This window comes from Vipera berus, assembly GCF_964194415.1.
Source record: "Vipera berus genome assembly, chromosome: W".
Taxonomy (NCBI): domain Eukaryota; kingdom Metazoa; phylum Chordata; class Lepidosauria; order Squamata; family Viperidae; genus Vipera; species Vipera berus.
This window is the reverse complement of record NC_138210.1, coordinates 50,398,378-50,515,796: the sequence shown is the minus strand read 5'-3', so window position 1 is coordinate 50,515,796 and position 117,419 is coordinate 50,398,378. Positions and strand designations below refer to the sequence as shown.

Below are 117,419 nucleotides of genomic sequence, written 5' to 3'. Positions count from 1 at the left end.
CTTCTCTCCGCTGGCAGGCGTGACTGGGGTGGAACACATTCACCTTTTGGGTAAAAGGGTATCAAATGCTAAATCGGGCAAGAAGCCCATCTAGCCTAGAGAAGAGACAACCACAGGGAGAGACCTCCCGAGGGTTGGCCCATGGGAGAAAGAACAGATTTCCTCTCTTGTCCCACGAGGCAGGATCAGTTAAACTCGACGTGAAGTGAGGGAGATGTTGGGAACTCGCAAGCTGTCACCCAGTGGAACAAGCCGCCACAAAAAGTGAATTCTTTGTTCAGTTCTTTTAAGTAGCCTCGGTGGTCGTTTCTCAGAGATGCTCTGGTGAGTCTTACCCTGATCGGGGGGGGAGGAGGGGGGCCCTGCTGCCGTGATTCTGTGATCCTAGCAGGACCGAGGGCGGTGATCCTGGGAGTTGTAGTCCGTTATTTGAACGCTGCAGATTTTCCGTTCCCATTACTGTATACCAAAACGGGGAATATTTCGGTATGGATCGAGACAGTGGTGGTTGGGGGGGGGGAGACGGGGACGGAATGGTAATTCCAGCTCAGGTGAGGGCAGCCGATTGGAAAAGGCTGATCTAGACAGGAAGGAACAGGGAGAAAATAACTCCTTTGCACTAGCAACCAGGCGTGCCAGGCAACAAATTAACCCCATAGCAACCAAACTTGTAATATGCCCTAAAAGGAACCAATAAATACTTGGTGCTTTGCAGTTGCTAGTTTAGGAATGCGGGCAAACTTGTTCCTCAGTCTGCTGGCATCACTTGACAAAACCTGGTGTGTGCTGTCCCACGGCTGCAGCTGAGGTGTGTCCTGATCTGGACATGATGGAGTTGTTTCTAAGCTGCAGCTACTTTCCTGTTTCATCTCATTGACCTCGCCTGAAAAGAAGGGTCCCTAATAAGGGGTCGTTAAATGGAATTGGAATATGCTTGTGGCACTGTCCAAGGAGGAAGAAATCCCAGGCTAAAAAGAAAGGAATCAGAAAGAAAACAAAAAAATCCTGGCTCAGTTCTCTCTCTTCTTCAACCTGAACTTCAATTTGAGCATATTCTGCAGTAAGGTAAGTTGAAGCAAATTGAACACTTCATTGATAAACACTGAAAGATGAGAACTAGCAAAGGGACGTCCATTAATAGCACTTCCATACCGTTCCATAAAGTACGTTCCATGAGGGACGCGGTGACTCAGTGGGTTAGGACACTGAGCTTGTCGATCAGAAGGTCGGCAGTTTGGTGGGTCAAATCCCGAGTGCTGCGTAGCAGATTGGGCACCTGTTACTTGTCCCAGCTTCTGCCCACCTAGCAGTACGAAAGCACCTAAAAATGCAAGTAGAAAAATAGGGACCACTACGGTGGGAAGGTAACAGCGTTCCGTGTGCCTTTGGCGTCTAGTCATGCTGGCCACATGACCACAGACGTCCTCGGACAAGCGCTGGCTTTTCGGCTTTGAAACGGAGATGAGCACCGGCCCCTAGAGTCGGAAACAACTAGCACACGTGCGGGGGAACCTTTATCTTACCTTGATAGCACTCTGGGCAGTTTACAATGTCAGCATATTGCGCACGCACACCCCACAACAATCTGGATCCTCATTTTACCAACCTTGGAAGGAGAAAAGACTCCGTCAACCTTGAGGCCCTTCAGGATCGAACTCCAGGCTGTGGGCAGAGTTAGCCTGCAATACTGCATTGTAACCCCTGTGGCGCAGTGATTAGAAATGCATTATCGCAGGCTAATTCAGCTCGCTGTCAGGAGTTCGATCCTCACCGACTCAAGCCTCCTCTCCTTCCAAGGATGGTAAAACAAGAACCCCTAATAAGGGGTCGTTAAATGGAATTGGAATATGCTTGCGGCACTGTCCAAGGAGGAAGAAATCCCAGGCTAAAAAGAAAGGAGTCAGAAAGAAAACAAAAAAAATCCTGGCTCAGTTCTCTCTCTTCTTCAACCTGAACTTCAATTTGAGCATATTCTGCAGTAAGGTAAGTTGAAGCAAATTGAACACTTCATTGATAAACACTGAAAGGACTTCCGGTGGCGACGCGACGCTGAAAGACAGCTGTTTTTGGGCTGCCCGCTCCGCAGCTGTGTTTTTCCATCGTAAACAGCGTCGATCAGCTGTTTAGATGGATTTGAAGCCCCCTCCTCGGGAGAAGAGGAGGGGGTGAGGCCCCAGGTAGGGGTTGAGCTCTCCGGGCCGCCTGAGCTGAGAGCTTGGGCGGCTGAAGGATGAGCCCCCCCGAAGCCTGGGTTGCTCCGAGCTGCGCAGTGCCTCTGCTCTGGGATTTTTGGAGCAGAGCCAGGCGTTAGCAACCACCCCTGCCAAAAGGAAATACTTTTGATTATCAAGATGCAGGCAGAGCGGTACAGGAGGTCAAGGTGAACTCTTTATTTTTACTCTCTAGCTCAATGGATTTTATAGCTTTAAAGTGAAAGTGCGTAATAAGTGAAAGTGGGGGAAGATGGCGGCTAAAACTTCTAAAGCTCTTCGGAATGCGGGGTCTTCCCTGGTGCAAGAGACCTCATTGCAAGCTTTGCTTCCTCCTGCATCTCCCCCGGTATTGACGCTTAAGGATTTACAAGACGCTCTTGGAAAGCATGCACAATTGATGTCTGATATGATGGATGAAAAGTTGAAAAAGCTGGAGGAGAAAATGGAGAAATTGGAGAAGAAGATGGAAGAGAAGCTGAGAGCAATGAGGGTGGACATCTTGTCTATGGTTGAATCCGTAGCTGAATGTGTGCTACAGCTGGATATAAAAGTGGAGGACCTCAGTCAAAAGAACTCTATATTAGAAGTAAAGGTATTAGAAAATGAAAATATAAGGGATAAAATGGACGAAGAATTGAGCCTTGTTCAGTATAATCAGATGCAGTATGCTATTAGAATTAGGGGTTTAAAGGAGAATGGTAAAGAAGATTTAAAGCAGCTGATTTCTGAGGCTCTGGAAGGGGTACTGGGCCAGTCAGCATCTGAAATTGAGGGAAATATGGACAAAGTTTTTCGTGTAAATTCATGGATTGCAAGACAGAGGAAGTTACCCAGAGATGTGGTGGTCTATTTTACAAAGAGAGTAATTAGAGATGAAGTCATTCAAGCTGCTTATGATACTAATTTGGTAGTGGCTGAGCAAGAAGTTTTGGTTTTAAAAGAGATCCCTCCGAAGATCCTAAGGAGAAGGAAAGATTTTGCATTTCTAGTACAGGAACTTAAGAAACGTGATATTAAGTTTAGATGGGAGATTCCAGTTGGATTGGTGGCGACGCACGAAGGTAAAAGACATCGTTTGGTTACTGTGGCTCAGGCACGTGATTTTTATAGTAATGTGTTAAAAGCAACCCCCCTATCATTTTTGGAAGCTGCAAAAGGATACGGTGTGGGAAAGCTTCAAGATGTTGCAGATAGACAGACAGAGGACAGTGGTGTTGGAGGGGATCAAGTCACAGTCTCATCGGTTGCTGCAGGAGGCCAGAAGATGACGCGTGCCGCCCTAAGAAGAGCGAGACGAGAGCAAGCGCAAGACCAGCAGAAAGTTATGGAATCTTCAAAGTGTGCTTACAGTGAAGATATGGGAGGAGAGCGGTCTAAAGAAGTTTTGGGGGTCATGACAGAGGTGCTCCAAAAGTTTTGGGGCGTTAAGATTGCTGATTAAATTTTTAGATTAGAATGTCAATGGAGTAAAATTATTATAGAGGAGAAAGAAAGGTTTTTTTTTAATATTTTACACAATTTAAGATTGATGTTATTTGCTTGCTAGAAAAGTATATTAGGGTTATGGACTTAAAGTATGTGTTGAACTAAGAATGGGTATGTAAGCTCCTAATTAACAACAAGTTGTCTTAGAGATTGCCTAAATCTTTTTTTTTATATACTCTTTTTATTTGAACTTTTATTTGAACTTAAGGATGATTTGGAACTGCGAGACATTTGGCGTGATACATGCAAGAACTATTTTTGATCATAGTTTAGTTTGGTCGGAGATTATTAAGATTAACAGAGATAGGCGCTTTTGGCGCGTAATTGAGAATTTGGAAATTAGAGAAAGGTGGGAGAATGCAAATAGCAGGTGAAAGTTTTTTTTTCTTTTCTTTTTTTTTTGAAATTAATATGAATAAGGACTGGGATTAAGAAAATTTATTTTGAGTAAAGCTCTTTTTCTGTTTTCCTCTTTTTCTTTTCTACTTTATTTGTAATATTAATATTGTTTGTACTCATTTTATATGAGCTAGAGAGAGATAGAATTTATAGTTTATTGTTGATAACATAGGGGTGTTTGTTTGTTTTTCGATTTTATGCCCTGTATTTAGCTCTGGGAAGTCGGGGGGGGGGGGAGGAGGGAGTGGGGGAGAGGGAGAGGGAGGGTTGGATAGGGGTGGGGGAGGGGGGATTAAAGTCAAAATGTATTGTAAAACTTTTTAAATAAAAAAAAAAAGATAAACACTGAAAGATGAGAACTAGCAAAGGGACGTCCATTAATAGCACTTCCATACCGTTCCATAAGGTACGTTCCATGAGGGACGCGGTGACTCAGTGGGTTAGGACACTGAGCTTGTCGATCAGAAGGTCGGCAGTTTGGTGGGTCAAATCCCGAGTGCTGCGTAGCAGATTGGGCACCTGTTACTTGTCCCAGCTTCTGCCCACCTAGCAGTACGAAAGCACCTAAAAATGCAAGTAGAAAAATAGGGACCACTACGGTGGGAAGGTAACAGCGTTCCGTGTGCCTTTGGCGTCTAGTCATGCTGGCCACATGACCACAGACGTCCTCGGACAAGCGCTGGCTTTTCGGCTTTGAAACGGAGATGAGCACCGGCCCCTAGAGTCGGAAACAACTAGCACATGTGCGGGGGAACCTTTATCTTACCTTGATAGCACTCTGGGCAGTTTACAATGTCAGCATATTGCGCACGCACACCCCACAACAATCTGGATCCTCATTTTACCAACCTTGGAAGGAGAAAAGACTCCGTCAACCTTGAGGCCCTTCAGGATCGAACTCCAGGCTGTGGGCAGAGTTAGCCTGCAATACTGCATTGTAACCCCTGTGGCGCAGTGATTAGAAATGCATTATCGCAGGCTAATTCAGCTCGCTGTCAGGAGTTCGATCCTCACCGACTCAAGCCTCCTCTCCTTCCAAGGATGGTAAAACAAGAACCCAGATGGTTGGGGGCAATATGTGGACTGTAAATAAAGCACTACGAAGTGGTATATAAGCTTAAGCACAATTGCCATTGTTATTACTAAGCTAGCTTGTGTGCAAGCCAGCTGCTGTAGATCACTTGATTTCCTCTTCACTGTCACACCCTGCCTAGAAGGTATCGCTCAGAATATTCCCTGTCTTATCTGTCAGGCTCCACCAATCAATCTCAGCAGTTCAGGGCAGCCTATATAAGTCCGTCTTGCTCAGCTTTCTGCATAACCTGAGAGCTTTTCAGTTGGACCATTTCCTATCAAAACAGCACCCAGAAGGCAGACTGGGGAAAAGGGGAAGAAGAAGAAAAAGGGGAAAAAAAGGCCATGAGCTCAACTGGAATGATTCAAACATGACTTCATGGAGAAAGCAGTAGGAACCCAACCCAAGATAGGCGAAACTGGTGGGCGTGTGAGTACATAACAGTCGGAGAAAACCAGGAAAAAGGTGTTCAGAGGAATAGTAAACAGGAATCCTGCTGCCGGATGTGAGTCTTTTCTCAAAAGAAGTTTCTTTTTTCTTCTGTTCTTCTCTTCCCTACCTTCACAAGAGCTGAATGAATGACCAGGTCAAAAAGCTCTCTAATCTTGAGCTCGTACATTCCATTTGTGAAAAAGGTGTCCGTCTGGCAGCGTTCTGCCTTATCTCTTACGACAATTTAGCCAGACTCAACTCAAGACGCAAGAGCTTGGCTCAAAGAAGACTTGACACCAAGAGGATGGGATTCTTCCGCATGCCACAGCAGGACACAGAGTTGGAAATCGGGTCTCTCAAAGGAAATGGAAGACATTCACACACTTCTGGCCTCTGAAATTAGACTCACAACCTTGGACTAGTATCCTGATGCTTCCTAGTATCCTGATAGTTAATGTGAATCACAGAGACAGCAAAAGAGACTAGCTTTTTGACTTGTACAAATGAAGGCGAATATATACGTGTCCCACTACGGTGGGAAGGTAACAGCGTTTCGTGCGCCTTTGGCGTCTAGTCATGCCGGCCACATGAACATGGAGACGTCCTCGGACAAGCGCTGGCTCTTCGGCTTTGAAACGGAGATGAGCACCGGCCCCTAGAGTTGGAAACGACTAGCACGCATGTGCAGGGGAACCTTTACCTTTTTAATCTTCTCATCACTTTTGTCCCTGGTTCCCATCATTACCAGAGAGAAGAAAAGCCTGTATACCCCCAAAAAAATTACCTATGGTGTGTCTCTAGTGCAGCGGTAGGCAACCTTGGCTCTTTTATGACTCATGGACTTCAACTCCCAGAATTCCTGAGCCAGCTGGCTCAGGAATTCTGGGAGTTGAAGTCCATGAGTCATGAAAGAGCCAAGGTTGCCTACCCCTGCTCTAGTGGCACCTAGAGAGAAAAAAGGGGTTTCGTTCTTAAGGTCTTCTTGCTAAGGGTAATGGCTAAACACACAGCTAATACCTTCATGTAGTAGACCTAATTGTACTCAAAGGAAAAAGGAGTGGATTGTATTCCATTTCCCAAAGCTGAAGATTTTCACAAGGTACCTAGAATGGCTTGTGGAATTCTCAACAACTGAGAACAATGGAGTGGGGTTTGGACAGCGGAGAAAATATTCCTCAAACAGATGTGGAAAATAACCATCCCAGAGCTGATGCTCATTAAAATTCCCATGCTACCTTCAAGGCAGCAGAGCTTGGTCAATATTTTGCCAAAGTGTCAAATTTCAGAACTGAGGGAAGCCCGTTACATCCCATGGGCTTGTAAGGTTCAAAAAAGCATGGGTCCACATTCCTCTAAGGATGGTGTCCAGGTCCTGTCATGAAGTGGGCTGTAAAAAAAGCTAATGCTAGAAGAAAGGGGTGAATTTTTAAAGACTCTTGATTTTGTCCTAACATACCGTAGCTTAAAGGCTTATTCAGAATTGTTCAATGGAGCAAGCAGAATCAATTGCAGGGGACAAGATTCCCTGTAAAACTATGGGGAAGTTTATAATCCCTGTAAAAGATTTGTGCCGACACTGATCCTGCCCCTACAATGTGCAACTTCAGGGGTGTTACGGGAGTGCATCCAGCCACATTGTCATTTCACAAGAGTTCACAATGGAGCCCAACAGCCTTGCTTTTTTTTACGGCAGGAAGACAACGGCTAAAGTGTTCCTCCAGGCAGGAGGAAACCAAAAATCAGCCTTGCTTTTAGCAATTCACAAGTGGAACCCATGACAAAACGCTACTTCATCTGGCTGCTTCCTCTATGTGGTTTATTTAAGTATTTATTAAATTTCTACACCACCCATCTGGCCTAAGTGACTTTGGGTGGTTCCTTCAAAGCAATTCTCTTTCACCCAGTTTCTTATTACATCCTTCAACGGTCAATCAGTCAGAATTTGGTCAGCCCAAAAAAAGACATCTTTTCTTTCCCGGCACTTTTGGTGGCATCATCATCATCATCATTCTCATCATCATTATTATTGTTATCATCATCATCTTTTATTCATTAAACATGAACCTCAGTCAACTGAACATTCAAACTGGCGCTGATGGTTGACATGGGTTGCTGCCAGCATCCTAGGTACGATGATGATGATGATTATGATTATTATGATCCAATATGGGTCTGTAATCGGGACCCGAGGTTTTGTCTTACAAGCTTTTGGAGCCAAATCTGCAGGGAACTTCTTTGCTTTTTGACTTTTCTTCAGCAACTTAGTTGTGTGTCTAGAGAGAAATTCCCTGAGGATCGGGGCTGCAGGATGAGTCCGAAAGCTCGGAAGACAAAACCTCGGGTCCCGGTGACCGACCGAGATTGGATCCTGCAACATTATCCTGGGACAGGTATATTTGTTCTCTCAAATGCTCAGTGGCCATTCAGTCTGCTAACACCTCCCTGGGGTTCCAATCTCGCTAATTTTTTATGTTCATCCATGATAAGAGGGGAAATTGTACTTTGTTGGAAGGTCAGGTTGACTTGTTTTTATTAGTTCACAGTCTGGGAAGAGAAACCTATCAGAGAGAGAAACCTATCAGAGAAACAAGTAACCCAGAAGTAAGGGGAAATTTTCTGATAGCGAGAAGACAATCAATGGAACGGCAAGAAAAGGCTGCATTTATCCGGGAGGATATAAGGGCAGGGGGTTGGGCTAGAAGACCTCCGAGGTCCCTTCCAGCCCTACGATTCTGTGTTACTATGTTTACATTTGACCTGTAATGCTATTTTCTTTAAACATAATTTTATTTTAAATTTTTAATGAAAATCTTAATTCTTCGCAGGCAAGGCGTAATGGGTCTCATATATGAACTGCATCCGGCTAGCCAACCTAGTTACCCCTCCTTCGCTCACCCCCACTGAAATCCTTCATTAGTCTTAGCCCCAACCTGGATACATTGGATAAAACTGGATTTTCTTGGCATAACAACATCCAAACACATTGCCCACCCTCGCAATTCAAGTTGACTTAAAAGGTTGTAACCTGCCCGTTTTACTTGAGCAGCTTGCAGAAGCTTAGGGCCTTTTAATCAACTTGGTGAGTTGAAGAAGGCGCTACCTGGGTCTTTCTAGTTCAGGGCTTTTCAACCTTTTCACCCATTGTACCACTTTTAGGATATGGCAGCATCCGAGTGCCACCAGGCGCCTAGCATGGGGTCAAAAACTTGATGACCAAAAAAAAAAAGGAAAAAAGTGATGAAGTACAGGTAGTCCTCGACTTACAACAGTTTGCTTAGTGACTGTTCGAAGTTACAATGGCACTGAAAAAAGTGCCCCCCAAGCCACAGCCGAGCAAGACACCTGCCTGCCCGCCTGGCAGCGCTCTTCCTCCTGTCCGAGGTTTTCATTGTTGTGAGCGTTTCTGTTGAGGATTGGCAGCGGGGGTGGGTGGGTATGTTTGGTTTTTATTCCCCGCCTCTGCTGGGTGGTTGCAGCAGGTTTTGGTCACTTCACATGATCCTGGGATACTGTGACCGTCATAAATATGAATCAGTTGCCAAGCATCTGAATGTAAATCACAAGACCCTGGAAACGCTGCAACATTCCAGCTGATCGGCGCTGCTTCTGGGCTCAGTAGAAGCACCAGGATCGGCGCCGAGCTCCAGCTGGAGCCTGGTGCTGATTCTGGGGCTTCCGCTGAGCCCTGACAGCCCTGCAGCTCCAGCCATCTCTCGCTCAGGCTTGTGCAGTGCTGCCACCGGTTCACCTCATTCCCCTCCCCTGCTACCACTTTTCTAGGATGGTCGCATACCACCTGCCAGGTGCCAATGTACCACAGGTGGTATCCGTACTACTGGTTGAAAAGCCCTGTTCTAGGGTTTTTTTTCCCCCCACATTAAGCCAACACTGCTCTCCTGCTATACCTGCAAGGAAGGAAAGTTCTGGCTGGGCTCAGGTGTTTGGAAAGTCCACACCAGCCTCTTTGCCAGGTGGAAGCAGATGGAAAGTCTCAGAGGCATTGACTTTAAAGCTAGGGAGTGGGTAGCATGCAAATCTTTAGAGCTAGCCTTGCAAACATTCCCAACAACAAGATGGGAGCTTAGTTTGATGTTTGCAATAGTGGCGAATATCTGTAGCCCGGGTGCAGGATGAGGGTGATGGTTCGTTGTCCTAGCTTGTGGGTTGGTTTCCGAACGTTTCGTTAACGAAACGTTTGGAAACCAACCCACAATCTCGGACAACGAACCATCACCCTCATCCTGCACCTGGGCTAGGTAACGTCTTCAGCGGAGTGTAGGGGATGTGTGTGCCCCTCTGTTTATAAGGGCTTCAGGTTTATGGTGTGTGTCAAGTGAAGGCCTTGTGATGGGTCAGGTGTCACAACCTCCAACAACCCTGACCTGAAATAAGACCCATCACAAGCCTCTCTCTGATGACTCACACCTGACCCCATCAGAAGATAATCATTTGACACAGGGGGTCCCCAATCCCCGGTCTGTGGACCAGTACTGGGCCACGGCATGCCAGCAACCGGTCCGCACAAAGAAGCGAAGCCCCATCTGCGGGATGCAGGCAGCAGACAAAACCACGCACCCTCTGGTCCGCGGAAAAACCTCTCTCCATGGAACCGGTCCCTGGTGCCCAAAAGGTCGGGGGCCTCTGCCTCAAAGGCTGCTGAAGATGTTACCTAGCTTGGTAACGAAACCAACCCACAAGCTTGGAGAACAAACCTTCAACCTCATATTTTGATGTCTTACCTGAGGAAAAAAGAAGGCCCTTGCCCTATTTAGCTTTGTGTGTTTATCTGGACTCTTAATTTAGGATCGATATGCAGAAATACAGGCCAAGGACATCTGCATGACATGGTTACCCATGGTTTACTGAGTGAAAATGGCCTGACTGAATCCAGTGTTTTGTTTCTGATGATACAAGGAGTCATAAACTAAGCATAGGCTCTGACCCAGCATGCTCAGCTGACGTGTGAATGGACCGTTTGTGATTCAGTGTGTTTTACAAACATGGCAATTCGCTAGGGAAGAGAAGGCAAGAATTCTGAGACCTATGTTGAGCATTTCAGCAGGTGATGTATATACAATGTATGAAAAGATAGGCTAAGAAATTATTTGCCCCTTAAAATTCATGCTTTCTGGTGTCCTTATTCTACATCCAGAGTGAATAACAAAGCTGTTCTTTGCGTCTTTAGGCTAATGAGAAGCAAAAGGCCCATTCCCAGAATGCAGCACTTCACTGGGCTCGGAAGTCTCGCTTTATGTCTTTCCTGAGTATCAGTGTCTGGATTTTCCTTCTTATTCTGACCCCCACGTTACTAGTCCTCCTGTCTTACCTCGTATCTAAAGCAGAATGATGAGCCACATTGATTGGTGACTTTGGACTTCCAGAATCCTTGTTGACTACTGTGGTTTCTTCAGTTGGCACTGAAGTGTTTTTTTGTGATGGCACTTTGTTGAGCTGCCTTCATGAAGGGGAAAAATGGTGTGTTATGTACTGGGCTCATTAGTGGGTTGCTGGAGCAGCTAACGGCTCTCCAGCAACCCAGACTACAAGTCTCCAGTGCTATAATTGGCTATCCCTAGGCGGCAATGGTTGCTTCAAACCTATTGGCTGCCACCTAGGGGCTAGACTATATATTGCGGCTAGTTGCAGCCATTTGCCAGTACAAATTCTGCACGAAATAAAATATGAGTTTCCCTGTACTCAGTTACCTTGTCTTCATTCCTGCACCAAAGAACCCGCTATTAAACATGGTGGACATCAAGTTTGTTTTCCTACAGAGAATGTAAAAGGATTTGTTCTCCTTGACGTAAGAAGCCTAGCTGATTTCATCTGTTATCATCCTTCTCCATTTGATGTGTTCCAGATGTTGGACTACCCTTCCCATCAGTCCTAGCCAGGATTGCCATATAATGTGGATTCCCAGAAGCACCTATACTTGACTGAAATATTTGTATTTCTGTTTCATGAAATGTGCTTTCCTGCTGGAAAAAAGTATATATACCTATTATAGAAATCCCCTGACAGTGAAAGTGGTTGAGTTTGGAAAAAGGAAGTCATATTATTTGGCACACAGATGACTTGAATTATTGTGGTATGAAGTTATAATTAGCGTCAATCCAAACCATCTGATCTGAGCAGAAGGAACACCAACCCCAACCCCCCTTTGTACTGTTGAAAGAAAAATCTTCATCGGGGTCCAGTCCAAGCTGGGAATAAACAAAATGGAGACTGTTTTAGAAAGAAGGTTGTGGCTTATTGAAGAGGAGAGCCAGACAGAAAGATGGCTCTGGGAAAAACTGACCACATGTGGCTGTGAGTGGTGGGTTTTTATATCTTCTTGGGCTTTTGTTTGGAGTTCTTCCTCTTTGAGGCTTTGTATTTCTTGTGTCATGTACTTTGACTTGAATCTGAGTGTGCCTTTGTGGTATTTTGATGGTGGTGGGTTAATCCTATTATGTCCCAAAGGTCATATCCTACTTTCCTGGGGCTCTGGTTGATGATTCTTGGATTATTCGGTATGAGGGATTGTTGATTCTAAGGTTCTTTTTCTAATCCCAGCTTCCTGGCTCCAATCTTTCCGACAAGATTATCACATCTGCATTTCTGCAGACCTGGTTTCTGTTTGGGACACAGAGACTTGGGGGTGTGGGGGTGGTTTCTGCCTTTAAGATCCTTTGGGGAAATATAATATTCTGCCTTTTTAATATTTCCCAAAATATTTCTTTCTCTGGATTCTTCCCAGTACCAAAAGTAGCTTGCCTTTGAAAGAGGGGGCAGAAAGCTCTGTATCTTTGGGCACTCTCCTTTTTTTATCTCTTGTGGATATCAGTTAGCAAGGTTGGGCACAGAAGGCAGCCTAAAGATCAAGGCAGAATCAAAGCTTGTGTTGGGGGGGGGGGAGGAGTGGGAGTTGGTTTCAAATCCTGCCCCATCTCTAAAGCCCCTCAGGTGACCTCAGACCAGTCATTAATTCTCTTAGTCCTGGTCCACCTCAGAGGGTTGTTGTACAGATAAAACGGGACAGCAGACGCCTCTTTTGGATGAAAAACCATTACAAATAGCAACAGCTGGGGAATTCTGGGACTTGAAGTCCACAAGTCTTAAAGTGGCCAAGTTTGAGGAACCCTGATCTCAGGGTCTCTCCAGTTGGGGAGGAAGGGGGTAAAGTCTAACCCGCATTGTCCATCAACGTGGAGGATGCACACACGAAGGTTGCGCCGGCTTTCCTAAGCAGTCAGGTTGCACTGAGGTGTAGTGGTCAGAGCGCTCTTCCCCAGTCGGAGAAGGGCGGGATATAAATGGAATTAAAATAAATAAATAAATAAATAAATAAATAAATATATATGCCCTCTAGAACAGGGGTCTTCAAACTTGGCTATGCTGACTCAGGAATTCTGGGAGTTGAAGTCCATGAGTCATAAAAGAGCCGAGGTTGCCTACCCCTGGGCTAGGGCGAGTTTTGTACCTTTTGCTGTGTGTGTGTGTGTGTGTGTGTGTGTGTGTTTTGTATTGGTCACGTGACCAAGCCTTGGAGAAAGGCGTGGGAGAATTCCCCCCCCCCGTCTCTCGACCTTTCCTTCGGCGGTGGTGAAACGTAGAATAACCCTTTCGCACAGCACCCGCCCCCTTCCCTTTCGCGATTGGCTCATTTTCCCCCGAGGTTTGTTTACCGAGGCCGCTTCTCCTCTCGCTCCCTTCTCCAAATCCGGCAGGCCATTGGTTCCTCCTCCTGACCACTGGCAAACCTTCCATTTCTGATTGGCTGAGCTTTCTCCCGTTTGCGGGGGGGGGAACGGCGCTTCCTCTTTTGATCCCCGCTCTTCTTCTATTTCTTCTTCTTCTTCTTCTTTATCTGATTCGCTTCTGCCTTTCGACAGCCCGCCTTCCCTTCCCTGTCTGGCCACTGGGCGCTGCTCTCGCCGGTGATGGACGGAACCCTTTGGTCGCTCTTGTCACTCCCCGGGACATTCAAGGAGCGCGAACCAATCAGGTCGAAGGGGCGGGGCCCGGGAGTCGCCGGCTATCCTGGGGGGGGGGGGAGATGGGTGTCATTCAGTCAATTGAAGCGGAGGCGCCGCCGGGTGAGGATCTCGGGGCGATCCCTTTTGCGCGGGAAGCGCGGGAGTCGATTACGTAAGAGGGGATCCCCCTGCAGAGGCGAGAGAAAGAGGAGGTAAGCTCAGGGTTGGGGGGCATCGTGGGACTCAGAACCACTCAACCCCGGAATGTATTGTCGCTGCTAGGCCACGGCCCTGAAATGTTAAAACCTCTAGTTTCTGAGAATATGCAGAGTGCATTTCTGTCGCGCCTGAGCAAATCTGGGGTGGAGGATGAAGCTTTCGCCGCAGAGCAGCCTCTCCGCCCGGTTTGTAGCATAATCGGCGCTTTCTGTCTTTCTGTCTTAGGTGCTCCGATGGCTTCACGCGTGATATCTGATTTCTGAGTAATTTTTGCAACAACCTTGGAAGGTAGGCCGGTAATATCCTTCGGGAAAGGGCGGTATATAAATCTAAATAAATAAATAAATCTAAATAAATAAATAAATAAATAAATAAATAAATAATATAGATACGCTTAGAAAGCAAGGCCCAAGTGCTGCAAAAAGTGGCAGATCTCCAAATCTGTGTGTGTGTGTGTGTGTGTGTGTGTGTTTGTGTGTATGTGATAAGGCATAGATAAAATAGAAACGATACCATACTCTCAATAAAATCCTGCGGATTTTATATACCTTGATGCACCTTTATGTACCGAGTCTAGACCCTAAAAGCGGGTTTCTTGCTATCGTTTCTTATCAAATGATAAAAGAGATGGGAGATGCCCTTCTAATGCCCTTTTAATACTAAATTGTGGAGAATTTCGGCCTGTAGATTCAGCAACACAACCGGCGAATGCCTTGGGATCACTCCCCTTTTTCCTGGTACTGTTTGGAAATCTTGGACTACAATTCATAGATTTCTTAGCAAGTGTGAAAACAAATGGATATTTGAACTCTTGACAGTTATTGTCTAACACCCCAGGGGGCATGAGGATGAGAAAGCTACCCTAGTAAGTGGAATGTTCTCAGTGCCAATTGATTTACCATGCTATTAGAAATACCAATAAAGGAGAATATTTGTAGCTCGGGGTTGAAATGAAGGGTCCTCCGTGGTCTCTGAACTTCATTGTTTTCTTGCAGACGCTTCGTTGCCCAAACTATATAACATAATCAGTGACGATGTTACCTAGTTTGGATAATGAAACATCTGCAAGAAAACATTCAAGCTCAGAGAACTCCAAGCAGCCCTCGCTGGATATACTGTCAGGCTTTGCCTCTTTACTTAAAAAAAATAATAATCCCATTTCAGTCGAAATTTATGACATTTATACTCCTAGGGAAACATCTGCAATTTTTACACCCTTATCTAAGGGAGATCTGGATTCAGATTATAAGATTGTGATGATGAGGCTAAAACAAGGCTCTTGAAATGAGTTTTCGAGATTTAGAAGTGAAGGATTCCATTGGGATGGAAAAGCAGGCATAGGAAAAAGGTGTGACTGTAAGCAAAATGCGGCATTGTAGAGGCTGACGTATATGCGGAATATTCTAATCTAATGGGATATTCCAAAGGGATATCTTTGCTTGGTCTTGCCTCTAATCCCAGTATTTCCTATACTGTATGTGCATTGTGTGTCAAATCTTTGTGGCAGTTTTGCTCCCTGGGGGTGGGGTGGGGAAAATGCATCAGGCTTTTTATTTTGTCCTGATTTGCTCACAGCAATGGGGAATCTACCCCATTGTAGCTAGCACAAGGATGCAAAATGTTGATGGGTTGATTTTTTTTAAATTTCTTGATAAATCCAAAGGAGGAATTACAGCTCCATTTGACGGTAGGGGAGAGCATCTTGATGGCTACGATGTGTCTTGAAATCCATCCTGCCACTGAATGAAATTTTCAGAGAGGGGATTAGTCCCCTCGGTCCAATTTAAGTCCTTTTCCTTTGTCTCTTCCATGACGTCCACCACCGAAAGCCATGTGTGGATTGGAATGTCTCGGCCTGAGGATGCCATCACGTAGGTCTCCTCTTGGACGTGTGCATGCAGATCAGGGAGCAGCTGAGTCCAGAAAGCGTCCAGCGCTTTTGACACAGGTCTCCTTTTGCCTCTTGATGCATTTCAGAAGCTGAATCGGTACTTGCGGTTTACCAGCCCTGCAGCAGAATGACGCGAGACGTGGGCCTGGATGACGAGCTCCCAGACTGGGCTGGTGCCAAGGAGTTCTACCAGAAATACGACCCCAAGGATATTATTGGCAGGTGAGGCTAGGAGGGAGAAGGGACGTGACGCAGTGGAATGGCTTGGAGGGATGGAAACATTTTCTATTTATTTTTCATCCCTGGGACCTTAGTCTTTCTCGAAACTTGATTCTCCTGTGCAGAGGCGTAAGCAGTGTGGTCCGGCGATGTATACACAAGCAGACGGGCCAGGAGTATGCAGTAAAAATTATTGAGGTAACCCCGGAGCGCATGACCCCCCAGCAGCTGGAAGAAGTCCGCTTGTCCACCAGCAAAGAAATTGCCATCCTGCGCCAGGTCTCCGGTCACCCTTTCATCAGTGAGTGGCTGTCCCATCTCTTAGCATCTCTTTCTACTGCAAATTTATTTGATTTGATTTTTATCCCGCCTTTATTACTTTAGAGCACAGGCCCCCGGCCTTTTGGGCACCCAGGGACCGGTTCCGTGGAGAGAGGTTTTTCCGTGGACCGGAGGGGTGCGTGGTTTCCTGTGCTGCCTGCATCCCGCAAATGGGGCTTTGCTTGTTTGTGCGGACCGGCTGCTGGCATGCCGTGACCCGGTAGCGGTCCACGGGCCGGGAGTTGGGGACCCCTGCTTTAGAAATAACAAAAGGTAGCGAACGTACGTAACGCAGGTAGTCCTTGACTTACAACAGTTCGTTTAGTTGACCGTTCAAAGTTAACAACGGCCCTGAAAAAAAAGTGACATGACCATTTTTCACACTTAACGACTGCTGTGGCCTCCCCGCGGTCGCGTGATCAAAATTCGGAGGCTTGACAACTGAGTCATATGACAGTCGCAGTGTTCCGGGGGTCATGTGATACCCTTTTGCGACCTTCTGACAAGCAAAGTCGGTGGGGAAGCCACTTAACAACCGTCTTACTAACTTAACAACTGCAGTGATTCATTTAAGAGCCGTGGCAACAAAGGTCGTAAAATGAGGCAAAATTCGCTTAACAAATGTCTCCACTTAGCAACATAAATTTTGGGCTCCATTGTGGTCATAAGTCGAGGACTGCCTATACTCCTGCCTCCTCCTGTTTTCCCCACAACAACAATCCTGTGCAGTAGGTAGGGCAGAGAGAGAATAACTGGCCAATAGTCACCCAACCAATTTCGTACCTAAGATGGGACCAGAGCTCATTCGCCTGATAATTGGCCCAAAATTACCCAACCAGCTTTAATGTCTTAAGGCGGGATTAGAACTCACAGTCTCCTAGTGATTGGCCCAAAGTCACCCAGCTAGTTTTCATGCCAAAGGCGGAACCAGAATTCACAATCTCCTGGTTTCTAGTCTGGAGCTTTAACCATTCGGGAGAAGGGCGGTATATAAATAAAATTATTATTATTATTATTATTATTATTATTATTATTATTATTATTATTATTATTATTATTATTATTATTATTATTATTATTATCAAACTGGGTGTGTCCGTGAATTGTCCTTTTTCGATTCTTCCATTTTTGCTGAGGTAATTCTGCCTGAGTGATGCTTCCCCTCTCTTCTGATTAATTATGAGTTGATTAATAAAGGCAGGGACAAAATAAGCAAAACAAAACCTCCCCCCCCTGCTCCAAATAACTCATTGCTGATCTTTGGGCTAACTCCTTGCTGTTTCTAAAATCACAATTATTGAGCAGTCTGCTCCTACCCAGTTCTGCGTTGTATCAACGAATTCTGCTGAACTCCTTAAGTGGTTGGTGTAATTGTGGGTAGCATCCTACAAAGAGACGGTGGTGCTGGTGGTGGTTTTAAGAGGTTGATTCGTGGATTCTATTTATGCAGCTTTCTTTTGGAAAAAGGTTGTGCTTCGTTGCCGCCTTGTATATTTTTATTAACTGAGCATGGATGGGAAAATAGGGGTATAAATTTATCAGCTAAAGAAATAAAATGATTGGCACTAATCAAAAGGAAAGGTCGGCCTTGGAGAAACTGCTGTGCCAGCCTCTTTCGGTTATGTGATTGCATTTTGGGCCCTTGACAATCTGTTTGCATTTATGACCATTTGCAGCATCCCACAGTCCCATGACCACCGTTTGTAACGGAGTACCTTTTTTGTGTGTGCCTTTTCTAGCATTTTTGTTGGTTTCCAGTAAAAACCACCTATTTGGGATTCACTTAATGACCATGTGATTTGCTTAATGCCCACAGTGATTTGTAAAGAGATCATGTAAGCAGTCATAAAATCGAATCAGGTCACGTGGTCACCCACTTAATGGCCGCCGTGACTTGCAACCGAAATTCTGGGCTTGTGGTCATCAATTGAGGGCTCCACATTTGTATTCTGCTATTAGACACACGTGCCATTTTATAAACACTGAAGCAATTACGATATAAGTGACAGCTCTTCTTTTTTTTTCCCCCTCCAGTTACTCTTATAGATTCCTACGAGACATCTACCTTCATGTTCCTAGTCTTTGATTTGTAAGTAACAGACCTTTGAAAATGGGTGGGATCAAGGGGGTGATTCACTCTGTGAAATAAAATGGTATGCTGGCTGGGGAATTCTGGGAGTTGAAGTTGTTGTTGTTGTTAGTTGCGAAGTCGTGTCCGACCCATCACGACCCCATGGACAACGTTCCTCCAGGCCTTCCTGTCTACCATCTTCTGGAGTCCGTTTAAGCTCATGCCTACTGCTTCAGTGACTCCATCCAGCCACCTCATTCTCTGTCGTCCCCTTCTTCTCTTGCCCTCAACCTTTCCCAGCATCAGGCTCTTCTCCAGTGAGTCCTTCCTTCTCATTAGGTGGCCAAAGTATTTGAGTTTTAGCTTCAGGATCTGGCCTTCTAAAGAGCAGTCAGGGTTGATCTCTAGGACTGACCGGTTTGATCACCTTGCAGTCCAAGGGACTCGCAGGAGTCTTCTCCAGCACCATAGTTCAAAGGCTTCAATTCTTTGGCGCTCAGCCTTTCTTATGGTCCAACTTTCACAGTCATACATTGCAACTGGGAAGACCATCGCCTTGACTATACGCACTTTTGTTGACAGGGTGATGTCTCTGCTTTTTAGTGTGCTGTCTAGATTTGACATGGCTTTCCTCCCAAGGAGCAAGCGTCTTTTAATTTCTTGGCTACAGTCCCCATCTGCAGTGATCTTGGAGCCCAGGAAAATAAAATCTGTCACTACCTCCATTTCTTTCCCATCTATTTGCCAGGAATTGAGAGGGCCGGATGCCATGATCTTGGTTTTCTTAATGTTTAGTTTCAACCCAGGTTTTGCACTCTCCTTCTTCACTCGCAACAAGAGGCTCTTTAGTTCCTCTTCACTTTCTGCCATTAGAGTTGAAGTACACACATCTTAAAAGTCGCCAATATAATCCTGTATTAAATTGTGAATTATGAAAAAAAGAGAGCCATACGCTAAATATAATAAATAAAATATGAGAAAGACAGCATAATAGAAGTAAGCCGGTTCTGCTTCTAGTCTCTTAATTCATGTTTTCCTTGCAGGATGAGGCGTGGTGAGCTTTTTGACTACCTTACAGAGAAGGTAACCCTCAGTGAAAAGGAGACCAGGTAAATCCGAAGGTTTTCTGCTGGCCCTAGACTAGAGTAGTGGAAAGTTCTGACCACATAAATTAACGAGCCCTCCTCCTTGCTTTTTTGTGGAGGGCTCCAAGACCTGGTCCTCGCAACAACCGGGCCTCCGTCTGCCTTTTGTTTTTTCCAGATGCGTCATGCGAGCCCTCCTGGAGGCCGTGAGCTACCTTCATGAGAATAGCATCATCCACCGAGACCTCAAACCGGAGAACATCCTCATGAACGATGATCTCAGCATCAAACTCTCTGACTTTGGCTTCTCCTGCCATTTGGAGCCAGGGGAGAAACTGCGAGGTGAGGCGGTGCGGTGCGTGTGTGTGTGTGTGTGTGTGTGTGTGTGTGTCCCACCCGGTGGCGTATCTTTGGAGAGGTGGAGACAGTGGAGGCGGGCCTTTCCGTTTGCCCTGCCACGTGGAGCAGCCCCTCTGTTAAGCCACAGGGCAGGTAGGAAAGCTCAGCTCATTGTTTCCGTGGCGTCTTTCCGTACGCTGTTCCTCCACTTTTCTTGTTCTGAAAAGTTCTCCCCACTTGCCTTTCTCTTGACGTTCTCTGAATCCGTGAATCTTCCCCGCAGAGTTGTGTGGTACCCCAGGCTATCTGGCACCAGAGATACTAAAATGTTCCATGGACGAGACTCATCTTGGTTACGGGAAGGAGGTGGACCTGTAAGTCGTAATTAGGGAATGGGGTGGGGGATCAGGGAACCTTCCTGAACTTGCTGAGCGCCAGATAGCCTGGCCTACAGTGTTGTCCCCACCTGCCAGCCAAGGTGGGGTGGGGCACTGGGAAATAATCTCTTTTGGGGTCCTTGGTGCTCTCTGAACTGGGTTGTTTTCTTGCAGACGTTTCATTACCCAACCAGGTAACGTCATCAGTGCTAGAAGGCAGTGAGTCTGCGCTCTGTTTATATACAAGTGGCTTGCCCTGTCCGTGTTGTTGGGAGTGTCCTTGGCGGTTCCTTGATTAGGATGCTGTTTACTGTTTGATTGCATTCTTGATTAGTTGGGTAGTGAAACGTCTGCAAGGAAACAACCAAGGACTCCACGGTTCAACCCTGAGCTACAAATATTCTCTACTATTAACCTCCCCTCCCTCCCTCCCTCCCTCCCTCCCTCCCTGCAGCTGGGCCTGTGGTGTCATCTTTTTCACCCTCCTGGCTGGCTCTCCCCCTTTCTGGCACCGCAAACAGATGTTGATGCTTCGGATGATCATGGAAGGCCAGTATCACTTTGGTTCCCCGGAGTGGGATGACCGATCCGACACGGTCAAGGATTTGGTAAGAAGGCAGCCGCGTCCTTGTCACGTGTGGTAATGGGAGAGAAGTTAAAAGACTGCAGCTCTTCCCGGCTGCAGCTAGTTAAAACTGGAGGGGACCTTGCCATCCCAAACTCTGCAGGGTAATCCTCGGCTTGTGATTGGTCACTTAGTGACCATTTGAAGTTGTGATGGACTCCCAAAGGTATTTAGATCCTAGCCCCCCCTCCCCTCCCCCCGTGGTCATGTGACTACGTTCAGGCACTTGGCAACCAGCCGCATTTATGGCCATTTGCATTGTCCCATGGTCACATGACTGCGCGTCTCGACGTTTTTGCTGAAAACCAGTTTTTGGCAAAAAAAAAGGGGCCATAGTGAACTGGCTTTGCTTTATGACCTTAGTGGTCACTTTAGGACTGCTGCAAAAATGTCATAAAAAGGGGTCCTGTTATGTGGTGACCCACTTTATGACTGTCATGACTTACGATCGTAATGGGCTAGCTTCATTTTTGTTGTAAGTCGAGGACTATCTGTGGGTTTTTTTGTAGCTCATGCTGGTGCTGCCTAGCCTGACATACAGAACAGGGAGGGGGAAAAATCATATAAATATATGTTTAAATCGTCACATTGCTTCTCAATTCCTCCCTTTCCGTGTCAGAATCCATCAGCAGGCCTGTGTTCTCAGAACGCTTTTTGGGACACCCCTTTTTTTCTTTTTTCTTTTTTCTTTTTTTTTTGGGGGGGCAGATCTCCCGACTGCTGAAGGTGGATCCTGTCGAAAGATTGAGTGCTGAGCAGGCACTGCAACACCCCTTTTTCCAGCGCTACGGAAAGGAGCAGCGACATTTCAGTCCCTTCCATAAATTCAGGGTAGGGGGCATATTTTTTTATTCAATTACAAATCAATACAAAATATTTATTCATTTAAGTCATTTTTATTCCATTCTTCATTCCCCAAAGGGTACACGTCGGTGTATATATAACATCTTAACTGCAAAACAGATGTTCCGAGGCTCAAAACAAGACGGTTTTGGGTCGAAATGATGCCTGTTTTTTACATCTCTGGGCGTAGGAGACAGTTTCAAAACGGTTCACTTCGTGAGGTTTTTCCCCCCACCTCAAAGTTGGGTGGCTGAAGTATTGTGGGAGTTGAAATCCACAAATCTTAACGTTGTGAAGGTTGAGAAACACTGGTGTATAGGTTTTAGTTAAACTTTTATTCTAGACCTTATTTGGGGATTTTTTTTTAATGTTAAAAGTACATGCTTTAGATCCGTGATGACCAAACTGCAATCCCAACCCCACTTATTTATCTATCGCAAAGTGCCAGGACCGCATCAGCATTGTAGTGCCGTCAGGGGGGAGGGGGGGCAGGGAGGCATCTCTGAGTGCCGCCTCTGGCACGCAAAACCCGGGGGCGCAAAAATGGGCCACCGTGCTGCAAGGCGCAAAAATGGCCGCCGCCACGCCACTGGGTGCAGATACAAGGCGCTGCACCACACAAGAACAGGGCAGGGCTAGTGAGTATCACGCAGGCACTAGCCCCGCCCCATTCGCAGCGCGTGCATGCTCGCAGCCTCGTGCGTGCGCGCATGCATGTAAAATGCTTCCCCCTCCCTTTTCTTCCAGTTTACCAATCGACAATGGTTGGTGACCTCTGCTCTACCACTTCTACTAGAGCTTGCTAGTGGTCCGGTCCGCCTTCTTTGTGTTGGGTGGGGCTTCTGCTCCGGGTGGCCTGATGGACTTGCTGCTGGTGGCGGTGGCGCGCGTGCCAACAGAGAGGGCTCTGAGTGCCGCCTCTGGCACGCGTGCCATAGGTTCGCCACCACTGCTTTAGATGCAAAAAGTTCCAGGCCCGATGCTTGATGTCTCTCTAAAACAGTGTTTCTCACCTTAGCAGAGTTGAAGATCTAGGCACGCTGGGTGGGGAATTGTGGGACCTGAAGTCCACACGTCTTCAACTTGCTGAGAATCACTGCAGAAGAATGAAGTGTCTACGAATACCCTGAAGCACTACAAGTAGTCCTCAACTTACGACCACAATTGAGCCCCAAATTTCTGTTGCTAAGTGACACAGTTGTTAAGTGAATTTTGCCCCATTTTTACCACATTTCTTGTTCAGTGAATCCCTGCAGTCGTTAAGCGAGTTGACCCGGGGGTTGTTAAGTGAACCTGGCTTCCCCGTTGACTTTGCTTGTCAAGAGATTGCAAAAGGTGATCACACACGACCCTGGGATGCTGCCACCGTCATAAATACGAACCAGTTGCCAAGCATCCAAATTTTGATCACACGACCATGTGGATGCTGCGGCGGTTGTAAGTGTGAAAAAAAGGATCGTAAATCCCTTTTTTCCCCCAGTGATGTTGTCATTTCAGACGGTCCCTAAATGGAACTGTTTTAGGTTGAGGACTACTTGTGCTGCTAGTCGGCACCGTCAGTGCTGCCCTTGGTGGATGGATGGTGGTGTGATTCCGTGCCAGCCTGTGATCCCGACAGCTGAGTCTGGGGAAACTGAGGAGGAGGGGCCTGGGGAGCCATCGGAGTTGGAGGAAGGCTCTGATGAGCTCCAAGACATACATTCCAGTGAGGAGCCTGGCCCTTCCGCTCGTGCCCAGGATGAGACCCAGCTGGGTGGGGAGGCTGGGTCGGACTTGGAGGACGCACAGCTGGAGGACAGGAGAGACGCCCGCAAACGAAGACAGGCCAGGAGAGTAGGCCAGAGGGAGGCAATGGGGCAACTCCGGGGGAAGGGGAGAAGGCATTGAGAAGCCACGCCTTGGGGACTGAATTACAAAAAGGGAATGTGTGGGCGGTGCTGGTTGCGGAAGGCACCCGTTGCAAAGCACTTCGTGGGATCATGTCCTGTTGGTTATTGCCGGGGAATAATTCTCTGTTTGGCATTGTGTTTCGTGTGGACAATCTTCTCTGTTTGAATTGTGTTTTGTTGCCTTTGTTTTTGGACCATTTGGCAGGTTTGTTACCAATATTAAAAGGGGCTTTTGTTTTCTTCTGAGTTTCCGGCCGACTTGTCGAAAGGGGCATTGTCCTTGTGCGTTTAACAAGGACGTCCACAGGCTTGGGCAGAACAGACGGCCTGTCCCACTTCCTCTTTTGTGATCTCCTGTGGGAGGAGATGCCTCTTGTAAGCTAATGCAGGGGTAGGCAACCTTAGCTCTTTTATGACTCATGGACTTCAACTCCCAGAATTCCTGAGTCAGCTGACTCAGGAATTCTGGGAGTTTTTTGTTTGTTTGTTTTTTTAAATTCCATTTATATCCCGCCCTTCTCCGAAGACTCAGGGCGGCTTACAAGCTTAGCAGTAGTTGAAGTCCATGAGTCATAAAAGAGCCGAGGTTGCCTATCCCTGAGTTAATGCTTGCTTATGAACCTCCTTGCCTTCTTCTCTCCGCCTTCTGGCCTGGTGTGATGCCTTTCTTTCTTTCCTTTTTTTTACCACGGCAGGTCATTGCATGGACGGTGCGGGCTTCCATCCGCATCTACACCAGCTACCGGCGGGTGCGCCCGGTCACAAAGGAGCTGCTGCTGTGCGACCCCTATGCCCTCAAGGGAGTGCGCAAGCTGATCGACGCTTGTGCCTTCCGAATCTACGGGCACTGGGTCAAGAAGGGCGAGCAACAGAACCGGGCTGCCCTCTTTGAAAATGTCCCAAAGGCCATCCAGCTGGTCTTGCTAGGCACAGAAGGAGAGGAGGCTCCATCGTCAGCTGTGGAAGAACCTCTGAACTAGTCCCTGTGAAACAGCACGGGGTGATCCCCGGAAGAGGGATGTTGAAGGGCGGGGGGTGTACACAGAACTGAACTTCACCCTTGCCCCACTAGGGGTGGACAGCCAATGGTTAGAGTCCTCCTTTGGGCTCCTTGTGCATGGAAGAGACTTTCTAGGGAACAGGAATTTTGGGGGGGGGGAACCTTGAGTTTTGGACTGATGGGACAAGATTCCCTGGTTATACCTGGAAGGTTGTTCTGGACCTGGGTAGGGCTAATATCACACCAATGGGGTTGGTCCAAAAGGAGGGGCTGGGGAGAGCAACACGCTTCTGCTGCAAGTCCCGGAGCCCCTGACGTAGCCCTTTGCGCTGTAAGGACTGTTTAGGGGGTCTAGTCCGTCAGTGCAGTCCCTTCGGCTGAAGGAACAATCCATGCCTTTGGATTTGTGGTCAGTACTGGAGATCAGTGGTGGGATCAGGTTTTGCACCTGTCTTTTTTTTTTGCTGTAATCAGGTAGTGGACGTGGCCTTTCTGCTGAACTGCTCCTTGTTTTGTTTGTGGTTTTTTTGCCTCCCCCCACCTTACAATTGTCCAAACCATAATAAAAGTGAAATGAAACCTCAGCTGTCTTCCGACTTGGGCTTCCCTTTCATGGCAAGGCTTGGAAGGGGAATTCGTAATCATTTTCTGCCGAAACACGAGGTCCTGCCAGACGCACTCATTTACCCCCCCCCCATCCTTTTCTGCCCTGACTCCCAGAAATTCCCAAGCACGGCCCAAAGTGGAGGCAACAATGCACCTCAAATTTGGCATATCCCAGGAAAAAACGTTTAGTCCACAAGGACAAAGAGCGGGCGGAACTGGGATAGGACGAAGGAAAGTTTACCCAAAACAACCATATACCAAGTCCGTTGGTGTAGTCTAGTTGGCACAGCCAGATTCCAGGCTGTGGGCTGTCCCCTGACACCACTGGATGACCTCGCCAGGGCTCGCTGCCTTGGAAGAGTGAGGAAAATTCTCAGGGATGACTCACACCCTGGACAGTACCTCTTTACTCTCCTTCCATCGGGTAGGAGATACAGGAGTACAGCCAGCCGCACCAACAGGCTGAAAAACAGCTTTTATCCGTGGGCTGTTAGGCTTTTGAATGAGAAATAAATTTTCGTGAATTTTATGCAGAATTGACTTGGGAGGCCTGTGTGTGGTGTAGTTGGTTCACATGGTGTAGTAAGATGGAGGGTTTGTTGTCACTGTGTTGCGGGGTGGGGAGCACAAAGGGAGGCTCAGCTAATCTCAATGTACACATAGTTGTACAATAAAGGTTCAGTCATTCAGCTTCTAGCGAAAGAACTATTTCTCTCTGCCCAGCCAGGCTACATTACGTTGGCCAAGAGTGCTCGGCCTATTAAGGCACCAGGATCCCGAGAAACTTTCCAAAGCCTGAAGGTGTTTATATCCCGTCTTATCTTGTGCAAGACAAGGGGGCATGTAGAGAACGCTCTCGCTTCCTGTTTTCTTCACGAGAAACACACTGTGGGGTTGGGCTAAGAGCCTGTGACACCCAAAGTCACCCAGCCAGCATTCATGCCTGAAAGGAGATTAGTATTCAAGACCTGATCCTTTTCTAATCCAGCATTTCTTTACACCACTACACCAAACTGACTCTCTAGGTTGGTTTTTTCCCCCCCCCAATTAAATATGGGAACTAATCGTATTGGAACGACTCAATTTGGTTCCATTAAATCCTTAAAGGTGTTCTTTTGGCAGTTCATTCGGTGACAAAAGTTACAACGGCGCTGAAAAAAATTACTTATTGCTTTTCACGCTTAACGACCAGTGCGGCACGCTCATAATGACGTGATCAGAATTCAGATGCTTGCCAAATGGCATGTGCTTTTTGATAGGTGCAGCATCCTGGGTTCACGTGATCATCATTTGTAACCTCAGCTGGCTTCCAACAAGCAAAGCCAATGGGGTAAAGCCAGATTTGCTTAATAACTGTGGTAAAAAAAACCCAAAGGTTATAAAATGGGGCAAAACTCACTTAACAACTGCCTTGCTTAGCGACAGCAATTTTGGGCTCATTTGGGGACATAAGTCGAGGACTACCTGTATTCAGTCTCAGATTGGCCTTTACCCTTAATAATGCTGCTACTTTTGACCTAGGGAAAAATAATAATAAACAACAGAAAATATTTTAACCACACTTTAATATCCTAATATCCTCATGTGCTTTATGCAGCGGTTCCTGCTACTACTATATGACCTTACCACCTTGGAAGAGATTTGCTGTAAACCCTTAGCACATTTTCAAAAGCCTTTTAGAAATCCATTTGCTCCCCGTATTTTAACCCTCATTCCCTGTGAAGTCTCTTGGTCTTTTGGTGACCCCCCTTTCTGCAGAGGCCCCAGAAAGGAAGAAATGACCCTGGGACAGGAGATGGTCCTCTTGTACCTGCTTACTTCTTCTTGCCCTTGGCAGCCCCCTTGCTGGCAATAGAACCTCTCTCCAGCTGGTTCAGCTTGGCGTTGAACTGGTCCTCCGTGGCTTTTAGATGCTGGTCGATGGAAAGGCGGAGCTGGGTTAACTCCTGGTTGAGCTGTGAGACAATGAAGTCCCGCAGTGCAGCCGTGGGACCTATAAACGGGTGAGGCAGAGTGAATTGTAATTCTAATGAAGAGCCCTAGGGGGCGCAGTGTTTAGAATGCAGCATTGCAGGCTAATGCTGCCGACTGCCAGCAGTTCGATTCTCACCGGCTCAAGGCTGACTCAGCTTTCCATCCTTCCGAGATGGGTACAATGAGGACCCAGATTGGTGGGGGCAATGTGCCTGCTCTGTAAACCGCTTAGAGAGGGCTGCAAAGCACCGTGAAGTGGTATGTAAGTCTGAGGGCTATTCCTATTGCTAATAAGCAGAAGCACTGCCATTAGCCACTCGGACTTCAGGACCCGCACTGCCAAAAATCATGTATTAGTTAGCATTTATAATTTATAAGCAGCCAAGAAATTAAAAGACGCTTGCTCCTGGGGAGGAAAGCCATGGCAAATCTAGACAGCACACTAAAAAGCAGAGACATCACCCTGTCAACAAAAGTGCGTATAGTCAAGGCTATGGTCTTCCCAGTTGCAATGTATGGCTGTGAAAGTTGGACCATAAGAAAGGCTGAGTGCCAAAGAATTAAGGCATTTGAACTTTGGTGCTGGAGAAGACTCCTGCGAGTCCCTTGGACTGCAAGGCGATCAAACCGGTCAGTCCTAGAGGAGATCAACCCTGACTGCTCTTTAGAAGGTCAGATCCTGAAGTTGAAACTCAAATACTTTGGCCACCTAATGAGAAGGAAGGACTCACTGGAGAAGAGCCTCATGCTGGGAAAGATTGAGGGCAATAGAAGAAGGGGACGACAGAGAATGAGGTGGCTGGATCGAGTCACTGAAGCAGGAAGCGTGAGCTTAAATGGACTCCAGAAGATGGTAGAGGACAGGAAGGCCTGGAGGAACGTTGTCCATTGGGTCGCGATGGGTTGGACACAACTTCGCAGCTAACAACAAAATAATTTATAAGATAGAGAACTATTATCTCCCTCCTGAGGCTAAAGAGGGTGGCTATTAATGGCAAGGGGGCAATCTAGGGAGCTGTGGATTGTTGAGCTCACCTCCGAAACTCCTACACCACATCATACTAGCCCCAAGTCCTGTGCTTCTGAAGCATCCCCCCACCCAACTTACTTTCTGCAGGAGCCCCAGCTACTTCCAATTCCTCTTGCAAAGGAGACAGTCCCATTTCAGCACTCTCAGCTGTAGCTCCTATAGAAAAGAGAAATATGCCAAATCTTTTGGCAGCCCTAGAAGAAGAGGGGGATCAGATAATACTCTTTTTATTTTTAATCCTATGATTTTATATGATTGGTTAACGTAAGCTAACTCGTTTTAGATTAAGCCAAGCTTGGAGGGGAGGGTTATTAGTGAGGTTTGGGGCCCTTCGGCGTCCTGTAAATTTTGCCCCTGAAAGGAAGAAAGGCCACAGTTGCAGCACACCCACTTTGCACATCCCAAGGTCCGAGGTTCGTTGCCAAGCGAAAAGATCTCAAACTGATGGAGGTGAGAAAGTTCATCTCCATCTGAAAACCTCTTTCAGAAAAAAGGAATTCATACCTAGACTGGCCAATGGCCTAAGCCCATGTCATGTCTCCAGATCCAACTCAATGGGGGGATTTGAATTCTGGGAGTTGAAGTCTACCCGTCTTCCAATTGCCAAGGTTGAGAAACATTATTAGTGTGTATCAATCTTCCCTACTGTTGTCCCCAAGATTACAGTGCCCAGTCGCTGAGTTGACTGACAGGATTGGTAAGACAGCTACATCTGGAGGGCATCAGATTGGGGGAAAGCTCTCTTAAACCATCTTTCCAGTCCAATTCTCACTAGTGCTGGCTCTATTCTAGTCAGGAAGAAGGTTTCCCAGCCTGCTCTGTTCCTTTTTTTTCCCCATCCTCCCAACTAAAAAAAAAAGGAGTGCATCTCAAAAGTGAGATGCAAAAGAATCCCGGCCCGCCTCCACACTCACCTTCCTCTTTGGGCTCCGGTTCAGGCATCCCAACATAGGTGAATGAGATGTCCAGCCTCACCTATTGATTTCAAGCAGAATCGGGGTTGTGAGCCCAGCGTGATGGACCAACACCTGCATTTCACCTTTTTGAACCTCCTGTGTTCGGGAGGCATGAGGCTCCCTTTAATAATAATAATAATAATAATAATAATAATAATAATAATAATAATAATAATAATAATAATAATAATAATAATAATAATAATGATGATGTTGGAAGGGACCTTGGAGGTCATCTAGTCCAACCCCCTGCTCAGGCAGGAAACCTTATACCATTTCAGACAAATGGCTGGCCAGTCTCTTCTTAAAAACTTCCAGTGTTGGAGCATTCACAGCTTCTGGAGGCAGGTTGTTCCACTAAAGATGCTGCTGGCTTCATTTTGCGGCAATACAATTCTCAGGAGTAGCCAAATGAGGCCAGAGATCACATTTTGTAATTTGGCCATTTCCCGGAGGGGATGCTCGTCTTTTCCTGTGGCAGGAAAATGGCAAGAGAATGCCGGCCCTTCCCTAGCACTGCCTGGGCTGAAGGGAATCGGCCTTACCTGCGGGGTGAAAGCGTATTTGTAAAGTTTGTAGTGACGGAAGTAAGTGTTAATCATGTAGTCGGTTAGGAGCACCAGCTGGTCCTGATTGAAGACATCAATGCTGAAGGGGGGTCTCTGAGAGAGAGAGAGAGAGAGAGAGAGAGGAAGAAAACAGCCATAGAACCACTGCAAGAACCACGAGGGGAGAAAGGCTCTCTTCAGGGCAGCTTCATTCAAAGCAAACTACATGTAGTCCTTGACTTATGACCACAACTGAGCTCCAAATTTCTCCTAGGTGAGACAGTCGTTAATTTTGCCCCACTTTAGGACCTTTCTTGCCACAGTTGTTGAATTAATCACTGCGGTTATTTAGTAACACGATTGTTGAGTGACCCTGGCTTCCCCATTGACTTTGCTTGACAGAAGGTCGCAAAAGAGGATCGCACAACCCCAGGACGCTGCAACCGTCATAAATGAGAGTCAGTTGCCATGCGGCGGAATTTCGATCACGTGACCACGGGGATGCTGCAACAGTCGTACCAGTGAAAAACGGCCGTTAAATCACTTTTTCTCAGGGCTGTTGTAATTTCAAACGGTCACCAAATGAACTGCTGAAAGCCGAGGACCACCTGTCTGCGGATAAGCAAACATAAAGCCACTTTTGGCCTGCCTGGGCATTCACACACTCACCCGAATGGAGTGGCAGAACAGGAGTTCGGAGAAATATTTGTAGCATTCCTCCACATTGGGCAGCGGTGTTTCTGCACAAAAACCAGACGGTAGGAATAAGCAGAAGATCCCCTTTAGCCTCTTTCCTTTCCTCCGCATCCCGCTGCCCTGTTCCTCCATATCACTGACTCTGGTGGGACCCTTTTCCCTTCCACTTCTATTGCTGGCTGCTCTTAGTCACAGAGACATTTTCTCATGATTCTGCCCACACAAAATCAAAGGCAAAAAGAGCACGTGGGACTGGCGGTACCATAGCCAGCCTAAGACAAAGAGGATCAGGCCAAACTGCAGAGGCTTAATGTGATTTGGACATCTGAAAAAACTTATTTATTTTCTCCCATATCCATCACCAGTGCTTTTTTTGTAAAAGAAAAAGGAGCCGGAACTCACACGTGTCATACAACCCGCCTTGCCTACCCTACAAGGTTCCATCCAAAAAAAGGTGCCGGAACTCCGTTCTGAGCGTTCTATGAGAAAAAAAGCCCTGTCCATCACACACCCTGTCGCGCTATTAAAACTCCAAGTAAATAAAGAAATACGTTGCTTAGAGCAGGGGTCTTCAAACTTGGCCCTTTTATGACATGTGGACTTCAATTCCCAGAATTCCTCAGCCAGCTTGTCTGGCTGAGGAATTCTGGGAGTTGAAGTCCACAAGTCATAAAAGGGCCAAGTTTGAAGACCCCTGGCTTAGAGCCTTGGGACCGAAGCAATGCGAAAGTTCAGATATTCAAGTCACTAAATAAATATGGTTTCCATCTTCTTCCCCCACGTTTCTCCACTCATACAACCTTCTTTGTTTCCGTCTTTCTCAACGCCCAGTGCCTTACCCACACAGGCCTCGTGCACATCCTTCACAATTGAGAAGAAAGCAGCGGTTTGTTCCCGGTTGAAGCCCTGCTCCCGGCTGAATTGGATGGTGTAGAAGTACAAATCTAACAAGATAGCAGCGCGAGGATTTGATTCAAAATCCTTCAGGTCAAAGAGGTCAGAGAGGAGCCTGCGGAAAGTAGGGGAAATTGGGAAAAAATGTGACAGCTTGAACATTCACAACCATTTACCAGCTATTTTCATTACTTGATAATAGCCTTTTTAAAAAAAGCTTCTACATCTGTGGCAAGGCTGGTAGGTTCATTTGGTCAGAACTGGCATAATTTCTTCTCTGATTCTGCTAGGTTTAATTGAAAGCAGTTTAAAATCTCACTGCCAGCACTCCAAAATGATAAATGTATCCTTTTTATACTGTGGATATCTCTGTTAATGAGGGGAGGGAGATAAATTTGTTTATCGCACCACATTATGCTGGGATTCTCAAATCTTTTTTGCAAGATACTTAATGCTAGAGAACAACTATGTGTCTTATTGTGTATGAATACATTTATTTATGGGTTGTGCTATAGATGAAAAAGGGTTTTATTAATCACTAGGCTGGCAAGGAATTTATTCAGAACTTCATTCTGTGAGCTTCTTGTGTTTTGTTCTAGAAAGAGATTAAGAAAGCCAGTCATGAAATGTTTCATGAACACCCATCACCTTTTCAGTTCATCAGTTGTTCCAGCATTATTGATGAGATCCATGGAATGAACATCTAAATATTTCCTGAAACATCACAAAAAAAGAAAAGAGAAAAACTAAGGGTTGCCAATGTAGCACATACATTTTTTTTCTAGCAGTGTGATTTTGTACAGGTTTTCTTGAAAATAAGGTCCAAAATAAGTTTAATGATGCTTACAGTGGATAAAGGATGTAGCACGGTCAGCCAGAAATTCAAGGAACCCTCTCTCTATGGATCAACATATAACTGGCTCTTAGACAGGAAATGTAATAACTCTTCTGAATCTCAAGAATGAAAAACTACTTACCACATACCGGTACATATTTTTGCCTTATGTGGCTTGGGCTGAAAGAAAAAGGTCAGTTTGAGATACATTTTCTGATAGTATGATGTCTAATCCACAATAAAGTTAGTTCATTGTTTATTAAAAGCATCAGCATATGAATTGCTACATTTTATTGGTAGAACTCTGAGATTTAATTCACATGCTCATGTCTTATAAACCATGTTTTATTCGATAAACATTTATCATTTAATAGATTGCAAAAAGCATTGTCTACCATAACCATAAGCTTATACGCAGTGCTTTTTTTGTAAAAGAAAAAGGAGCCGGAACTCACACATGTCATACAACCTGCCTTGCCTACCCTACAAGGTTACATCCAAAAAAGGTGCCGGAACTCCGTTCTGAGCGTTCTATGAGGAAAAAAAGCCCTGCTTATACGTATCTTCACCTTTGTGGTGATTAATTATATTTGCACACTTTTCTCAGACATCTACTACTAAGAAGCAGCATGTGTCCTGTAGCGTTATGGTTTATTCAACAAGCCATAGTTCAAAAAAGTATGTGTCAAGTCTGCTATAAGGAGAAGATGTATCCAAGTTTACTTGCAGAATATCTAGCCACTCAGGTTTCAGTTATTTCCATCATGCTGCCTGCTGCAACACACTGTATTAATTTTATTACTGTTATGTCAAATTATATATAATCTGGTAATTCTACTACAGGTAGTCCTTGACTTACAACCATTCATTTAGTGACCGTTCAAAGTTACAAGAAGAGCACTGAAAAAAGTGACTTCTGACCCTTTTTCACACTTGTGATCGTTGCAACATTCCCACGCTCACATGATCGAAATTGGCAACTGTCTCCTATTCATGACAGTTGCAGTGTCCCGGGATCATGTGATCAACTTTTGTAACTTTCTGACAAGCAAAGTCAATGGGGAAGCCAGATTCACTTAACAAACTTGTTACTAACTTAACCTTGGTGGAGCAGTGGGCAAATGCCTCCTTACGTAACACCAGCTGCCTGCAATTAGTGCAGGTTCGCATCCCACCAGGCTCAAGGTTGACTCAGCCTTCCATCCTTCCGAGGTAGGTAAAATGAGGACCCAGATTGTTGGGGGCAATTAAGCTGACTTTGTAATAATGCTGCTTGGGGGGGGGGGAAAGCCCTAATAAGCAGGCATATACATAGAATGAAGGCTATTGCTAAGCACATTGATTTGTGCTTTAAATTGTAAGCTGCTCTGAGTCTTCGGAGAAGGGCGGGATATAAATGGGATAAAAAAAACCACTGCTATAGTTCACTTAACAACTATGGCAGGCAAGAAAGGTCATTGTTGTTGTTAGTTGCGAAGTCGTGTCCAACCCATCGCGACCCCATGGAAAACGTTCCTCCAGGCCTTCCTATCCTCTACCATCTTCTGGAATCCATTTAAGCTCACGCCTACTGTTTCAGTGACTCCATCCAGCCACCTCATTCTCTGTCGTCCCCTTCTTCTCTTGCCCTCAGCCTTTCCCAGCATGAGGCTCTTCTCCAGTGAGTCCTTCCTTCTCATTAGGTGGCCAAAGTATTTGAGTTTCAACTTCAGGATCTGGCCTTCTAAAGAGCAGTCAGGGTTGATCTCCTCTAGGACTGACCGGTTTGATCACCTTGCAGTCCAAGGGAATCGCAGGAGTCTTCTCCAGCACCATAGTTCAAAGGCCTCGATTCTTTGGTGCTCAGCCTTTCTTATGGTCCAACTTTCACTGCCATACATTGCAACTGGGAAAACCATGGCCTTGACTATACACACTTTTGTTGACAGGGTGATGTCTCTGCTTTTTAGTGTGCTGTCTAGATTTGCCATGGCTTTCCTCCCCAGGAGCAAGCGTCTTTTAATTTCTTGGCTGCAGTCCCCATCTGCAGTGATCTGCAGTGATCTTGGAGCCCAGGAAAAGGTCATAAAATTGGGCAAAATTTACTTAACAAATCTCTCGCTTAGCAACAGAAATTGTGGGCACTATTGTGGTCGTAAGTCAAGGGCTGGCTGTTTTGGGTATCTTCACTGGATAATCGTAAAGGCAAGAGGGACCCAATGACAGCAGGGGCTACAAAACAACTTTTCATTACCTTCAACCCCAATTATTCAATTTAAGTAAAGCATAACCTAAACACCCAAGGAACTGACTCGAGCTTTGCCATTTTTAGCTTTAGCTCTCTCCCGTGTATGTTTTTTTCTCCTCCTCGACGGAGCTCCATTTAGCTTGCGGTTGCACAGCAGGCAGACGTTCAACAGGTGAAGCTTCCTTAGGGATTCTCGATCTGTTGAACTGGCTTGTTTGTCCCTCAAATGCCACCACATTCTCCGCGGAGGAAATAATTTATCCAAGATAGCAATTTATAACCATTAATTTAATATGTCTTATTTTACCGGCTGGAGGGTCTCCGGCCCCATTTCGGCTAGCCTGGCGGCGAGGCGTGGGGAAAAGCACGCGTTGCCATGGCAATCCCTGCTTCAGCCTTTCCGGGTCCCATCAGTAGCTGTGCAATCAGAACGAGGGATACTAAGAACGAGCCAGCGCTGCGCCAATCGCAGATACTTTCATTGGGGTGGAAGAAACGGAAGACTTCCAATAGATAGAATATAATAACAAAATAGAGGAAAGTAACAAAAAAAATCCGGAATGGTTGCCAAGAAGAAGAATCCATTTCTTTGTCTAACTTGCGTAGAATTATAATAATAATAATCAAATCTTCTTCTTGCTACGTAGATGGGAAACTGAACTCCCTCTCAACGTCCAATGGAATGGTGGTCTCTACATTTTCTATCTCTACCTTGAAAGGAAAGAGCCAATACACCAGCGTAGCTATGGTAACACTCAACGTGGGCTCCAATCAGAGGAGACCACAACGCAGGCTCTTCCGCGCTTTACCCAATCGCCTTCTTGCCCCGTCCCCCTCTCCCAACAACTCCGGAATAATTAATCCCGCCCACTTTCCTTACTGTCGTCGAAGAGGTGGAGCGTTGGTCGCCTAGCCAGCACGAGCGTCCGCGTCTGCGCACTCCGCTGAGCGCAGAGCGAAGCCGAAGACGTTGAGTTCCGTTGAGAGCGGAGGCGGAGGTTGGGCCTCCGGGAAGAGAGTCGGGCGAGCATGCGCGGTAGCTGCGGTGGCGTTGCTTGTCGGCAGCGTCGTACCGAGGCCGAGGGCTATGGAGGAGAGGGATACCCGTCTGGGCCGGTGAGTGGTTGGGCAGCCTCTCCCTCACCGGAGGTTTTCCTTTCGCCCCGCTCCATTACTCCCTCTCCTCCCTGAGGTCTCCCGTCTTGCCTGCCGTTTCTTCTTTACGCCGTATTTTAAAATACACGTTATGACTGAAACTGCGGATACGAGGGCTTCTTTGGGGAAAGCAGTGTGCGAAGTGTCACTCCAGGTGGAAATATCAAAGTTAGGTAGGAGAAAAGGCAGCTAATAGTCAGTTTCTCCCCCTTTTTTAAAGCAACCCAGATTTTAACACTCCTTGGCTGCTTCTATTCCCTTTTTCTCGCCCAAGTTCCCTCTCCCATCTATTATCCTTCCAGTTTATTTAAATTTGTGTATATATACATACATACGTACATGTACACACACATATGCATATATATATATATATATATATATATATATATATATATATATATATATATATATATATATATATATATATATATATATATATATATATATATATATATTTTTGTTTTCCTTCCCAGAAGAAGGAAGCTGAGGCCACCAGCCTGATGATGACGGATGGGATTCCGTCGAAACGTTGCTCCTACACCTTTAGTTCTACGCGGGGAAAAACCCGAATGACCAAAGATCCACATATATATATATACATACATACATACATATACATATACGTATATATACATTATATATAGATAGATAGATATACACCTACATATACGTATATATATACATTATATATATATAGATAGATATACACCTACATATACATTATATACACACACACATACACACACATTTATACATATGCATACACACATACATATACGCACACTGATACATATATACTGCCAATCTCCCCTACAAGGGCGGCAGTTTCCCTTATTCCTGCTGTTTTCACTATTCCCAGGGCTTTTTTTCTCGTAGAATGCTCAGAATGGAGTTCCGGCATCTTTTTTGGATGGAATCTTGTAGGGTAGGCAAGGCGGGTTGTATGACATGTGTGAGTTCCGGCACCTTTTTCTTTTACAAAAAAAGCACTATTCCCAATTTTGTGTTCCATCCTTAAGAGTATTTAATAGCACCCACCCAACGTACTAGTATTTAGATATAGATATAGATATATATGTGTTAAATGTTTGTTACGCATTCAGAATACACTTGCTTAGTCCTCAAACACGGGACAAATCTTATTTCCTGTTTCAGCCTAGCCCAAGGCCATCTACAGGCAGTACCCACAGCAGTGGCAGCTCATATTTGTGTAAATTTTTTGGCTTGCTAAATAAAGGCTTGTTTCCCTTTATTCTTTGTTAGCAAGCAAAAAAATTTACATATAGATAGATAGATAGATAGATAGAGATAGAGATAGATAGATAGATAGATAGATAGATAGATAGATGGTTTGTGCTTGAAAAATTCTTGTGTTTTTAAAATTTTAATGTAATTTTAATTTTAATGCAATTTTTAATGTACCGGTTTAGTACTGGTGAAATGCTCCCCCCACCCATCAAATTTGACTGGTCCCAACCCTGATAGCCTTCAGAGAAAGGTTTGAAAACCTGACTGGTGGGACCAGGATGTGAGATGTGTTAATGGACCCCAACAGTGTTATTTTGGGTTGTTTTGTTATTAAGGACTTTGAAATTCTATTTTTACTGATGTACGCTGCATAGAGTTCCACTTTTGCAAATTGGTTGCCCAAGCCAATTCTTAAAATAAAATATGTTGCTACAGTCCCTGTTTTTGTTCAAATTCTCCATCAAAAGCCCTGTGATAGGGCTTTTTAAATCCCTCTTCTGGCCAGTTTTAGCCCAGTGATTTATTTATTTGCCGCATTTAGAAATCATCCATCTCCCTCATAGCGATTCTAGGTGGTGTACAAATAATACATCGCAACATAAAAACTGTCTAAATATTATAATACAAGGTAGATTAAAACAATAAAATATGTAAAATTCAAAATTAAGTGAGGAGGGCCTTTAGACATTTTATGCGTTAAATAGCACTCTAGTCTTGCTTTGGAGTAATTTCAACTTTTTCTCTTTTTTAGCTGAACAGCTGCCTCTTTGGCTAACTGCCTGATTCCTGGGTTCAGGCCCACTGCCGAAAGCCACTATGTCAGGGGCTGGAAGCAAGCGGGCCGCTGGAGATGGAGGTGCAGGGCCTCCTGAGAAAAAATCCAACCGGGAGGAGAAGACCACCACTACGCTGATTGAGCCTATTCGGCTTGGAGGCATCTCTTCCACGGTGAGGGATTTGGGGATTGAGTGCTGAGTGATAAAATCTGTGGTAATTTATTTTAGAATCCAGGATTAGGGAGAAATATTGAGAACACTTGCACATATAGACATAGCCTGTGTTTGTAAAATGAGAATTCAGGATATCAGGAAATAGCAAAAAAAAATTAAAAGAAATTACAGAGCAAGGCCCAAAAAATCCTAGGCTTAGAATTTTGCTTGAAAACCTGACATAGGCCCATCTATTTTAGTAGTCTTCTTAAAAGCTAGGTGCAAATTGAGGTGCAAATTTTGACCTATCTTTGGAACCAAATAGACTTAAAACTTTGGTTATGTTTGTTTATTTATTTATTTATTCAATTTATATACCGCCCTTCTCCCGTAGGACTCAGGGCGGTTCACAAGGTTATTTAAAAACAGATACAACAGTTACAAAACTTAAAAACAATTAAAAGAATTATATAAACCTTACAATAAAACCCCAGTTAAAAAACAGTTAAAATCCTGATTAATATGCTCAGACCAGGCCAGAGAGCTCAAAGAGGTCCCGGTGGAATGAGTGAAGATCAGGGGCAGTCCTAAGCTCTACAGGCAGCTGATTCCAGAGGGAATGTTGTCTGAGTTATGAACCAGTTCAGGTCTTAGATCTTATGCTGTGAAAGGTTCATTAAAAAATGATGGGTGGGAGTGAATTAATGGTTCATCCTATCTCAGATATGTTAAAGTGTTATTACTCATGTTTATTTTGAAAGAGCAAAAGAGATTGGTTTCATGAATTTGTTATCAGTATATTGCTAATATGATGGAAAGGCAAGTGAGGAAAAAGCGGACATGTAGGCAGCAATCTGTCTCTCTTGTGTGGAAGATTTGGCTATGATCATGATATACTATGCTTGGCAGTCATCTCAGTCTGAAGCTCTCTAGTTCTCTTGGACTGCAGTGGCCAGAATCTCTTGCTGGCGAGGCCACTGGGTGGAGATGAGGGGAATTACAGAGGTATGGGTTTGTGGGCTCAGTCATTGAAATGTAGAATTGTTCGTTAGAGAGGATTTCATACTTGGCTGTGACTCGGGGTGGCTGCATTTGCAGGAGGAGATGGACCTCAAAGTGCTTCAGTTCAAGAATAAGAAGCTAGCAGAACGGCTGGAGCAGCGGCAAGCCTTTGAGGATGAGCTGCGGGAGCGCATAGAGAAGCTGGAGAAGAGGCAGGCCACTGATGACGCCACTCTCTTGATTGTCAACCGCTACTGGAAGCAGGTCAGAGAGCCCTCCTGGATGATCTCCTCTTTCTCCTTTCAGCTTCGAATCCATCCACTAACATACTAGGCCAGGGGTAGGCAACCTTGGCTCTTTTATGACTCGTGGACTTCAACTCCCAGAATTCCTGAGCCAGCCATGCTGGCTCAGGAATTCTGGGAGTTGAAGTCCATGAGTCATAAAAGAGCCAAGGTTGCCTACCCCTGTACTAGGGGAACCTTAAAGGCATTAGCAGGATTTTTAGGGGCAAAAAGAAAGCTGCCGTTGTGGGTCCTTAACTTTTCTCTGTGCTGGGCAGAATCAGAACAGAAAATACTGCCGTACAGATAGCTCTCGACTTAACAGCCACAGCGGAGTGTGGTCCCTAACGGTTGTAAGTTATAATAACCATAAAGTGGGCTATCACGTGACTGACCTGATTTTGTTACTTTTTTTTTGCCATGGTTGTTAAATGAATCCCTCAGTCCTTAAGCAAATGCTGCAGTTGTTAAGCAAACCCATTGTTTGCAATGGGGCATTTTTGCTGAAAACCTGAAAGAAATTGCAGTTACGTGACTGCGAGGCGCTGTAAGTGTGGGCCTGATGCCGAAGGCCCAAAATGTCATATGATCGGGGGGGGGGAGTGGGGGGCGGGGAAGGCGACTCAGCTGTTGGAACTTTGAACCTAGAACATTGGTACCTTTGGACTGGTCGTAAGTCAAGGAATACTGTATTTCGTATTATGCCTGGAAGCTGCCTTCCTCCCATATGCCCACCTCTGTTTACGTGCTCTTAAAATTCTCTCTAGTCATTTCTCTTTCTTCAGTTCTAGAGGATTTTTTCCCCCTCCTCCCCTCCTACAGCTAGATGAGACGGTGCAGGTGCTCCTAAGACGTTACGATGGTGATTGCGGGCCGGCTGCCGAGGAGCCCAAATTGGAAATCCCAGGATCAGAATTGGAAGCTGTTCTCTTAGAGAGTTCCGAAAGGAGAGGTAAGCCCAGGTTCCCACGTTCTGGAGCAGTCATTTATTTATTAGGTGTTTTGCCTTCACCTTTCTTTTGGATCAACTCGAGGCGGTGTAGACAACTGATGCTCCTCCCTCTCGATTGCCCTGCGGCCACAACCTTGTGAGATGGGTTGAGAGCTAAGGGAGTAGTCACTGGCCCAGCTGGCTTTCATGCCTGAGAGAAGACTGGAGCTCATCATCTCTCCTTTCCTAGCCCAGCACCTTGGACATTACGCTAAGCATGTAAGGAATGGATCAAGGGCTCTCCTGCCTGCCGACAACCCTGACCTTTTGTCTTTTTTTTTCTTCTTTTTCTTTTGGTCCATTCAGAGACAGTGCTGTCCCCCGTTACGCCTCCGGCCCCCTGGAAGGCCGGGGACCTTGTGCTGAACGAGCCATCCCTTTCCTTCCTGGCTACCTTGGCCAGCAGCAGCAACGAAGAAATTGAGCTTCAGCTTCAGGAACGCATGGAATTCTCCAAAGCTGCCGTCTCCCGCATTGTGGAGGTTTCGGATAAGATCCACCGGCGCACAGAGGAGCTTTGCCAGAAGATCCACGCGCGAGGTGAGACTAGATCCCACCTAAGGGGATGCCTTTGAAACTTTCGGAATCCACGCTTAGCCTCTCGCTGTCCGTTCTGCCTCTGAAGTTACTCTCAAAATGGAGGATTTGGGGGGCCTCAGTTTTTTTCTGTGGACTTGGTTGCGAGGAGGATCGTTGGTTCAGATGTACATTTTTCCCTATCCCCTCTCAGACATCTTTTTTAAAAAATATTTTTATTAGTTTATAACATAAAATACAAAAATACAAAAAAAATAGGGGAGGGAAAAGAGAAGGGAAAAGTGTAGGAAAGTGGGGGGGACAAAGAAAAGGCATAGACTTCCGACTCCCTTTGGTGCAGTGGAATAAGATAATAACATCAAACCCCAACTTTTTACTTTTACATAATACTATATACTAGCCATTTCTATAACAACAAACCTATCTAATCAGCAAAACCCCAAATCAAAGTTTCATTCCCCCCCACTCCCTCCCCCAAGCACAAAGTCCAAAAGTGGTTTCCAGGTAGAAACAAAATTCATTGTGTTCTCTTCTTTAATCAAAGCGTTCAGTTTAGCCATCCCTGCTGATTGCATCAACTTTTGCAGCCGTTCGTCCGTTGTGGGAGTCAAAGTGTCCTTCCATTTTGGTACAGAAAGTAGTCTTGCTGCCATCAACATATAAAACATCAAAGACATCTCTTGAGACATCTTGAAGATGTGCTACTGGGTAGAGTTAGTTGAGACAGAAAACGTTTGTAGACTCTGCCAGACTGTTGTGTGAGGATGTTCAAAATGCATACGTTGAAAAACTGGGAATGTCCTGGTCCCAGGAAGAAGACATGGCTTAATAGAGTTTTCCAAAGTGGACCTATTACGAACGCATATAGTGTTCTGGGTCACTCTTTGACCTAGTTGTGCTTGATAATTTTTAGGCTGTCCCCACCTTATAAAAATACCACTTTGAAATCTGCATTAAATATTTCCTAAATACTTAATAATTCAGATTTTTTCCCCAGTTAAAACTGAAGGCTCAGGCAGTGGAGGATTTCTTGTACTCTGACAGATGATATGCTTTTTTTGAGGGGGGTGGGGAAAATGCGCTTTTGAAAATATGCTTTTTAGCAACTTTTTTTTGTTACCTGACAATTTACAGTTATTCAGGGAGGCTGTTGTGTATTTCCAGAGAAAGGATTGAAGAAAATAATTTTACCTCTAGAGAGGATTTTTTTTAACCTGATCCAAGTGCAGTATTCTTACTTTGGGTGTTTTGTTGCTTAAACTTGTACCTCAAAGCAAAAAAAAATAAAATAGCAAACCCACAAAAAAGATTTTTTGGGGAAGCAAAGCACATGTTATATAATAATAATAAAGTTGGAAGGGATCTTGAAGGTCATCTAGCACAATCCCCTGCTCAGGCAGGAAATCCTATACCATTTTGGACAAATGGCTGTCCAGTCTTTTCTTAAAAACTTCCAGTGTTGTAGCATTCACAGCTTCTGGAGGCAGGTTGTTCCACTGGTTAATTGTTCTGACTGTCAGGAAGTTTCTCCTTAGTTCTAGGTTGCTTCTCTCCTTGATTAGTTTCCCTCCATTGCTTCTTGTCCTGCCTTCAGGCGCTTTGGAGAACAGCTTGACTCCCTCTTCTTTGTGGCAGCCCCTGAGATATTGGAACAATGGTATCCTGTCACCCCTTACCCTTCTCTTTGTTAAACTACACATACCCAATTCCAGCAACCGTTCCTTATATGTTTTAGCCTCCAGTCCCCTGATCATCTTTGTTGCTCTTCTCTGTACTCTTTCTAGAGTCTCAACATCTTTTTTGCATCGTGGTGACCAAAACTGGATGCCATATTCCAAGGGTGGCCTTACCAAGGCATTGTAAAGTGGTATTAACACTTCACGTGATCTTAATTCTGTTATGCCTCTGTTAATGCAGCCTAGCCCTGTGTTGGCTTTTTTGGCAGCTGCAGCACATGGCTGGCTCATATTTAAGTGACTGTCCACTAGGTCTCCGAAATCCCTCTCACAGTCGCTACTATTGTATGTGAGAACCTAAGTGGTTCCTTGCTGGATCATCTAATCCAGCAGTCTGTCCTCGCAGTGGCCAGTCAACTACCCAGGGAAGACCATTAAGTCTCCCAGCAGCAGCCTTCAGAATCTGCTGCCTGGCCACCAAGGCTAATAGCCATTGATCCCCCCCCAATGCAATTGGGAGCAAAGAAAACGGGGAAGTCTACATTCTGAGAGTTGGTGTCTCCTTCTGCAGTAGAACTTGACCAATTGGAGGAGGTTGTGAAGGCTCTCAACAAGGAGCTGACGAGGGAGAATCGCCACCTGCAGGACCTGATCACTCAGATGCAGGAGAAACACCACAAAATCTCCTTGGAGGTAGGTTCCTTGTCCCGTCTTCCTCTTTTGGCTCCTTCCGGCAGCGGCGGTTGGCTCAGGACAGGGGCTGTTCTGAGACTGGCCTCTATTTCAGTACACAGAACTGCAGGACAAAGTGACTTCATCGGAGACCAAAGTGCTGGAAATGGAAACCACCATTGAGGACCTGCAGTGGGACATAGAGAAGCTGCGCAAACGGGAACAGAAAATCAACAAGCACCTGGCTGAAGCGTTGGAGCAGGCAAGAATGGCCTTCAAGGGGGTCTCCTCCCCTCCCTTCTGGCTCGCAGGGGTGGGAGGAAACTGCCTGCTGGGTGAGGGAGGGAATGTCTAAACTCTAAAGGGCAGGAAGTCCTCGCCTGGCTCTCCATTCCGAAGGGCACCCAGACTGTAAGTGAAGCAGGAGGAGCTTGTCTGGAAGCCTCTGCCTCGGTTGTGCTCTCTGAGCAGGAGGAGGTCTTGGTGGGTTGCCCGCTTTTCAGGAGACCGTTTTGGAAAGCTACCCTTTCCGATCTTGCTGGGCTGTGATTTCCAGCAGTCTCAGCCCTCACAGTTAGTGAGGAGGAACATTGGGCAATTGCAGTTCAGCAGATTTGGATTCAGCGGCATATTTACTACTGTGTGTTCTGTTCCAGCCTATGACCGGCCCTGTTTGAATGTCAGGGACAACCCCTTTTTATAGTCAACAGGCTGGAAAAAAACCCAACCAAATTTATTTACAAAGAAATCAAAAGTTCAAACAAGAGTTAAACCAAAAGTTCAAACAAGAGTTAAACCAAAAGTTCAATCAAGAGTTAAACAGGAATAACAGACCAGGACTCTAGCAGAAGATCTTCAAACAGTTGCCTTCAGCAACCAGCACTTCCCACACCTTCCCCTTTTATCAGCAGTCCCAAGGCATGGCTTCTCATTGCCTTCTCTCACCGAGTTGCCTCATTGCCTTTCTCTGTTCTGCTCTGCTGGATTGCCTCCTGTTCCTAGCGTACCTGAATAGATCCAGCTGTGAATCATCTATGTCCAATACCTCGTGCTCACACAGCTGAGTCTGGTGAGGAACATGATGGGAGGGGCCAGGTTGAGAGTCCTGCAGTGCATCAGAGCCTCCCTCTGACACCAAAGGCTCTCCAAACCCCTCCTCCTCCTCCTCTTCAGAATCATCAGACTCAGCTGCCGGTATCACAGGCTGACGCTGAATCACAACACTGTGGTCCTACATCCGTCCGTGTACTTCAAGCAGCAAAAAACGATACATGCCGCATGGCAAAAGAAGACTCAAATCCTCAGTGTCAAGATATTTCCCGATCTTCAGTTATGAATTACTCCTTTCCCTCATATCAACTCATCTCCTCCTTGGGAAAGATGGATCTGTTTGCTCAGTAGACTTAAGAGCTTTTTTCTGACCTCATGGACCCAATGACCTTTTATTTCTTGGGTTTGGGAAAGCTTTGAAGAAAGTTCTGATGGAAACGTTTAACAAAAGCATCAGATCAGCCTGACGTGGCAGGGACTATAGATGGTCCCCGACTTAGGACCACAACTGAGCCTGTTCTTTAGTTAAAACTGTTCTAATTAATTTGAGTCTTGAAATTAGCTGGCACATACATTTGATAAGTAACATCAATAAAACTACTATTGCAGACAGAACCTATTGAAATCCAGAACTGACTAATTTTGCAGAGGTACATACACAATTCAGAAAATGCAGTTCTCTGCACACCAGATTAATCTTTCAGTGTTATGCAAGGCTAGATGTCTTGTGAAAGATTTTGTTCACGTGTGTGTGTGCGTGTGTGCGTGCACGCATTTATACATTTGGTTTTAGACGTTACTGATTTTTCACTTTTTTTTTGGCAGCTGAATTCGGGTTACTATGCCTCAGGCAGTTATGGTGGGTTCCAGGGGGGGCAGATCACCCTTAGCATGCAGAAGGTAAGCCGGAAAACGTGACTGGAAAATAAATTGCAGCCCTGCAGCTTGCAAGCCTTGGGTCTCGCAACGGTTCCTGTGCTGACTTAATTTGGGCTTGCTTTGCAGTTTGAGATGTTGAATGCAGAGCTGGAAGAGAATCAAGAACTTGCCAACCGTCGCATGGCAGAGCTGGAGAAACTGCAGCAGGAAATGCAGCAGGCTGTTAGAACTAATGAGAAGCTTAAGGTATTTGGAAAAGCCTGCACTTTTAAAAAAATTGTGACTTCCGAGAGTGGCAGGAAGCATTCAGCGACACCAATGGGAACATCAAAGGCTTAAATTCAGAGGTGTTTTTTTTTTGTATTGCTATTCATGCAATATTTGGAATTGGGTCAGCTTTTTCCCCCCATTAAAATCGGTGAATTAACTCGTCAGGCACAATTTTACTGTGTATTTTTTAAGTACAGGTAGTCCTCAACTTACAAACATTTGTTTAAGAACCATTCGAAGTTATGATGCTGCTGAAAAGGTGACACACACACACTGTCCTCGCAGTTACAACCGTCACAGAGTGCCCACAGTCACCTAATCTCAATTCAGGTGCTTGGCAACGAGCATGTTTTTATACGGTTGCAGCATTGCAGGTTGACACGATCGCCATTTGCGGCCTTCCCAGAAAGCTTCAAACAAGCGAAGTCAGTGTGTGTGTGTGGGGGAGCTGGATTCACTTGACAACTGTGTGATTCACGTAACAACTGCGGCAAGAAGTCATAAAACCGGGAACAACTCACTTAACGAGTGCATTGCTTAGCAACAGAACTTTACATCCCAATTGTGGTCATAAGATGAGGACTACCTGTAGCAGTAATTTTATGCTGCTCTAAACTCTGATCTCTAGTTCTGCCTTTAAAGCAAGGTTGGGTCAGTGGCAACACCAAGTTCCTTTTGCAACTCCTGTAGACCCCTAAATCACATTGCAGTTGACCCAACCTTGACTTTAAAGACAGAACTAGAAATCTCAAACTCTGTCCTTCTTGTAGTCTAATTAATTTAGGTGCATTTAGTCTTTGGGATGGCAGTTCCACTCCTGTCACTGACCAGCCTTTTCTGGGAATCTTAAATCTGTACTTTGCTTCCTGTCCAAATAATTCCTAGTCACTCGATTTCCTTCTGAGAAATATATAAATAAACCCGTGCAAAAACTGCTGCCCTATAGCTCAGCGTTTTTCAACCTTTGGCCGCTTTTAAGATGTGTGGACTGGAACTCCCAGAAGTCTTTTAAAATAAATCCTGGGAGTTGGAAGTCCACGCATCTGAAATCGGCCAAGGCTGAGAAACAGTGCTTTAGTTTGCACGCGGTGTCTCAAAAAATAAATAAATAAAAATCAATCAGCTAACTTCAGGTCTCTTCATTTTAATACCTAGTATTAATCTGTTGCTGAAGATTAGGTAGAAATTTTACATGGCTGTTTGGGCCACAGCGAAGCAACACTCCTCTTTTCCCCCCCCCTCCACTTTTCCCGGTTTGCTTTGACATTGGATAATGATACCCTGCACCTGGCTGTTCCCCTTCTCCACAATGGCTTGTAGGTGGCACTGCGGAGTCTTCCGGAAGAGGCCGTCAAGGAGACTCTGGAGTTCAAAGTGTTGCAGTCCCAGTTCTCACTGTTGTACAACGAGAGCCTGCAGGTGAAAACGCAGCTGGACGAGGCCCGGGCCCTGCTCCTCACCACCAAGAACAGCCACCTGCGTCACATCGAGCACATGGAGGTGAGCTCTCCAGCCCCTCCCGCCAGGGGTGCTGGGGTGTTTTCCTTCTCATGCTCTTAGCCCTGGGTCACCACCATCGTCGTCATCGTAACGGCCAGACCTTTGGTTAGGGACTGCAGAGTGGGCGCCCTTTGGCTCCTGGGGGGAAGGCTGACCTGGCTTCCTTCTCCTTGGATGACAGAGCGACGAGCTGAACGTGCAGAAGAAGCTGCGGACGGAGGTGATCCAGCTGGAGGACACCCTGGCTCAGGTGCGCAAGGAGTACGAGATGCTGCGGATTGAATTTGAGCAGAACCTGGCGGCCAACGAACAAGCTGGTGAGCCTCCGCTTCCTCCTGTCCTGGGGGCCGGTCACGCTGCGCCCCATTCCCGGGTGATGGCCTTTCCTTCCTCTTCCAAGGCCTTTGATCCCTGGCCAGGAGGAGAGAGGGCACCAGCTGCCATCCCCGGTGCCGCTAGTTGTTTTCCGAATTTTTACCTCCTGTTCTTTCTCCTCCCCTGCAGAAAGGTAATTTCTCCCTGCCGCGTGCAGGAAGTTGGAAAGGCTCCAGTTATCTTCTACGTGGAGTCGCTTTTAAATCATTCCTCCCATCTCGTTCGGGTTTTGTTTTTTTCTTAACGGTGTTAGTCGTTTTTAATGGTTTTAACTCTGAAAGTTCTCTCTGATCATTCTGTAATTCTTTTGAGATTCTTTCTAAGGAGGTGGTATAGATATTTTTTTTAAAATGAAGAAAGGTTGGGCTGGAACCCCCAGTAGTGTTTTAAAATAAATTACTATTATTTTTTGTTTAACTGGAAATTTGGGGGTTTAGAGGTATTACAGTATAGTGGATCAGGTGCTGGATTAGAAGGTGAAAACTCAGGATCTAGGCCTTCCTCATCTCCAGAAGCTCCCTGGGAGACCTTGGGCCCAGTCCACCTTCCAGGGTGGTTGTTGTGGGAAAAGATAGAGGAGGGGTGTGTGTGTGTGTGTGTGTGTAAATTTTTTGGCTTGCTAACAAAGAATAAAGGGAGACTGTTAGCAAGCCAAAAAATTTACACAAATATGAGCTGCCACTGCTGTGGCTACTGCCTGTAGATGGCCTTGGGCTAGGCTGAAACAGGAAATAAGATTTGTCCCGTGTCTGGGACTAAGCAAGTGTATTCTGAATGCTTAACAAACATTTAACATATATGTGTGTGTGTGTGTGTGTGTGTGTGTGTGTTAAATGTTAAGCATTCAGAATACACTTGCTTAGTATGTATGTGTACATGTGTGTGTGTGTGTGTATTGCCTGTTTCAGCCTAACCCAAGGCCATCCACAGGCTGTAGTCACAAGAGTGACAGCTCATATTTGTGTAAATTTTTTGGATTGCTAACAAAGAATTAAAGGTAGACTAATATGGCCATTTCAAACTCATTTGTTCTCATCAGTCAGCCATACCCTTCTGAGATTCGAACCTGGGCCGATCGCACATTAGGCATTTGTTCTAACCTTTAGGGTATGGCTGACTGATGAGAACAAATGAGTTTGAAATGACCATATTAGTCTACCTTTAATTCTTTGTTAGCAATCCAAAAAATTTACACACACACACACACACACACACACATATATATATACTGTATATATATTAGAGATAGAGATAGATAGATAGAGATATAGATATGTTGCCTTGAACTCCTGAGTGAAAGATTAAGTAAGGGGAGACGCTGGGCACTCTGTGGAGAGCTGGGCTGGAGACAGTGGCTCAAACACTTGTTCTTTCTCCCTCTGTCTCCCCTCTCACATCCGAGGTCCCATCAATCGGGAGATGCGCCACCTCATCAGCAGCCTCCAGAATCATAACCACCAGCTGAAGGGAGACGTGCAACGGTACAAGCGCAAACTGCGGGAGGTGCAGGCCGAGATCAACAAGGTGGGTCTCCTGGGGGAACGGCTGAAGGGAGACCGGGCCATCAGGTCAATAGGCTTTCACCCCTTCTCTCCTGCCTGGTTTGGATTTGGGAAGGACGCCGTTCGGCTTCAGAACCTGGGACCTGAGGACTGGCAAGTCGTCTCGATATTCTTTTATTTTCACTGAAAAAGAAACCAGCGCTCTCAAACGCGTGTAAATGAATGTAAAATCCGACAGGCTTTACTGCGGGCTTAACTTGTGCTACGGCCGTTTCCTACCAGCCGTGGCGGTCTCCTCAGCTCGTTCTTCCTGTTCATCTCATTTTGCAGTCGGTCCTGTACTCTGTGGAAAATGGAATGAAACTTGTTTGTGTATAGCAGACCTGGTCATTTTATGACCCATGGGCCACATCTGGCCCTTTGGGTGTCCCCTGCCCGGGCAGGGAAAGAGGCAGCAGGGTGACGGCAGCCTTCCCCAACAGTCCTACTTTCTCATGTGCCCTCTTGGGGAAAAATGTATTGCCACTCCTGGCGCATAGGCTTGGCTACCACCTTGTTTTAAAGTGCCGATCGGCTTACTGTTTCTTCCAGGTCCGCATGCAACAGAGCGGGTTTCCTTCTGGTTTGGCCACTGCCGCCCCAGCCCCGGGAAATGAAGACTCCGGTGGTCCCCAGGGCCACCCTGGGGTCGCTGCCGTTAAAGAGGAGGAAGACACGGCATCCTCCGAAATAAAGAAAGAATCCAAGGAGGTGCAAATCAAGAAAGAGCCCAAGGAAGAGATGGTGTCTCCTCAGCTGCTCGGGAACGCGGAGGGAGTGAAAAAAGACGAGGAGGCCTCTGGCCCCCAGCTTCCCACTCCCCAGCTGCCGCCCCCACCCCGCGCCAAGGAGCCTGAGCGGTCCAAGGGACGTGGCGGAGACCGGGGCGTTGACCGGGAGAGGTCACGGGATCGCGAGAAAGAGGCCTCTTCCTCCTCCTCCTCCTCTTCCTCTTCACGGGATCGGGAGAAGCAGAAGGGTAGCGGAGGTGGCGAAGACGTTAAGAAGAAAGATTCAGATCTGCTTAAGCAGCTGCGAACTGAGCTCAAGTGAGCCTCGGGGCGGGTGGGGGGAAGGGGTGGGTGGGTGGGCCTGAAAGGTGGAGGTGTTTTGACGTGTTTTGTTTTTGAAACCAGGTTGTGAATAGAGCCTGGAACGTAGATGGGGGGGTGAGAGGGTGCTGTTCTGGAGTGTTCTGTTCTATCTGGAAAGCACTTTAGACTGAAAAGGAGAAGAAAAAAAAATCTTACCTGGGCAGGATCTCTGCCAATCCCGAGACTCTGTAGAGTTGCTGTGTATCCACACAAACTAGGGGAGAATTGGGGTGCTGGGGTAGCAGAGGCAGGCCTGGTGCTTAGCGCGCGTGAGGACAATGCAGCTGGATATTGTGAACGTTGCCGATTGGAAGCCTGGAGACTCGACTAACTTTCCTGGATGGTTGGCTCAGGAAGGAGGCTAATTGCAAGGGGAAAAAAAAATCTGTCAGGAAGCACATTGGTTTGTGCTTAAACTGTAAGCCGCCCTGAGTCTTCGGAGAAGGGCGGGATATAAATGGGATTTTTTTTAAAAAAAGTGTTGGTTCCACTAGGTCAGGGCTGGGCAACCTTGGCTCTTTTATGACTCGTGGACTTCAACTCCCAGAATTCCTGAGCCAGCCATGCTGAGGGGAAAGGGAGAGGTTTCCAAGCTGAGCCATGCTGGCTCAGGAATTCTGGGAGTTGAAGTCCACAAGTCATAAAAAGAGCCAAGGTTGCCTACCCCTGGCCTAGGCCTTAGGCCGGTCTATGACTTGCGGACTTCAACTCCCAGAATTCCTGAGCCAGCCACGCTAGGGAAAAGAGAGGTTTCCAAGCTGAGCCATGCTGGCTCAGGAATTCTGGGAGTTGAAGTCCACGAGTCATAAAAAGAGCCAAGGTTGCCTAGCCCTGAACTAGGTAGACCAGACCAGGAAATCATCTCCACAGGAACACTTCTGGCACTATTTCTGTTGAGGTTGGCTGTAAGTAGCAGAATCCTGCCTGTATGCACAAGCCACCTTCAGAAGTTTTTAAAAAGAGATTGGACAGCCATTTGTCTGACACGCCATAGAGCAGGGGTGGGACTAGAACAGGGGCCTGTTCTTCATGTGGACTCCGCTGCTTCATTTCTCAGAAAGGCTCAGGAGAGCCAGAAGGAGATGAAGCTTCTCTTGGATATGTACAAGTCAGCCCCCAAGGAGCAGCGGGACAAAGTGCAGCTGATGGCAGCTGAGAAGAAGACCAAAGCCGAGGTGAGACAAGGGCGGGGCCTATCCGGAGATATGAGTCTTCCCAAAGTTCCAATTCTTCTGCTCACTCTTTGTCACAGGAGACCTGGACCCGTGTATCACTCCAGGGCCTGGGTCTGCTAAGCTCAGCCCTGTTAGAGGCTGCCAGGTTTCATGCACTTCGGTGCAATCCTATGTTTCAGGATCTGGTTCTGGGCGAGACAGTGTGACTTTAATGAAGAAAATGGCCATGGCTTCCTCGCGTAGGGTAGAACCAGCTGTGTTGGTTGGCTGCGCTTTAGATAGCTAACTTTTTAGGACATTTGTAATTGGGGTTGGTTATCTTAGCTTGACCTGCAGGTGTACTTGGAAGGATTCTCTGCTGGGGTGGGGTCTCAAGGGAAGAAGTTGCCCCTGCTTTCTTTGACTCATTTCTTTGGGCAGGTGGAAGAGCTGCGGTTGAGGATCCGTGAGCTGGAGGAAAAAGAGAAGAAAGAGAGTAAGAAAATCGCCGATGAGGATGCCTTACGCAAGATCAAGATGGCCGAGGAACAAATTGAGCATCTGCAGAAAAAGCTGGCAGCAACCAAGCAGGTATTTATTCCTGGGAGGGACTTGTGCTGCCCGAAACAATGCCCCAGAGCAGGAGGAGCCTAGAGAGGCTCTGAGGGCAGTTGCAATTTCCCCATAAACATTAAACTCAGTCTTGACCTGGTCCACCGGTTGCTGTGAAGAACCACATTCATAGAGACGAGGCTCAAGGCCTGGCGGTTAGAACCCGTAACAACAGATCAGTCCAGAAGTCCATCTAGACCAGGGGTAGGCAAACCTTGGCTCTTTTATGACTCGTGGACTTCAACTCCCAGAATTCCTGAGCCAGCATGGCTCAGCATGGAAACCTCTCCATTTCTCCTCAGCATGGCCGGCTCAGGAATTCTGGGAGTTGAAGTCCACGAGTCATAAAAGAGCCAAGGTTTGCCTACCCCTGACGCATTCTAGCACGAGAAAGAAGAAAAAAAAGGCGGTTACGAGATTATTAGTAAGGGCTGGGCTGGGCAAATTCCAATTCTCCTATTGGTTTTAATTCTCTCCCCCCCACCTCCCCCCCCCGTGGATCAGGAGGAAGAGGCGCTTCTCTCAGAGATGGATGTGACAGGCCAAGCTTTTGAGGACATGCAAGAGCAGAACATGCGGCTAAACCAGCAGCTGCGTGAGAAGGATGACGCCAACTTCAAGCTGATGTCGGAGCGCATCAAATCCAACCAGATTCACAAGCTCCTGCGAGAGGAGAAGGAAGAACTAGCTGAGCAGGTGCTGGCCCTGAAGTCTCAGGTAGGCAGCCCCCACCCCACCCCCAAGTTGTGAGAATCGGAGCTTTGAAGGAAGAGGCCACTAAATGTAGGCAGCTCCTGGAATACGTTTGTGGCCTCTGGTTGCTTTCCTCAGGTGGACACCCAGCTCTTGGTGGTGCAGAAGCTGGAGGAGAAGGAAAGGGTCCTGCAGGGCAATCTGGGCACGGTGGAGAAAGAGCTCACATTACGCAGCCAGGCCCTGGAGCTCAACAAGAGGAAGGTGAGGAGCTGGTCTGGGAGCTGCCGAGTTAGAAAGCGAGCGTGGGCAATCGGATGCACCCGTTAAATTCCTAATTAGGTTTTTTTTAAAAAAAAGTAGGGGGGGAAGCACAAGCCTAGAAATCGGGCTCTGATTGACAGGACTCTCCCTGGGAGCTTTCACAAGCAGGGACAATGGGGGGGGAGCATCGTTTAGATGTTGGCGCGGGTCGGGTTTGGACGCCGTGTTCTGCTTGCAGGCGGTGGAGGCGGCCCAGCTGGCAGAAGACCTGAAGGTGCAGCTGGAGCACGTGCAGACGAAACTGAAGGAGATCCAGACCTTCATGGCCGAGAACAGGGCGGCCAAGGAGAAGGAGTCTTTCAACCTCAAAAGAGCTCAGGTGCAAGGGGAAAGGGGAAGGCCATGACAGGTAAAACAGGCCGTTGGATCTCATGGCTTCAGGGAGATACTTCTGAGGAGGCAGCCATGGTTTATCAGTGTGTGTGTGTGTGGGGGGGTTTCCATCCCGGAGCTTGTTAGTGACTCATTGATGTGCCCGCTGTTCCCAGGAGGACATATCTCGCCTTCGCCGCAAACTGGAAAAACAGCGCAAAGTGGAGGTGTATGCAGACGCTGATGAGATCCTCCAGGAGGAGATCAAGGAGTACAAGGTGAGGAGAGCAGGAGGAGGAGGAGGAGGAGGCTTGTAAATTAAGGGAAGCTCTCGCTGATGCCCCAGCCCCTCACACGGTGCTCTGTGCACATCCTCAGGCTAAGCTCACCTGTCCCTGCTGCAACACGCGCAAGAAGGACGCCGTGCTCACCAAATGCTTCCACGTCTTCTGCTTCGACTGCGTCAAGACGCGCTACGACACCCGTCAGCGGAAATGCCCCAAGTGCAATGCTGCTTTTGGTGCCAATGACTTCCACCGGATCTACATCAGCTGAGCAGCTGGCCCCGTTTCCCCTAACTTGCCCTCCCGTCCATGGACTGCCGGGGGTGGGTGAGTGGGTGTGTCTCGTGGTTTATCTTTTTCAAGATCAGCCTTAGATCCACCAGAACTTGTTCCAGCTTTTGCGTTGGCTCCAGTCTGGGGATCCCTTCATAGCCATCTAAGGTATTCCTGAGGTCCTTGTTCAAGTGGATCCCTTCCCCCAAAGTACCCCCCTCCTCCCTGCTGGGAACCCTTCTGAGACTGCTCACAGGTTTTCTTTTGGGTAACGTTGGATCCTTTCCCTGGATACTGAAGAACTTGCTCCATTGCTCTTTCCTTCCTTTTAGCCTTTCCTGAAGAGGTTCTCCAACTTGCCTTGGGATTTGGTGGTTTCTCTTCCTAGTGTTTTGCAGATTTAACACAGGATCTTCAATCGCTGGCTGCTGGCTGCTGGGAGCAGTCATGCAGTTCTAATGCCCCCTCTTGAAAATGGCATTTCTATTTTTTAAGAATTTCAAGAACTGCTTGAGTGTTTTGAAAATAAATGCAGAGGTGCTCTGCTCCTGCAAGATTCCTCTCTGTTCCTCTGAACCTAAGTATCTGTGTTTTATTGGTGCACCGTGTTCTGCTCATTGGAGATTTTTTTTTTTTACAAAACTATAAACAGCTTTAGCTAGGGCAACTCTGTGTGGAGCAGAAGACCAGTATTTGCAGCCAATACAGTTATTTATTAACATGCAATGACAGAAGTACAATACAAAAATTATAATTAATATTCCTGGCACAAGGAACTCTTAAAACATACAATCACCAAATCCTTCTAGGACCAAATTTTTATGAAATCCAGAAGGCCAGGAGCTATCCTTGACTCAGAAGCAGGGAGATGGGGCATCATGTTCTAGAACAGGAGTAGGCAACCTTGTCTCCTTTATGACTTGTGGACTTCAACTCCCAGAATATCTGAGTCAGCATGGCTGGTTCAGGAATTCTGGATATTGAAGACCACAAGTCATACAAGAGCCAAGGTTGCCTACCCCTGTTCTAGAACAACATTTAGAGGCATGGGTATCTGCTGCAATTTCTGGGGGTAAGAACCCCTCTTAACCACACTAGCTGTTTGGGTAAGGGAAAGATGGCAAGGTATTTAAGGGGAGCCATTCCTGAAGAATGGTCTTCCCAGTTGCAATGTATGGCAGTGAAAGTTGGACCATAAGAAAGGCTGAGCGCCCAAGAATTGAAGCCTTTGAACTATGGTGCTGGAGAAGACTCCTGCGAGTCCCTTGGACTGCAAGGCGATCAAACCGGTCAGTCCTAGAGATCAACCCTGACTGCTCTTTAGAAGGCCAGATCCTGAAGCTAAAGCTCAAATACTTTGGCCACCTAATGAGAAGGAAGGACTCACTGGAGAAGAGCCTAATGCTGGGAAAGGCTGAGGGCAAGAGAAGGGGACGACAGAGAAGGAGGTGGCTGGATGGAGTCACTGAAGCAGTAGGCGTGAGCTTAAAGGGACTCCAGAGGTTGGTAGAGGACAGGAAGGCCTGGAGGAACGTTGTCCATGGGGTTGCGGTGGTTCGGACACGACTTTGCAACTAACAACAACAATTCCTGAAGACCATAGAGAGGCCTAGTGAGTGAGATAATTTGTGTGTGTGTGTGTGTGTGTGTGTGTGTGTGTAGGTGTTTTGTTTAGAATAGCAGTGCTAAACTTGAGGTAGGGAAGAAGAGCAAGGTCTACTAGCGCTCTGGAATAAGATGACAGCATTCATTCATTTTATGTATATAGCCTGAATTCGTTCAGAAGCTGCATACGGAGCGCTCCTTATTTTTGCAGAATCCAATCTGGATTCGGATTCCTGCTGGAGCCCATCCTAAGGAAACGTATATATGTTAGACATTCCGTTAGAAGTTCCCTAAGGAAGGGCTCTAGCACAAGTCCGAAAGCTTGGAAGACTAAACCTCTGGTCCCAGCGACGGACCCAGATTGGACCCTGCAACATTATCCTGGGACACTCACTCCCTATATTTCTCTGCCACAATAACCCCGTGAGAGAGGTTTAGCTACAAAAAAACAAAAACACAATTTTCTTAATGTCACCCAGTGAATTTTGATGGATGAAGGGAGATTTGAACAAAGCCTGCTCCAGCACCAGCACTACATCAGCCCAATGGCTTAAATGTTAGCGAAGAGGAAACCTTCGAACACTGGGATGGATAAAAAACAGTCGTTTATTGCTGAAAGATCATAATAAGCAATAAAAAGTAACTGTTTAAAGTATATCTACCTAATCTAAGCTTTCGCTGGTCCTCTGCCAGTGTCATCAGAGAAAAAACATTGAAGGTTTGAAAAACTGTTGGTAAGCCTGTTTGGTTCCGCGCTCGGCCGTGTGATGGACCTTGCTCTAGCCCAGGGGTAGGCAACCTATGCTGACTGAGGAATTCTGGGAGTTGAAGTCCATGAGTCATAAAAGAGCCGAGGTTGCCTACCCCTGCTCTAGCCAATTGCGATTGTTCTGACTGTCTCACATCGCTTCCCTTGCAATCCGGTCTTACTGTCCCCTTATTATGATCTTTCAGCAATAAACGACTGTTTTATCCATCCCGGTGTTCGAAGATTTTATACTTTAAATATATATATATCAGAAAAATCAGAAAAAGGTGCCTGAATACCAGGATCAACAACTTTTTCTAATGAGCATATAGTTTCTAGCTCATTTTTGTAGTACTTCAATTTCGGTTTGCTCCACTGTTCACTTAACTGATGTTTATTAGATTTTTTTTTATATATTAGGCTTATTTCATCTGGGAATTTCTGAGATCCTCAAAGGCACTCAAATATTTTAAATGCGAAGCGGCAATATTTTTCTTTGCTGTAAGTGTCTATTAGGGATGTTTCATGCATTCACTTTAACAGGTTTTTTTTTCTTCCTTTACTCTCAATCTTGATCCGTCAAACACATCTGTAGCTATGAAAAAATTTTTTATAGAGAAATGTGAAGTTGTAATTGGAAGTTTTTCAACTAAACCAAACTTAGACCTAAACCTAAATAAGGGGTCTTCAAACTTGGCCCTTTTATGACTTGTGGACTTCAACTCCCAGAATTCCTAAACCTAAACTAAACGGATGGGCAGACGACTACATTTCCCAGAGATCTCTAAAAGAAGAAGGCGCGACAATGAAATGAAGCCGGGTTTGCAATTTGGCCGTTTTCTTTGGTTCCCCCTGCTGGACGAAAGCAGCGTTTACAGTCGCTGCCCGCTGGAGACGCTTTTGCGGATACATTTCTGCCTTAAAGACGTGGCTAAATGTCTCCTTAGGGAAAGGGAACCGGGCGGTTTGGCTATAAAGCTGGGTTCCCAACGCCAATCCAGGCAGGAAAGACGCGGACTGTCGTCATCATCCTTTCTGCAAAGGTCTTTCGCTTCTTGTCTTTCACGATTCTTTGGGAAACCGACATTTAACGTGCAAAGCTTTCACGGGCTTAGGGGGTGGAGGAAGCTGTTGCAAGCAGTATATTTGAACGCATTTTACTGTGCGCTTCTTTACATTTATTGAAGTCAGTGGGTCTCATGATTAGATAAATAGATTTAGAATGGCTGGATGAAACCTTTAGAGACACGTCCTTAAAATGTTTTTACTTAAATGGAGTTCTAAAGATCGCAATAGCGCTTAGATTTATATACGGCTTGATGGTGCTTTGCAGCCCTCTCTAAGCAGTTTACAGAGTCAGTATATGGGACATCTTTCCACCACATTCGGGTGGGTAGTTAAAGCCTGAGTTTTCACAAAAGCGTGCTTGTTGACAGAGGATGCGTGTGTGTTGAAAAAACAGATGCTGGAAACGCCTGATTGTGTTGAGTGGGACATAATCTTATGCAGAATTGACTTGGGAGGCCGGTGTGTGGTGTAGTTGGTTCATATGGTGTGGTAGGATGGAGGGTTTGTTGTCACTGTGTGTTGGGGGGGGGAGAGAGCACGGGGGGGGGGCTCAGCTAATCTCAATGTACACATGTTGTACTTTGACAATAAAGGTTTATTAATTGTTGCATTGGCCCTTTGTTTGTGCACTACCTGTAGACTAAGTGATCTTTTAGGGGTGTGTTGGAATAACCATGATCTCTGTTCCTATACATGTAGCTGGCTAGTACTTTTCTGGCTAGTACTTTTCTACCATGGAAAGTCTTCAGTGAACCATATGCAAGGAAGTAAGCCATAAACCCAGAGAGGCCATTTGGCTACAGCCAGATAAGGTCAGTGAACCATGTGCAAGGAAGTAAGCCATAAACCCAGAAAACAAAGGAACCTAGGAGAGGCCATTTGGCTGCAGCCAGATAGGGGCATGGTCACAGTATTCCTCCACACCATTGGCTATTCAATTTAAGGTAAATTCTGACGTCTCCTGCAAATGATTGGTCATTACTGTATTTGAATCTACCTCTAACACCTATGTCCCTTTAGGATAGTTTAGAAGAACACATGTGTAACCATGATTGGTCTATTTGAATAACAATAAAATGTGATTGGTTGCTTTTGCTATAAATAAACAAGGTCCACTGCTCCTCGTGGTTGAGTGTCCAGCATCCAGGGTGCATCCCAGGAGCAGCGGGGCCCTTTCCCCGAGAGATCTCTGTGTCTTTCTTTCATGGGCGCTAACCCTGGGCAGGAGCAGCCTCTGCCCAGCATCAGCAGCAGCATCCCAGCAACAGCAGCTTCCCTGCATCCCTGCAAATGGTGACCCCGACGTGATTCTGTGGAATACGTCTTCAGCCATCCATACTCATTCGCCCGACGGTGGCCGCGACTCATCCTCGTCCGTTGCTAGACGCAGGAATTTTCGTGAGTATGGGTGGAAAATTCTCTCAACAGCAGACAGCGTATCTGCAGGAGTTGAGGGAATTAATTGATAATGGCAGGAAATTGGCTGCTTTTAAAACAGGCAATGTGTGGGAACAATGCCCAAAATATCGTGAAAAGGGATCACTCAAATTGGCTACATGGACCAAATTAAAAAATTTAAACTTGTGGAGCATCATAATGGAATGTTTAACTCTCCACTACGCATGTTTTAACCAGATAGGAGGGGCGGGCGAAACATTGGCCTTCTCCGTGCCGCCCCCACCCTATGAAAAATCAGAGAAACTTCCTCCTATTGCTGTGCCTCCGGAGAATCTTCCTCCTACCTCTTCTCTTTGCCCTGCTGTGCCTGTCTCTCCCTCTGACAAAGAGGAAAAAGCCTCTGAGCTTGTTGCCATTACCATTTCTAAACCTCCTCCCTTCCCCCCTCCTCCTTCTTCAAATCTCCCTCCTCCACCTCCCAGCCCCACTCAAGGGGCACCTTTTGTTCACTCTATGCTTGCAGCTCATGCCTCCGAGATATTAGATCCAGAGGATTTAGAAGCTTGTGCTGCCTATCCTGTCACTTTTGTACAACCTGTTTATACTCCTCTGACTCCAAATTATCGCGTGCTGTTTGGCCACGCCTCTTCTGGTTCCCAGCAGGGAATCTAGAGGGGGGGGCAGTCAGCCAGCCCGACAACAAAGGCTGACATTTCTTTTCCTCTTAATGCTTCTAACCCCTCTGAACTTTTCACTGATTCTCTTTTTCATTAAGCCTTTTCAGTTTCTCCGGCTCCCCCTCCTTATGAGGAACCTCAGCTGCGGCTGAGCCCCTCAGGCCCAGCCAGAATCTGTTAAGAAAATACAAGGCAAATAGACAATGAATATGCCCGATATGAACTCCTGTTAAAATTGGCTTATGTGGGGCTTGAAAGAGCCTCTTGGGGCGAGCTGTTCTCAGTAAAGTCCAGGGGCGCGCCTGTTGATTTCAACTGCCTGGACCTGTCTGAGATCTAGCTTCCCATAACAGGCTCCGAGCCAAGCTAAATTGAATAGGAAAGTAGTTGCTGTTGTAAACCTAAAGAAAAGAAAAATCAAAGAAATAAAATCAAGTTTTTCTTCTATCTTTTTTTTTATCTAGCTCTTTGGATTATTGTTTTGGCCTAAAACCCCAAATTGATATGTGTGTTTTGTTCTGTTGTTTTATATGTGTGTTTTGTTCTGTTTTAAATAAATGTTGTTTTAATAGTATCTGTGTATATATGTCTGTCTGTGTTGTTCTGTGTTATTTCCAAGACTTGGAAGAGGGTCAAAATCCTCTCTGATAACACCAAACAAAAAGGCCTTATTTAACAATGAATGGTTTGTCTGGAGAAAGTATGAAATGAAATTTTTGTATGTGAATTTGTTTATGCAAGCAGTCAGAATGGAAGTGAATGAGTTAATTTGCTGATATGTAAATGTGAGTGTGTTAGCCCTCAAAACTGCAGATTTTATTGTTGTAAAAGCCATGGATGATGTGTGAGAGAAAATGCATGTAAGGAGAGCAAACTATTTTTTTAGTGGTGAGATTTTTGTAAAGTTTCTTTTACCCCCCCCCCAACCCCGCCCTGTTACTTTAAGAGTGAGAAAGGGAGAGACAGCCAGAAGAGGGGGGGGTGGCTGGTCCTTTTAACCATTTTTTTTTCTCTGCTTAGAATTCCAGTCTGAGAAAGGGGGGTGGATGTGAAACTTGATGCCCACTCTTGCAGTTTCAGCTTGCAATTTTTTTTTACTCGTAAGAGGAGAGATTAATTGTTGGACAAGTTTTTGAAAATTTTTGAGTTTTTAGTTAAACATCACCCAATAGTAATTACTCTGATCTTTTTGTGGAGTTGTTTTTTGTTTTTGTTTTTTTTTTTGTTTTTGATGTTTTTGTGTCTGTGTGCAGGACACATTGATAGAAGGTGATATCTGGGAGAATTTCCCTCCCTTAATCAGCACTAGCCTAAACAATTTTGCAGATCAGGCTGCCTCCGGACCCTCGGCCTGTTCCTTGCAACCCCTCACCCCCTGGGAAAGTCATTCATATTTCCATCAAAATTCCAAAGCTTTGCAGAAGCAGTTTGGCATCACCGCTGCAGAAGCAATTGCAATTCGCCAGCAGTGCCCTACATGCAGCAAACAAGCAACTGCAATCCCTATGGGTGTTAATCCAAGGGGATTGGAGCCTTGCCAAATTTGGCAAATGGATGTCACACAATATGCACCATTTGCCCCATGGAAGTATTTGCATGTTTCAATTGACACCTTCTCAGGATTCATCATGGCCACCCCCCAAAGGGGTGAAGCCACTAAACATGTAATTAATCATTGTATTCGGACCTTTGCAGTGCTGGGATGTCCAAAAGAACTCAAAACAGACAATGGCCCTGCCTACAGCAGTCAAGCCATGGCAGAATTTTGTCATCATTGGCAAATAACACACAAATTTGGAATTCCATATAATAGCCAAGGCCAAGCCTTGGTGGAAAGGGCTAACCAAACCTTGAAACATGCATTAGATCGTTATAAAAATCAGAACGGGGGAAAACGAAGCCCCAACCTCCCAGCATTGCAAGAAACTCTTAACCTTTGCCTCTACACTCTGAACTTTTCAAACTTGACTGGCCATCCCTTAACCACAGCCGCAGAGCGGCATTTTTCATCTCTAGTTGCAGATCAGCCTAAACCCAAAGTGTGGTATCGCCAACTTCCAGAGCTAACTTGGAAAGGCCCTGCAGACCTTCTCACTTGGGGAAGAGGCTACGCAGCTGTTCAACTGCCAGACAAAGTGCTGTGGATCCCAGGTCGCCACGTTCGTCCATATCATGCCTCCACAAACACAACTGCAGGACCCATTAAAGATGACAGCATGGTTTGTGACTTTTTTCAGCTTTGTTCTCACACCACTGACTGATGCCACTAAAACACAATTCCATCTGAAAACCTACCCCAGACGTCAACTCCACTTCACCAGCTATCCCATCCCGTTCTTTACAATGACTCACACCTTTGACATTGCTTCCAGTCAAAAATGACTCTTTTCACACTGTTTTTGCCCCATCGCATGGACCCAGAAGGAACAACCTGTTGTTAACAACGAGTCTACCATCATCATCTATGTGAACTCTGTAGCTCATGTTCCTGTCCAAACTTGAAATGGTTTCAACTTTCAGGAATTATTTGGCTCCTGGTTTCCCAAACTACCTGGTTTACAAGCTATTGTAGCTTTTATTGGTATGATTGTATTAGGATGTATCATTTTACCTTGTGTCTTGCCTATCTTTATCAAAGTATTACTAACAGTATCCTATCAAAAGTATTACTAACAGTATCCTATCTTTATCAAAAGTATTACTAACACTATTTCTTTGATAGCTGAACAGAGAGCTGTTAAACAAATTAATTCTTTATGGTACAGTAAGTATCAATCCCTTCCCCAGGAGGATTCAGAAGAGCCTAATGCTCAATTTGAACTAGAGACTCCTTTGTCTCCTAAAAGAGGAAAATAAAAATGCCTTTTGGGCTCGCTTGCCTCTTGACTCTCCCGAAGGTGCGTCTCTAAAGAACCCATCCCTCCTCAACTTTGAGGCGGAACATACAGATTCTGCATTTAAAACAAAAACGGAGGAGATGTTGGAATAACCATGATCTCTGTTCCTATACATGTAGCTGGCTAGTACTTTTCTGGCTAGTACTTTTCTACCATGGAAAGTCTTCAGTGAACCATATGCAAGGAAGTAAGCCATAAACCCAGAGAGGCCATTTGGCTACAGCCAGATAAGGTCAGTGAACCATGTGCAAGGAAGTAAGCCATAAACCCAGAAAACAAAGGAACCTAGGAGAGGCCATTTGGCTGCAGCCAGATAGGGGCATGGTCACAGTATTCCTCCACACCATTGGCTATTCAATTTAAGGTAAATTCTGACGTCTCCTGCAAATGATTGGTCATTACTGTATTTGAATCTACCTCTAACACCTATGTCCCTTTAGGATAGTTTAGAAGAACACATGTGTAACCATGATTGGTCTATTTGAATAACAATAAAATGTGATTGGTTGCTTTTGCTATAAATAAACAAGGTCCACTGCTCCTCGTGGTTGAGTGTCCAGCATCCAGGGTGCATCCCAGGAGCAGCGGGGCCCTTTCCCCGAGAGATCTCTGTGTCTTTCTTTCATGGGCGCTAACCCTGGGCAGGAGCAGCCTCTGCCCAGCATCAGCAGCAGCATCCCAGCAACAGCAGCTTCCCTGCATCCCTGCAGGGGTGGCTAAAGTACAACTTCTAGCAGTTCTCTGATAATATGACCAACGGTGAACACAACACAAGCACATGCTGTTCAGGAGAAACTTCCTGACAGTTAGAACTATTAACCAGTGGAACAACCTGCCTCCAGAAGCGGTGAATGCTCCAATACTGGAAATATTTAAGAAGAGACTGGACAGCCATTTGTCCATTTGTTTCCTGCCTGAGCAGGGGGTTGGGCTAGATGACCTTCAAGGTCCCTTCCAACATTATTATTATTATTATTATTATTATTATTATTATTATTATTATTATTATTATTATTATTATTATTATTATTATTATTATTATTATTATTATTATTATTATTACTTCAGCAACTTTAAAATATTCTCCAGCCAGGCTAGGGATTTCTGGGAATTGAAGTCCATACATCTTAAGATTGCTGAGATTTAGAAACACTGTTCTACTTATTTTCTCACTTCTCCTTCCCTGTTGTAAAAAATGGGTGCAGCCAGGAGCATACCATTTCTACCATTAAATAGGTAGAAAACTATCCAATTAAAGGCTTTTGGGTGGATTGACCACAAGCAGCAAATTTTTAACTTTTATTTATTTATTTGATTTATATGGCCACTCATCTCTGACTCTATATGCCTAACCAATATTAAAAAGTAAATAAAAACAAATATATAGACACGCGCACACTATATATGTGGGTATGTAGATATGTTTATGTACGAGGGCAATTAGGCAATAAACCTCCATTTGAGCATGTCCAAGAAATAGGCGAGGTAGCGACGCCTGTCCTATGGCGCCGTGCGCAATAGTTCAGCAGGCAGTGAGGAGTGGAAGGAGAAGCTTGTGTTGCAGTTGACTCGTCCTCTGGAGATCAATGGAAGATGAACTCTGCCATAGAAAATCCTGCCCAATGTGAAGTGCATGCAGTAATACGATTCCGTGTGTGCGAAAAAACTTTCGGCAGCTGCGATTCATCGGGAACTGTGCAATGTTTACGGTCCAAACGTGATGAGTGAAGGTGTCGTACGTCAGTGATGTCGCATGTTTAAAGATGGACGAACTGACATGCACGATGAGGCAAGGAGTGGCCGCCCATCTCTAGTCAGCGCTGAACTCGTGCAGGAAGTTGACAAAAAGGTCGGTGAAGTCGGTCAGTTCTCGATATCTGCTCGCCCGCACACCGCTAGATGCACCCAAGAACCTTTGAAGCAGTTCCTTTGGGATGTTTTTGATCACACACACACCCCTCCATAGCTCAGATTTGGCGCTGACCAACTACCCCCTCTTCAGGCACACCAAACAGTGGCTTGCGTCGCACTGCTTTGACAATGACAATGCACTTCAGGATGCTGTTACAGGGTGGCTTCATTCCCAGGCGGGAGATTTTTTTTTTTGTAGAAGGAATTTCAAACCTCTTAAGATGTTATGATAAAGTGCTTCAATTTGAATGGCAATTATGTTGAAAAGTAATGTAATGTAGTTTTCTAGCGTGTATAATAAAAGTTCTGTATCTGCGAGTGTCTGCAATTGATAACCAAACAGAGGTTTATTTCCGAATTGCCCTCGTATATTTATGCAAACTTTCCGGATTGCTTGAGTGATTGCTTGCCTGTCTTGGAGCGGATCTTGAAAACTATTGTCTTGCATGATCTAGTTAGGCAAAGATCACTTTTTTTTTGAGCTACAGTGGCACTTGATTAAGGCTGCATATCTTTAAAAGTTCAGGCACAATCATGACTGACTTGGAGATTCAGACACTTTGCACGGAAAGTTATGGCTCTCGATTTGCTCGGCGTTACCAGGCCTTGCCGAATGGAAAGCTAAGCTCTGTGACAGACATCCCTAAAGACTGGCACCTTAATTCATTTCATCATATCTTCATGGTGAGTAAACTGTTCTGGTTTTAAAAAGGTTTAGATCAGAGTTTCCCAACCTTGGCAGCTTTTAAGACACATGGACTTCAATTTCCATGCTGGCTGGGGAATTCTGGGAGTTGAAGTCCACACGTCTTTAAAGTTGCCGAGGTTTGGAAACCTTGGTTTAGAGCAGGGGTCTTCAGACTTGGCCCTTTTGTGACTTGTGGACTTCAACTCCCAGAATTCCTCAGCCAGGCATGCTGGCTGAGGAATTCTGAGAGTTGAAGTCCACAAGTCATAAAAGGGCCAAGTTTGAAGACCCCCTTTTTTAGAGCTTAGGGAGCTACTTGACCGTGAGGGATGCACAAATGATGATTAAAAATAGATTCAGTAGATCTGATTCTCCCCAGCCATACTTCTAATAATTTTCTCACGGCCCTCCAAAGAATCTTACAATTTGACAACTTTTTTAAGAGGTCTGTGAGTGAAAGGCAAGTCATTGCTTTCAGAAGTGAGGTGGCCAGAAAGGCCCAACAGAGGCTTCACTTTCTCAGGGTCTTGCGGAAGGGTAGAACAACGGCTTATGACCCTCTTTTACCAGTCTACTATAGAGAGCGTCCTCTCGTATGGTATTGTGGTTTGGTATGCTGGTCTGACAGCCGCGGATAGGAAAGCATTACAGAGGGTGGTGAGCACAGCACAAGACATTGTGGGCTGTCCGCTGACACCACTGGATGACCTCGCCAGGGCTCGTTGCCTTGGAAGAGTGAGGAAGATTCTCAGGGATGACTCACACCCTGGACCGTATCTCTTTACTCTCCTACCATCGGGTAGGAGATATAGGAGTATAGCCAGCCGTACCAACAGGCTGAAAAACAGCTTTTATCCGTGGGCTGTTAGGCTTTTGAACGGGAAATAACTTTATGTATGATTGACTTGCGAGGCCGGTGTGTTGTGCAATTAGTTCACATGGTGTAACAAGACGGTGGGTTTGTTGTCACTGTGAGTTGTGGTGGTGGGGGCACGAAGGGAGGCTCAGCCAATCTCAATGTATACATGGTTGCACTTTGACAATAAAGGTTCATTCATTCATTCAAGTCCCAAGTTCTCAGGCTGCACAACTGTGAGTCAAATAATTATTTTACAATCTTGATGACTATGGCCAGGGGTCCTCCCCATCTAAAAAAATGGGTGCTGGTGAGTTGAGACACCCTTTCCTCTTGGACTTGCGTGGGCTGTAGGATTTGTGAGGGCCCTTGCTGGGCCAATGGCAGGTGAGCTAGAGAGCACCAAGTACAAGAAATTAATCAGTAAAGCGCTTCATTGGGGAGGAGAATGCAAGCAGATGGGCAACAATGAGAGGGGATCCATGGGTGGCTCCGAAGGAAGAAGGTGCTCACCCATTCTCTTTCCTGCAGTCCATCTTCCTGCCCCAAGGTTATCCTGAGAGTGTTAGCACGGACTACCTTGCCTACCAGTTCTGGGACACCATCCAGGTGAGAGAGAGGGATCCTTGAAGCTCAAACCTTCCTTGTCTTCTCATGCAGAAAGGCTGCTTCTCTGGTCTTGGGATCTGTAGAAGAGCCACTTTTTGAACAGGGGGCTTGTTTTGATGGGATCTTTGGGGGCGTGGGTTTGGGGGGGTGTCTGTGAGCTAAGAGGAGCCCCGGGTGACGAAGGCAGAACGCGAAGCGACGGATGGAAACTAACTAAGGAGAAATTTCCTGACTGGGAGGACAATTAATCAGTGGAGCGGCTTGCCTTCAGAAGTTGTGGGTGTTCCATCTTTAGACATTTTTTTTAAAAAAGAGATGGGACAACCACTGGTCTGAAGAGCAGGGAGTCTGTTATTCTGTTATTCTGGTGATGAACTGGGCCCAGAAGTCTCCTTATCCTGTTCCAACTGTTACCCTTTCTCTTTTCCTCTGCATCCCCCATCAACCTGCAGGCCTTTGCAAGCAGCATCACAGGGACACTGGCCACCCAGGCAGTGCTGAAGGGGGTGGGGGTCGGGGATGAGACCTCCACCGTCGCAGCTGCCGCCGTCACGTGGATTCTGAAAGGTAGGCCTTGCTTGAATTTCTCTTGGTCTTCTCTTTTCATGGTGGAGGGCCTTTGTCCACCAGCTTCCTCGCTTGTATTCTGGTGCTGCTTCTGTTGACAAGTCCTATTTCTTGTGCCACCAGACACACCCCCACCCCCCACCCACCCCGGCCCGGCCCGGAGAGCTTCACCTCTTTGTCCCTCTTAATCCTCACCCAAAGTCATGGGCTCCCAAGGCTGAAGTTTAATAACTCTTCCTTCCAGCTTCCTTGAATCTAAACTCAACCCAAAATTAGTGTAATGGCTTCTCCAACATTCATCGTGGTTTGTTTTAATTCTTGTGTGATTTCATTACGAGGCAGCGCAACTTGTGAATTCAGCTTAAGTTCAGTGAAGATGTTTGATGTCGTAAATAGTTCATCCTTCACAAATGTTAAATCCAGAAGTCGGTCATTGCATAATTTGCCTGTCGACAACAAATGATTAGATTTATCTGCCACCCATCTCCCTTTTGAAGCAACTCTGGGGTTATTGTGCCATTTACGTGATGATTATTTTATTATTTTATTGATTAAATTGATTTCTACTGCTATATTCTCGTAGATGTAAGTCTGGATCCATGATACTTTATGCAAAGCACATAAAGTACTGTGAACATTTGGCCTCTTGCATGCAAAAGTTGCATCTGTGTCTATTTATAAATATGCTGGGTATGGTGGCTGATTAGATCTCAATTCCTTCAAATAATTGTTCCTTAAGTTCGAGGAAGCCTAACGGTTGGCTGTGGTATATAAACAATTAAGCTGCTTGCATGGAATCTGTGTTTTAGTTGGGCCTGGAGTCCCTGAAGCCACCTTGGTCCCAGTTTCAGGTCATCCTGTGTTTAAGCTCCTCCCACTTTCTTCTCCTCTAGATCTAGTAGGCCTGGTCTCAAAAATCTCTCCTCGTGTTACTTTTGCATTTTCATACTCTGCCCTGTGTTGCCATGCCAACCATTCATCTCTCTTCTGTGACAGATGGCACAGGAATGTTGGGCCGAATCGCTTTCGCTTGGAGCAAGGGGTGAGTCCTTCTCTCCTCATCTTGGATGGGGCTATCTGTATTTCATTTATTGCTCACTTTCCCCCCTCACCCCCCCCCAAAAAAAATAAAATAAAATAAATCAAACTGGCATCTATGATTCAAGCATCTTCCCTTTGTGACACCTTCACCCACATCCTGGGAGGGGGGCTGAGACCTAGTGATGGGTCTAAATCAATCCAGGAAATTTGCTGGATGATGATGATGATGATGGAAACTAGTCAAGGAGAGAAGCAACCAAGAACTAAGGAGAAATTTCCTGACAGTCAGAACAATTAATCAGTGGAACAACCTGCCTCCAGAAGTTGTGCATGCTCCAACACTGGAGGCTTTCAAGAAGAGATTGAACAGCCATTTGTCTGAAATGGCATAGGGTTTCCTGCCTGAGCAGGGGGTTTGGACTAGATGACCTCCAAGGTCCCTTCCAACTTGATGATGATGATGATGATACTAATAATACTACTACTAACAATACTACTACTACTACTAATAAAAATAATAATAAAAATAATAAAACTTTGCAAAATACATCAAGAAATTGCAGCTTCCTGCAATAACTCCAGCAAAGCTACAAAAAACTGCACTACTCGGAACATCTTACATTTTAAGGAGATACCTGGTTGATACCTAGGATGCTGGCAGCAACCCGTGTCAACCATTAGTGCCAGTCAGTTTGAGTGTTCAGTTGACTGAGGTTCATGCTTAATGAATAAAAATTTAATAATAATAATAATAATAATAATAATAATAATAATAATAATAATAATAATAATAATAATAATAATAATAATAATAATAATAGACTTGGGAACTTGGCGGTTTTCTAGTCCAACCCCCTGCTCAGGCAGGAAACCCTATACCCAGGATAAGTGGGGATGTGAATCTGAAGCATTCCTGTGATGTTCGATCACACCTAAACTTGATTTTTAAACCCTGTTACTTTTTTGCTTGTTTTCTCTTGTCTTTTCCAGGAGCAAACTGGATTGTGATGCTAAGCAATGGAGGTAAAGGGAGATAAGGCCTTTCCTTCAGTTTTGACTTCTAATTAATAGATCTCATGCCCAGTTTTAGGTACACATTCATACATGATCACAGCCAGGCATTGTACCCAAAAGGTACGCTTGGGGTGGGCTGGTTTATTTCGACTTTTGAGCGACTTTTTTTCAATACCACCATTTAGGCTCTTTGCTGATGTGCTCAACGACGTGGCCATCTTCATGGAGATCGTGGCGCCAGCTTTCCCAGCATGCTTCACGCTCATTGTCTGCACCAGTGGCTTTTTTAAGGTGAAAAGCAAGAGTGCAGAGAAGGGGAGATGGCCATACAGGTAGTCCTCAGCTTACGACCTCAATTGAGCCCCACTTTTATGTCGCTTAGCGAAACATCCATGAAGTGAGTTTTGCCTCGTTTTGTGACCTTTCTTGTCATAGTTGCTAAGTGAATCACCGCAGTTGTTAATTTAGTGGCATGGTTGTTAAGGGAATCTGGCTTCCTCGTTGACTTTGCTCGTCAGAAAGTCACATGACCCCAGGACACTGCACCCGTCATAAATACGAACCAGTTGCCAAGCATCCGAATTTTGATCACGTGACCAAGGGGAGGCTGCAGTGAATGTAAGTGTGAAAAACCATCACAAGTCACTTTTTTCACTGCTGCTGTAACTTTGAACAGTCACTGAATGAACTATTGTAAGTTGAGGACTACCTGTATTAAATTGGAGTAAAAGCAACAGACGGAGGTCTCTAGAATGGGGAGACTGAATCTAAAGGGCCGGTGGTGGAGAAGGTGACAGTTACAAGCACCTTTCTCTCCTGCTCTGTTCTCTTGGTGTCAGTGCATTGTGGGTGTGGCTGGAGGGGCCACCCGTGCGGCTCTCACCATGCACCAGGCCCGCCGGGACAACATGGCCGATGTATCAGCCAAAGATGGAAGCCAGGTGAGATGAGGGATCAAAGAAGCGACACCCAGCCCTTGACATGGCCAAGTGGAGATCACGAAGGACTTCTAGTCTGAACCAACTTTCTTCTAAATTTCTCCCATCCTGTAGGAGACACTAGTGAACCTAGCTGGCCTTCTCTTCAGTCTCTTCCTGATTCCTCTTGTGGTGGACAATCTCCCGTGAGTTATATGCTGTTTTTTTCATTCTCTCTCTTCTCTCTCTCCCTGTCTCTCCCTGTCTCTCCCTGTCTCTCTCTCTCTCTCTCTCTCTCTCTCTCTCTCTCTGTCTCCTGTCTCTGTTTCTCTCTTTCTTTCTGTCTGTCTGTCGGTCTGTCTCTCTGTCTCTGTCTGTCTGTCTCTCTTTCTCTCTCTTTCTCTCTGTCTCTCTGTCTCTGTTTGTCTGTCTTTCTCTCTGTCTCCTGTCTCTGTTTCTCTCTCTTTCTGTCTGTCTCTCTCTCTCTCTGTCTCTGTCTCTGTCTGTCTGTCTGTCTGTCTGTCTGTCTGTCTGTCTGTCTCTCTCTCTCTGTGTGTGTGTGTGTGTGTGTAGGCCAGGCTGATTGTGAAGGAATACTATACAAAGAATAAAGGAATGGAATGGTGAGGGAAGGAGGGAACGGGGAGAGATGGGAAAAATAAAATTAGGGATGGGAAATCTTCTCAATTCTCCTTCTCTTTCCTTCAGCCTCACCTATGCCTTCTATGCTCTCTTCACCGTCCTCCATCTCTACGCCAACTACCAAGCAGTGCGGGCAGTTTGCATGGAGACCCTTAACCGTGCCCGGCTCCATCTGGTCTTGCAGCATTACTTGAAGTGGGAAGAAGTTCCTGGCCCTGCTGCTATCAACCCTCAGGAACCCCTTCTGCTAGGTATCTGAGGTCTCGTGATCCCAGGCACCTTATAGTATCATGTCCAATGTTTGTGTTGGTAATAGAGTAGCCCTTAGTGAAGGGATGGCTTTAAAAATGGTGTGTCAGGCATGGGACTGTGTTCCAGTTCTTCTCCTAGGAGTGCCAAGAGTTTGTCTGAGGTTTACTTCGATCTGATTTTGGTAAGAAATAGCTTTGTTCAAGTTCTCATTTGCCAATAAGCCGGTCTACCACTCCGGATGAGGATCGTGGGTGGGGATTTGCCAACTCATGGAATACACAGGGTAGACTCACCAGATCTGAGCTGCAAGAATCACTAGATGGCAGCAAAGCGTGAGGGTTTTTGTGCCGCCGTGCTACCATCTAGTGGTCACCAAATGTTTTGCAACCGTGATCTACTTTTTGATGGAAACCATGAAGGTTTTTTTGGGCACGGGTGAGTAGCTACTTTGGTAGTGATGGAGTTCATGCTTTACCACTTAGCCAAGACTTCCACCTCATGTTCAGTCAGCGTTCTTTGAATCAAGGGTTATGACTCATAATTTTTTTTTCAATGTAGGGTTTCGTCAGCAGCTCAGGATAACTCTTGGGACTCCTCTTCATACAGTGACCTCCAGGTGAGTTTCCTCCATTATTCTGAGAAAGCCGAATGCATGATTTAGCCTTTTTTGAGTTGAGTTTTATCCTTGATCTGAGCTGTGAACAAATACAGCAAATGGAGCCTATTTTACGGGAATTGAGAAATGCCAAGAAACATGGCTACTCTTAACTGGCGTTGAAAATGCAAACATTTTTCTCAGCGCTGAAAATATTCTTTGGGAGACTGAGAAGAGGGCCCTCCCAGCCTCAAAGCATCTTTCTTTAACTTTTCCTTATTTGTATGTTTTTCTCCAACCCCCATCAGGGTTGCTGACTTCCAGAAAGCTCTAGAAGGCAATGCTTCATATTACTTAATTTTCTTCAACCGACCAGCAGGTGGGTGTACGATCGTGTTGTAGGAAGATGTGAAGTTAACCGACCATAATTTCTTGTAGGACAAGGAATTTCTGGCATGGAGGATAGGTGTGGTGTGCTGGGCAGTCCTGAGCTGGGATAAGGGAGACCCGAGTTCAAGGCCCCACGGGACGTTTGCTTTACTTTGGACCAATCATCGTTTCTCAGTCCAACCAACCTCATGGAGTCCTTGGGTGGAGATCTTTGAGTTCATCCTGGGCTTCCAGAAGAGATACATGTTATAGTTAGTAATACAGGTAGTCCTTGACTTACGACCACAATTGAGCCCCAAATTGTGGTCGTTAAGCAAGACAGTTGTGAGTTTTGCCCCGTTTTATGACTTTTCCTGCCACAGTTATTAAGTGAATCACTAGAGTTATTAAGTTAGCAACTCAGTTGTTAAGCGGATCCGGCTCCCCCATTGACTTTGCTTGTCAGAAGGTCTCAGTCCAACCAACCTCATGGAGTCCTTGGGTGGAGATCTTTGAGTTCATCCTGGGCTTCCAGAAGAGATACATGTTATAGTTAGTAATACAGGTAGTCCTTGACTTACGACCACAATTGAGCCCCAAATTGTGGTCGTTAAGCAAGACAGTTGTGAGTTTTGCCCCGTTTTATGACTTTTCCTGCCACAGTTATTAAGTGAATCACTAGAGTTATTAAGTTAGCAACTCAGTTGTTAAGCGGATCCGGCTCCCCCATTGACTTTGCTTGTCAGAAGGTCACAAAAGGTGATCACATGACCCTGGGACACTGCAACCATCATAAATACGAGCCAGTTGCCAGCCAAATTTTGATTAGGTGACCAGGGGATACTACAATGGTGTTAAATATGAAAAACGGTCATAACTCACTTTTGTCAGTGATGTTGTAGCTTTGAATGGTCACTAAACAAATGGTTGTAAGTCGAGGACTACATGTAATCTACAGACGTTCCTCAGGCACACTGGTTGGGAATTGAAGTCCCAACGCAAACGAAGAAAGATTATATACTCTTTGCATGCTTTCCTAATTTTTAATTGCCGATTTTGTATTGTTCTTATTCCTTGACACACAGATGAATTATGATTATATTTGGAGATTTGATCTTTGGGGTTGTTGGCCCCACAATTTATTTTGAGATATAAACTACAAGTAGTCCTTGACTTAGAACAGATCATTTAGATTTAGGACCGTTTTTTCACCCTAACAACAGTTGCAGCATTCCCATGATCACATGGTAAAAATTCAGATGCTTGGCAACTGACTCTTATTTATGACGGTTGCAGTGTCCTGGGGTCATGTGATCACTTCCTGCAACCTTCCGACAAGCAAAGTCAATGGGAAAGCCAGACTCAGTTAACAACTAAGTTATTTAACTTAACATCTGCAGTGACTCACTTAACAAGCCTGGCAAGGAAGGCCATAAAATGGGGCGAAACTCACTTTAACAACTATCTTGTTTGAGAATAGAAAGGTGACCGTAAGCAATAGCAATAGCACTTAGACTTATATACCACCTTCGCAGTGCTTTACAGCCCCCTCTAAGCGGTTCACAGAGTCAGCCTATTGCCCCCCAACAATCTGGGTCCTCATTTTACTGACCTCGGAAGGACGGAAGGCCGACTCGACCTTGAGCCTGGTGAGACTCGAACTGCCGGCAGCCGGCAGTCAGCAGAAGTAGCCTGCAGTACTGCATTGTAACCACTGCGCCACCAGGGCTGTAAATTGAGGACTTCCTGTATAGCGAGGAATATATAGGTTGTCTTTCAGAGCTCAACAGTGTTTTGACCTTTATTCAAGATGAGCTGTCCATTTCACTTTTCTTTTCTGGACTTTGATCCAGAATCATATTGATCTGGATCTGAAGTGTTCGCGAGAGGGAGCCCATCCAGAACCTTCCCATGCCTGCCTGTGCGTTGACTTCTCTCCTCGTCTGCAGGGCTGATCTCCATCCTGCTCCATCGGCAAGCAGACAGTGTGGATGTGATTAAAGCCTACACCCACGCCCTTCTTCTAGAGGCCTTACTCTGTGAAGATGTGGAAACCTGTGCCTTGGAAAGAGGGTCCCTCCTGAATTTGCAGCATCGATTATGTAAAGGTGATGACCCGGGGAGTGAATTTGGAGGAAGAACCGAATTGTGAACGGGGGAGTGTGTGTGTGTGTGTGTGTGGGGGGGAAATGCGTCATAACTTGGTGAGACTGGAAATTCACATCACGGGTTCTTTTCTGGCATGTCTCATTAGAAGGGACTGAGAAGGACATCTCTTGGTGGTCCCCATTGTCTGTGACGGTGGGCATCCCTTTTACTCCAGCACATTACAGGTAGTCCTCGACATACAACCGTAATGGAGCCTGGAGCTTTCCTCAGCGCTGTGCAGGCTGTGTTAGCAAAGCAGAACGGGACGCTTTGTCGCTCGGCCATTATGGTGCGATTCTCGGCCATTATGGTGTGATTCTGGAAGTAGCAGCCATGTTCCCAGCTATTCAAATTTCCTGCGGCTGCTGGGAGCGTGGTGGTCACTTCCTGAATCAAGCCACAGGCCCACACAATGAAGCCATCTATTCCAGCGCTGTCGAAAGCACCGGAGCTCTACAAAAGGTAAGTGAGGAGGAGGAGGAGGAGGAGGGTGTGAGGCCTGATGGGGTGGGAATCAGGCCTAAGGCCTGTGGGAACCCAGTGGGGAAGGCCTATGGGAACCTGGGGGTGGGGGGGAATGGGGGAAAACAGGCAGGGAAGCTACAGTGTTGGTTGTAAAGGTGAACAACTATAGTGGCCATTACTTGGGGATTGGCTCATAAGTAGCTTTTGAGGGGTTTATTCCACCACATTACAGATAGTCCTTGACATGCAACTGTAATGGAGCCTGGAGCTTTTTTTGGGGTGGTGGTAGTGTTCCGCTGTAACTATGATTGTTGCCTTAACAACAATCACCTGTGCATAGTGTGAGATGCACAGCATGGCCCACTGCAGTTGTATCCTCGTATTTCCCCACAGCCCTCTGCCAGTGAGATGTTTTCAGCTGCCTGCCTCAGATCTAATCAGTTGAGAAGAGGCTTGCAAATGACAGCCAAGGTGTTTGCACTGCCTTCCTCAGGTCAATTGTATTCCTTGCAACCGACACAACTGCTGTCCGGTAGGCCTTTTCGAGGCAGGTGGGGCCTATGGGAGACTGAAGGGATTGGGAGATGGAGGTGGCCATTTACCTCAGGCTACCCCAAAGGCTTTGGGGCAGGGAGAAGAGGGAGGTTGCTCCTCATAGAATGATGATACTTGTAGTGGTTGGTAAAGATAGTCCTTGACTTACAACCATTCCTTTAGGACTGTTTGAAGTTACAACGGCACTGAAAAGAGTGACTTACGACCGTTTTCCAGGCTTACAACCGTTGCAGCATCCCCACAGTCACATGATCAGGATTTGGATGCTTGGCAACTGGCTCGTATTTATGATGGTCGCATTGTCCTGGGGTCACCTTTGGTGACCTTCTAACAAGCAAAATCAACAGGGAAGCCAGATTCGTTTAACAACCGTGTTGCCGACTTAACAGCTGCAGGGATTCCCTTAACAAGTGTGGCAAGAAAGGTCATAAAATAGGGCAAAAGTCACTTAACTCTGCCGTCTTGCTTAGCGACAGAAATGTTGGGTTCAGTGGTGGCCATAGGTTGGGGACTGGCCTGTAAACGTCCTGCTTATGTTCTCATTCTCTCTCCTTCAGCGTTTGGAAAAAGTTGTACAGTTCCCGACAAGCCAACTTGGACCTTGTCTGTGAATTAATCTCCTTTGCATTTATACTTCCAGGGATTCAAGGAGAATAACTTTGCTTCTCTTCCATTTACAAAGGGTTTCTCCCTGCCCCCCCCAGCGTGCGATTTTTCTCCTTTTCTCTCCTTTGTGCCAAGCACAAATCTGCCGCGCAAGTTCTTCCTCATGTTTTTTTTCTCTTCCTTTTTCTGCTTTTCAGAATCCGGTCAAGAGGATCCCAGGCTAAATTCTGAAATGCATCAGTTCTTAGATAGGATATTTCCCAAATTCCTGGCAGGTGCGTGGTGGAAATTTAAATTTCATTTAAATCCTGGATTCAGCACCAAGCTAGCTCAAATCTCACTTTTCAAAAGCCTCTGCCCACGAAGTCAGTCTACACACCTTTAAATGCTTTTTTGATGTTCAGTTACACAGTTCAATTGTATAACTGTATATTTATTTATTTATTTATTTTATTTTAATTCCATTTATATCCCGCCCTTCTCCGAAGACTCAGGGTGGCTTACAAGCTTAGCAGTAGCCTTGGCATTTTATTGATGGCCAGGGACCACTCATGTTGGGGAGGGGAGAGGGCTGAGGGTCACAAGAGGATAGGGTCATGTTCATGTGGATGGAACCATGATCAATGGGAGTTTGAGGGGGTGTTTGCTCTTTAATTAGGATAATGCCTGTTTTGGTAGCTCTCGTGTGTTTTCCACATCAAAACAGTGGGAAATGATGCCATCAGCTTTTAGCAGGTGATCAGAGTAGCCTCCAGTAGCCACAAAGGTGTCGTACATGACCTCTGAGGTCACACTGCCACACTGACTAAAAGGGAAAGATTTAAATCAGTTTTTCTCAACCTTGGCCACTTGGAAGTTGTGTGGACTTCACCCCCCATAGTTCCTCAGCCATCACGGAATTCTGGGAGTTGAAGTCCACGCATCTTCAAGTAGCCAGGGTTGAGAGAAACTCATGAATGCAGCCCTAAAGAGCAACAAAAGATTCCAGAGTCCTTTGAAGATATGAAATCATCCTTGTTCAAAGCTTTTCCCAGCACCTCTGGGAGTGCTTCTGAGTGTCAGTCACAGCTTTGCCCAATTTTTTTTTAAAAAATTAAACCAGATATAGGAAGTCCTCACTTAACTCACCTTTTGTTCGGTGACTGACAGTGTGGAGCAAGGAGAGTTACGATGGGTCCTCAAAATTGCAGGCATCCTTGGGTTCACGTGAATGTCATTTGTGACCTTCACTGCTGGCTCCTGACAAAGTCAACGGAGAAGCTGGCAGAAGTCACAAGTCACAGTCTGACGTTGTACTTCACAACCTGTGGTGATCCGCTTAATGGCCACAGCCAGAAATGACAAACTCCCGTTGTCCCAAAAGTGCTTTTTCAGAAGGCAACTGGGCTTCGTTTTTTTTTCTTCAGGACCTTTTGCTTCTCATCCAAGGTCAGAGCTGAAGAAGCTTCTTGGATGAGAAACGAAACATCCTCAGAGCAAAACAAAGTCCAGTTGCCTTTTGAAAAAACACTTTTGGAACAGCCATGACCTGCATGACTGAGAATCTCCACAGACAATCTTGCATTGTAATTCGAAGGTAGTCACATGGTTTTTTTCAGTTAACAATCTAGTCACTTTGCGACCGAGTGGCAGATCCTGTCGCAATGGGTAAATGAGGACTGCTGCGGTTTTTGAATTTCTAATGCTCTTTACACTTGTACCTCTTGTACCTTGCCCAGAAAGATCGAAACCAAGGTTAGGGTGCAGCGTTTACAGATATACCCAATGCTTTCTGTTCACTTTGGGTTCCCTTCTGCTTCCAAGGACTGACATCCGCTGGGTGGGTAACCAGTCGGAACCTCCTGGGCTCCGAGGAATGGCGGATGGAATGGCTCAGCGCTGAGAAGAAAATGCTCTGATTCTGATTCTGGAAGAATTTTTATGCCAAGAACCTGATTTATTCAATCATAGAAAAGGTGGGGGCCCTGGTTTCCTTTTACGAAATCAACCGTAGATTTGGATTTGCCTTGCCTCAGTTTACCACTCCTTAACTGTAAAATAAAGATGAGGTACTGACAACATAAGATTTCATTTCTTTCCAATTATTTTTTTTAAAAAATGTGATGAGTGTTTACATATTTTCCTTTGGGGGGGTGTTAAAGCTAATATATATGTATATATATATATATATGCTTCTCCCACATGCTTCTCCCAGAAGAAGGAAGCTGAAGCCACAAGCCTGAGGATGACGGATGGGATATATATATGTTTTCTGAGGTTTTCGCGGGTGTTTGTATGTAGATCTTTGGTCATTCGGGTTTTTTCCCACGTAGAATTGAAGGTATAAGAGCAATGTTTCGACGAAATCTCATCCGTCATCCTCAGGCTGGTGGCTTCAGCTTCGTTCTTCTGGGAGAAGTGTGTGGTAGTGGCTGTTTGTTCCTCTTTTTTAAACTGCCAGAGGGGGTGTGTTCTGTGGGTGGAGGTGTGCTCTGATGGGGTGGGGGTTTTTATACACACACACACACACACACACACACACACACACCCCTTCATAGCATCACTGCAAGACTAGGAAATGTGTATTTAATTGTATAGGTAATCCTCATTTAGCAACCACGGTAGGGACTGACAACTTGGTCGTTAATTGGAGTGGCTGTTAAATGAATTACAACTGTGCTTATGATCTCACCTCAGCTTTTCTTTGCTTTACAGACCTGCAAAGGTCATAAATGCTCGGTTGCAAAGTTACTTTTGCACCCCTATTGTAACTGCAAATGGTCACCGTCTGAGTTGCTAAATGAGGACTACGTGTACTCCTTGATTTTGCCTTTCCAAGCCGGTATCCAATACGTGCCTTGTTCACTATGGGGAAGTCTTCTTTTTATTTACATAGATTTTTAACTCACAAATTTGATTTTGTACCCCAAAGAGAAGTATAACCACTTTCTTTCGTGTCTGTTCCCTTGTCTCCTGTCTAGTATAGACAGATGCTATGATTCGTTTAATTTCTTCCCTATTCTGAATATACAGGTTTTTTTTCTGTCTCTCCCTCTCTCTCTCTCTCCCTTTTCCAAAAGTTTGTAAGGGATGAGATGGAATATGAAGCAATGTTGAAGAGTGAGTTTAACCCTTCTTGAATCCGTTAACCCTTATCTAGCACCAAAATGGTGCTAACCAGTAGTTGACTAGATTCCCATGCATAGGCACAACCAATAAATCAGTTTAATAGGAATTTAGCATGTGGCCTTGGTGTTTCCTGCCTGACGTGGTTTCTAAGACTGTGAAAACTGAACATTCCTAGTCATCTCCACACTTAAGAAGAAGGATGAGTTTCTCCTCAATTCCAGCTGTCAACAGTTTTGAGTGGCTTGTCTCTTTCACGATGTAATACAACTTAAAATGATCTTCCAAAGAGTTAGTTGTGATGAGTTTTGATGAATGTTGACTTGGATGCCGTAGTTAGATCTTTGGGACTTGGATGATGGCAGGTGACTCAGAAGACAGTTGTGAAGTCCCTCCTATTTCTGATTCCATCTTTTTGCTCCTGTTGTTCCTCTGGGGCTGATGGGTTGATGGGATGTAGCTGGAGGGGTTGGTGAGTAACGTATTCTATTGAGCTGTTGAGGATCCTCAGGCATAGTAGCCCCACATGAATATGGCCAGAGCCATCATGATCATAGCATTGGTGTTGACCACCTGTTTCCACAGCGTGTGCTTTGCGATGCCTGCCAGAGGCTGGAGATCCTTGTCCTTCTCTTCTGGGTTCAGTTCTGGCTCCTTTGGGCTGCCGGAATTCATTCCACAAAACCAGGCCAGGCCTTGACGGAGCTGGCCACAGGAGGTCATTGTTTTGGGATCTGGGTGGAGAGGGAACAGGCGTCTGAGCTTAGAGTTCTCTCAAAACATTGTGATGATTGTGAAATTGTGACAAGGGCAAACTCAAAAGGAAAGTCTCTCTCATACACATACACACGAAGAAAATTTGATGATTTGGGGACACGCTAGAATTGTTTGGATGTGTATTTTAGAAAGGCTGCATCTTGCTTCCCAAATAATACCATGTAAGAACTAGTGTGGTGTAGTGTTTTGGGGGTTGGGCTGGCATTGAGGAGACCCAGATTCAGGTCTACCCTCAGTAGGTGATTTTTGTACCAGTCATGCTCTCCCACCTAGCCTACCTCAAAGGAAAAAGGACTCCTATTTTATTTATTTAATTTTTATCCTGCCTTTATTACCATATAAGTAATAAAGGTACTTTAAAAAGTAATAAAAGTACTTTGTAAGTAACTCAATTTGGCAATAATACTTCTTCCTCTTTTCCCCCCCCACAACAACAACAACCCTGTGAGGTGGGTTGAACTGATAAAGAGTGATTGGCCCAAAGGCACCCAGCCAGCTTTGATGTCTAAGGCGGGACTAGAACTCTCAGTCTCCTGGTGATTGGCCAAACTCACCCGGCTGGCTTTCCTGCCTAAGGCAGGACTAGAATGCATCCGTCTCCTGGATTCTAGGCCAGCACACTTCAACCACTACACCAAAAGGGCTCTGCTTTGCGCTCCTGAATGAAGGAGAAATATAAGCCAAATAAATAAACACACAACGTCCCCTCACCATCCATTTCTAGGACCAACTCTGGTCTTCCGTTCTTGGTGGCTGCATTCTCTGCTTGCCGCTGTCGTTGTTTTGCTTCCTCCTCTTCCGTATCCAGGTCGACCCGTATCTCCTTACTGTGCCTCAGGCTGAATACCAGGCGATGCAGCTGGGTTGGCAGAACGGAAGTTTTGAGATGCACAAATGGTGAAACAGAATGACCCTGGGTGGGGAAGGGGATCCAGGGAACTGTTGCCCAACTCAAGATGGGCAACCAACTGGAAAAGATTAGTTTGGCTCTGTAAGTGACTGCATTCAATTGTCAAGCGATCCATTTCTGAGTGAGGGAGGTGAGCGATTCCGCGTCTGTTCCCTGATAATCACCATCTCTAATTTTCTTTGGCATCCCTGTTAGTGCCTATGAAGAACAACTGGTAAATAATTCAGTTGCCAGTAAAGAGGTTTGTGGACCAGCTTAGGGCCCTGAAAGAACGTGTGTCCCAGAAAACCAGGGCCCACTTTTGCAAACCGTTACTTTTTAGACTTTGTTGTGAAGTCTAATAAACTTCTTTTCTATTTGCAACTCAAAACAGAGTGGATTTCAATTTGTGTCTATTTTTGTGTCCAACACCCACAGCCATGTAATTCTGGCTCTTGACAACCAAGCCTGCATTTTTATGACAATTGAAGTCTCCTGCCATCGCCATTTGCAACCTTCCCGACCGACTTCCAACAAGCAAAGTCAATGGGGGAAGCCAGATTCGCTTAACAACCACATGAGAACAACTGGGGGGGATTCGCTTAGCAACCGTGGCAAAAAAAAAAGATTGTAAAATCAGACCTGAGTCACTTAACAACCGACTTGCTTAGCAGTGGAAATTTTGGTGCCAATCGTGGTCGTAAGTCGAGGACTAGAGGGAAGAGAGTAGAGGAGGGGGGAAGGAAGTAGGAAGGTTAGAGGGAAAGAGGAGGAGAAGTGGGGAGAAACGGGAGGGGAGTGGTGAAGGAAAGAGGAGAGGAAGAAGAGGGAAGTAGGAAAGAAAGGAGAAAGGGAGAAAGAAAGTAGAGAAGAGGGAAGAGAGAGAAGGAGGGTGGATACAGTGAAAGGGGAAATGGACGAGCAGCACCCAAACTTACGTGTATGTATTTATGTATGGCGATATATTTGTTGACTTGTTTGTGGAAGAAATGGGAAAATAAAATTGAATATATATATATAAAAACACAAAACAAAATTTACGTGTAGGTATTTATGTTGTTAAGAGTATTTGGTATTATTTCAAATAGCTTATGAATAATTCTTAACAATTATAGATGTGTTATTATAACTATTTTAGTTTTGTTATAAGGGAGTTAAAGAGTGGAAGGTTTGTTAACGTTTTAATAGATATTTAGCATATGTTTGCATAAGATTGTTATATATAACACCCTGTATTCTGCTTTGGGAAGTCTGGGGGGGGAGGGAAGGGGGGAGGGTTGAGGGGGGGGGCTTTTATTATTAAATTTTGTAAAACTTTTCAATAAAAAAAAAGAGTATTTGGTAGATTAGAATGTAAAAACAATGTACCTTAATACTTGATAAAATATTACGGTATATTTCTTGAGATGTATGGGGGAGAGTTGGAAAAAATAAAAAAAACTTTTAAATAATAATAAAAAACGTCGAGGACTACCTGCATTTCAATGCGCTGGCATTATTTTCCTCCTCCTCCCCCTTCCCCCAACTCCCCCTGTACTTACATGTTTGTCAGGAATCGGAGAAGTGCAGAGCGAGACCCCCACAGCAATGGCAGCTGTAGCCAAGAATAGGATCATGGCGAAGTAAAGGTAGTGGACGCCACAGATCAGGCGAGGGCAGGTGCTTGGAAAGAGACAGCTCCCTGTTCCGTGGACGAATTCTGGGATCATTCGGGCCATGCCTATGGCTAGTCCTCCCATCATGCCCCAGAAGGCACCCTGAAGAGGAACAGGGAGGATGAGGAACGAACAAGAAAGAGCTTTCCCCTTGTATCAGGGACACTTCACTCCTGCACTCCTTCCCTGTCCCCTAAAACTGAGAGACCGTTGCGAAATTTGGGGAAAGCCTGACTGTTAAAAGGTTTAGACGTGTGTGCGACACTGACTTCCTTCATCTCTGGTTCTCCACGTTAGCAGGCCAAGGTTTTCCCATCCCCAAGGCTGTATATATCATGAGACAGTTGACTTCAACAGTTGGCCGTGGAGTCCTAGTGGACAATCCCTTGACCACGAGCCAGCCGTGTGCAGCAGCAGCCAAAAAAAGCTAATACAATCCTGGGTTGTATAAACAAGAGGCATAGAATCAAGATCACACAAAGCATTAGTACCGCTTTATGAAACCCTAGTGAGACCACACCTGGAATACTGCAGCCAATTTTGGTCACCGTACCACAAAAAGGATGTTGAGAGCTTGGAAAAAATTCAGAGAAGAGCAACTAAGATGATCAAAGGCTTGGAGACTAAAACATATGAAGAATGGCTAGAGGACTTGGGTTTGGCTAGTCTAAAGAAAAGAAGAAATAGGGGAGACATGACAGCAGTTTTCCAGTATTTGAGGGGCTGCCACAAAGAAGAGGGGGTCAAATTATTCTCCAAAGCAACAGAGGCCACGACAAGAAACAATGGTTGGAAACTGACCAAAGAGAGAAGCAACCTGGAATTAAGGAGAAACTTCCTGACAGTGAGGACAATTAACCAGTGGAACAGCTTGCCTCCAGAAATCGTGGGCGCTCCATCACTGGAGGTTTTTAAGAAGAGGCTAGAGCAGGGGTAGGCAACCTCGGCTCTTTTATGACTCATGGACTTCAACTCCCAGAATTCCTGAGTCGGCATATTCTGGGAGTTGAAGTCCATGAGTCATAAAAGAGCCGAGGTTGCCTACCCCTGGGCTAGACAGTCACTTATCTGAGATGTTATAGGTTCTCTCGCTTGAGCAGAGGGCTGGACTAGAAGACCTCCAAGGTCCCTTCCAGCTCTATTCTTTTCTATTCAGCCCATGTCCTGATGACTTTGGCACTTGACAGAAGTGGTTTTCTTCTGCCTTCTTAGGGATATAATATTTTTCAACTTCCCAGTATCTGAAACCTCTGAATGGTGTCTTATTTGACTATCTTCTAGGAAGTCCAAATTGGCTTAGGTGGTCTAGATGCCACCATTCCAACTGGGCTTAAAATTCTGGTACTCTTATTTCCTCTGTTTGGAGTATTTGTGGTTCCCCTCCGTGGATCCCACTCCTTATGTGGAGTACGTTTGTCAATGTGGGTGGTTGTGTCTTTTTCTTTTAACCTGCTCACCTGCTCATTAAGCCTTTTGACAAAGACTCCAAGGAGAAAAATGACAGCAATGGGTGGGGCCAGATAACTGCTGATGGACTGGATGTAGTCAAAGAGCTGTCCACCTTGGGCAACCTGTACCACAGGGATCCACGCAATGCTGATGCCCACAAGCAGCAAGATCCACACCCTGTAGAGAGAAACAGCAAAGAGGAAATCTATCCCTTGGCTGGGATACAGGGACCAGCTTACAAAGTGGGGTTTAATTGAGGGTGGGAGAGGATTTTCACGGGTGTACTCACTGCCACGTAACATTTACTTATCTCGTGGTTCAAGTGAGTTCTAAGATTCACGTTTCTAATGCAGTTGACATGGCCTGCAGGATGGCAAAAATAGCAAAGAAGTGGACAAATTTTGGGAACCTTGTATTGTTTTGCAGTGGTATGGTGCCAGTGTGCATCATTCACAATCCTTGATGATGCTGACCAGCTTCCAAAACTGAAGGAAATAATGGCTAAGATCTCACGAATTTGCCAGACCTTGCAAGATTTCAAGGAGTGTGCATTACGTCTTGTAGATTCCAAGTGAGAATATTAACTTCTTGCAATGAATGATTGAATGAAAATGAATGAATGGATGAAAATATTAATTGAATGAATGAATGAATGAATGAATCAACGATGAATAGTGTTTTGGTGCCCACATCAGTGTACAACTCCCCTCACTCTTTGAAAATGTTGCCATCCCTTGTGTTGGTATCACCAATCTTCCCCCATCTGGCTAGAATGACAGTAGAGTCACAACACATCTGTAGGGCACCAAATGGAGGAAGACTAACAAGATGCCAGAGTTTGGTTTTTCATAGCAAGGGAAGAGTGTACATGGATTTGGGGTGTCCCAGATCTCTTTCTCACCGGCCCACAATCAACAGCTCCCTCTTATTGGCTTGTGGCCTCAAGCGTTTGTAGATGTCCATGGTGAAGAGGGTGCCGCTGCTGTTGAAGATGGATGCCAGGGAGCTCATGAGGGCTGCCAGCATCACTGCTAGCATCAAGCCCCGAAGGCCTGTCATAATAAAACATAATGGGGAGGAAGAAGGGATGAATTCCAGCGTTCAGCATCACTTGGGTCATACAGCTGGCTAAATTCACAATAGAGCTGGGACCCCTAATTTAATGGTAGAGTCCCAAATCCAATCCCTGCTATCTGTAGTAGGACTGGTCAAACCTCTCCATTATTGTTGATGGTCCCAACTAGATGGCCAAGCCGTTGATTCTGCAGGTAACCCTTGAACCATGGAGTTGTTACAAGCCCTTGCCACCCCCACCAACTTTGGCTAAAGTGAGTGCATTGGGGGTCAGGAAGGAAATAATCTTCTTACCATTTGGCATGAGAGACACAACCAGTTTTGGATAGGCAATGTTAGAACACCCAACTTCTGTACCACATATTTGCTTGCATTCATCTGGAACGACGCAGGCTACTTCATCTGAGAAGAAGAAGAAGAAGAAGAAGAAGAAGAAGAAGAAGAAGAAGAAGAAGAAGAAGAAGAAGAAGAAGAAGAAGAAGAAGAAGAAGAAGAAGAAGAAGAAGAAGAAGAAGAAGAAGAAGAAGAATGATTCTCTTGCAGGTAACAACACTGCATTAACATATACATGTGCACATACATGTGTATGACAAAGGATGTGTACGCCATATACTGTTTCTGCTGGGTGCCAAGAAGTGTTTGTTTTCACCATCTAAATAACTCACTTCTAAATTTGTGAGGTGCTAGGTTCTTAAATTAACTGGGGAGGAGAAGGGAGGAAGGTTTTGGGATCTTTTCTGTAGGAGATTAATAACAACAACAACAACAACTATTATTATTATTATTATTATTATTATTATTATTATTATTATTATTATTATTATTATTATTATTATTATTATTATTATTATTATTATTATTATTATTGGAGGTCATCTAGTCCAACCCCCTGCACAGACAGGAAGCAATCTACTCCTTGGCTCCTTAGAGAAGTAATACTATTTTCATAGTAGAAAAACAATAGCATTTGGACTCTTTTGATATAAATATTGTACATTAAAGAAATTTCTGTTTTAAGAAGAATCAGTCTGTCTGTCTATCAAGATTAATATCTTTTACCAATCATCAATCAAGGGATGTATGATAACCTTTCTCATCTTTATTTATCATCAATCAAGATTTCAGTAAGGCATCTGATAAAGTAGACCAAAACCTATTCCTTGGTAAGGTAGAAAAAGGTGGAATAGACAACGTCACCACCAGATGGATCTGTAGCTGGCTGGCAAACTGTACTCAATGAGTAGTCCTCAATGGCACTACATGGAGAGAAGTAAGCAGTGGGGCACCACAAGGTTCCGTCTTAGGCCCAGGACTCTTCAATATCTTCATCAATGACTTAGATGAGCGAATTGAAGAGGAACTCATCAAATTTGCAGATGACACCAAACTGACAGGAGTAGCCAACACCGCAGAAGACAAACTCAGAATCCCCCAAAAAATCTTGACCAACTTGATGGGCCCCATCCAACAAAATGAGTTTCAGTATGGAGAAAAGCAAAGTTTTACATTTAGGCAGGAAAAATCAAAGGTACAAGCCTGGGCAAGACCAGGTTTAAAAACAGTATCTGTGAGAGGGACCTTGGAGTCCTAGTGGACGATCACTTGACTATGAGCCAGCCGTGTGCAGCAGCAACCAAAAAGGCTAATACAATCCTGGGTGGTATAAACAGAGGCACAGAATCAAGATCACGTGAAGTATTCGTACCGCTTTATAAAACCCTAGTAAGACCACACCTGGAATGCTGCAGCCAAATTTTGGTCACGCTATCACAAAAAAGAGAGTTTGGGAAAAATTCAGAGAAGAGCAACTAAGATGATCAAAGGCCTGGAGACTAAAACATACAAAGAACGGCTGCGGGACTTGGCTTTGGCTAGTGTAAAAGTAAAGAAGAAATAGGGGAGATATGATAGCAGTATTCCAGTGTCTGAGGGGCTGCCACAAAGAAGAGGGGGTCACGTTGTTCTCCAGAGCACCAGAAGGAAGGACGAGAAACAGTGGTTGGAAACTGATCAAAGAGAGAAGCAACCTGGAATTAAGGAGAAAGTTCCAAACAGTGAGGACAATTAACCAGTGGAAAAGCTTTTCCTCCAGAAATCATGGGCGCTCCATCACTGGAGATTTTAAAGATTTTATTTATTTATTTATTTATTTATTTATTTGATTTATATACCGCCCTTCTCCCGAAGGACTCAGGGCGGTGTACAGGGCAATAAAAATAAGAATACAGGATACAAGATTTAAAGTTAAATGATTGTGCCCAATGTAGTAGGTTAGTTAAAATAATGTTAAAACCCAAACCCATCAGGCCAGGCCGGCTTGTTCGAATAGATAAGTTTTTAGATCACGCCGGAAGGAGCGAAGGTCGGGGGCCATCCGGAGTTCAGCCGGTAAGCGGTTCCAAAGGATTGGTGCACCCACCGAGAATGCTCTCCCCCTGGGGGTCACCAGCCGACATTCTCTGACCGGTGGTACCCTGAGGAGGCCCTCTCTGTGGGAACGTACAGGACGGAGGGAGGTTGACGCCGGCAGTAGGTGCTCCCGTAGGTAATCCGGACCTATGCCATGTAGGGCTTTGTATGTCATCACCAGCACCTTGAATTTCACCCGGAAGGCAAGTGGAAGCCAATGCAGCTCACGGACCAGAGGTGTAATATGGGAGTATCGGGAGACCCCCAAAAGAACTCGCGCAGCTGCATTCTGATTTGTTTATTCTTTTTATACAAAAAAACTCAAGGCAGCGAACATATCCAACACACACCTTCCTCCTTTGATTTTCCCCACAGCAACAAAAACCCTGCGAGGTGGGTTGGGCTGAATTGGGGGCTTTGGCTGGCTTTCATGGCTAAGGCAAGACTAGAACCAGGGGTGGGAGTCCGCCGGTTCGCACAACTTCGGCAGAGCCGGTAGCTAATTTTTTGTTGCCCAGGCCCAGAATGGACTTCCGGAAGTGGCATCCACAGAGAGAACCGGTTGCTCACATATTTGAATCCCACCACTGACTAGAACTCACCGTCTCCTGATTTCTAGCCTGCTGTCTTAATCACTAGAGTCTAGACCAGGGGTAGGCAACCTCAGCTCTTTTATGACTCATGGACTTCAACTCCCAGAATATGCCGACTCAGGAATTCTGGGAGTTGAAATCCACGAGTCATAAAAGAGCCGAGGTTGCCTACCCCTGGTCTAGTGTCCATGGGCTGGTTAGCTGCCCAGACTTCAGTGATTGTCACTTCATATAACCCGCCTTGCCTACCCTACAAGGTTCCATCCAAAAAAGGTACCGGAACTCCGTTCTGAGCGTTCTATGAGAAAAAAAGCCCTGACTACCACTTATCACAAGGCTAGAGGGCAACAGGAAAAGGAATCCAGCCTGTTTACTTGCTGTGTTAAGTGCTGTATTGCCAGAATCTCTTTACATGCTTGGAAATTAAACAAATCACGTGCCTTGCTAATAAAACAAAGAGCAAATTCACAGGGAGGTCCTGACCGTGCTGACTGTCTCATCGATTCCCAGGACCTCCCAAAGCCCTCCTGATTTATACTTTGGGGAGGGGGGGGTCACAGAGGTAGAATCTGATTCATCCAGAGCAGAGGGAAATTTGAGGGTGTTGACTGAGCCCTAGAGAGCTAGCTGACTAATCCTAGTTATTTCTGAAGAAAGCCTCCATAATGTGGATTGACTGTATATGCCAGGGGTCGGCAACCGGAAAAAGGAAAAGAGCCACTCAGAACCGGTTCCATCACACAAACAAAAAAGTGGGAGCCGCAAAAAGTGCGCACGTGTGCGTCCACTCACGCGCATGCGCAAAAAACATTTTGTGCATGCGCAAAATGGGAGGCACCTGCGCGGCGATGGGTCTCCCCTTTGGAGAGGTGAGCGCCGTCCCGTTCGGAGACCTGCCGCGTTCGTCAAACATGGACGAACGCGGCAGCTGTGCAAACGGGACGGCAGCGGTTTGGGAGAGGTGCGCGCGTTTGCACAGCTGCCGCTTTCGTCCATGTTTGACGAAAGCGGCAGGTCTCCGAAAGGATCGGCGGCAGCTTGGGAGAGGTGCGCGCACACCTCCCAAGCCGCCGCCGTCCCGTTTGCACAGCTGCCGCGTTCATCCATGTTTGACGAACGCGGCAGGTCTCCGAAAGGGACGGCGGAGGCTTGGGAGAGGTGTGCGCGCACCTCTCCCAAGCCGCCGCCGTCCCGTTTGGACGAACGTGGCAGCTGTGCAAACGGGACGGCGGCGGTTTGGGAGAGGTGCGCGCGCACCTCCGCCCTTTGGAAAGGTCCGTGCGCACCTCTCGGAACGGGCAGTGCCACTCTCCATTTGGAGAGGTGCGCGCGCACCACTGCCCGTTCGAAGAGGTGCACGCGCACCGGGCGACTGGGAGCCGCAGGAGATGGCTCAAAGAGCTGCATGTGGCTCCGGAGCCGCGGGTTGCCGACCCATGGTATATGCAGATCAACAGAGAATACTGCTAAATTGCAAAATTGGGTAGCGTTAAACTAATGTTTGGTTCTTACGCTTGAGCTGAGTTCTTTCATAGCCTCTTTTAAGAATCCTGCACATACAGCAAATCACTCTGGCTGGTGGTACCATAACTTTTTTTAGAATGAGAATTAGAATAACAGAGTTGGAAGGGACCTTGTGGGCCATCTAGTCTAACCTCCCCGCCCCGCCCCGCCCAAGCAGGAAACTCTACTTTCTTCATAATAGTTCTCCGCACAATACTGTTAATACAGTAATCATTATTCTCGCGCTACATACTTTGGTATGGTAAAGAAATAAACTATAACTGTCTCCATCTGAGGGAATGGCCGTTCAGTTGTGAATATTTATACTGCGGAGGCTCCTAGATTTTATTAGACCCGTTTTTACTTAAATGAAGAGAGAGTGTCTCTAGATCAGATTTTTTTTCTTTTTTTCTTTGCAAAAGTTTAAGAAGATTATTTTTGGATTAAAGCCGCTGAGAATAAAGCACCTGTTGAACTTTAATTGGAATGTCTTTCAAGTCTCTTCTACAAGCAGGCTGGGAGGGAAAAAAGTAGTGCTCGTAAGCAATAAGCAAACCAGGACTGAGAACATCACAAAAATCCGTACTGCCTCTAATGTAACTAGATAAGTTTCCTTACTTGAAATTAAATTAATACATGTTACAGATGATTTTGTTTTGCAGCATCTAGATCAACTTGGTTACAAGAGGTTGCATTCACAGCTACCTGGACTCTGCCAAAGTTGGAGAAGGATTCTCTTGGTTGAGTTGGGGGCCAAAGATCTTTAAATCCACCCCTTTAATTTAGTTCCCTCCAATAACGTCTGAGATTGTTCTTTGGTTCACTTAGATCAGCCATTTCACATTTTCCTTCTGATATCTGCATTCCAACCACACCGTCTCAGAGGTTTACCTGGATACAGGATCCGGCTAATCATGCCAGGCATAACCATGAGGAACATGGGTAGTAGTTTGAGGTACCCACAAAGGATGCAGCCAGCTTTGACATGGGTCAAGTTCTTCCCAGCCAGGCACCTCTGTACTATGACCTACATGGGATGCAAATGGGAAGGTTTGCTGTAAAACATCGATGTCATCTTCATTTCTGCTCTGCGGGGGGGGGGGTATCCTCGTACTCTTCAGGTACGATTTATGAGGTTGAACAACTAGATGGTCACAAAGTACGTTCTTCAATGGGATATTTTGATTACAAATTTGGCCTTAGCATGGGATTGCACTAGATGGCACATGGACAATTCTTTAAGAATGGTTGAGACTTAGATGGACACCCCTGGATGCCACTACAGAGAATTCTCTTTGAATCTCACTACATTAAATAGGAGCTTCCCTTTTCCACCAGGCATCTGCGGAAGAATTTTTCCACGGGCAGGATTCGATTCTGATAAATGGTACGGAAGGAAATATTTTTATTTCCCATCGGCTCTTCTGAACTGAAAACATATGGGCTGCAGTATGTTTGTCTAACTTCTGGATGGAACTTGGAAGAAAGAGAAGAAAACTTGTAGTTCTTTACACTAGTTTAAAGCCCTCATTGGAGGGTACGTAGCCTCAGAATCATATCAGAGGTAGAAAGTTGCTAAATTACAACTCCCAACGTTATTTTCCATCAGTCGTGCTGGAAGTTGTAGTTTAGGTACATAGGGAGGCTTCCTTTGTTTGGTACCTTCATTCTGTGATCTGATCATCCTCTTAAAGGTAATAATAATAATAATAATAATAATAATAATAATAATAATAATAATAATAATAATAATAATAATAATAATAATAATAATGTTGGAAGGGACCTTGGAGGTCATCTAGTCCAACCCCCTGCTAAGGCAGGAAACCCTATACCATTTCAGACAAATGGCTGTCCAGTCTCTTCTTAAAAACTTCCAGTGTTGGAGCATTCACCACTTCTGGAGGCAGGTTGTTCCACTGGTTAATTGTTCTGTCAGGAGGTTTCTCCTTAGTTCTAGGTTGCTTCTCTCCTTGACTAGTTTCCATCCGTTGCTTCTTGTCCTGCTTTCAGGTGCTTTGGAGAATAGCTTGACTCCCTCTCCTTTGGGGCAGCCCCTGAGATATTGGAACACTGCTATCATGTCACCCCTCACCCTTCTCTTCATTAAACTACACATACCCAATTCCAGCAACCATTCCCTATAAGCCTCCAGTCCCCCAATCATCTTTGTTGCTCTTCTCTGTACTCTTTCTAGAGTTAACACCTATCACTTAAGTCGTGAAGATTCTCAGTCATCCAGGTAAAGTTGCCTGAAAGTTGAGTCTTGGCAACTGGACTTATTGTCATCAACATATTGCCACACACTTTGGGGGAACAAACCCCTGAGGTTGGTGCAGGTGGAGTTGGTACATTCCAACGACTCTCTGCCCGAGGTGGGATTCAAATAGGTAAACAACCGGTTCTCCGTCTGGATGCCTCTTCCGGAAATCCATTCTGGGGCTGGGCAACCAAAAATTAGCTACCGGTTTTGCTGAACTGGTGTGAACTGGCTGAATCCCCCCACTGCTCTCTGCCTAACTAACTTGCTCTGACTGATGAAGCTGCTTCGATGAGCAGTGAAAAGTCTCAAACCAACAAGAAAATCAGTCCAATTGCCTTGACTTGACTTTCAGACACCTGTCACTTAAGTTTTCAGGATCAACCAAGAAAAGGGAAGCATAGAAGTACATTCCTATTATTCAATGATTTTTAAAGCAGCTGTGTTTTTTCTTCATGGAAGAGCACCCTAACAGTCAAGGAAAGCTATCCCTCTCAACATGCTTGGCCTTGCAAAACATAGGTTGAGTATATAAGTAGTCCTCAACTTATGCCCGGTCGCTTAGTGACTATTCGAAGCTATGACAAACCTTCCCAGGACTACTTACAATCTGAATGTGTAGTTCTGACAGCCGCTCCCCACTCCAAACCCCATGAACACGGGATCCCTTTTTAGGTGCTTGTCTGTGTGTAGCAGTGTCTCACAGTCACATGACTGTAATTGACAACATCTTCTTTGTAGGAAACAGGCATTTATTTCTGGTTTCTGGCGAAAAACGCCCACTGCGGATGATAGATTTGCTTAAGGCCCACCTTGTTTTCTTAATGACCGCAGTGATACCCTGAATAGGGACGTGAAAAAGGGAGTGATTCACTTAATGACTGCTGCAATAAAGGTTGTAAAGTCAGGGACATTCTTGTGTGGACCCATTTAATGACCAGCACGACCAGCAGGCCAACATTTCAGTTGTAAGTTGAGGACTATCTATATATAAAGTTGGGGGGTTATATAGAATTCAAGGTACGAATATTTCTAAGTGTGTCTCTCACTGTAAGTATATATATAGCCTATATATAGCCTCCATATATTTGTCAAATAATCCTTGATAACCTCCGACTTCACTGAAGGCTGTATGGGAAGAGTCACAGTCACGCTGGAACTGAAGTTGCATTTTTATTCAAGATGTTTGCATCCTACATTATACTTCCTGTTTCCCAGTTTGGAGATCTCTTCCCTCCCTCTGATTTTTTCCCTGTGCAATGAAATTGCAAACCAGGGTAGCAGGAGTTTTTTTTGGTTACAATTTTTGGAAAGTTAACCTTTGTTTTAGATCAGGGGCCTTCAAACTTGGCCCTTTTATGACTTGTGGACTTCAACTCCCAGAATTCCTCAGCCAGCATGCCTGGCTGAGGAATTCTGGGAATTGAAGTCCACAAGTCATAAAAGGGCCAAGTTTGAAGGCCCCTGTTTTAGATTTATAGGATCAGTTGAACCTGAATAATTTAACTAATGAATATGTAATTGCAAAAAAATGGCAGTGGCCAGAATGTCATTACAGGTGCAAAATCAAAAGGCTTATATAACTATGTTCATCACAAGGTAAATAAGGGTCAGTTGTGAAAAGTTTACTGATCTGATTTATCTCTGGTTCAAATCATGCCTCTTTTTTTAAAAAAAATACACAAAAGATAGAATGTGGAAATGGCATTATTTTTTTGTCCTTAAAAAATTGGGATTTGCTTTATGAGGATTCCCACCATCGCTGCCCTGTAATGACAAAAATTTCAGAGCGTCACATTTAATAAAAATGCCAGAGCATCACAAATGGCTGCTATAATGTAATGTGAACTCCCTCTACAGTGAATTAGTGAGTAAAATTATGTGATTCTGGATTAAATGGCTACTGCAAAAGGTAACTCTGGTTCCACTTTTTCCTTGGGTCTTTGGGATCCAGCTATTATTTCTCTATTTTTTGTTCTGTTGTGAGTTGAATTCCTTCAGAAGACTTTAAAGATGGAGGCTTTTGCTCTTCATTTTTTCTTTCTGGGATTTGAGGCTGAGCTGCTTCCATTCTAATCTTTTGCCCAATCAATGCAATATACTGTATCTCAAAGGGCTAATTATTCTAACATTCGCTCAAAAAGTTAGAATCGGATTTTTAGCAGAGCAATTTGCTTCTCCTATTGACTGCTGGGCTTTATATTTATTTTATTTATTTTATTTTAATTCCATTTATATCCCGCCCTTCTCCGAAGACTCAGGGCGGCTTTACAAACTTAGCAGTAGCCTTCATTCTATGTATATGCCTGCTTATTAGGGCTTTCACACACACACCCCAAGCGGCATTATTACAAAGTCAGCTTAATTGCCCCCAACAATCTGGGTCCTCATTTTACCTACCTCAGAAGGATGGAAGGCTGAGTCATAAAAGCAGCTGGTGTTACTTAAGGAGGCATTAGCCCGCTGCTCCACCAAGGCTGGTCACTGCACCAATACTATTATAGAGTAGACATTATAAATTGGGATGGATCAGGACTTCAGTTTGGCCTATGCAAGTAGTTCTCGAGGTATGGCTATAACTGAACCTGCAATTATGTTCGCAAGTCATGGCGGTTGTAAAACAGAGACTCAACCGGGTTTGAACACAGCGGTTGTAGAGTGTGACTGTTAAGTGAACGTTGCAGTCATTAAGCAAACCCATTACTTGCTGTGGGGTGGTTTTGCCAGGAGCCAGAAGTAAATCCTGGTTCCTGGTAAAAATGTTGTAAATCGCAGTCACATGACCGTGGAGTGCTGCATACAGCCCTCAATGCAGTCATGTGATTGCAAGGGGAGGGCGCCTGGATGTTGGAACTCTGAAGCTGGGTTGGTTTTTCAGAGTCCCTTTTAACTTTGAATAATAATAATAATAATAATAATAATAATAATAATAATAATAATAGAGTTGGAAGGGACATTGGAATCTGCTAGTCCAGGGGTAGGCAACCTTGGCTCTTTTATGACTCGTGGACTTCAACTCCCAGAATTCCTGAACCAGCATGGCTCAGGTTGGAAATCTCTCCATTTCTCCTCAGCATGGCTGGCTCAGGAATTCTGGGAGTTGAAGTCCACGAGTCATAAAAGAGCCAAGGTTGCCTACCCCTGCTTGAGCAAGGGACCCTAGACTATTTTGGACAAATGGTTGTCCAGTCCCTGCTTAGAAACCTCTAGTGTTGGAGTACAAACAACTTCTGAAGGAGGCCATTCACTGATTAATTGTTCTCACTATCAGGAAATTTCTCCTTAATTCTAGGTTGCTCCTCTCCTTGATTAGTTTCCATCTGTTGCTTCTTGTCCTGCCTTCAGGTGCTTTGGAGAATAGGTTGAACCCGCCCCCCGCCCTTCCTTGAGCAGTGGCTATGCAACTGGTTGTAAGTAAGGACTACCTACAGCTACTTCCATTGGGCTTTCTTGTATTTGTGGGCTACCGGAATCCGCCTTCTGCAGTTTGAGATGACAGAAGAAACCCAGTCTTTGTATCCTCAACATCCTACTCACCAAACCCCATCAGGACGAAAGCGCCTCCAATCATGACAAAAGTCTGGACTGTGTCAGTGTACATCAAGGCTGCCAATCCTCCTGAAAGTAAGATGGAGACACATATGCAGGTAGGATGATGATGATGATGCATTGGTTCCTTATACAACTGGCTCTGCATTATCTGCACCTGGTTTAGGCAAGTGAGCACCCTTTAAAGCAGGGCTCTTCAAACTTGGCCCTTTTATGACTTGTGGACTTCAACTCCCAGAATTCTAAATCTAAGATGCAAACTTCTAGCCACCACTCAAACACAAGGCCCGGGGGCCGGATGCGGCCCGCGAAGTGGTTTCATGTGGCCCGCGAAGCCATCCTGGAAACAGTAAGGGAACGGCCCCCGCTGTCTTGGCCCCGGCCCAGGCTGGCCAGGAGCCAATGTACAATTTCGTGGTGGTCATCTATGCTGAAATACATTCAGTCTTAGCTCCACAAGGCCATCTGGAAACAGCGAGGGACCGGCCCATGCCATGTCGGCACTGCCACCTCGGCGCATGCTGGGGAGGTATCACCCTTTGTGAGGAATGAAGAAATGCACCATCGCTTGGAAGTGGCCAGTACATGGCCCTGCCTACATTATTATCAATGTACCCAATTCATTCCTAGCCCAAGAGCCCAGTCACCTGTCATGGTATAAATGGTGGTTATGATCAGAAGCGCTATGACAGCTAGATAAATATTCCAGCCCAAGGCCTGCTGGATGAACACAGCCCCAGAAAACATGTCCACCTGCAGGTGAGAGAAGCAGAAAGGTTACCAGGAAGAGGCGCAGATTAGCTGGAACAAGGATCTACAAACGTGGCCCTTTTATGCCTTGTGGACTTCAACTCCCAGAATTCCTCAGCCAGGCACACTGGCTGAGGAATTCTGGGAGTTGAAGTCCACAAGGCATAAAATGGCCACGTTTGAGGACCCCCGAGCTAGAGTTTAAAAGCCACAAGAGCATTTATACCAGCCTTCCTAAATAGGCGAAAGCAGCAGATTTTTATTTCCAAATGTTCCCTCTCCCCATCACTGTATCCCGGATGTTTGGAGAAAGGACCTACTGATATTTTGGTGAAGATGTACATGAAAATAGAGAGGATGGAGAGGTAGAGACGGATTCGTTGGCCTCCAAAACGTTTCTTCAGGTACTGGGGCATTGTGATGACCTGCAAAGGGGGGGGAAAGCAGAGGGCATGTTACGGTTACTTATTATTTGTTGATTAGACTTTTATTCCACCATTATTACTTTATAGGTAATATAAAGTTACCATAAAGTAACTCAAGGCAGCAAACATACCTAATACTACTTCTTCCTCCCATTTTTCTCACAACAACAACCCTGTAAGGTAGATTGGGCTGAGAGAGAATGATTGGCCCAAAGTCACCCAGATGGCTTTCATGCCTAAGGTGGGACTAGAACTCATCTCCTGGCGATAGGCCCAAAGTCACCTAGCCAGCTTTCATGCCTAAGGCAAGACTAGAACTCACCATCTCCTGATGATTGGCCCAAAGTCACCCAGCCAACTTTCATGGCTATGGTGGAACTAGTATTCACTATCTCCTGCTTTCTAGGCCAGCCTTGATCATTACACCCAGCTGGTTCTTTTCTTTCCATAATAACAGAAGATTCCCCCAAAGGTCGGAGTGTTTAATCCACAACTCAAGTGTTCGGCAAGGCTTTCAAAGCATAAGAATTTTTGCAGGATCCAATCTGGGTCGGTCACTGGGCCCAGAGATTTTGTCTTCCAAGCTTTCGGACTTGTGCTGGAGCCCATCCTCAGGGACCTTCTGTATTTCAAGACGATTTGACAAGGTTGGCATGCTCGGATTGGCACAGTCAGGGTGACAAGAGACCTGCCTTCTCTGTCACCAGGCCTGCCTCTCCTTTGAAAGGTACTAAAGGCCAGGCCCCTTCCTCAGCTAATGGGTCAGGGAGCAGTGCAAATTTTCCCCAGCCCTTTATTTTTTGTGTTGCAGAAAAAAGAATAGGAATGGATCCTGTTTGCTTCAATTAAGAATCAGGAGGAGACTGGCCTTCGGCAAGCTGACTCTGGAAATTTGGCTGCACCGTTTTGTTGTGATTCAGGGTCAGCCTGTGGGTTCGGCAGTTGGGTCGGACGACTCAGAGGAGGAGGAGGGGGGTGTTGAAGAGCTTGCGGAGGGGATTGGACAGCTTGATGAGAGCCCCCAGCCAGGCCCCTCTCATCTGGTCACGACGCAGACCCAGCTGTGTGAGCCTGACAGCGTGGATGAAGATGACCCACAGCTGGCCCTGTTCAAGGACGCCCGACGCAGGAGGCAGTCAATCAGGAGTAAACAGAGGAAGGCAATGGGGCTCCTCGGAAGGAGGCAGAGAGAAGCCACGCCCTGAACTGTATTTAAGGGGGAATGCATGGGAGGGCTGGTTTGCTGAAGGCAACCGCTTGAAGAGCTCCTGTTTCTTGGTTCGTGTCTTCTTCTGTTTGTTTTTGTAGCAATAAATTTGGCAGGCGTAATTCCAGCCTCTTGCCTTCTTGTAAAAGGGGTTGTCCCTGCCTTTTCTGCAGGGCCGGTAGCAGGCTGGTACAGAACACGTTTCTCTCAGCTTAACCTACCTCGCAAGGCTGATGTGAAGAAAAAGTAGGGAGGGTGGAGAGAATGATGGAGCTGCCCTGAATTTTTTGGGAAGATTAAAAATGCCACAGGCAAGGAAACGAATAAATGTGCGACTGAGAGGAGAAATCAGTACCTCAGCAGAGAGGTAAACTGGAACAAAGAACCATCCAAGGAGAAGAACAAAAAATATAGCCTAAAAAAGAAAGAAAAGAAAAATGGAGTGAGAATTAATTAAGGTCGAGATTCCATTTTTTTCTTTCCCCTCCCAAAATCCTCATCAAAGCTTCTGAATGATTAATCTGCAGCTAGTGACAGGCAGAAATGAAACTGGTGATTATCTGATTATCTGTGTAGATGGACAAAATAAAAATTGCTCCAACAGCAGCAGAGCTGTGGGTGGGGGAGGGAGTCAAAAAAAGACAAGATGTCGTTCATATTGTATTATCAAACTCCTGCTTCTTCTTAGTGTGCATCATTGCACAATTGTGGGGGGGGGGGCATCTTGCCGTTGTTGATCCCCCCCCACCCTGCAGATACTCCTTTTTTCTCTGCTGGTGGGGAGGGGGAAATCAGGGACTACTAATCAAACTGCTCTGGTGCTTTCTGCTCAGCAAATGATGGTGATCTTGCTCTACCCCTTTGGCAAGGCTGAGCAACTATGTCCCTTTTATGACCTGTACACTTCAATTCCCAGAATTCCTGAGCCAGCATGCTGGGAGTTGAAACCCACAAGTTGTAAAGGGGCCATAGTTGCCCACCCTCGCACTGGGAAACCCCCCCCCCCAATCTTGTCTCTCTGCTACTTACATTCCACTCAAATCCTGCCACGGCCAGGCCATTCGCTGCTCCGGTGCCTGCCAGTCCTACAAAATGCCCGCTGCCAATGTTGCTGGCAAAGAGAGAGGCTCCAATCTGTGAACACAGCCACCATATTTTCTTTTTTTTATTTAAAAAAAAGCATATTGACTTTCCAAATCTACCTGGTCCTGTCGTCTTGACTCTTGTCTCCCAATTCATCCAGTAACTTAAGTCGCTTTTCTTCCACTCCTACCCCTGTCGCACTATGTGTTAGATGTTTAGTGCCAGCCATTGGCAGTTCCCCAAAAGGATCATCAGATGGAGGCAAAGAGGCTTCTTTGCTTCCACTGATGAGCCAAGGGTCTCGGACCCACAGCCCCATTGGCGAGAGAGTTTTATGGTCAAGGAGGGGCCAAGACCCCCCATAAATACCTCTGCACGAGGGGCTGCTCTTTGTTCTAATTCTAACTCTTGTTCCAGTTCTATTCTCCAGTTCTATCTCTACTCCTAACCTCTATTTTAGTCATGTAATGCTAGCTTGTTTTCTTTTATTTTATTTCTCTCTCACATGCAGGCATGAATGCTTTCATGCCAAATATTTCTTTCTCTTTGATCTATCATGAATAAAGCTAACATGATTGCATCTCTGCGTGATGCTTTTTGCTTGGAAGCTCCTTTAACGATTCACTCGTGAGAACACCTCACACTATCATAGTATCCTATGATTGGGTGACCATAGAGGTCATCTAGTCCAATCGCCATGCTCTTTCATATCGCTCTCCGTCCCAAATAAGCCACTTGATTTTCCTTCTCCCTCCTATAACTTTACTTTGCTGCATCCCCTATTCCTGTGGTGACGAACCTATGGCACGCGTGTCACAGGGGGGCACGCAGAGCCCTTTCTGTGGGCACGCGTGCCGTCACCCTAGTCCTAGGCCTTCAGCTGGGTTTTATAAAACCTTTTCACTTTAGGCCTCCGCCGCCGTGTGCCAAAAAAAAAGGTTCCATCAATCAATCCATTTCAAAAAGATCTCACAAAGTTGGAATTGATTGATTGAACTTTTTAGTCCCACCCAGTCTGCCGTTACCACTGCAGCCACACCCACCCAATGGGCCACACCCACCCAGCACCCGATGATACATAAATGGGTTTTGGGTTGCAGTTTGGGCACTCGGTCTCTAAAAGGTTTGCCATCACTGCTTATTCTAAAGAAGAGTGCCCTCCGTTCCATCCCTTAGTTGATTGGGGTCTCTTGTCTTCTCTCCCCCCTCTCTGTTTTGGTCACTCACCGGCCACCACAACATCTTCCTTCCAGCCAAGAAATATCCCCCCACTGTCCCTCGATTGATCCGGCGCATGGACTGCGAACCACAAGAGAAAGAGAAAGAGATGAGGATTTATTATCTCAGTCACATAACACAACCTACTGCAGTTGTCTTAAGCATCGTTTATGGAATAAACCACAAGTATCTGGGTTTCCTGCATCACGGTTTCCCTGTGCAGCCCTGCTTTTCTTTCTGTGATCCTTAGAACCTCTAATCTCTAAGGACTGACAGAAGTCATTTGAGTGCTATAATAGGGGTATCACAGTGAAGAAAGCAAAATCAAGTCCCCAAATGGTCCTCTAGCTCAGAGCCTTTCAACCTTTTCACCCATTGTACCACTTTTAGGATATGGCAACATCCGAGTACCACCAGTTGCCTAGCAAGGGGTCAAAAACGTGATGACCAAAAAAAAAGGAAAAAAGTGATGAAGTACAGGTAGTCCTCGACTTACAACAGTTTGCTTAGTGACTACTCAAAGTTACAATGGCACTGAAAAAAGTGCCCCCCAAGCCACAGCCAAGCAAGACACCTGCCTGCCCGCCCGGCGGCACTCTTCCTCCTGTCTGAGGTTTTCATAGTTGTGACCTTTGTTGAGGATTGGCAGCGGGGGTGGGGGAGTGGGTGTTTGGTTTTTATTCCCCCCCCCATCTGCTGGGTGGTTGCAGCAGTTTTTGGTCACCCTGGGACACTGTGACCGTCATAAATATGAATCAGTTGCCAAGCATCTGAATGTAAATCACAAGACCCTGGAGATGCTGCAACATTCCAGCTGATCGGCGCTTCTTCTGGGCTCAGCAGAAGCTCCAGGATCAGCGCCAAAGTCCAGCTGGAGCCTGGTGCTGATCCTGGCGCTTCTGCTGAGCCCTGACAGCCCTGCAGCTCCAGCTGTCTCTCGCTAAGGCTTGGGCGGTGCTGCCACCAGTTCAGCTCATTCCCCTCCCCCACTACCACTTTTCTAGGATGGCCGCGTACCACCTGCCAGGTGCCAATGTACCACAGGTGGTACCCGTACCACTGGTTGAAAAGCCCTGCTCTAGCTGAATCCAGACCTGCCCTCTGAGGTCAGCATCCCTCCATGTTGAAGCCCCTTGCAGATCCTTTCTGCCCCACTTCCCTGTTTACAATAGGAAGGTTGACAAAACACTCCAAATCGGGGGTCAACTTTAAGACCTGTGGACTTCAACTCCCAGAATTCCCCAGCCAGCGATCTTAAAAGGGCCAAGGCTGAAGAAAAACACTGCTGTAAATACAGTAAAGGAAGGGTATGTTGAGGGGCACGGTCAAAAAAGTCAAGATGGCGGGTGTGACAGTGTGATCAAAGCTGCTTCTTCTTTTTTTTTTACATGCAGTGCAGGTCGAGCTTTAATTGCACTGTTGCGCTGCTACCTTGACTTTTTTTTAACCCATGCCCTGAAATAAAGCCAGGTAAAAGATGCTAATATGATTCAGCTTGACACATATGAGGTACATAATCATTTAATCCCATTTAATCTGTATCAAAAGAGGTAATTTCTAGACTAAACTAGAAGAAAGTGCCTGGGAGCAGAATGTAATTCTTTAAAGAACAGACAGTTCAGTCACTCATTTCTTCAATTTTACTCATTACCAGTTCCCAGTACATTCCTGAACTGTGTAACTGAGGAGAATAATTAACCCCCTACAGCAATAAGGTCAGAAATTTAAAAAGACAAGACACTAACAGCCTGGATTAAAAAAGCCTAATAAACATGCATTTGAGTCAGCCTGCCAGCTTGCATTTGGGCAGAGGATTTTGTGGAAAAGGACTGCACAAGCAGTGGCCATGTCTCATTTGTACCCAGCACTGTCTGTGTTTAAGTGCTTTGTCTTTTCACAACTGACTTAATGTTATATAAATCCAAGGGATTTGGGTTAGACACCTTGCCCCTTGAACAGATTATATGCACTTTTATTTGCACTGGATGGTAATTTTGGTAACTCAGTCAGTTGTTTTGCTAATTAAAAATGCCCTTGTTAAACAATATTTGATTTCTAAATTCTGGTGCACTTTATTGAGTTGCCCAAATAAAAGATGATTCCCTGGGTAGTTTAAAAAGTTTATTTCTTCCAATTTATAAATGGAACATTATTCCAACGAATAAAAATAAAAAGGGAATGGCAGTATTAGGGGAAAAAAATACATTCGTACCATTATAATAGAAACAGATTGAAATAATTATTTATTTATTTATTATTTATTTATTAATTAAACTTATATACCGCCCTTCTTCCGTAGGACCCAGGGCGGTTCACAAGGCGATTAAAACAATATAACAATATAAAAGTTAATAACAAATTAAAATAAATTAAATTATCCTTAATTAAAATCTAAAACCCTTAACTCTAAATAAAAACCCAATAGCAATAGGTTAAAAATTAAAAGTTCTCAGTCCTGGCTGGAAAACTCAAAGAGCCAGGTCTTCAGGTCCCCGCGGAATGAACGAAAATCTGGGGCAGTCCTGAGCTCTACGGGTAACTGGTTCCAAAGGGCAGGCGTGCCCACAGAGAAGGCCCTCCCCCTGGGTGTCGCCCTCCGGCAATCCTTTGCCAGCGGCACCCTGAGAAGGCCTTCCCTGTGGGAGCGCACAGGACGAAGGGAACTTGATGCCGGCAGCAGGTGTTCCCTCAGATATCCCGGACCCAAGCCATTTAGGGCTTTATAGGTCATCACCAGCACCTTGAATCTCACCCGAAGGGCAACCGGAAGCCAATGCAGCTCGCGGAGTAGAGGTGTTACATGGGAGTATCGGGGAGCCCCCATCACAACTCGCGCGGCCGCATTCTGCACCAGTTGAAGCCTCCGAGTGGTCCTCAAGGGCAGCCCCATGTAGAGAGCGTTACAGTAGTCTAACTGGGAGGTCACGAGCGCATGAGTGACTGTGGGCAAGGCATCCCGGTCCAGATAGGGCCGCAACTGGCGCACCAGGCGAACCTGGGCAAAAGCCCCCCTGGTCACAGTTCCTATATGATCTTCAAAACTGAGCCGCGAATCCAGGAGGACACCCAAGTTGCGAGCCCTATCGACGGGGGGTAACACCTCACCCCCCATCATTAAAGGTGGAATAGGATGATTCACTCGAGATGCCTGTACGCACAGCCACTCAGTCTTGGCAGGATTGAGTCGGAGCCTGTTTCTCCCCATCCAAACCCGAACCGCCTCCAGGCAACGGGACATCATGTCGAGGGCATCACTGAGCTGGTTTGGGGTGGAAAGAAAAAGTTGGGTATCATCGGCGTACTGATGATACCCCACCCCAAAACCATGAATGATCTCACCCAGCGGCTTCATATAGATATTGAACAGGAGGGGAGAGAGGACCGACCCCTGAGGAACTCCACAAACGAGAGACCTCGGGGCGGACCTCTGCCCTCCCGTCAACACCGACTGCGAACGGCCCAAGAGGTAGGAGGAGAACCACCGTAGAACAGTGCCCCCCACTCCCAACCCCCTGAGACGTCGCAGTAGGATACCATGGTCGATGGTATCAAAAGCTGCTGAGAGATCTAATAGGACTAGGACAGAGGAACAACCCCTGTCCCGAGCCCGCCAGAGATCATTCATCAGCGCGACCAATGCCGTCTCCGTGCTGTACCCGGGCCTGAAACCCAATTGGTACGGGTCAAGATAATTAGTACCTTAGAATCAAAGGAGCATTTAAAAAGTTGGTATGAATCAAGATGCACCTGCATTTTCTGAGTTACAGCTCACAAAAGAAATACGTATGCTTTTTAATAAGATTTATCAGTAGGGAAGGGTGCTGTCAGACTTCACCTGATTCTGGTGAGAAGAGGAAGCCATATTGAAGCTTCCCCCCCCTTCTCCTGTCTAAATAAGCAGCAGGAGTGCTATTTTATTCGATGATTAATGTCAGGACCCACCCCAAACCACGTCTTTGGAAGACAAAACTCTTGGAGCCAAATCTTAGTCCAAAAGGATCTTTACTATGACATGCTTGGTTGTAGGAATACAAGACAGGACTTAATATTGTTCTACAAACTAAACCCTTATAAAGAGTTCCCGGTTCACCCCCCCCCCCTTAACCCCATTTGGTCAGTCCCCCATCGTTCACCTCGTATCATCCCTCTCGTGGGAAAAAGGAACTTAGGACCTTTTATGTTTATTGCTCTCTTCCGTGACACAAGCCAGATGCTCCTACCCTAACCCCCCCTTTTGTTCCCCCAGTTCAAAAGGCTTCTCTTTTCCTTTGAAATGCCTAATACAGGCTCAATACACATTCATTCCCTCCTCCTCGGGAGATGGCAGGATCCATGGAATAACGTTTTAAACATACATTTATGAATATGATATAAATGGATTCTGACAATTCCTCAGCTTCACCCCTTCTAAGAAATAAAGGATACCAGGGTATACAGACTTCCTTGGCCTATAAACCCTTGCAAAAAAATTAAAGATACTGAGATAAAATAGAGAATCTCAAAATCTTTTTCATACTTCCCTGAAAGCAGTTGATCTTGATTTAGATTTCCCTTCCTATCTATCAGCAAATTTGGATCCGGTTTTCAATCTGGAGGGAATCCACACCCTGGAAGAAAATCTTACTGTTTCCAGTATTGTGAGTCTAAAACAATTCATTTTTAGGGAAATTAAGAGACCCTTTGAACCTCATCTGAAATTTTGCCTAGCAAGGAACCCCAGCAGTACAAGTAAAGTAGTCCTTGACTTACGACCACAACTGAGACCGAAATTTGCATGGCTTAACAGTTGTTAAGTTTGTCCCAATTTACAACTTTGTTTTGCCACACTTGTTAAGCGAATTGCTGCAGTTGTTAAGTGAATCATGCAGTTGTTAAGCAAAACTGACTTTGCTTCTCAGAAGCCAGCTGGGAAGGTTACAAATGGTGATAGTGCAACTGTCATAAGTACATGCCCGTTGCCAAGCATTTAAATGTTGATCGTGTGACCGCAGTAATGCTGCAAGGGTCAAAAGTGCGAAAACCAGTCTTCAGTCTCTTTTTCAGTGACACCGTAGCTTTGAATGGTCCCTAAATGAATGGCTGTAAGTCGAGCACCACCTGCACTTTTTACAAACTAAATGCCCCACTACTTGCAGAGCAATTTCAGCCCAGCGTCACATGCCAGGAAGAAAGGGACTTCTACGTACCCAAAGGCCAGTGCCAATGACCGCAAGGAAGTAAAAACAGATGACCAAAATGTCTGCCGCATTGCTGATGGCCGCCTTTTTAGACGTGAAGGTTGGTGATTTTGCCTCCATGATGCCGTATAAGCTCCAGACGTACCCCAGATGGAGGAATAAAGTGAAATAACCTTTTTGGACCGTTCTTCTGAAGAACGTTCATGAGTAGTTAATAACCAACTTAGTCATGGGTTGGATGGGTCATTAACTTGGAACGTATGTGACCGGAGTGGGGGGAAATGATGTGAGAAAGGGCAACTTCTACTATCTTGCTTTAGCTGGCCTCCCCCAACCTTACGTAGCCATAAGATGCCTAGTAGGCAGATGTCAACGGGCAGAGCATTTGTTGACGCATATCTTCATGTTTTGGTGGAGCCTTGGTGGAGCAGTGGGCTAATGCCTCCTTAAGTAACACCAGCTGCCTGCAATTAGTGCAGGTTCGCATCCCACCAGGCTCAAGGTTGACTCAGCCTTCCATCCTTCCGAGGTAGGTAAAATGAGGACCCAGATTGTTGGGGGCAATTAAGCTGACTTTGTAATAATGCCGCTTGGGGTGTGTGTGAAAGCCCTAATAAGCAGGCATATACATAGAATGAAGGCTACTGCTAAGCTTGTAAGCCGCCCTGAGTCTTCGGAGAAGGGCGGGATATAAATGGAATTAAAATAAAAAATAAATAAATAAAAATGTCTTGGTTTGGATACGCAAATACTAGTTTGACATCAGTGGTGGGATTCAGCCGGTTCACACCACTTCGGCAGAACCGGTAGCTAATTTTTGTTGCCCAGGCCCAGAATGGACTCCCACCACTGTTTGACATGTATTGTGTCCTTGACACCAAAAACAAATGCTTAGTGCAGGGGTCCCCCGCCCAGTCCATGGATCAGCACCAGGCCACAGCATGTCAGAAACTGGGCCATGGAAGCAAGCAAAGCCTCATCTGCGGGATGAAGGCAGCACCCAAAACCACACCCCCTCCAGTCCTCGGAAAAACCTCTGTCCATGAAACCGGTCCCTGGTGCCCAAAAGGTTGGGGGCTCCTGGCTTAGTGCATTGTTTTTCAATCTGGGGAATTTGAAGATGTGTGGACTTCAGCTCCCAGAATTCCCCAGCCAGCTGTGGCTTAGTGCATTAGAACTTTCTGGCAAAATATTTTCTAAATACCAGTTTGTTCTGATAAATTTCAGGCAAAAGTTAGTCAAGTTTAGTTCACTCCCTTTAGAGGACCAAGAGCAGGGATGGAAAATGTTGACTTTCCATGTCTCCAGCTAGGACTGTCCATAGTGACGGAGATGGGACCTATCGGTTAGCCATATCTGGAATCCTCTCTAAAATTGTTTTCAACTCTTAGAGACCACATAGTTGTTAATTTAGTAATGTGAATTGACTTGCCCGTTGACTTTGCTTGTCAGAGGGTCTCCAAAGGCAATCGCAAGACCCAGGGACACCACAACGGTCATAAATACGTGCCAGTTACCAAGCGTCTGAATTTTGATCACATGACCACAGGGATGCTACAGCTGTCTTCCTTAAGTGTGAAAAACAGTCATAAGTCAACTTTTTCCTCCTTCAGTCACTAAATGAACTGGTGTAAGTTGAGGACGACCTGTATACAATCCTGTGAATATACCCCAAAGCAACGATTCGCATCTGTGGAATCGAACATGGGACCCAAAGCAAATAAGGCCTTTTGCAGTGTTTATTAGGCAGCACATGCTGGTGGGATTCCCTCAAAGAATATCGAGAGAGACACCCCCCCAACCAACAAAGAGATCCACTCATATTCCAGAAAGATGGAAGAGGCATAAGCAACAGATGGCGTAAACATGCATATTCATAGAAAAAAGATCTCAGGTTACTAAAGGTAATGGAACTCGGGTTACTTTACAGGTATGTCTTCCTTCAGAGTTGCTTTGTTTGTTCAACCAATTTATACAGGTAGTCCTTGACTTACAACCATTCGTTTAGTGACCGAAGATACAGCAGCACTCAAAAAAAATATCACTGTTTTTTACACTTATGACAGTTGCAGCATTCCCATAGTCACATGATCAAAATTTGGACACCTGGTAATGTATTTATGACAGCTGCCAGAGTCCTGTGATCCTCTGAAGCCAGATTGGCTTAACAATTTAACAACCCTAACCCTAACCCTAACTCACTTAACACCTGCCTTGCTTAGCAATTTTGGGCTTAATTGTGGTTGCAAGTCTTGGACTACCCATAAAAGGGAGATTAAAGCAATAAAACAATACAACAGAGATCAAAGCGTCCCCCATAAATCAAGAGGAGGGGGCAGCTTGGGAATGCCAAAAAAGAAAAGCATTTCCCATTGCAAATCTATGGAATTGTTCTAAGAAGGTAGCAAACGATGGCTTTATATCTCTATATATCAACTTGATTTAATCAATTCCACTCATCTAAGAACTAATTTTCTCCCACACAACCTCAGCAAGGTGTGTAGACTTCAACTAACACAATTCTACGGTCAGTGAACCCCACCCAGCCAGCTAAACATCTTTACTCAATCAATTTTTATTATGGTCACAGAACAGCATAACTACGCATCTTTATTTTTGCATCTTTGGCTGAGATGCAAAGAACTGCAGCCAGGTATTTTGGGAAATTGTGTGCAAAAGCTTGCACCACAACGCTTTTACAAGCAGGGGGAGCTATTGACTAGAAAGGTTCGTGTGATTCAGGCGATTTATTTACTGAATGAAAATTGAGACCTGTAAGTTCTCTGGCTGATATAACAATAACAATAATTTATTTTTATTTTTTTTATTTTAATTCCATTTATATCCCGCCCTTCTCCGAAGACTCAGGGCGGCTTACAAGCTTAGCAGTAGCCTTCATTCTATGTATATGCCTGCTTATTAGGGCTTTCACACCCCCCCCCCAGCGGCATTATTACAAAGTCAGCTTAATTGCCCCCAACAATCTGGGTCCTCATTTTACCTACCGCGGAAGTAGTCCAACCCCCTGCTCAGGCAGGAAACCCTATATCATTTCAGACAAATGCTGTCCAATTTCTTCTTAAATCTTCCAGTGCTGGAGCATTCACAGCTTCTGGAGGCAGGTTGTTCCTCTGTTTAATTGTTTAATCTGTTTAAAGCAGGCATATACATAGAATGAAGGCTACTGCTAAGCTTGTAAGCCGCCCTGAGTCTTCGGAAAAGGGCGGGATATAAATGGAATTAAAATAAATAAAATAAATAAATAATTTTTCTAACTGTCAAGAAATTTCTCCTTAGTTCTAGGTTGCTTCTCTCTTTGGTTAGTTTCCATCCGTTGCTTCTTGTCCTGCCTTCAGGCGCTTTGGAAAATAGCTTGACTCCTTTGTGGCAGCCCCTGAGATATTGGAACACTGCTATTATGTCACCCCCTCGTCCTTCTCTTCATTAAACTAGACATACCCAATTCCAGCAACCATTCCTTATATCTTTTAGCCTCCAGCCCCTTAATCATCTTTGTTGCTCTTCTCTGTATTCTTTCAAAAGTCTCAACAACTTTTTTACATTGTGGTGACCAAAACTGGATGCAGTATTCCAAATGTGGCCTTACCAAGGCATTGTAAAGTGGTATTAACACTTCTTGTGATCTTGATTTTGTCCCTCTGTTAATGCAGCTTAGAACTGTGTTGGCTTTTTTGGCAGCTGCAGCACCCTGCTGGCTTATATTTAAGTGATTGTCTACTAGGATCCCTCTCACAGTTTCTACTATTGAGCAAGGTACCACCTATACTATACCTGTGCATTTGGTTTTTCTTGCCTAAATGTAGAACCTTACTTTTTCACCATTGAATTCCTTTTGTTAGATAGTGCTCAATGTTCAAGTCTGTCAAGATCCTTCTGTACCTTAAGCCTATCCTCTGGAGTGTTGGCTATTCCTGCCAGCTTGGTGTCGCCTGCAAATTTGATGAGTTCCCCATCTATCCCCTCATCCAAATAATTGATGAAGATATTGAAGAGCACTGGGCCCAGAACAGAGCCCTGGGGCACCCCACTACACACTTCCCTCCCTGTAGATGCGGTTCCATTGAGGACCACACGCTGAGTACGGCCTGTCAGCCAGCTACGAATCCATCTGGTGGTGATGCTGTCTAACCCACATTTTTCTATCTTATCAAGTAGTAGGTTGTGGTCTACTTTATCAAATGCCTTACTGAAGTCCAGGCAAATTACATCCACAGCATTCCTCTGGTCCACTAATTTTGTCACCTGGTCAAAGAACGCAATAAGATTTCTCTGGCATGATCTGTTTTTGACAAACCCATGTTGGCTTTTGGTAATGACTTTGTTTGCCTCTAGGTGCTCACTGATTCATTGCTTATCTTTTCCAAGATCTTCCCAGGTATTGAGGTCAGGCTGATAGGTCTGTAGTTTCCTGGATCCATTTGTTTTCCTTTTTTGAAGATGGGAGATATATCAGCTCTTTTCCAGTCCTCTGGTAGTTCCCCAGTGCTCCAGGATCTTTGAAAGATATAGTTCAGTGGTTCTGAGATCACATCTGCCAGTTCCTAAGCTTTCCCACTGGGCACTGAAGCAGTAGGCGTGAGCTTTAATGGACTCCAGAAGATGGTAGAGGACAGGAAGGCCTGGAGGAACGTTGTCCATAGGGTCGCAATGGGTCGGACACGACTTCGCAGCTAACAACAAAACAACAAGCTTTCCCATAGCTAATGCATGCAAAATGAGGACCTGCTGGCTGGGGGATTCTGGGACTTGAAGTTGCCATAGTTTAAAAACATTTTGCCAGGGTTTGGATACTTTCCTAAAGCAGCTATTTCATTCCAAGTTGCTGTGTGATAACAGAACTGTCTTCTGGAGCAGTTTTGGAAGGAATTCACCTCAGAATAGTAGACATCATGAATACTTTGCATCATCCATCAACAGAACCTCACAAGTCAGTGATTGTGCTAGAACTCTGAAACATACTATGAATCAGTTTGGTCTTGTGGTTAAAGCGTCAGGCTAGAGAGCAGGAGACAGTGAGTTCCCTTAGGCATGAAAACCAGCTGAGTGACTTTGGGTCAATCACCAGGAGATTGTGAGTTCTAGTTCTGCCTTAGCCATAAAAGCCAGCTGGGTGACTTTGGGCCAATCACTGGGAGACAGTGAGTTCTACTCCTCCCTTAGGCATGAAAACTGCCTGAGTGACTTTGGGCTAGTCACCAAGAAGATTGTGAGTTCTAGTCCTGCCTTAGCCATTAAAGCCAGCTGGGTGACCTTGGGCCTGTCATTCTCTTTCAGCCCAAGTCACCTCATAGAGTTGTCGTTGTGGGGAAAATAGGAGGGGGAAGGAGTGTTGGATATGTTTGTTGCCTTGAGTTATTTGTAATAATAATAATAATAATAATAATAATAATAATAATAATAATAATAACAACAACAACAACAACAACAACAACAAAGGCAGGATACAAATAAATAAAAACTATATCAGCTCTGCATAGAGTTGTGATTGCTCAGAAGATCCGTCATGGAGGTAGACAGGAAAATGATGGATTGTGGAGTCATTTGGGGCTCTCTGAGCTTAATTGTTTTGCTTGCAGACCTTTCAGTATCTAAATAGGGAACATCATCAGTGCATTAGGTAATGTTTCTTATTGATTTACCCCAACTCTTGTGTTTTGTACTCTTTTGTGTGCTGGGACACAGCATCAGGAGACCGGCATTGTTTTGTTTTGGGTGTCTGTATATATCGGAAGAGGAATTAGTTTCCGAGAATTGCAGTTAGCCTTGTTCTAAAAGGCTGATTGTCTTTCAGAGATGATAAAAGATGGACATGCTCAGTATGGTAAAAGGGTCCTCTCTGCTCCTACCTGGTTGATGGATTCCTGCCAACAGCTCATCTTTCTATCTAATTTAAAAACTTCCCTTCCAAGAATGACAGCAGATTGCTAACCTACAGAAAATCCACGTTGTCAGCTTTGCCCCATAGCGACTTTCGTATGTTGGCTCTTTCCCACGAATGTAATTAACATACAGATAAATTATGAGGAGCTCAACTTACCACAGAAATTAATAATGCACGAAGCAACTTGGCCTTGTGGGTAGACACGGAGACTCCCTCCCTGTCAGCTAGCATTTGTGCTGCACTGCACAGCATTCTGGAAATGAGAGGTGACAACAGAAGTAAGAAGATAATGTGCAAAAGATAATGTGAAATTTAAAGTCTGTGTCACCACCCCCCACCACCATCCCCACTTCTATGAAGCATATATATATATATATATATATATATATATATATATATATATATATATATATATATATATATATATATATATATATATATATATATATATATATATATATATATATATATATATATATATATATATATATATAGACAGTGGAATTTACTCCCATTCAAAAGGCAACTGGACTTTGTTTTTCCTTGAAGGCCTTTCGCTTCTCGTCCAAGAAGCTTCTGACTTCAGTCAGAACTGAAGAAGCTCCTTAGATGTCTATGGAGATCCTCAGTCATCCAGGTCATAGTAATAGCAAAGGTGCTTTTTCACGAGGCAACTTACTAACAAAGATGGGAAAGAAAACAACAACAACAACACTAAAACACATCGAGGAAGCCCTCAGAACGTGTGTGTAGTGTATGCTCTTAAAGCATACACGGAATGTCAGCACAGCAGGGGGCTGGACAGCTCCAGGCTATAACCGCTTTTGGCGGGAAAGCCTGAATAGAGCAAGTCGTTGACAGGGCATGGTCAGCTCTGGCGGGAAGCCAGGGTTTAAATCCATTGGCCACCTGCACTGGCGGGAAGCCCAGGTTTGAATCTATTGGCTGCGATTCACCTGGGCAGGTATAAAGAGACGCCAGGTAAACCCCTTTGCCTCAGCTTCATTCCTGATCAAATAAAGAAGTACTACCCAGCTCAAGTGTCCGTCTCTCTGTGCGACCACACGACATTGCAGTGTGGCTATCCCAAAAAAAAAAACACCCAGCAGGAGCTCCTCCGTGACAGACAAAGAAGAAAATAATAAAGCAACGTTGTCATTCCATACGTTGCAGAAATATCAAAAAAGCTCAGGAAGGATTTTCAGTCAACACAACATACATGCACACTTCAAACCTACGAATACACTAAGGTAGGAGCTTGCCAACCCCAAGGATAAAACACCCAGACACAAACTGAGCAACGGGGTGTACGCAATGCAATGCAGTGAGCCGTGTGCAGATCTGTACATTGGGGAAACAAAACAACCACTTCATCAACACAGGAGAACAAACCCATCTTGTCCACATCAGGACAACATTTAGCAGTCCCTCTGCATCCAGAAGACAAAGGCCACTCTTTTGAAGACAGCAAAGTCCACATTTTGGACCGAGAGGACCGCTGGTTTGAAAGAGGGTTCAAAGGGGACATCTATGTCAAAATTGAACAGCCCTCTCTCAACAGAGGAGGAGGGATACGACACCATCTATCTCCAGGCTACAACACCGTCCTTTCAGCAGTTACCAAGAGTCTGAATTTTGATCATCACATTACCATGAGGAAGCTGTAAGGGTTGTAAGTGTGAAAAACAGTCAGAAGTCGCTTTTTTCAGCGCAGTTTGTAACTTTGAATGGTCATGAAATTAACGGTTGTGTTGTGTTGTGGGTTCTGGAGAGCAGGAAGGACGCCGAGACGATGAGTACAGCATGGCAGATCTTTATTCGGTGGAAGTGACTGTACCGGGGAATAGGGGTTACCTGCCCTCCTTTCATACCTGGCCAGGTGAGCAGCCGGCCAATCGGTTTGAACCACTGTTTCCCGCTGAAACCTGGGTTCCCGCCAAAACAGTTATAGTTCAATGCCCCCTGGTGGTGACTGCTATGTAAGTGTGTATGTGTTCTCTTCACCTGGATACATAACAGGTTGTAAGTCGAGGACTATGGGCATGATGGTTTCTAAGAGCTATCTTAACTACTGTCCAGTTAAAAAAATTACAGCTGGTAACGTTAATGGGTTGAACTCATTGGTAGGCAAGAAAATAATATTTTAAAGTTATATTCTAGAAGGTGACAAGTGAGTTCAGGGGGAAGGTAAAGGTAAAGGTAAAGGTTCCCCCGCACATGCGTGCTAGTCGTTTCCGACTCTAGGGGCCAGTGCTCATCTCTGTTTCAAAGCCGAAGAGCCAGCGCTTGTCCAAGGACGTCTCCGTGGTCATGTGGCCGGCATGACTAGACGCTAAAGGCGCACGGAACGTTGTTACCTTCCCACCGTAGTGGTCCCTATTTTTCTACTTGCATTTTTACGTGCTTTCGAACTGCTAAGTTGGCAGAAGCCCATTATACAGATCAGGTCACAGAATAACAGAGTTGGAAGGGACCTTGGAGATCTTCTAGTCAAACCCCTGTTCAAGCAGGAGACCTTATACCATTCTGGACAACTCCCTGTCCAATCTCTTCCTGACAACCTCCAGTGTTGGAGCAACCACAACGTCTGAAGGCAAGCTGTTCCACTGGCTGATTGTTTTTGCCTCAGGAAATTTATGAGCTTCAATAGGAGGGAGGCATCTTAATATTTGTTATTTACAAAGCGGATTATCAAATCTAGCCAGTAAACACTTATAAAATTATTTTCATTTTGCAGACGGCCAATTCCAGTTTTCAATTGGTTTAGATTTACATCCAGATTCTGATTAAGCTCCTGTCAACACTTTCAACCCAGACCATGATGGTTTGACCTTGGGGAATATATATATATAAATATATATATTATCTATCTATCTATCTATCTATCTATCTATCTATCTATCTATCTATCTATCTATCTATCTATCTATCTATCTATCTATCTATCTATCTATGTTAAGTATTTTAGAATACCTTGCAAGGCCCAAATATGGGCCAAATCCTATTGCCTGTATCAGCCTAACCTAAGGCCATCCACAGGCTGTAGTCACAACTGTGACAACTCATTATTTGTGTAATTTTTTTGGATTGCTAACAAAGAATTAAAGGGAGACTGATATGGCCATTTCAAACTCATTTGTTCTCATCAGTCAGCCATACCCTTCTGAGATTTGAACCTGTGCCGATTGCACATTAGGCAGTTGTTTAACCTCTAGGCCACAGGCTCTTTCTCACTTTGTTAGCTGAGAGGCAAGGGAGATATATGTTAAGTATTTGTTAAGTATTTTAGAATACCTTGCAAGGCCCAAATACAGGCCAAATCTTATTGTTAGGCTGCCCTTCCCACCTGCCCTTAGATTTTAATCTTTGATCTTTATTTATGTTTTAATGCATACAATATGCATGGACATGTTTTAATGACTGTAAGCTGCCCAGAGGTAGCCTATGGGAAGATGGGCGGCCAATAAATGTTATAAAAATAAATAGATACCATCACCACCAGGTGTTTAAAATGTGGGATAGACAGTATCACCACCAGATGGATTCGTAAGTGACTGACCAACCACACTCAATGTGTAGTCCTCAATGAAAAATACATTTACATGGAAGGAAGCATGCAGTGGGGGACCACAAGGCTCAGTTCTCTTCAACATCTTCGTAAACAATTTCGAGGAGGGGATAGAAGGGGAACTTGCAGATGACACCAGGCTGGTGGGAATAGCCAACACTTTAGGAGGTAGGCTCAAGATCCAGAAGGATCTTGGCAAACGTGAACACTGGGTGCTGTCTAACCAAATGCAACTCAGTGGTGAGAAATAAGGTTTTATGCTTAGACAAGAAAAAACAAATGCACTGGTGTAGAATAACAGGTGGTGCCTGGCTCAACTGTGAGAGGAATCTGGGAATCCTAGTGGACAACCATTTAAATGTGAGCCAGCAGCATGCAAAAGCCGATGCAATCCTAGGCTGCAACAACAGAAGGATAATATCAAAGTTATGTGAAGTGTTGGTAGTGCTTTATACTGCTTTGGCAAGACCACAGCGAGTGGTTTCCTTTACTACGTGCACAATTGTGCTTTATAGTTTAGGGAGGCAATGCGGTTGCCAATGAAGCAGTCCTGGTGGGAGGGTGCCTGCATCAGCCTGAGAGAAGCTGCCTGGTCCTAAACTGCCACTTTTCACTTGCTTTTACGTCTGCCACAACTGATGGCAACGCATGACACATTTTGCACACTTTGCAATCGTGATCAGGTGCAGATGGATTCGAGGGGAAAACACCACTGGACTGTTAAGGATGACTTCAGCCTGTCTCTTGCCTGGGCTGGGAATGAGATGGAGGCAAATTCACAGACACCTAGCAGGAAAATGGTGTTGCCGAAGTTTATGCTACAAAGCGATGGTTGTCAACCTTTTCTTCACCACGGACTCTCTTTAAATAATTTTTGTGGCCACGGACCCCCAAGACTTAACTCAAGTTTCAAATCAAAACATTGATTCAAGCCTTTGCAGACCCCTTGTGATGACATTGCGCCTCTCTCAGTGGTTCGCAGGTTGAGAACCACTGCTATGCAGTTAAAAATTTCCCTTCTGCTGTCATGTCTGACTTTGGTGTGTGTGTGTGTATATGTGCTCATCTCCGTTCCTTCGCTGAGGGAGCCAGCGTTCTCTGTGATCATGTGGCCAGCATGACTACAGGTAGTGCTTGACTTACAACATTTCATTTAGTGACCATTCAAAGTTACAACATCACTGAAAAAAGTGACATATGACTGTTTTTCACACAACCTTTGCCACATCCTCATGGACACATGATCAAAATGCTTAGCAACTGACTCATATTTATGATGGTTGCAGTGTCCAGGATTCACGAGATCCCCTTTTGCGACCTTCTGACAATGGAGAAGGAAGATTCACTTCACAGCCGTGTTGCTAACTTAACCAACTGCCGCGATTCACTTAACAACGGTGGCAAGTAAAGTTGTCAGATGGGGCCAAACTCACTTAATAAATGTTTCACTTAGTATTAGAATTTTGGATTCAATTATGATCATAAGTCGAAGACTACCTGAATACGCTGAGGCGCATGATGGGGTGACCTGCTACCTTCCCACAGAAATGGTACCTATTTATCTACTTGCATGTGCGTGCTTTCAAACTGTTAGGTGGGCAGGAGCTGAGGCAGGTAGCAGGAGCTCACCCTGTCATGCCGTGCTTGGGTCTCAAACCCAGGCTATCAGTTTTCCAGCTGACAAAGTTCAGCATCTTTAACCACTAACCCATCATACCCCGCGTTTATGTTATACTGAAGTGCAATAGGGGAAAGCTCACATTTTCAGCATGCCCGAGAATAAAATTTGAATTTCTCCTGGTGGTGCTTTTGAACATATTTCATTATTGGAAGTGGCAGAGCATTTCCTGTTGGTGCTTCTAATTTTTGTCACTCTTGTTTCTTCCTTTCCAAGCCTCCTTGGCAGTCCTTATTTCCCCACCTGAAACCAGCCCCTGGACAACTAAACAACTTCCCCAGGTTTATCATTTCCTTCTTTCATGGTTATCTTCCCTTAGGAGTCCATGGAAGGGGGGCAAAGTGGGGACAGCTAGAAAGATGATGCTGCAATAAAAAGGCGGAACATTCACACCTCTCCCTTCACCACGCAAGATTTCAAGAGTAGCACGTTCCTAAGAAGTTCGCCAGAATTCCTCTTTTAAAGAAATGTCCTCTCTCTTTCATAAAATTAAATGAGAACTGAAAACAAAACAAAACAGGATTACTTTTCTGTCTCCCATGAGCTGAGGCCTCTGCTTCCCAAATCTTTAATCAGCAGGTAGCTCCACTCCATCCCTGCAGGAATTAATGATGTTTGCAACTAAAAACCTCCAGGCACCCTGGATTTTTCAGAGTGATTTGATGGATGGTTTATTTTGTTTTCCTCCCTATTTCCTCCCCCCCACTCCCCAGAACTTAATGATAAACATTTGCTGATAAAAATTGTTCTATTGTAAAGCAGCAGATTCAAACAGCAGGTAGCTTTTTGCAGATGTTCAGGCCATCTTTCCGTATTTATTCTCTTTTTTCTCCAGCTACCGGTGTCTAAATGTGGTGTCTTCGTAGATCAGGGGTCTTCAAACTTGGCCCTTTTATGACTTGTGGACTTGTGGAATTCTGGGAGTTGAAGTCCACAAGTCATAAAAGGGAGACCCCTGTCGTAGATGGTTTTGTAGGCAGCTCTAAACAGAGCTATGTGGCAATGAAAATAGGTGATCTGAAAGTCACTGAAGGATAGCAAAAAGATGGGCAACTCTTAGGCTTCAACTAATGGCCAATTTTCCTTCCTTCCTTCCTTCCTTCCTTCCTTCCTTCCTTCCTTCCTTCCTTCCTTCCTTCCTTCCTTCCTTCCTTCCTTCCTTCCTTCCCATCTGTGGGGTCTGCAAGAGCTATATACATGGTAGACTTATAATGACCATAAGAACCAGCCTAGGGCCACTGATTCGGAATTATAAGGATGGTTGTCCACATCTGGAGAATGCTTGGTTGGGTAAATCTAGTTGATTCAGTAGAAAAGTAGTGAAAGAATTACATTATTTGCTTATTTTGGACACTGTTTTTTCTCAGCAACACTATTATAAGGAAGATATATTCTAACTATTGCATATTTATTCCTGTTTTATAATGCCTAAGTGGATTAAAAAGTGGATGTTCTGTAATTATTAGAACAATTAGTTCCTCCTTAGTTTTCTTCAGATGCAAACAAGAATCTTCCCATTTATTTATTCAATTCCTAATCTTCTCTGTGTTGCCAAAGTTAAACAACCTGTGGCTGTTTACAGTGCAAATGAACATTCAGCTACCATAACTGAGTTTAAATATTGTCTGTTCCAGAGGAAAGCTTGCCAAATCTTTGGCTAGTGGAACAAATCCGAAATTAAGCTAAGCAAATCTTGACTCTCTGCATTAAGAGTCCAACCCAAGTTAATTTATTTCACTTTTCTTCCCTTTTGCTGTTTTGTTGCATCAGCAAGGGTACTGACCAATCCAATTCCAACCTTTTTGATTTAAAAGTTGCATTTGCAAGTCAGGGTTGTTAAGCTTGGCCACTTCAGCATTTAGATTGTGTTTTGAGACTCAGCATGTTTGAGAACCTAGCTTGTCAAGGAGTCCCTGAAAAATTGAAAACTTCAGGAAGCAGACAATCTGTTGTGCAAATACAGCTGTGGGACTACTAGAATGGCTTATCTTAGCAAATCTATTTTTATCTCCTGGGCCTGTGACAGTGGCTTTCTCTGGATCTCAGACTGATTTATGTAACTTTCTTTGGCTGTTTGCCATAGTGGCAAACACTTGCCAGCTCCAATCCTTGAGGGCAATCTTCATTGTGTGACAGACCTTGCTCTCAGCAAAGCAATGGCGATTGATTGCTCATGATAAAAGGATGTCAGATATTGAATTTATATAATTTATATGCTCTACGTATGACACAACTGAGCCCGAAGTTTCTGTTGCTCAGCGAGAGTTGTCAAGAGAATTTTGCCCCATTTTATGACCTTTCTTGCTACAGTTGTTAAGCCAATCGCTGCAGTTGTTAAGTCAGTAACACGGTTGTTAAGTGAAGCTGGTTTCCCCATTGGCTTTGCTCGTCAGAAGGTCGCAAAAGGGGATTGCATGACCCCAGGACACTGCAACCGTCATAAATATGAGTCAGTTGC

General features: G+C 45.3%; 5 protein-coding genes across 9 annotated transcripts; 3 read left to right on the top strand and 2 right to left on the bottom strand.

Moving 5' to 3' along the window:
• Nucleotides 1-13,680: 13,680 nt before the first annotated feature.
• LOC308676852 (phosphorylase b kinase gamma catalytic chain, liver/testis isoform-like) lies at nt 13,681-25,019 on the top strand. The gene is made up of 11 exons (XM_081342886.1): nt 13,681-13,774; nt 14,007-14,069; nt 15,759-15,894; nt 16,017-16,192; nt 18,247-18,301; nt 19,327-19,392; nt 19,547-19,710; nt 19,991-20,081; nt 20,539-20,692; nt 21,418-21,540; nt 24,137-25,019. Exons 3-11 carry the CDS (start codon nt 15,800-15,802, stop codon nt 24,419-24,421), a joined length of 1,209 nt encoding a protein of 402 aa, XP_081199012.1. The 5' UTR covers nt 13,681-13,774; nt 14,007-14,069; nt 15,759-15,799; the 3' UTR covers nt 24,422-25,019.
• A 1,590-nt stretch (nt 25,020-26,609) lies between these two features.
• Nucleotides 26,610-34,618, bottom strand: LOC308676595 (cilia- and flagella-associated protein 119-like). Its single transcript, XM_081342490.1, has 9 exons — nt 34,515-34,618; nt 32,123-32,160; nt 31,794-31,859; nt 31,091-31,260; nt 30,225-30,295; nt 29,553-29,669; nt 28,966-29,026; nt 28,130-28,207; nt 26,610-27,040 (listed from the first exon to the last, which is right to left on the bottom strand). Exons 1-9 carry the CDS (start codon nt 34,536-34,538, stop codon nt 26,862-26,864), a joined length of 804 nt encoding a protein of 267 aa, XP_081198616.1. The 5' UTR covers nt 34,539-34,618; the 3' UTR covers nt 26,610-26,861.
• A 538-nt stretch (nt 34,619-35,156) lies between these two features.
• On the top strand, nt 35,157-53,638 carry LOC308676791 (E3 ubiquitin-protein ligase BRE1B-like). Of its 4 annotated transcripts, XR_014028365.1 has the most exons (21): nt 35,157-35,323; nt 37,362-37,558; nt 38,638-38,805; nt 39,648-39,777; nt 40,123-40,356; nt 42,601-42,722; nt 42,817-42,963; nt 44,577-44,651; nt 44,757-44,876; nt 46,221-46,400; nt 46,582-46,717; nt 48,178-48,299; nt 48,869-49,365; nt 50,468-50,585; nt 51,006-51,155; nt 51,681-51,893; nt 52,008-52,133; nt 52,372-52,512; nt 52,682-52,783; nt 52,884-53,116; nt 53,395-53,638. XR_014028365.1 is itself a non-coding variant. In XM_081342819.1 (20 exons), exons 2-20 carry the CDS (start codon nt 37,427-37,429, stop codon nt 53,058-53,060), a joined length of 3,012 nt encoding a protein of 1,003 aa, XP_081198945.1. In that variant the 5' UTR covers nt 35,157-35,323; nt 37,362-37,426; the 3' UTR covers nt 53,061-53,638. The 4 variants fall into 4 exon arrangements, 3 of the variants coding, with proteins under 3 accessions (XP_081198945.1, XP_081198943.1, XP_081198944.1); XM_081342819.1 differs by having other exon boundaries at nt 50,546-50,585; nt 52,884-53,638; XM_081342817.1 differs by having other exon boundaries at nt 52,884-53,638.
• A 2,692-nt stretch (nt 53,639-56,330) lies between these two features.
• LOC308676688 (RUS family member 1-like) lies at nt 56,331-76,804 on the top strand. 2 transcript variants are annotated; one of them, XM_081342678.1, is made up of 15 exons: nt 56,331-56,458; nt 63,888-64,050; nt 65,442-65,519; nt 65,972-66,086; nt 67,083-67,128; nt 68,118-68,150; nt 68,327-68,432; nt 68,981-69,082; nt 69,194-69,264; nt 69,767-69,951; nt 70,511-70,568; nt 70,856-70,926; nt 72,866-73,024; nt 74,888-74,965; nt 76,494-76,803. In XM_081342678.1, the coding sequence occupies exons 2-15, from the start codon at nt 63,901-63,903 to the stop codon at nt 76,586-76,588; spliced, it is 1,347 nt and encodes a 448-aa protein (XP_081198804.1). In that variant the 5' UTR covers nt 56,331-56,458; nt 63,888-63,900; the 3' UTR covers nt 76,589-76,803. The 2 variants fall into 2 exon arrangements, with proteins under 2 accessions (XP_081198804.1, XP_081198803.1); XM_081342677.1 differs by lacking the exon at nt 56,331-56,458 and adding an exon at nt 56,507-56,804 and having other exon boundaries at nt 76,494-76,804.
• A 1,133-nt stretch (nt 76,805-77,937) lies between these two features.
• LOC308676284 (sodium/glucose cotransporter 2-like) lies at nt 77,938-103,933 on the bottom strand (the record flags this gene model as incomplete). The annotated part of the gene is made up of 15 exons (XM_081342097.1): nt 77,938-78,568; nt 79,200-79,431; nt 81,003-81,218; nt 82,574-82,742; nt 83,467-83,617; nt 83,934-84,041; nt 89,036-89,171; nt 91,483-91,532; nt 93,942-94,022; nt 94,601-94,706; nt 95,024-95,128; nt 96,691-96,750; nt 97,365-97,469; nt 98,646-98,717; nt 103,823-103,933. 15 exons carry the CDS (start codon nt 103,931-103,933, stop codon nt 78,303-78,305), a joined length of 1,968 nt encoding a protein of 655 aa, XP_081198223.1. The 3' UTR covers nt 77,938-78,302.
• Nucleotides 103,934-117,419: the final 13,486 nt, after the last annotated feature.

Bases quoted from the DNA above. Each gene is read 5' to 3' on its own strand.
- LOC308676852 (XM_081342886.1), top strand. From the start codon at position 15,800: ATGACGCGAGACGTGGGCCTGGATGACGAGCTCCCAGACTGGGCTGGT. The intron at 18,302-19,326 runs GTAAGTAACAGA...TTTTCCTTGCAG, and splicing joins ATGTTCCTAGTCTTTGATTT to GATGAGGCGTGGTGAGCTTT. The intron at 19,711-19,990 runs GTGAGGCGGTGC...TCTTCCCCGCAG, and splicing joins GCCAGGGGAGAAACTGCGAG to AGTTGTGTGGTACCCCAGGC.
- LOC308676595 (XM_081342490.1), bottom strand. From the start codon at position 34,538: ATGGGGCCGGAGACCCTCCAGCCG. The intron at 29,670-30,224 runs GTGAGTGTGTGA...TCTCTCTCTCAG, and splicing joins TGTTCTGCCACTCCATTCGG to AGACCCCCCTTCAGCATTGA. The intron at 29,027-29,552 runs GTAAGGCCGATT...TGAAATCAATAG, and splicing joins AATACGCTTTCACCCCGCAG to GTGAGGCTGGACATCTCATT.
- LOC308676688 (XM_081342677.1), top strand. From the start codon at position 56,779: ATGGGACATCTTTCCACCACATTCGG. The intron at 67,129-68,117 runs GTGAGTCCTTCT...TGTCTTTTCCAG, and splicing joins GCTTTCGCTTGGAGCAAGGG to GAGCAAACTGGATTGTGATG. The intron at 74,966-76,493 runs GTGCGTGGTGGA...TCTGCTTCCAAG, and splicing joins ATTTCCCAAATTCCTGGCAG to GACTGACATCCGCTGGGTGG.
- LOC308676791 (XM_081342817.1), top strand. From the start codon at position 37,427: ATGTCAGGGGCTGGAAGCAAGCGGGCCGCTGGAGATGGAGGTGCAGGG. The intron at 44,877-46,220 runs GTATTTGGAAAA...AATGGCTTGTAG, and splicing joins GAACTAATGAGAAGCTTAAG to GTGGCACTGCGGAGTCTTCC. The intron at 49,366-50,467 runs GTGAGCCTCGGG...TTCATTTCTCAG, and splicing joins CAGCTGCGAACTGAGCTCAA to AAAGGCTCAGGAGAGCCAGA.